General features: G+C 41.1%; 1 protein-coding gene and 1 pseudogene across 11 annotated transcripts; both read right to left on the reverse strand.

Annotated features, from left to right (window-relative positions):
- Positions 1-19629: 19629 nt before the first annotated feature.
- Cwc22 (CWC22 spliceosome-associated protein) lies at positions 19630-84827 on the reverse strand. 11 transcript variants are annotated; one of them, NM_001362659.1, is made up of 21 exons: positions 84621-84827; positions 78773-78833; positions 75064-75193; positions 71170-71234; positions 69906-70016; positions 67727-67969; positions 65679-65807; positions 62958-63126; positions 62611-62664; positions 59881-60016; positions 59438-59644; positions 59289-59351; positions 55527-55634; positions 53968-54049; positions 49981-50041; positions 46539-46616; positions 45553-45705; positions 43828-43955; positions 42595-42696; positions 42285-42505; positions 34124-35049 (listed from the first exon to the last, which is right to left on the reverse strand). In NM_001362659.1, exons 3-21 carry the CDS (start codon positions 75088-75090, stop codon positions 34478-34480), a joined length of 2709 nt encoding a protein of 902 aa, NP_001349588.1. In that variant the 5' UTR covers positions 75091-75193; positions 78773-78833; positions 84621-84827; the 3' UTR covers positions 34124-34477. The 11 variants fall into 11 exon arrangements, with proteins under 11 accessions (NP_001349593.1, NP_001349588.1, NP_085037.2 ...); NM_030560.5 differs by having other exon boundaries at positions 42267-42505; XM_006500433.2 differs by having other exon boundaries at positions 34237-35049; positions 42267-42505; positions 71170-71237; positions 84621-84824.
- On the reverse strand, positions 100691-101554 carry Gm13726 (predicted gene 13726; annotated as a pseudogene).

The following is a 144179-nucleotide window of genomic DNA, read 5'->3' on the forward strand; positions in this document are numbered from 1 at the left end:
CATAGTGGGGTACAACAGAATAGACTGGTATTTCGAGTTATTACTGTGTATACTTGAGAAGTCTTTCTTTTGGGTTTCTGTCTCTTGATGTGGGACCAGGAAAGCAGCAACATGGGATAGACACCAACATCCTCCTACAGATTGTGGTGGTTTGCATGAGAATGGCCTCCTAGGCTCATATGACTGAACGCTTGGTCCCCAGTTGGTAGAACTGTTTAGGAAGGATAAGTAGGTGTGGCCTTATTGGGGGAGTGTGTCACTGGGAGACCTCTTTGAGGTTTCAAAAGCCCACAGCATTCCCAGTGTACCCTCCCTGCCTCCTTGAGGTTCAAGACGTGAGTTTTCAGCTATTCTTGCTACCGTGCCTCCACTCCATCATAATGGACTCTAACCTCTAACCCACTGGGATCAAAAATCCCATTAAAAAAAAAATATATATATATATGTGTGTGTGTGTGTGTGTGTGTGTGTGTGTGTACATATATTTTTTTCTTGGTGATAATATTTTATCACAGCAATAAAGAAGTAGCTAATACAGAGGTTATCAATCATGGATGCATATTCATATATAGCCTGATGAATTCTGAAAAATAAAAAAACATTGTGACCCATTAAACTATAATCTCTGGGCTTACCTGTGACGATTTTTACAAAGCCTGGGTATCATTTCACATCCACCTAGATTATGATTTAAACAAAAACCAACACACAGAATTAGAAAATAACAAGGTCCAGAAAAAATATGAAGAAACTGCACTACTAGTAAGTCTGTGAATGTTGTGGGAAACAGTATGGTGGTCCTTCAAAATAATTCACAAGCTGGCCATGTTGCCTCCATCTTAGAATCCTACCACTTTGAAAGCTCTTAAGAACACTGCGCTGAGCAGTGGTGGCTCACCCCTTTGATCTTAGCACTTGGGAGGCAGAGGCAGGTGGATTTCTGAGTTCGAATCCAGTCTGGTCTACAGAGTGAGTTCTAGGACAGCCAGGGCTACACAGAGAAACCATGTCTCAAAAAACCAAAACAAACAAACAAACAAACAAAAAAAATCTCTGCAAGTTCGAGACCAGCCTGGATTATATATTTAGTAGGTATGAGGCCAGTCTGAGTTATGCAGTGAGAATCAGGCTCTAAATTCAAAGAAAAGAAAACCGAATCTGTATGTGATCTAGTTCCAGAACCAAAAGAATTGAAATCATGGAATCAGACACAGACCACTGTAGTGCATTTATAATAGCTAAAGGGTAGGAACAATCCACGTGAGTATTGCTGGATAAACAAATGAGCAAAATATAGTATATAATATAGAATAATATCATCCAACTATTATAGGAGATGAAGTTCTGGTTTACACTACACCATGGGCAAGCCTTGAAAATAGTGTGTTGTGTGAGGTCACTATAAGTGCAGCAAGGCAGTTCCTGTGGGATTCCTTTTACATGGAGAGCCGGGATGAGCCAAGCTCAGAAACAAGTGGGGGTGTTTCTGGAGGACGCGATGCAGAGGGGGGAGAGAGGTTTTTGCTGAACACCCACAGAATTTCAAGCAGGAGAGGTGAAAATTCCCTAGAGATGGATAGTGGTGACAGTTGCACAAGGTGAATATACTTAAGGATGCTGAATTGTGCACTTGAAAAATCAGTCATCTTCATGTCATGAGTATCTACTGCATCGACAACTATTCTCTGTAAACAGTACATGAGCTGCTGTAGCCGACAACTGAGAAGCAGCGCTGGAGTTCACAAAGCAGGCAAGTTCACAGAAGAGGCCACCAGCAGGAAACTCAAGGACAGGGATCAGGGCCCTGGCTTAGCAAGACAGAGACAACAAAATGGTCCCTGTACGCCTGAATTGCCAGTCAGCAAGCGCCCAGCAGTAGTATGTAGGGCATCATATTTCTTTCCAAAACTCTGCACGGGCCCGATTTGGTTCCAACTCAAGGAAAAAGGCTGCAGCAGTGGGGAAGGGTAGGCACACATACTTGCCGGGAAATCCGAAAGCAGAAAGACTGTTACAGCCACAGATCTGCTTTGTTTTCTGCGTTTCTCAACTCTGTGTGGGTATCATCATCGTGGGTACCACGAAGCCCTGTGAAACCTCAACTCTTAACCTCTTGGGTGAGCTCCCACTCTGCGCGTCAGTATGTGAGAGGCTCTTGAGGCTGCGAGCCTTGCATAAGTGTGACAAGCAGTCTATCGCTCTATTTCCAGCATAGAGTGGGTTGCGGGGAAAAGTTGAGCAACAGAGTGTGGGAGGGGGCGAGGGCGTACATGAATAGGGGCTGAACCTCTTCGTTTTCATTTCGGAGGGAATCTTTGCCGTCCTTATTCCCTAGTGTGGAGTCCCCTGTCCCTGGAATGTGTACATTCCTGGCATGGATTTTTCGACTGTCTTCCTTTAAAAAGTGGTGGTGAAGTGAAAACAAATTTCAGCCCTTTCCTTGCAGATTTCTGCCATTTCAGCAGCAATGAAGGAAACAGTGTTACTCTCTGCCTGCGTTCAGCCACGCTGTGGGCTATGCCTCCCTAGCTTAGAGGTTTGGTCTGTGTTTCTTCAGGGCACTGTGTGAGTGAAGGACTCCTAAATCACCCAATGGGAGGCAGGATTTCACTTAGAGCCATCTGGACCAGATTACAACCAGAACTGCTTGTAGAGAATATTTCACTTTGTCAGTTCAAATGGTGTTTATTCAGGAAAACTGTAACTCTTCCTTTAAATAATGTGTGAGCCAGCAGCGCCCAGTGTCGGCAGCACCCCGCAACTGTGACGTAGGACTGCAGCTTTGTCTCCATGCCCACAAAACCAGTACCATGATGATGATGATGACAATGATGATACCAAGTTCTTCTGGCAACTCAGAATGTTTCCTGGCCCCCTGGAGGCCCAGCCTATGAGCTTTTGTATACCTACAGTAAGAATCGCCTTTGTTTTAGGCTTTCTTCCTTCAAATGCATTTGGACTGTCACAAAAATACAGTGTCCTATGGGTAGGGCATCTTTCCTATTGTCCCAGTGCATCTCAGATAGCATCTGAGATAGCGGTGGCTCTTTAATAATTACAGTTGTTTTCTCAGTACCAAGCCTTGTAATTTCATCTGCCAAACAAAGGAGTCCGTTGTCTTTATATTTAACTTTTCTCCAGTTCTCAGGATGTGACTCTTGGCTAAAATATCATATAAATGTCTCCTCTTCCCATTTCTGCACGAGTCATTGCCCTCCCTTTGAAACCTCAGATCTCCACATTTTTCTCTGCATTCTTTGTCTTGCCAAGCACCCACCTGAAATGACCTATTGAGATTTGTTTACATAATTTGTGGGAATTTTAAATGCAAAGTTCCTAGACTTCCAGTATCCCTCCACCAAATCAGTTCCAAAGGTGTAAGAACCACATGATTAGGTTTATCATAACTATACTCTCAGTAACAGTTTTTTGTTCTTATTTTCATTTCCTGTCCCTGAGATAAAATACCCTGACAAAGGACAATGAGCCACCATGTTACCACATGACCTGAGCTGCCTATCATGGGCAGGGTGTTATCTGACATACTAAGTCGTAAAGTAGGATGTGCGCAGCAGCAGTCTATTATCAAAAGGAAGTGGTGCATATGCGATCAGGCCTGTGCAGGTCCTGAAGGCATAAGCAGGTTACATGAAGAAGTTGTTCGGATGCCTATGGTTTCTACTCTGTTTACAATGCCGTCTGCTGCCAAGCATGCGCCTTATAGCTCATGGGGTTCCCGATGATCGGCTGACTGAGCAGAAGAGAAAACTAGGTCCTGGTTTATCGATGGTTCTGCGTGTTCCAGAAGTGGACAGCTGCAGCCTTACAACCTATTTCTGGGACAACCCTGAAAGATGCTGGAGAAGGGAAAGCTTCCCAGTGGGTGGAACATCAGGTAGCACACATAGTCATACATCTCGTCTGAGAGGAGAAGTGGCCAGACATGTGATTGTTCACCGATTCATGGGTTGCAGCCAATGGATTGGCTGCATGGCCTGGGACCCGGAAAGAGCCTGATTGGAAGACTGGTGAAGGAGACATCTGGGGAAGAAGTCTGTGGATAGATCTCTCCAAATTGGTGAAGAATGTGAAGAGATACTTGTGTCCCATGTAACCGCTCGTCAGAAGATGACTTCTGCTGAGGATGCATTCAGTAATCAAGTAGATAGGATCAGTGTGGACAGTCAGCCTCTTCCCACGATCATCCCTGTCATTATTCATGAACCAAGTGGCCATAGTGGCAGAGATGAGGGTTATGCATGGGTTTAACAACACGGACTTCCACTCACCAAGGCTGACCTGGCTACAGCTGCAGCTGAACACAAGATCTGCCAACAGCAGAGACCAACAATGAGCTTCACATATGGCGCCATTCTCCAAGGGAGGCAAGCCAATGACCTGGTGGACCACTTCTTCTGCAGAGAGGGCAATACTTTGTCTTATACTTATTGTCCTCAATATGTAGGAGAGGAGATACTTATTCTAGGTATGGGGTTGCCATTTCTGCGCATAATTCTTCTGCCAAAGCCACCAACCATGAACTTACAGATGCTAAATTCACCATCATGGTAGTGCACGCTACTAACCAAGGAACTCATTTCACAGCCAGAGAAGTGTGACAGTGGGCCCCTGATCATAGAATCCACTGGTCTTACTATGTACCCCACCATCTTGAAGCAGATGGCCTGAAGAAAGAAGGAAAGGTCTTTTGGAGACACAATTACAGTCCCAACTAGGTGGCAGACGCCTGGAAGCCTGGGGCAGGGTTCTCAAGAAGGCGGTATATAGTTTGAATTAGCAGTCAGTATATGGTATGGTTTCTCCCATAGCCAGGACCCACTGGTCCAGAATCAAGGGGTGGAAAAGGAAATAGTTCCACTCACTAGCACCCCTAGTGACCCACTAGGAAAATTTTTGCTTTCTGTTCCTGCCTTAAGTTCTGCTGGCCTGAAAGTTTTGGTTACAGAGGGTGCAGTGCTCCTGCCAGGAGCCACAGCATACATTCCATTGAACTGGAAACTTAGACTTCCCCTGGCCACTTTGGGCTTCTGATGCCCTTAAGAAAGGAATAACAGTGTTGAGGGGTGATAGATCCAGATTACCATAGGGAAATTAGATTGTTTTCCCACAGTGGAGGTAAGAAAAGTCTTTCTGGAATAGAGAGGATCTCGTGGGGTTTCTTTTGGTGCTACCATGTCCTGTGGTTAAAATTCACAGAAAACACAACAGCCTAATCCAGGCAGAATGACAAGAGCCAGAAACCTTTCAGGAATGAAAGTCTGTGTTGCTCCTCTAGGAGAAGAGCCAAGACCTACTAAGATCCTAGCTAGGGGTGGAGAAATACAGACTGAGTTTTAGAGGAAGTCAATCATACCAGCTTAGGCTTTGTGACCAGTTACAGGAGTGAGGGTTATAGTTAATAAGAGGGTTTGTTGTATTGTTGTTATAAATACATTTGTACATATAATTGTGTTTTCATTCCTCAATTTCTTTATTGTATGATGTAATATCAATGAAGAAAATATCAACTGTTATCCTATTTGTGTTTGCAATACTAATAGAATGTCCCCCAAGGGACATTGCCACCTATTCTAAATTTATAAGGCATCTGCAGTTGTAAGATGGATAGTTATATGATGTTAGGCACAATTATGACCTTGTTAAATATGTAATGTGTTTGGGATTGTATGTGGGATAGTTATGTTTTGTTTAGGTGTTATTATAACCTGGTTATTGTTTTCACTTGGAAATTAATCACAACATAAAGAGATATGATTATGTGTGAAGTTGACAAGGGGTAGATTTCTGATATATATATATATATCACATATTTTATATACATATATGTATATATATATATGTATATATATATATATATAGAGAGAGAGAGAGAGAGAGAGAGAGAGAGAAAGAGATATTCATTCTATATACTCAGTTACTCTAGAGAACCCAGAATAACCCAGGGGAGAAAGCGTTTATTCTGGCTACAGTTACAATCTGATTATTGTCCCTCACGGTGGGGAAGTCACAGTAGTAGGAATCTGAGGTGCCGTCCACAGTCAATAAGCAGAAAGTGATAAATGTTCACACTCAACTTACTTTCTCATTTTCACCTAGTCCAGGATCCCAGCTTAGGGAATGGCGCCATCCAAGGGGACTGGTCTTCCTATATCATTGCTCTAATCAAGAGACCACCCCCACACATACAGACATTTCCAGAAGTGATTCTCGATTCTATCCAGTTGACAATTGAGATCAATCACCATTGGTTCCCCTGAAGTTTAATTTTTTTTTAAATTGCTTTTCTTTTGGAAGTAATGACATGTGCAAGATGAAGGACATGCAATGGTGTGAGTAAGCCTGGCCCTTAGGCTCCTTTGTTCTTGGAGTTATACTTCTTAAATTCAGAGTTTCTGCAAGCATAAAGTTAATAGCACACACTGATGTGCTCATTTCTTTTTATACTTTGTGTGAAAAGGGATCAGAGAGTGGGATAGAGGCCAAGGAGCCCATCTCATTCAAATCCCTACTTTAGAGACTTGTTCCAGGCTCAGGATTCCTTTAAGCATCACCCATACATTATCTCCTCCTTTGCCCCTGATTGAGCCACAAAATCTCCGTGAGACTTCTGGACCATTGGCCTGGCCTATGAGAGTTCAGAATAAATATCACCACTTTCTTTTTTTCTTCAGGGTGAAGCAAAGCAAAGCAAGACCCAAACAGGGAGGCAAATAATTATTGCTTGTTTGCCATTTCTACCAAACAAATTCTCAGGTGACAGGCAACATCTGTCAGAGTAAATGTCTCAATGCAGTGACCCCTCTGTGAAGATGTGGAGGTCAGCCCGTGTGATGACTAATTTCAGAATGGGATTCCAAGAACTTTATACTCTGAACTCTTGAGTTGTTATGAGGAAAATTTCACATCATGTACACATAGCTATACCACAAAGCATAGTTTTTCAAGTGTCTAGTGTCAGTCGTTCCTGGCTAATATGGGAGAACACCTCTATCCCCTCTCCCTTGCCACACCTTCTTGTGTTCCAGGTTGACCCTGATTTGTTTGTCTCACAGCCACCCACATTTTTCTGAATCAGTGCTTTCCTTTGGCTTTCATGTCTATAATTTCTCTCTCAGGTAACATTTACACCCATTCATTCACTCTTTTTGTTCATCCTGTCAACACGCATGTCCGAAGTGTGCAGTTGGCTACACGGTATTGTGGGTATCAAGGAACGCAGGATATGAAAGATGCCATTCTATTTCCAGGGTTTTGATTCTGTTGTAAGAGGACGCAGCAAATGCCTCCAAAGCAAAACTTCAGATATTCTTAAACCAACTCAATATATACTACCTTTAACCTGTTCTCACTCTGCCTGAGGCTGGCTACAACCTCCAAATGCCCTGCAGTGATGCCCACCTTCCAACATGTCTCCTCTTGCCATATTCTCACCCATAGCCCCCACATTAGGGCAGTGCTCACCTGTGTGGCCAATGAACTGCAATGGATGTCAACTTTGAGGTAATGAAAGAATTACAGTTATACCATGATCTCAAGAAGTCCACTGAACACCTTGGACTCACCAAAATGACCCACTTACAGATAGATAGACACTTCGAGACGTAGCTACACTAACATGTCAGTCACATGAGTTGACCACCTTGAAGCTGAATACTACAACCCAGTCACGCCTGCACATGCATGAGGTCTGGGTCCATATGTACTACCTGGAAATACCACTGTATGTGTGTTCACATCTCATCTATCTTTCTTACCCTTTTAAGACACAACAATATATCATATATTCTAATGGTGCTTTCCATAGTTACACCAATCTGGGACCTATCTCAGGTACTTAGTGAAAGTCTATTGGTCACAACTAAGCTATAAGCCAGCTATGGGCAGAATGTGGCATACAAGGTTTGTCAGCAGTAGCCTAGGGGCTGGCATAGTTAATATATATGTATATTTAATGTGCGTGACAAATACTTGTTTAACGAATGGTGCAATTGATAAGTGATAAATTTTAATATGTTCATGAGAATGTATTACATTGGTTTTTACATTTGTAAGTTTCATTTTGAGGACTCTTTTGTCTTTTGGATCCGTTATTCTCTATCAAAATTACTCTAGAGCATGAGCCTCATTTATCATGCCTTCTGGCCTGTCCACAGTGTCTAATATAGTACTAGATACACAATGCGTGCTCAATAAAGATGGAGTAAGCATTTAATATACCTTAAAACAGAAATTCAATAAATGTGTTTCAGTGATCCCGAAGAGTCATGGTTTCCTCATGTGGCTGATGAATTATCAAGGGGAATCTCAGCGCCAGGGCTTTAAAAGCCATGTCAGTGTTGAACTCTGGGACATAACTGTTGCCTGAAGGGGTCTGCTCTGGCTGAAGAAATCATCCTGGACTCAGTTCCTAGAAATGTATGTTGCTAGACTTAAAAGTTAAACCTCCTTGGCAACCTCACTCACCAGGAGCCTCCTGCAGGTCAGGAACTAGTCAACGCTTAAAAGCCAACACTAGCAATAAAGTTATCTCATGGGCAAAAGGACAGATCTCAAATGACAATTTCTATCATAGTAATGACACTCACAAGGTTCAGTTGGAGTGTGCACCACACAACCCTGCTCAACTCTACTGTCCTAGATGTTGCCATGCCTTCTTCTCATGATGTGTCTCTTGAGTGCACTTGGCTGACCTCTCATCACCTGTGACCAAAGTCTATAGCTCAAGTCCTGTCTATAATAAGTTTAATTTATTTTTCTTTTCCCTTTATCCCCAGTGTGTCTTAACCTTGGCCCACTGACTTGTAAGTCATGGCTAAACTCTTTCATCTGCTCATGTTTCCCTTTTGAACTTGTACTGAACAATTCTTACTAAGCTATATTCACTGTGAAGTAAATGTTCATATTATCTAAACTTTTAAGCCAGAAACCAACTCAAGTTGATAAAATTATTCTTTAAAACTACTTCTTTATGGTACTTGCTTATTCAGTATAATGAAACTCATAATATTTTGGTCAAGAGTGAGAAAAAACACAGAATTAGAGGGAATATAATGAATAGCCAAGCTTTATGACATACTAACATTTACCATTTGTATTTTCAATAATTTAATAGATAATCAAAATGGACTTTTATTTTTTAGCATCTCTGCTGGATTATACATCAGAGATTTAAATGTATCTAATTCAATCACATTTATCTTATAGGTATATTAATAACATCATGGTTACAGTCTTTTGTACTTTATAGCCAACTGTATGCTTGTTATTATGTGTACAATAAATATAATTTTGTAAAAGAGAGAGAAAATTATATAAAGTAAGATGATATCTAAGGATAATGGGATAAAGTTATTAATAGAAACAGCTTCAGGAAAGAAATTGATTTTAAAATTAACACTGTGGTATAGAAGGTTTTAAAAATTGTGTACCCTAAAGAAAATTAAAATGATTCATGAATATATTTTGGCTCTGAAACTCTCTTAAATTTAATAATCTAAATAGCCTGAAAACTTTCTGCTATTTTATTTAAAAGTTTGATAAAGAATATCAAATACAATATGATCACTACAAATGCCAAATGGTGCTTATTGAGTTTCTGCTGGCTTTTTAAAATCATTATTAATCATATTGACTACATAACCAATGAAAGGAAAAAGTTGACCCTGGGCTGGTGAGAAGTCTATGTGAGTAAGAACATTTACCAAGCATGACTGATGAGCTGAGTTCAGTCCAGAGAACCCAACATGAAGGAGAGAATTGACTCCCTCAAGTTGTCTTCTAATCCCCTGGATGCCAAGGCACCTTTGAGCATGCATATACTCTGCTTATTTTCTGTCCTCCTTTGTAGCATTTCCCACTAGCTGAGTCTGTTTGCTTTGCATATTCCTTGGGTCAGGACCTATGTATTCATGAATCCAACAGCTCTATGGGCAGGACCTTGCTGCTGATGAAGAATCTGTAGCACAGACCATTTTAACAATTTGTCCTAAAATATATAATTAAAACAACCCTGAGATTCCACCTCACACCAGTCAGAATGGCTAAGATCAAAAATTCAGGTGACAGCAGATGCTGGCGTGGATGTGGAGAAAGAGGAACACTCCTCCATTGTTGGTGGGATTGCAACTTGTACAACCACTCTGGAAATCAGTCTGGCGGTTCCTCAGAAAATTGGACATAGTACTACCGGAGGATCCAGCAATACCTCTCCTGGGCATATATCCAGAAGATGCCCCAACTGGTAAGAAGGACACATGCTCCACTATGTTCATAGCAGCCTTATTTATAATAGCCAGAAGCTGGAAAGAACCCAGATGCCCCTCAACAGAGGAATGGATACAGAAAATGTGGTACATCTACACAATGGAGTACTACTCAGCTATTAAAAAGAATGAATTTATGAAATTCCTAGCCAAATGGATGGACCTGGAGGGCATCATCCTGAGTGAGGTAACACATTCTCAAAGGAACTCACACAATATGTACTCACTGATAAGTGGATATTAGCCCAAAACCTAGGATGCCCAAGATATAAGATACAATTTCCTAAACACATGAAACTCAAGAAAAATGAAGACTGAAGTGTGGACACTATGCCCCTCCTTAGAAGTGGGAACAAAACACCCTTGGAAGGAGTTACAGAGACAAAGTTTGGAGCTGAGATGAAAGGATGGTCCATGTAGAGACTTCCATATCCAGGGATCCACCCCATAATCAGCATCCAAACGCTGACACCATTGCATACACTAGCAAGATTTTGCTGAAAGGACCCAGATGTAGCTGTCTCTTGTGAGACTATGCCGGGGCCTAGCAAACACAGAAGTGGATGCTCACAGTCAGCTAATGGATGGATCACAGGGCTCCCAATGGAGGAGCTAGAGAAAGTAGCCAAGGAGCTAAAGGGATCTGCAACCCTATAGGTGGAACAACATTATGAACTAACCAGTACCCCGGAGCTCTTGACTCTAGCTGCATATGTATCAAAAGATGGCCTAGTCGGCCATCACTGGAAAGAGAGGCCCATTGGACAAGCAAACTTTATATGCCCCAGTACAGGGGAACGCCAGGGCCAAAAAGGGGGAGTGGGTGGGTAGGGGATTGGGGGGGGAGGGTATGGGGGACTTTTGGTATAGCATTGGAAATGTAAATGAGCTAAATACCTAATAAAAATGGAAAAAAAAACAATAGAGTCAGAACCAATACTAGATGCATTTGATGTCAGAGCCTGAGTCCTTACTTACTATACACTTCTACACTGTCTTTGGGAGTATGGTATTCCACCTCTCTTGAAAGACCTGTCCACTGCACCAGGATGTAGAAATCTCATTTCATGTTTAAATCAAAACTCTGATCATGGGCTAGAGGTTCGGTAGGAAAGAGCTTGCCTAGCATGGGTGAGGACCTATGTTGGTCACCAGCACCATAAAAATCAAACACAGCACACACAGACACAGACACACAGACACACAGACACACACACACACACACACACACACACACACACGAGAGACAGACAGACAGACAGACAGACAGACAGACAGACAGAATGCTGAAAGCTCTTGTCATATACCCTGTGTTTCAATTGCATGGTATACTATCATTATTTGCATGTTAGATGCCCCAAACTGGCCAACTAGATGGCAAACTTTATGAATATAAGTTCTTCTTTATATGTATCATATATTGCTAATATTTACTCAAACACTATTTATCTTAGTTCTAGATGAATTGAATGGAGCCATTTAAAATAAATGTCAGTGGTCCCTTAGTACAACGTGAAATGCTGTGCATATTACATTATTTGATCCTGGATGTTACATGTGACAAATAAAGAAACCGAATAAATAGAAAATCAACCCAGCAAGGTCACAAAAGGAAGGAAATGACAGTTTGGAATTGAGATCCAAATGGTCTGAAAAAAAAAATGTTTGTTCTTATCTACCAGACTCGTGTATTAGGGCTTTATTGGGACAAGTTATGTTAACAAAATTACCTGTGTTGCAGGGAAGAGAGCTGGTAACCATTAACTAGAAAGTACTGTGAATATGTTGTTGGAATATATAATGTTTATCTGAGTCTGTGGGACTGGCTCTGAGGGATCTGAGTGGCCAATAATTCAATACTTGTAGAGGAGAGTGTCTATATAAAAGAATGTTTAGATAGATCACTCACTTGGGAGAGATAAAATTGAATTTAAAAAGAATATTGTCTGTAATCCTTCTATGGACACAGCCTTATATATAAATAGTTTCTGGTTTCCTATCAGGTTGCCAGCAAGGTTGGAGGGATAATACTTTATATCTACCATTTAACAATGTAACATTTGTACAATGAGTTGTGCCACTTCCATTGTTATATTACTGAAAAATGCCCAACAGTGGGGAGAGGGAACTTATAGAGTTTACCTCCAGTAGATAGACAGGGCCTCAAGTGGAGGGATGGTGTTACCAACCCACAGTTTAAATTTCTGACCCAGAATTGTTCCTGTCTAGAACTGCAAGGACAAAAATGAAGAAGAGACTGAGGGAAAGGCAGTCCAGTGACAGGTCCAACTGGGGATCCAGCTCATGGGGAGACACTATTACTGACATTATTACTGATGCTCTAATGTGCTTACAAACAGGAGCCTAGCCTGGCTGTCCTCTGAGAGGCCCAACCAGCAGCTGACTGGGACAGAAGCAGATACTTACACCCAACCATTACACTGAAGTCGGGGACCACTGTGGTTGAAATAGGGGAAATATGGAAGAAGCTGAAGAGGATGGTGACCCCATAGGAAGACCAGCAGTCTCAACTAACCCAGACCCCTGGGAGCTCCCAAAGAGTGAGCCACCAACCAGACAGCATATACTAGCTGGTCTGAAGCCCCCAACAAATATATAGCAGAGGACTGCCTGGTTTGGCCTTAGTGGGAGAAGATGTGCCTAACCCTCAAGAGACTTGAGGCCCCAGGGAAGGGGAAGGCCTGATTGGGGGGAGCACCCTCTCGGAGAGAAGGGGAGGAGGAATAGGATGAGGAACTGTGGGAGGGGTGACCAAGGAGGTGGGGCAATGGCTGGATTATAAGTAAATAAAATAATAATAAAAAATAAAAATTTTAGGTGTTTTCTTTTGATCACAAATCAAGTTTGTGTTACTCTTTCTCAGTTTGCTGTTACACTTTTTCTTCCTCTTGTTTTCTCTTTTTCTCATTGATCTATGACTTACTGAAGATGGTGTCCATCAAGCCAAATCCCAAGGTATCAGGAGACATGAAATGAGCAGTTTTCAAAAAGAAAGATATTGTACCCCACGAACAGATGACTCATCTTTGTGGCAAAGGCTGGCTTCGTTGAGGACAGCTGCTCTTTTGTTTCCATGCCCTTGCCTTAGGTGGCCACAATAGACTAGCAATACCTCTGTTTGCTTGAAATCAATGTTTTTGATAGCTTGTATGGATGTCATATCAATAGTTAACTGTGTCATCAGTATACAGGGACAAGATTGACCTTGCTGAATGCCGAGTTAGACCAAAAAAAATTGGCTGCTTTAAAAAATTATATACAGTTACTTATCTCTTCATGGTACCATTTCTCAAGTGGTTAATATATTTAACTCAGGAATCAAAATACAGTCCTATAAATAGGATGTTAATGCTATGACGAGGAATTGGAGAGACAGTAGGAGAAAAGCAAGATGCTGCTGAATAGAACTGAGCAAGGCAAAACCAAGGAAGAAGTTGTTTTAACACCACACAGATAATTCTCCATCTTCCAATGTTGGAGGATAAATTATAGCCGCAGGAGAACACCTTTTATGCTCTGTTCCTTTCACTGGTATTTGTAATGGTGAACACTTAGAAACAATATAAACGACCAGCCATTCTGTTCACTCATGTGTAAGAACACAACGAAGCTATAAAATTGAGTTGTCGGGAGATATTTAATGATGTGAGAAACATTAATAAAATATTAGAAAGATTTTTTTTAAAAAAGTTACAAGAGAGAGAGAGAGAGAGAGCTTGATGCCTGTGCTGGATACCATTCTCATTGCTGAAATGAAATACCAGACTATAGAACGACTGGAAGAAAGGAGGGCTTAATTTTAACATTCGGCGTAGGAAGGGATGCTATCTGTTGGCTGATGGCTGCATGGCAGCAAAAACTTAAGATGGCTGGTCACACTGCTTCTGTGGTCAGAAATCAGAGTAAGACAAATACAGCCAGGGCTCAACCTGCTTTCTCCTTTTGACTCAGTGCAGGACTCTAGCCACTAAGATGGTGCCACCAAAACTCAAGGTGGGTCTTCCCTTTGTGGTGATGGTCTCTGGAGTTGCGGTCACAGTAGTACAGCCAGAGGTATGTGTATACAGTGATCCCAATCACTCGTCATAACTCTCCTCCTTGTCAAATGTTATATCAATCACTCCAGCCTGGCCCTCAAAGCCTTATTTCATTTTATTGTGAAAGATTCATTTAATCTCTCTCTCTAAAAGTTCCTTTTGTCATTAACAGTGCCCAAACTACTCAGAAGTCCATTTAAAAACAAAACAAAAAAACAACTCAGCGTTTAGCTTTAAACACCTGTAAAATTAAGAAGCAAGTTACAAACTGCCAACATGTAATGACTTAAAGTAAATACATTCCAAAAGTGAGATATGGGGGCACAGCAAAAAAAAAGATCAGAGCAAAGAAAAAAGGAAAGCCCAGGAGGGCGGACATCAAACACGGCAGCCCCCTGTCTGGCATCTGGAGCTTGTGATGGAATCATGTGGGCTCAGAGCGTTTGAGTAATGCCACCTCTCCAGAATCATGTGGGCTCAGAGCGTTTGAGTAATGCCACCTCTCCAGCATTGCCACCTGAAGCAAACCTGACCTCTTTCTTAGGCTAACTCTACCCGATGCCCGCAGCTTTCCTTGGCAGCACTCTATGCTTTCCCTTGTTACCAGGCTTCACATCCATGGCTTCAAAAATGGCCTGTTGGGGCCTCCTACAGAGATTCTACTCCTTCTACGCATTTCCTAGCTGTGGCAATGTTCTGGAGCCTTGGTGCGAGTCTCTATGACACTTTGAGTCTGGAGTCTCTGTGCCAGCAAAACCAGCATCCTGTGAATGTTTCATGTTCTGCTGCATCTGAAGAGGTCGTATGGCTCCCCTGGACCAAGGCTGTGATGATGTCTGGGTGGCTTACCAACAGAATCTGAAGAAATGCTTTCTCAGTGGATGTTTTGAATAGGGACTGACTTCAGTTCAGATATTGTGAGTTCTGGTTATCTCCTTCAACGTAAACTTGCATCTCCATAAGCACTGGGTTTCTCTTAACGGTGTTAATGTCCTTAACAATTACAGATGCTCCATGTGTATCCTTCTTGTCCACACATTTATACCTGCTCATACTCGGTCTTCCTTCAGCTTCATCTTTTTCCGCTTTCTCCCACTGCAAATCTAAGTAGAGGCATACCAGAATCTGAATGTTGTTCTCTTTTGAAACTTCCTTCACCAATTATTTTAATATTTTAATTATTTTTTTTAAAATTCAGATTCAATTGAGTTACCAGGAAACAGACAGAATAAAGTTAGATTCTTTGCCAGAATAACATAATGGTCTGTAGTGTCCTTGTTCCCCTACTGCCCTGACACAGTGTGAGCTGGGCTTCCCCTATTCACATCTCCTTACGCACTCTGATTTTCCACACTCACATCATAATGGTCCATTAACCTCTGCTTACAGCATTCTAGGTTCTCCCTAACCAGTACTTCCATCCTTTCCACACTCCTCCAGCAAATCCATTCTAAAGGCCTAAGAAGCATAACACAAGGTGTCTGAGAATGACGGCCCCATTTTTCCATGCCAGCTTTCTGTATTAGTTACTGTAGAGTCACTGCTATGACAGAATGCCCGGCAAAGACAACATACGATGGAGAACCTGATTCTGGCTCACAGTTTGCGAAGGGAAGACATGGCAACAGGGGCTCAAACAAAAAGTCACATTATGTCTGCAGTCAGGAAGCAGAGAGGGAAATGCACACAGCCAGCGTATTCCATTTGGGGCCCCAGCCCACGAACTCGTGCTACCCACAGTCAAAGTGAATCTTCTTCCACCAGTTCAGCCTCTCTGGAGTGCTCTCGTAGATGTGGCTAGAAGGGGGTTTTCATGGTGATTCTAAATCTTGTTACGTTGCCAATGAAGATTAATAAGGAAATAAAAATAAGAAGTCACCTGTTTATATACACACAAATACACATATAGTGACAATCAGAACCAAAACATTGTTGATTTTAGCCTATGAGTTCATGGACAATTTAAATATTCTTCTAAGACACTGGAGAGATGGTTCAGATGTAGAAAGCACTGCCTGCTCTCCAGGAAGACCTTGGTTAGATTCCCAGCACCTACTTGGTGGCTTACAACAATCTGTAACTCCAGTTCCAGAAGTTCTAACACCTTCTCTGGCCTCTTTGAGCACCAGGCACATATAGAGTGCATTTATTTATATGATGTAAAACACTCATATACATAAAAAACTAAAATGAACAATGGTAGACCCCATGTCCAGCAGTTAATGGCCAAGACAAAATGAACTTGTGGAATTTTGCCTCATACCATTTTGTTTCAAAAAAATCATCTATGTGCTTTTGTATATTTCCCAACTTTTCAAATAACTAACATATGTTCTCTTTATAATTACAGAATGACAACAGTAATTTGTATTTTTGAAAGAAAAGATGATAATGTGCAGAAAGAGAATATATTTAGCAAGGAGACTGATGAAGTATACTAACGCCTAAAACCAAAATAAAGCAAAGCAGATCAGTGACCCCAAACCAAAATAAAGCAAAGCAAAGTGACCCCTCCAGAACCCAGGATGAAGTGTGTAGAGACATAGAAGCCAATAGAAAGTCCATGGTAAAATACAGGCAGGGCAGAAATAGAAAATTGCTTTCATTCTGAGACATATGCCAAACACTAATGAATTAAACTGCTACTTCTGCTACTGTGTTATCTCTTCCTTCTCTTCCTTCTTCTCTTCTCCTCCTCCTCCTCTTCCTCCTCACTTCAGTACCTCTCTGTATTAGGAACTGAATCCACGGCCTCACACAGGATAAGCACGTGCTCTACCACTGAGCTACATCCCCAGCCTTAACTTGATTTCTCATAGCCATGGACAGTGTAAGCTACTGTGGGACAGAGCTTCCTCCTCACCCTAAGCTCCAATTCTACATATATTTTTTTCAACTTCACATTCAGTGACCACATGTTAGCAGCTTGAAATCAACCATAGTAATATTTAGAACACAGAAATGGCAAACAATACAGATTTGGAGTGTCTCTCTCTCTCTCTCTCTCTCTCTCTCTCTGTGTGTGTGTGTGTGTGTGTGTGTGTGTGTCTGTGTCTGTGTCTGTGTCTGTGTCTGTGTCTATGTCTGTGTGTCTGTGTGTTAGTTATTCTTTCAGTGTAATACATTACTGAAGACAAAACTTAATATACAAATCCCACGGTCCTAAGGATCCTAAGGAACAGAGCTCACTGAAAGCAGAGACTCCAGTGAGCTACATCAGTAGCCAAAGGGAGATGTTGGAGTCAGCCCACTCTGCAGAATCATCACAGAAACACACCATCCTGCTTGGATGGAACCCACATGCTGACCCTCATCAAAGTTTCATGACCTGCAGCCCCTACTATCAATGTGACCCACAAAAAAAATTTAAGCCAAAATTTGAAAATGATCCAAGTTGATGATATTCCCCAGACTGTCCAAGCATAGATTCTTTCTAGCAAAACACACCTGTAATTCTACCCTACAAATTAGCACAAATAAGTATTCTTTGATTTGTATTCAATAGCTAATAAAACATTTTTAGAAGGCAAAATAACATACTTCACAGTGTTAACTGATTGTATTTGAGTAATTGACTCTGACTTTATAGTATTCTCATCTTCTGATGCTTTTAAGAATTCCTTTATGAGAGTATTTGATTTTTCAATGAAATATAATAATAAACATTTTTATCAAAGAAAAAAGTCTCTCCACCCAAAGTAATGTATTTTTATGTTAGAAGAATTATCTAAGATCGACAGAGCACCTTTGAAAATGTTAGAAACAAAGTGGAAAGGCTCCTTTGGGTTCCATTTTTCTTCTATCTTCCAATCAATTAAAGAAAGCTTTTAATTACCCTTTGGAACTTATGCAGATTCTTAAACTAAATTACCACGGTTTCTTAATTATATTTAATGACAAATTAATTAGGGATGTGGGACTAGTGAGATGATAATACAGCCAAGAATTATACTTTTTCACATAGATTCTTTGGCAAACATGCATGGACGGAGTTTTTGTTTGAAGTGCCCTCAGAAGGAAGGAGATACTAATAAAGCTCCCTGCTAAGACGAACACCGACCCTGGCAGACACTTAAATCCAAAACTTGAACTTGCTGAGGCTTCAGAGCAGCTTCATAACTGACGACCAATCCAACCCAGAAGAGGAAAGAGAAAACAAACTCTTACAAGGTCCAACATTTGAGCTGCTATGAGATTATAATTATATAATTTATATAATCTATAATATAATATACAGGATATGTTGTATACTATGGTTATATGTAATTGTTATATAATTATAACTCACTTAACGAAAACAAAGAGAGAAAAACATTTTAAATAATCTTATGGGAAGTTGCTTCAGCTTTCGTGTGCGCTGTATGGTTGAGGTGTTGGGTCATGTGTGTGTGAGAGAGATGATGCCTACATGTATGTTCAGAGGCCAGAGGAGAACCTGGGTGTCTCTATCACTCTCTGCCATCGTAATGTAAGATGCAGTCTCTCTTTGAACCCAGAGGTAGACTGGCTCCAGTCTCCACCCACCCTGTGCCAGGGTTACAACTCAAATCTTCCAGCCTATGCAACAAGTGCTACTACCCACTGAGCTGTCTCCTCAGCTCTCCTCCAGCTTTTCTGATAGAAAACTAACCTATATGAAGCTGAAGAATGTCCCCTACTTGAAAACTGGAGCCTGAACTAGGAATATTTTTGGTTGAAATCTTGAAATTACGTTGTCAGTTGAGTGTTTTGTTGGTTTCCAGCCATATTGATTGTGGTATAGCTCACAGGCAATGAAATGTGCAGATATTAAGCATAAAGTGATCTATCTTGATGGATGCATACTCCTATATAATCCCTAACCCTGTAAAGATAGAGAGCTCTCTGTCCCCCCATAAGCCTCCCTCTGGCCCCTCCTGTCTACCCACTAGACCCTGCAGGACCACTGCTTTGGTGAGCCTGACTTCTTTCATTGAGCATGTGGTTTTACAAAGGTTTTCTGCTGAGCCATCGTGTCATAGACATATATACCCAGAATAAGTACATCTGTATTTTTAAAAAATGTTTCTATTGTTTGTATGAATCATGTTTTTTTTTTAAGTTGGTGTTTTGTTTTGTCTTTGAAAAAGGGTGGTTTTCTGTGACCAAGGCTGTTCTGGACGTTTTTGTGTTCCTCCTGAGTCGACAGGGAAGGGTTTTTTGAGCCCTCTTCTATTGCATGCCACGATTTGTTTTGCCACTGTTGATGGCCATGCCTGCTGATTGCTGTGTTTAGCTCTGATAAATAAGGTTGCTGGATATCAGGCTTTGGTGAGCATGTTTTAATTACTTTTGGATTAAGTGCCTAGATGTGGAATTGCCAAGTAGTAAAGTAAATATATGTCTAGCTGTTTCTACAAAACATGCAAACACTTCTCCAAAGCCGTCATACCGTTGCTTCTGGAGCCACAGCTGGGTGATACCTCTGCTGGCCCTCCCTTTGCTGGAGTTTAACAGTCAGTCCTTCGGTGTGACTACTGTAGGTATGTGCAGGAGGCTGTAATTTTGTCTTCTTAGAGGTCCTTCTCCGGTTAGCATATGAGGACAAGCCAGCCTCGTGAAACAAGTTAGCAAGCTCTTAGTCTTCTTGTATTTTCTGAAACTGTAGAAAATTTCTATTCAACATTTTGAAATTTTTGACATGAATAAAGCATCAGATTCCCCACACAAACATTCTTCGTATACTGAGTTATTTTTCTCTGATGATTCTGGTTGCTGAATCCTCCTCCTGCCATGACTTGCACAGCTTTGGGATTGTAGGGAGTGTCATGGCACCCTCCTCTGAGCATGCAGGCTCCCCTCTCCACATATACGCAATGCTGCCCTAATTAATGTGGGTTCAGCTAGAGGCTAGAGTGTATAGAAAGTGTAAAGATATAGAGTGTATAGATAGGTAGGTTGGGGCTTCTATATGCCCATGGAAGCCATCATCCCTTCTTGGTGCAGACTTTCCAGTCTCTTTAAAGCCTCTGGTGTGCTTACCTGTAAGCCCTCACCCATCACTTTGTAAGTAAGCCTCACAGACTCTTTGGTTCCTCATTTGGAGGAACAGTTTGTCAAGGTGAGATTTTCAACAATGATCCAATAAGGTGGGCAGGGGCATGGTAATCAAAATATTCAGCACTGGAATTGGGGAAAACCTTGGGCAGGAATGGCAAGGGCCATTCAGCATTCAGGGTGCTCCACAAGGTTATCATTCTAACCTTAATGTTCATTGTGGGATGGTCTTTCAGGATGTTGCCCTATCCTGGTTATCCTCTAGAAAAAGGTTGCATTATATAAATGACATTGTAACCTCTAGATGTTTGAAAGATTTAGAAACCCGCTGTAGAGGCATGTTAATACACTTGAAGCAGCAAGCATGAGGTGTCAGCTCACAAGGGATACAAGGGTCAGGTGCAGCTGTGAAATTCTTGGGAGCTTTATGGTTGGATAAGGCACAGTTGCTTACCTACTAAGGTGATTGGGAAAAGTCTGCAATAGCCTGGGTCTATAAATGTGAAGTAATATGCAAAAGTATCTTGTATGGGGAGAGGGATAGCTGTACTCAGAAGCCATAAGGTCCTCTATTGAGAATCCTAGAGCTGTTTAATACTAGGATTGGCTAAGAAAGTCCTAAATAGACCCTTTCTACTCCCAAAGAGAAAGGCTACTGCCCACAGTTCTTCATTGCACTCCCCTGATGAATGGTAAAAGTTTATTGCTGCACACACTGGTTGCAGGACCTAGGGAAATAAAGGTAAGATTGGCTTCAAAGCCTCCTGCCTGTGGGCCAGCATCTATATTGCCAAAAGTTGCTACTAAGGACAGTGGGAAGGATTAACACCCCCCCATACACACACACACACACACACACACACACACACACACACACACACACACACATATAAATTAAGGATTTGAAGAATTAAGCTGTGGATCCTGTATGCTTCATGATGGAAGTGCCAGGCCAGAGGTGCAGTGAGTGCAATAGTGATACAAACGGTTATAGAGAGAATCAGGTTTCTGATTAGACTTAAGGCCATGGGACAGGCATTACATTTGGTACAAGAAATTTAAACAAAAACTTGTAACGAGGGAAGTCATAGGCTCCTGCGGAAAAGCAACTATTGTTGCTTGGGTGGCCAGCTAAAGTGCTCCCCACGTTGGAGTCTATAATCATGGATTATTAATGCAGCCTGCATCTAGTTGGATCACTTTCTGTTTCCCATTAGCATTTCCACACCTGTGTTTTGTATTAGGAGGTGTATCCCTCAGACTTGTCAATAATCATGGTCCAGAGACAGAGGAATGCTGAAAGAGGGTGAGGATTCTGTACCTCACTGAAGACGGGGAAGAACAGTCAGACATCTATGTCTGTGTCTTAGTCAGTGTCCTATTGCTGTGAAGAGACACCATGACCAAAACAACTCCTATAAGAGAAAGCATTGGGGCTTGCTTACAGTTTTAGAGATTTAATCTATTATGATGGTGGGGAGCATGGTGATATACAGGCAGGCATGGTGCTGGAGAAGAAGCTGAGAGTTCTGGATCAGCCAGCCGAAGAAGAGACTGGACCTGGCTTGTGCTTTTTAAAATCTCAGAGCCCACTCCCAGTGACATACTTCCTCCAACAAGGCCACACTCCCTAATCCTTCTCAACTAGTGTCACTCCCCGATGACTTAAACATCCATATATATGAGCCGATGGAGCCATGATTATTCAAATCATCATACTCCCCAAGACTCAGGAACCCTTCTTTCAGAAGAAAGGAGCACAAAGGCTTCAGGAGCCAGAAGAAGATGTGTTATGGTAGAGGAGTAACCTCTGACCCAAACTGCCACCATATTCATGTGTCCCATCTGGTTTTGATCTGCAGCTAAGCTTGTCAACTGTTGACTTCCTTCTTGGACAGGGGTTGTTATGGGACACTCAGCAGAGTATCTAATCTCTCTCCCCAGCTAGCTACATGCAATTCTACTCTAATTGTGGTCTCAGGGAGGAGATAGAGTATATAGCTGGAGAGGGATGAAGAGAGAACTCTTTTTGCACAGCCATGAGGGAGCCATCCCTACTGGATACAGACCTTCCAATGTAGCTGCTTTAGCTTTTCATCTGCTAAGGCTTATAACCCCTCACCCATTGCTCTGTAAGCAAGTCTCATAAACTCTTGCTTCTTCAGGTGAACATTGGTGGAATTGTACGTTGGTGTACAATTAGACCTTAGAAGGAGGAGAGTTTTTAGCAACAGGGCTATATCCTCACCTCTATTTTGGCTCCTTAGACTGGAAGCACAGGTTGTTTGATGAATACCTTTCTTTAGCTTTTCTGATATTTACTATCTTTCTCACAGATATGTTTACTTTTGCTGTTTGCTCTTCTATTGTACACACCATGGGGATTTTAAATTCCCCATTTGCTTTGTGTAACATTTTCACTATCTCAGGAATCTTGTTCCAATGACTGTTTCCTTCATTGATGATACTCAAACAGGCCTGATTCTGTGTACATCAGCCACATTTTAAATTTGATTTTGTTTATTCTCTTCTCCAGTGCATCCCAACTATAGCCCTCCCTCCCTCCCTCCCTCCCTCCCTCCCTCCCTCCCTCCCTCCCTCCCTCCCTCCTTCTCCTCTTCATAGTCCCTCCTCACAGTCCCTCTCCCCAAGATCCACAGCTCCTCTACTTCCCTTCAGAAGAAGGCAGGCCTCCCAGTGATATCAACTTAACGTAACAAGATGCAATAAGACTAGGCATATATGCTCATACCAAGTTGGGCAACACAAACTAGCAGGAGGAAAAAGGTCCCACAAGCAAGCAAAAGAGTCAAGGATACTACCACCCCTATTGTTAGGATTGAAACAAAACCCCAATCTAAAGCACCACAGCATGTATGCAGAAGGCCTAGTGCAGACCCAAGCTGGTTCCGTGGTTGCTACTTCAATTTCTCTGAGACCCTATGAGCCCTGTTTAGTTGATTCCGTGGGCCATTTTTTTCCTGGTGTCCTCTGGCTCCTACAATCCTTCCTTCCCATCTCTTCCAAGGGGTTCCCCAGCTCTGCCTAATGTTTAGCTGTGGATGTCTGCGTCTGCTCCCATCAGCTGTTGGAAGAAACCTCTCTGATGATGATTGGTCTAGTCACTGATTTCGATATGACTAGAGCAGAATATTATTAGGAATAACTTTTTATTTTTATTATTTATCTAGTTATTTATTGCCAGTCATGTTTAGTTGTACCCTAGGTCTTTGCCATCAGTTTCTGGTCCCTGGGCAATGTTCCGCATGAACTCCCTCTTGTGTCTTGGGCCTTAGATTAGACCAGTCACTGGTTGGCCCCTCCCACAAGCTCTAAACTCATAGATTTTGTGGCTGAGTTGATGTCCCAGTCGCAGTGCTGGGAGTTTCACCTGGTTACAGAAGATGGCTGGTTCAGGCTACATATCCTCCATGTCTAGAAGTTTTCACTTGGGTTACGCTCATAGGTTCCAAGAAGTTTCCACCTAGTGCACCCTGAGAAAATGTGTTAGCACCGCATTTCTCCAGACAGCATACTTTTCCCGTCGGGCTCTTGTGGAGAGGGTAGAGCCATGCTGTCTGCAACTTGAGGTGATGGAGAGTTGATGCTTCAGGAGGATTTGCCAAGGTTGGAGGGTGGAAACAGAACATTGCTATAGTGTAGCTGAAGATCTCAGTGATTGGAGAGGTTCTTTGCCTTCTGAATATCGATGCACCCGCTCTTCGCTGTGTTACTCAGTGCTCTGAAACTCCTTAGTTTGGAGCTTGAGGTGCCTTTAAAGCCCGTAGGTTAGCTCCGTGTGAGAAGTAAGCCTGTCTTTGCGGAATTCTCTTCTTTCCCCGGTCTTCCTTCAAACTGTGCTTCTTGGAAATAGGTACACTTCTTCACTGTCTTGTCCTTTTCTCTATCATCCAGTAAAGCTCTGTGGGAAAGATCTGAGGAGAGCAAACTATCTTCCTATGTGAGAGGCTCTTGAGATTTCTGAGTCACTGTGCCAGCCTGTATTTTGCCTTTAAACATATGCTAAAATCATGGCCATTCTCCCTTAGGAGATCTGCAGCATCTTCCTCCTACTCCAGCTGTTCTCTGAGGGTAGGGCAGCTGAGGATGCTTGCTTTGAGTTTCAGTTCAGGAGAGTGTTTACATCCTCAGCTCCCTTCTGCTTAACTGAAAACGTGACTTAATGTTCCCGATTTTGACTCGGTAGGGTTGGGACAGTGTTTGATCACAGGGGCCATCAATCCTCACGTGATAAATTTACTTTCAATGTAATAGAAACGTCATGACTTCCAGAGAGATTATGTTTCATAAAAGTTAACCTTATTCTAAACAAGTTCCACATCTATGACATACTTTCCAGCACCTCTTACCCTGCTTTCTGTGACTCAGACTTCTCTCTTCCGATCTACTCTGCAAGCTGCTAATGGTCTACCTCAAATGCAGCCCTGGCCCTGGAGTTCACAGCCTTCACTGAATCCGAACAGTTTGCAGTAAATTTCATAATAGATTATTTCTATAATTTCCTCATTCCAAATCATAAATGTTACCTTTCTTTCTTTCCTTCTTTCTTTCTTTCTTTCTTTCTTTCTTTCTTTCTTTCTCTCTCTCTCTCTCTCCTTCCTTTCTTTCTTTCCTTCTTTTTCTTTCTCTCTCTCCCCCTTCCTTCCTTTCTTTCCTTCTTTTTCTTTCTCTCTCTCCCCCTTCCTTCCTTCCTTCCTTCCTTTCTTTCTTTCTTTCTTTCTTTCTTTCTTTCTTTCTTTCTTTCTTTCTTTCTTTCTTTCTTTCTTTCTTTCTTTCTTTCTCTGTCTCTCTCTCTTTCTTTCTTTCTTTCTTTCTTTCTTTCTTTCTTTCCTTCTTTTTCTTTCTCTCTCTCTCCTTCCTTCCTTTCTTTCTTTCCTTCTTTTTCTTTCTCTCTCTCCCCCTTCCTTCCTTTCTTTCCTTCCTTTTCTTTCTCTCTCTCCCCCTTCCATCCGTCCTTCCTTCCTTCCTTTCTTTCTTTGTTTCTTTCTTTCTTTTTCTTTCTTTCTCTCTCTCTTTCTTTCTTTCTCTCTTTCTTTCTTTCCCCCGTCTCTCTCTCTCTCTCCTTCCTTCCTTCCTTCCTTCCTTCCTTCCTTCCTTCCTTCCTTTCTTTCTTTCTTTCTTTCTTTCTTTCTTTCTTTCTTTCTTTCTTTCTTTCTTTCTTTCTTTCTTTCTTTCTTGGTTTTTTGAGACAGGGTTTCTCTGTGTAACCCTGGCTGTCCTGGAACTCACTCTGTAAACCAGGCTGGCCTCGAACTCAGAAATCCACCTGTCTCTGCCTCCCAAGTGTTGGGATTAAAGGCGTGCACCACCACTGTGACTTTTCAAAAGGTAAGGTATTCTAGGTTTGTCTCGAACTTGCTGTATCGGTAAAGATGACTTTGAACTTCTGATCTTCCTGCTCTACCTCCCAAGTTCTAGGATGACAGGCATGTGACACCAGACCCAGATTCATGGGATGCTGGTAATAAAACCCAGGGCTTCATGCATGCTATATAGTAAGGCGTTACATCCCTGCTCATTGTATATCTGTTTAAAATCTCAAACCTTCCTACTCTGAATTATGCTTTTTGGTATCAGAAAAATTAATTTATTCAATTGTGTGTGAATTTGGAAAGCTAGTTTTTGGTTTATTTTGTTGTTTTTATTGTTGTTTGTTTTTGTTTTTGTTTTGTTTTTCATAAATTGTCTTGTCATGGGTCCATTATGGAAGACTCCAGTTACCACTGTTCCTCTATTCTGAGAATCCTGTGGTATCTGCATTTGCCCCTTCAGTGTGGGCTTTACACTGTCTTTGCTGCTGTGAGCTCTTCTCTCCCCCCTCGCCGACACTGCCTGCACTATAAATCAATGGTCAGAGAAAAGTACCTGGCTAGTTCCATTTCACAGCTCATAGGGAGTCTCCATTTTTTTCCAAAGAATCTTTTGTCTGTGTGTTGTACAATTCTGGCATTTACCTCTCAAAACAAACAAACACAAACAAACAAAACAACAGAAGAGAAGCAGACTATGTGTAAGATTCCTCAGTCAGTATATTGTAATCTCCCATGTCATGAATGATTCCATATCCATTCAAATTGGAAAGAATGTATAAAACTGTTTATTGCAGGTGACTGTGCATATATCTCTCTTTTACCTGGCTTTTCCAGAAAACTGAAAGTGGACAAATCTTAAGGATGTGGAGCTCGATGAATTAATATGAAATGAATACATTTGTGTAAGTTACACCTACATCTGGGAAATGGACAGCAGCAATGCTCCAGCATTCCTGATGATCACCTCACCAACACTATCCTCCCCGAAGATAACCACTGTTGTGACTAATCTGCCGTTTTAGACTGTATGTAGGAGATCATATATAGTGGAATCAAAGGAATTGGCGTCTCTATTGAAAATTTATGTATTAGGTTGATTCGTGCTGTTGGACCTAGCCATGGCCTTGTCATGTTGATTTCTGCATAGTATCCCAAGGTATGAATACAACATAGATTTGGGCTGTTTCCCACCTTGGGCTTCTATGAATAGTGTTATTCAGAGCATTCTTGAACACGTCCTCTGGATCATTTGTGTGTGTGTGTGTGTGTGTGTGTGTGTGTGTGTGTTTGTGTTTAATATGTATCTGAGAGTGAGATTACTGAATCTCAATTGCTGCTGTCAAGGAGCTTTCTAGAGGCTTGTTTGGGGGTTCCAGGGGTGGTTCTAGGGTCCTCATGAACCCTAGGCTGAAAAAATGCCCTTTCTTCCTCTAATGGAGAAAGCTGTTCTTTATGGCTCACTTGACACTTTGAGAAGGACACAGATTTTGAAATGGAAAATGGAGAGTGGAAATAAGACAGGACGCCATTCTTGCCAGTCAGATCACTTGCGTTAACCCTGGAGATGTCACATTCCGAACACCCTCACATCTGCAATTTTCTTAGTCACACTTGAATGCATGCATTTTAGCATTAATGTCCTGAGGTTTTAAATCAAATGCATTTTTGCATCCTTTCTCCTGCTCTACCATAGAACACTTATGTGTGACCTACAACTAGGCTAATGGTAGTTGACCCTGAACTTAAACATTCAAGGAATCTCAATCCTAGAAACTGAAACACTCGGCATAGCAATAAATGGAAACACTGGGTCTTTTTCTCTATTCCCCACCAAAAGCTTCCTGAACACAGGGTTTAGGATTTGACCCTGGTCTTACAAAACATAAAATTGAACTTCTAACCACCACCAAGAGGTGTCTGCAGTTGATGACTATTTTCAGCAGTCCCTATCTGCCCTTTTAGGGCCCCTATGTCTTGGCTGAGACCTGCTTTGGCCGAGGGGAGCAGCATATTCCAGGCTGGCAGCTATGAAGGTTACCAGTAGCACCATAGCCAGCATCTCTTACTACAGGTAGTTTTCCTCCCCTCCCCTCCATTGATAACTATCTCTGAGAGTGTTGTTCCTCCCTCATCTGACAAAAGTATAACGACAGACAAAAGCATTCAGAAACGTCAGGAATCGGGGTACATTCACTTTCCACCAATTCGCTGTGTTTCAAGAAAGAATATCTGCATGCATGCGTGGAGTGGGATTTTTCAGACTTTTCTACTGTGAGATACTGAAAACGTTCAGTCTGTTACTGCTCGGCAGTTCTTATTACAGAAGTATGGGAAAATAAGTTACTGGTTAACATAATGCGCTCTAAAACCTAGAGCCTGCCTTAAAGCAATTAAAATACATACTTAGCCCTCCTTACTGGTAATATTAAAGTGGATTTTGTTTTGTGAATTGACTCTTGCATCTGTACCTTTCAAAGCCCAGGAATACTGTAGGAAGGAGGTTCTCTGTCATTTATAAAAATAGAACAGTGGTTTCTAGTAAGGCAATTATCCTCATGTAAAATTACTCATATACATGTTTCCATAAAGGAACAAAAGACACTCAGAGGTCTTTGCTGTTTTTATAGCCATCACTATACCTCCTCCTACTTGCAGTCAAAAGCAAGTGAGAATGTGCAAGCATAATATAGTAAGGAGGGGACAGTACTGCTCACCACCAGGTCATCCCAATCTGTGTATCAATGAGAATTCACCTTACACTGGGGCTCTCCGTGCCGGTGGTCCAAATCCAAAGACAAGAAGTATATGCAGAAGCAGAACTCACTGGCTCCCGAAACCGGGGAAGCCTGAAAACCATTCAACTCAGACCCCAACCATGTAGGGACCTCCTTCCAGTATCCCTGCTTCCCTCTGAGCTACACTGACTTCCCACAGCAAACTAATTTTCTCACAGGGCTTGGACCATGATCTTCCACTGAGCCCCCACCCTGCCTTAAGTACCCTTAAACAGGACCCTGTATGTGTTTCAGGCTCTACACTGATACACTATTGTGATGGATGGCCGAGGTTAGACCACGTGCCACTGTAGAACTATTTGAGGGCACAGGGCACATGGGTACTATGTTTTTAAGTCAGTGCATTCTTCAGGATCCTTTGGTCAGGGCAGTTGCCAGATTCACTAGAATCATTTGCGCAGTGAGAGAAATGGCTATTGCTCAGCACTGCCCTCACAGAGATTCCCATGTGTTGAGTGACATTTTCTAGGGGGACTTAACAGTTTGTTCATCCCAGATAGGGAATCCATGCCAGACTATTGTATAGCACTTTTCTCTAGCACTAGTCAATATCCAGAAAGTTCTATAGAGGGCTCATTAAAACCCAGGAAGTTCTAAAGAGATGTTGAAGTACTTTGAGAGTCAAGAATTAATACAACTCAGAAGGCTTGGGAAGTCCCTGAAACTGAGGACTTGCACAAGACAATCCCCTAAAGATCAGATAAACAGAAAGAAAAAAAAAAAAACTGCTGGGGAGAGAAAGGACCAGCTGAACTGCCTGGAAGGGGAGAAGTGATAGCTGAGTTGCTTGGGAGATTCTCTGACTTGTCAAGCTATACACCACCTATGCAGTGAGTTCTAGGGGTCTAATCTTGTCAGCTGTCACCCATTCTGGAGTAGCTTTCAGCCATTTTTGGATCATTCCTGCTCCCGAACACAACCCTACTAAATTGACTGTTCACTAAGTTGCACTTTGGTGGTATCTCTCTTTTGGTCTATTGTACATTCAGTCTCTGGGAGTGAGTGGGTGAGTGGTGGGCAGGTGCAGGTAGATGTTGGTCGACATCTCCCGGGTATAGCACCACACAACCCAGACCAAAGAAAAGCTTCTATCTAAGCCTGGTAAACCAGTATATTGGGATTAAAGGAACGTAGGTTACCTGTAACATAGGTAACTCAAGGGCAGTTGAATCAATCACTTGTGCATGGGTGATGATTCATGAACCCTGAATTGCCAGAGCTTCCTGCTCAACACGCAGGCAGCTCCACTGAACAGTCTCTCCCTCTCCAGCATTTTGTTTTCCTTAGATAACATTGGGGAAGTTCCTTCTGAATCTTAGAACTTTTTGAGCTAAGCCCATTGTCTCTCCAGGCAGTGTTTCAATTTTGGGAAAGTATCTACACAACAGCTTGTACTGATCACAGCATACTTTTTCAGAGAGATCAGCAGTTAAGTAAAACCGAGAATGCATATGATAAGAGCCCCTAACTCATCCCAAAGGTAATAGCCAACAGTCCTCATTTTCAGAAGGAAAGCTGATCCAATAAATTCAATCCTAGTTCCCCACTCTTTATATAATACATGAATTAAACAATCAGTCAATTCACCTTAATGTAAACATCATAAAAATCTCTAATCCTCCTGAACACCTGACAGGTAGTCACTGCCAAGCCCCCAGGTACACGGGACTGGACAGAGTGAAGCAAGTCTTGCTGCCTGGATTTGCTTGCCTAGTGCGGTAGGCCCCCCAAGTCAGTATTTGTCTGAGAACTTCTAGTCTAGTGGTACCAGGTCAACCTTAATGACAATGACATTGTAATGAAAATAAAAAATGGTAACAGTAATAACAACACAGAGCTCTTGGGGCCAGGCACTCACTAGGTGTGCTCCAGAGATTCTTATTCCTCCAAATACATATTATCATTATTCTATTGTGCTATCATAAAAGCAGATGTTAGGGCCTAAGGTCTACAACCAGAAAAGAGTAAAGGTGAAATTAAAAACCCAGCCAGGGGACTAGAGAAATGGCTCAGCAGTTAAGAGTACCAACTGTTCTTCCGAAGGTCCTGAGTTCAAATACCAACAACCACATGGTGGCTTACAACTATCCATAATGAAATTTGACACCCTCTTCTGGTGTGTCTAAAGATAGCTACAGTGTACTTACATATAATAATAAATAAATCTTTGGACTGTAGCAAGTAGAGGTCCTGAGTTGAATTCCCAACAACCACATGATGGCTCACAACCATCTGTACAGCTACAGTGTACTCACATACATAAATAAATAAACATTTAAAAATAAACCCAGCCAGATTTAAATACAGTTTCAAGTTATTAAAGTGCTCAATTAATACATATGCTAGTGGATATAAAGCCGTCTTTTTTCGTAAAAGCAGTCACTTCTGTTTTAGCCAGACGCCTGCTCTTTTGCACCATACACACAGATGTACCTTGTGACAGTGGGTAGATGAATACCCACTCTTTCCTTGTGTATAACTGATCTGAGGTGGGCCAGTTTTACAGCTCATAACAAGGCATGGACATGGGGCTGTGGTAAAGGTTGAGACTGTCCTGCTTTTATTTTCGGTAACCACAAAACACAAATAGGACTAGCTGCACTCTAATGGCACATGCAACACACTCAGAAAATTCCCAGGACAGTTGGAAGGAAACGTGAGAGCTATGAGTGGAAGGATGTTGTACCACATTCAAGGTTGAGGATAGAAAAAGTGGTCAGAGTTAGGAGACAAGGCAGGGTGATGATGTTTGGTTAGGGTCTGGAGTGTTAGTGAAATGTGCACAGTAATGACGATAGTCCTAGGGGTCACACTGGGCCCCCAGGCTCTCCCCAGCAACATCAGTGAACGCTGAAGTTCATGGCTGAAGAAGCACTCTGCAAAGTGTATGAGGAGCAGAGGGGAAGAATGTAGAGGTCTGGAAGGATGCTTCACTGAGTTGGAAAACATGGCAACTTGTGAGACATCCTCCAGGCCTTCATAGGCAGCGCTTTATACCCTGCAAGAAAAACAGATTCCGGTGGAGGAAGAATAAAACTTAGCCTTAAGTAACTGGTGCTGAGCCAAGACTTTTGGAGTGTGACATCAGCTTGTTGAGTTTTGTCATATTTAAGCATAGCACAATTTTGGAAAATTTTTTTACTGATAACAATTAACTCAGTCACCTGAGCACAACTACATGTTTATATTCAAGCTCTAAGAAGGGTTCTTGTTGACCTAGAAACAATGTTGCAGATATGGGTCTGAGGTAAACATGCCTGCCCTAAGACAACACAAAAGTCACTTAGGCGGTTGTAAGGTGTAAGTGACATCTCTCACAAGGATGAGTTTTGAGGCCAAGAGATAATGTTCAAGGTTCTAGGAGGAGAGGGTCTGGGATAAGTAAAACATACTAAATTCTGGGAGGTGGGTGTAGAGCCTGGCTCACTGGACAGCAAGGGATTACCAGGTTGTAAACTACATCAATTCCTAGCACTCCAGGAGGACAGGTTACACATCTTCCCTTTGAAGGATGCCTGTGAGTTTAGCTCTCCCGGCTCCTCCAGTGCATACCTGTGTGCACAAGCACTTTTTTGCCCTTTACAGTAACTGGCTTGCAAAAGGAGTGCCAGGATAAACACTAAACACTCTCAGGATATAAACACCACAGAATTAAAGGGGGTACTCTCGTCAGCCAAGTCCGAATGAAATCAATGTCAATACGATTTTTACAGTCAGAATGCAAAATCCACTGGTGGGAGTTTATTGTGAGACTGTGCCTACTAGTAATGTCAGAAGCGACACTCATGAAGTCTCAGCAACATGACTGGTAAGCGAGAGCGGAGCAGGAATGACCCAATGGGCATGTCAAAGTGTACGGGGAAAACCTCCCAAGACCTCAACTCTACACAAGGAACTACAGGCGGATACGGAACGCTGGGTGGGAAGAGTGTACCAGATGGCTATCCAGTACCAAATGGTCAGCCCTGGAAACATACATGCGAGTAACATACCGACTCAGCAGCTGTATTTAGAAATACATGTGTAGGCATGTCCATATATGCATGCAGTAACAATGGAAAAGGAGGCCTGAATTTGAAGGAGAGAACAAAGAGGGGCACATGAGAGGGTTTGATACAAGGAAAGGAAAGAAAGGAATGATTTAATTATAATCTCAAAATTAAAAAAAAAATTCTAAGAAAATTTACTGGTTTTTTTTGTTTTGTTTTGTTTTGTGTTTTTTCCTGATAACATGTGGCGACATGGCAGGAAAATCAGATTGAGCTTAACAGATAAATGAATCTGGAAGATCTTAATGGCTGTAAATGTAAGAAATACAAGAGAAGTCATAGGGAGTCACTTTTGCCATCACACCCATGCTCCCTGAAGCAACCTATCTATGTGGCTACTTTAACATTGAAGAAGAAAACGGAAAGGCTAAGTGCCATCTTAGGTAAGATTAAAGAAGGAATCCCAAAAAGCCAGTCAAAGAGCTCACGTTTTCTTTGAAGTCCTTCCTCTGTGATGGAGAAGGAAGGGAGAGGGCTGAGTGCCGACTCTGTTATTTCATGGCTACTCCTCTGTAAAGCAAGTACTGTAAGTATGGTACACAATAGGAGAACAGGATTAGCTTGCCTCCCCCGCTAGTTAACAGGACAAGGGCTGCCCCATCCTTCGACCTGCTTGGAAGGGGCAGAGCTAGAAGAAAACCTGGTCCTGACACTTAACACCCACAAGACCCGAGTCCTCTGGCTTCTTGGACTGTAGTTAAAAGGAAGTCTTAATGGGTTGAAGAGTTAGACTAGCCCATTCATTTCTTATCCTTTCCAAGGGTCAGGCTACAGAACAAAGGAAATGAAGTGACAAGGTGTCAACAAGTCAACAGACGCCAAGTTCTGAAGAGACAAGAGGTCAGAGAATGGTGGTGTGAAGCCAGGTGAGCTGGGAGCTGGGTGGGCAGTAATCAAAGCGTTCTCCGTCAAGAAGAAACTTTCAGCCTCAGCTGTAACAACACAAAGAAGACGTCAGAAGTCGTAAGGACCGAGGAATAGAACTTCCAGGCAAGGACGCTGAGAAAGTAAATATAATGTGTGCAAAATATCTAAATTTCTTCTGTGTGCTGGATTAATGACTTGTGCCATTAAGTCCCCCTATACTTAATACTCACACTTTGGCTAAAATTGGCCGTAGGCAATTTAAGATGAACAAGTGTAAGGAGTCCACTGCACAAGTGGGGTGAGACCCGCCCACCCACCTAAGGCCTCAAGGCAACATTTTATAATATTTTATAAGTAATAACTATGCTTAGATATTTTGAAAAAGTTACAGTGAAGAAAATCTTTTCCATTCATGTAAAAAAATTGGAATTGCTTCATAGGCAGTTCATGTACCTCATGACTATACTTTTTAAATGACTAATGCAAATTAAAATTACATAATGTTGGCATAATGTTAAAGCTGACAAATAGCTTTAAGCATAGGAACTTTATAGGTGAACTTCTCCAACAGTCTTGAGGAGAGATAGCACGAGGAGAGCTATGCATGCGGAAGCAGAGTCTCTAACGAGTTCACTTCTCACTAGAGCAAGACGTACTTAGTTCCTCTCAAACACCTGAGAGAAACCTACCCAAGGGAACTTGTCAGAGTACCTCACTGCAAAGACTAGAAAACGTTTATTTATTTTGGCCTTTTGTTATACATAAAAACCACTAATAATTATGGTAATTCATAGAAACTGACACAAAGAAAAATATTTTAGAAAAAAAGACAATGATTCAATGAACATTTGTTCCTTTTATTCACAAAACATAAGACTTACCCTTTTGTTGAATCCCTTTTCTTTATGATTTTACACAAAGAACCTTGAGATATATCAATTATAAAACATGTCAAAAAGAAAACATCTTCAAAATTTACAAACAGGTACTTTATACAAGAGTTCTCTATAAAATTCATCAATGTAAAAAAGACACTGAACTAAATTAAGTGTAAGGCATGTTCAGTTGTCATTAGGATTATTTCTGTGTTGTTGGAGACTTTTCTCTCCTCCGGTCCTGACTTCTCTTTGACTCTCTAGACTGTTCAGGGCGTCTGCCAGGCTTTTCCCAGCGCCTCTCTGCACTGTTCTGACACCTGGCGTCGTCTCCCTTGTGACCAGAATGCCTTCTACTCCTCTCCCTTGACTTGGAGCGATCTTTTCTTCTAACATTATCACTGTCCTGATTTCGGCTTCTTTGCTTCTCATTTTCAGAAAAAGAATCTCTTCTCTCTCTCCGCTTCTTTGGCTCGCCATGCCTGTCTTCTGGCTCTCTGTGTGAGCCTTGTTCTCGGCCATTGCCAACTCTGCTGTGACTATTCTCATGGCTTCTGTCGTCTATGTGCTTTGCTAGGGGATCTCTCCAGTCTGCATCTCGTGAGTTCTGAGCTCTGCGTCTTTCAGACCTTGCTCTCTCAGTCCTCCCTTCCTGGTGCCTTTGGTCCTCCCTGCCTCCTTCTCGCCTCCGCTCAAGTGCCTGGTGGCCCCTGGCTAACTTATCAACTTCTTCGCCTCTGGCCTTCCCTTGTCTCTTCTTTCTTGTACCTTTAGCTGCATGCAAAAAGTGAATTATAGTTAGTTTTTATGTTAATATAAATTCATAATTAACAATAACATTTACTAGCATACTGCAGAGCATTTATTTGTATATATTGGATGCAAAGTCAAACTGAAAAGCCTAAAAATAGACTATTTTAAAAGATGAATAAATTCTAAAATATGTCATTAATAGTTACTATGTAATTAGTTTGAAACTCAAGTCCCCATAAGAACTTTCAATAAACTATAGCAAATGGAAACCATCAAGTAATTAGAAAATGTGCATTGCTACATACATACTCTCAACTCTATCAGAGCTGCTTGTCAGATGAAATGTAGCTGCAGGAGCCCTGGTACTAGTGCTAGAGAAAATTTTCTTTAGACTCATGGCCACCCAGCCCAAACCACTTCCTTCTGGGGACGAGGGCACCTGTGCTCTCATCACAGATTGAGTGTGCTTCCTGGCCATACGAGCAAGAGATGGGTTATGACAGCTACGAACTCAGTGAGAACCCTGGACGCTTTATTTCTGATACAAGCTTCGAAGGAAACCTTGAATAATTCAGTTTTACTGATATAATCCCAGATATAAAATATAGAGAAATAAACCACCATTTTAAGTTAAACTTGGTCACTTATTAATTCAAATTCATGAATCAAAAGCACTGAGATGACTAAAATTTCACAAATCCTTTCACTACAGAATGAAAACACAACGGTAAATGACTTCTTCTTGCCCCGACTCTACCCAAATGTCAGTGTACCAACCCCTCTTTCTTCTGCTAAGTGACTGTCGATGGCACACGGTGTACGAGTGGCCTGCCAGTCAGAACTTCCTTCTTGGGCTGCAGCTGCCCAAGCAGCAGCCATCTGGCTCAGTGCTAAGCCCATGTCTCTGGCTCGTTCTCCAGTCAGGGCTCTGCCATGTTACAGCTCAGCCATGCAACAATACGCAAGCCCTTGGCCATGTCTGCTTCTCTGCTTTCTAATTTGGAGGCAGTTCATACTACTTTTATGCTAATACTTTAATAATGAAACAGTTCTCTGCAAAATTGTATGATACGGCAAATTAACTTAGAATCAGCAAACTTTCTCACTGCAAAATTCAAGCTGAGCTATCATCTGTCCTCAAAATAGATGCCATGAAATATACTCTGTGACATTCAGAGAGCTGTTAAATGACTGGGGCTGCATTCTTCCAATGTGGGACTAAAGTTCCTGGAAGCAAATGCACTCCTGCTTTAAGAAGATAGAACAGGAAGAGCCCCTCAGTTCTGATTATCATACAGCACGCCAGGCACTTTCAAATGTAACACAGTGGGGAATCACAGCGTGAGTATCTGCCCTTCAACCTAAGCTGAGCATAGAGGCTGCTACCATTGACACAGGCACTCCGACATAAAGTAACCTCAGATATGCAGACGCTCCTTCACCCACACGGACCCAGATGCTCTATTGAAGAAAGCAGAGCAGGTCTTAGGTGAAACTATACAAACCTTTTCAGAAAACATGGACAAGAAGAAACTGAAAAAGGATTTCAATAGAGCATCCTCTTTTCCTGGTGTAAAAGGCACATACTAAGAGGAGCTGGACATCTGTTAGAACTTTCCATCTGTTTGAAGGCACTGAGGATCTGCAACATTTGTGACGCCAGAATGAAAGATGCACTCACAGAAAGGAAGGGAGCTTGTGCAAAGAAAGACCAACCTGAGAGCAGCAGCTCCAAAGCCTCCAAGTGAAATGAGGACTGGCAGGATGGTTCAGTGGTGAAGAAAACTGCCCAGCCTATAGACCCGAGCTTTATCCTTGGGTCCCACACGACAGAGGAGAGCCAACTCCTGAAACTTGCTGTCATCTCCACAGAACAGACAGACATACAAGTGTGCGCACACACACACATGCATACACACGCAAATGCATTGAAAATATCTTTTAAAAGGAAAATGACTTGAACAAAAGTACCTGGTGTGTAACTTACAGACTAATACAAACAGTTGTCAGGTCATGGTATAAAGATAAGGCTGGGTAAATAAAAGAAAAGGGATGGTTTGTCTCTTGTAGAAATTCAATTACTAATCCACAAAGAAAAAAGATAGGTCATCATTAGGCAAACACCACAGAGAATGCTCTAAAGATGGCTGCCAAAAAGGCTGAGGAAAAGTTGGAGACAGATTTAAACAGAATGAAATGAAGTGTTTATCTGAAGAAATTCAACAACACTTTCTCAATTTAGTGATGACAGTTGATGTTAGTTAATTAGGACATGCCAGCAGTTCTAAGTCCCTTGAGTAGATACACTAAGAGCACCATTTCCATGACATTCTATCTAAAATGCCAAATCTAGCAGTTGGACTGAGAAAGGTGGACTCATATTTGAATGTTTGGTCCCCAGTTGGTAGAACTGTTTGGAAAGGAGTAGGTGTGGCCTTGTTGGAGGAAGTGTGCCACTAGGGCAGCTGGAGTGGGCTTTAAGGTTTCAAAGGCACATGACGTCTACCTCAGACTTGCAGATTAGATGTAAGCTCTCAGCTACTGTTACAGGACTATGCCTACATGCCTGTTGCCATGCTCCCTACCATGATGGTCATGGACCCACCCTTCCAAACTCTAAGTCCCAATGAACTCTTTCTTCTATTAGTTGCCATGGTTATGGTGACTCTTCACAGCAGCAGAAAAATAACTATGACATCAACTTTTATTCTGATCTTAAGAAAGTATCAAATAAATATCTACACTGAAGAACTTCAATGTGACCAGAAACTTCAAAGAAGTCTGGAAGCCCTGATGGAAACACTGTGAAATATAAACAGATCCCTGAAAAAAAGGAAAAAGGACTGCTGAGGGCCATGTAGGAGAAATGACAAACAGCTTTAGAACTCATGGAGAGCAGCCCACCAGTTACCACAGCCATGATGGGTACACCTTTGCTGTGTGTCACTCTCTACCCGCCTTTAGCTCTGGGAGGTAACTGTGCTATCGGCCCCCACCGGGCTTTCCTTGAGTCCTTGGGCAAATTTTAACTTGTCTTTTTGGCTCAATTGTTGGGCGCTACTATCTCCTACCTGGACAAGCACACCCTTACCAGTTTCTTACCTCTGTCTTTCCCAGCTGTTCTAAACTTCAGTTGCTAAACTCCCCTGACCACCTGCCTGTAGGAGCAGCCCGTGTGGCTACTCTGCTTTGAGATCTCACATGGTTGTTCGTCTTCTCTCTCCAAAGCATAGCAAGCTCATCCTCTTCTCCTTCCTTGTGTTTTCCTGTCTCGTCCCCAAATCCCCCTCCATACTCCAGGGACCTGGAAGTCCTGCCTGTATCTTCCACCCAGCAATTGGTCCATGGCTTTCTTTATTCACAAGAACCAACTGGGGAACAAGACCTTAGCATCAGAACCACTGTTGACACAACTCGGTGTGGCATGACCCCAAGGACCATATGTCTTGAGGACTTCATGCTGTTATGGAGTTCTGCTCTGTTTGCTACCTTCACATCCCTCTTGATCTAAGAATTGTATGAAAACTCTAAGGGTACTTTCAGCCTCTCATTGGGCAGTATTTCTGGCACTCACAACCATAGTGCTAGATCTCTTTCAGGCACTGCCGCTGGGGTAGATTAATGATTCAATCACTATTCCTAGAGAAGAACTTAAAGAGACACAACTTGTCAGAAATGACCACCACCCTTAGAAAACATTTGGAAAAATAAATTGTCAGAGAAGCTAGGTTGAGATGTTTTTGCTACTGGCTCAGATGTAAAAAAATCTTAAGGAACAATCTGAAGTTTAGAAAGGCACACTCTGAATAGTTAAGCTGAGGACCTTTTATGGTTAGGGAACAAGAACAATGGTGGCACTGGCAGACGAAGACTCTCACTGAGGCTGGACTGGTGATGATGGACAGCTTCCTATTACTAATGAGTAGATATACAGTCTAAGAACTTAAAGTAGATATGATTTTTATATAAAAGTTTAGATTTGTGATACTTTTAAGATTCTTACAAGATTACCTTTAAAGATAAATAATACTTATTTCTTTCTTTGTAATCAAAAACTGCTGTTTGCCAGGAAGAGAAACAGGCTGAGAAAAATACCTTCCTTGATTAATTACAAATGTACATGGGTTCTTGGGAATAATTTGTTTTCTTTATGGTACTAAATAATGTTACTTCTTGTAAAATTATTTGGAAACATATTGTTTTTCCATAGTCATTCACTAGAAGAAAACTAAAATGTAATCACGTTGTAAGTTTATACTGTTTGAAAGATTTTCTGGGATATACAAGCTATAAAAAAACGAAGTGTGGGGTTGGAACATTGTTTCTTCCATCCATCTACGATGTGCCCGTATGTACATGTGTAAAGTTTACGTGAGAGTGTGCTGGGATTTTGTTCCCTTCACCTTATGTGTGCATATGTGTATATGGACATATCTGAATGGGTGCTTGGAGCCTGCTTGTTAGAGCTTTGCTCCATGGGTGAATATGTATGTTTGTATATATGCATGCATACATACATACAAATATATATTAAAATATAAATATGTAAAATATATAAAGTATAAATATATAATATATATATTTGTATGTATGAAGTTATTGAACTCTGCCTTTTGTTTTACCCACTTTGTGTGTGTGTGTGTATATATATGTGCATTTTCTCTTTCCTTCTCTTTCTCACTAGCCCAAAGGAGTTAAAAGAGTTCATAGTTTTTCCACTGGCCACAGAGAGTGCCAGCCCCAGTAAATTAAGCTTTGTTCCCTCAAAGAAAAGTCTACTAAGTAATTTCCCTAATCACAGGCTGCCACTGGCAGCAGCCCTTGTCAGTATCTGGACTGACCTAGTCAGTGGCTCTAAGCACCGATCCCCAGCAGTTGCCTGCCTCGGTTTACCCGCCCCATGGATGCCAAAGCTAGTACTTGGCATTCTGGCACCCTGACTCACTCATCTACTGCTTTACTGCTCACGAAATTCAAATGAGATCTGTTACCAGTACTGTGTCGTGTGCATTTCCATAGTTTCATAATTACATTGTTTGTATGAGAGGCTAACTGAGGAAAGTTAGGCAAAGGATATATGTGGATTGTGATTTCCCTGTAAGTGTGAAGTTAGTTAAAGATAAAATATTATAAAACTAAACACATGAACTTGTTAAGAAAACAAGAACCAAACTCCCTCAAGTTTAGGGAAGGTAGAAAGAAATGCAGAGAAGTAAGATGGGCTGTAGCCACCTCCTCCCGGGAGCATCTGCTGACCCAGGGTTGCTGCTGAGGGAAAAAAAGCCAAAAGAAAACAGAGCTCTAGTAGCCTCACAGACACAAATGTGAGCTACTTAACTTCAAATATATACATCCAACACAGACACACACGTGAGCGCACGCACGCACACACACACACACACACACACACACACACACACACACACACACACACACGCACACACACACACACACAGAGAGAGAGAGAGAGAGAGAGAGAGAGAGAGAGAGAGAGAGAGAGAGAGAGGGAGGAGAATACAGTACAGCTAAACCCTAAAACATAAGAAGTTAACTCAAAAAGGCGGGAAAAGCCAGATTTGAACAAAAGAGAAAACATCCAAATGGCCAATAACAATGTTATGCTCAGTTTTATTAGTGATGGAGAAAATGCAAATTAAAATGAAAGCTGTAAGGCAGTATCATCAACAGGATGGTTAAAAATCATACAGTAGTGACTCTATAGCTACATAACTAAAAAGAAATGGACAATGGACACATGGGCATTCCTCAAGTTAAGATGAGATTATGTCTTGAAGATGACATGTCATAAAAATGTTTTTAATAGGGCTGGAGAGATGGCTCAGCGGTTAAGAGCACTGACTATTCTTCCAGAGGTCCTGAGTTCAATTCCCAGCAACCACATGGTGGCTCACAACCATTTGTAATGGGATCTGATGCCCTCCTCTGGTGTGTCTGAAAAGAGCAATAATGTACTCATATACATAAAATAAATAAATCAATAAAAAATGTTTTTTATACCCCCAACCCCCAAAAAACACAATTTAGTACAGCCTTCCTTAAGCATGCCCACAATACCTGTTAGTCTTTAGGTAGAAATCACACAAGAGTTACTCACACATAGGAGCTCAGGAAGAGAGAAAAATTCAGACTTCTAAGTACTATTTCTGTTGACTCTACTATACAGCTTTTGTATCATTGTAAAGTTGAAAAACCAAGAATACAAGCTAATGATATATATACACATATGTATATATGAGTATATATACATACATACATATATTATATGCACACGTATATGTATAAATATGTGCACACACACATACATACACACACACACAAAACAAAAATGCAGTTCAAGGCTAGCCTGGACTGTGTAGTGAGGAAGATACTATATATGTAAATTCATTAAAAGATGCACATAGGACATCAGACATGAATATGTACAGCAACTAATGTAGGTGGATCAATATAAATGTAAGACTATTTTGTGAACATAACAATGAAGGAAACATTAGATACAAAGAAGTTCATAATTAATAATTATAAAATTAAAACATGCATGAAGTATAAGTCTCTAAACCCAGCACTTGAGAAGTAGGGGCAGAGAGGATCAGGTTCAAGGCTAGCCCCTGCCAGACAGTAAATGAACAGAAAATCTAGAATGCATATAAAACTCCAAAAAACAAATGAAACAAGACATCCAACAACAAACAAGCCAGGCAAACATTGGGCAAGATGACGCTTATAGCAGGACTGCTGAAAACCCAGCACTCGGAAGGCTGGGGCTCACAGAGACTGCAGTTCAAGATCAAACTGGGCTGCACAGTGAGGAGAAGACTAGCTTTAATTATGTTGTAAGACCTTGTGTCAGCAAAACAAGAGGCAAGACTAAGTGATGGACTTACAAATCAGAATCTGGGGAAAGCTAGGTACGGCAAAGCCCCCAGTGAGCCGTCCAATGAGTACAATGATGTCAAGTAGCCACATAAAGCTTGACTACAACTAAAACCCACATGCCTTGTAATAAAGCCTCAGGAGGGCCCTGTAAACACATGGACATCCCTGGAATCGCAGCTGCCAATGAATTAGCCCTGTCTAAGAGGCTTCTGAAACAGATATAACACTGCAGACTGTCAGTGACACATGACCATCTCCAATAATAAATGTTTTAAATAGATGGCAAAAATAAGTAAGCAGCAATCGAGCCCTGCAATTGTTAGAAATGAGCAGGGTAATACCTGAATGAGCCGTGATACCTGAGGTAGAGCTCTGAGTGCTGGAGGAGGAGGAGGAGTCGCTCGCATCACTAGAGGACTCTGAGCTGCTCTCGCTGCTGTCAGATTCTGAGTCAGAGGAATCAGACGCCGAGGAAGACTCTGAAGATGAAGATGTCAGGGCTGGTTTCTTTTGTTCAGCTTCTGGTTTCTGGGCTACGATGACCTTGGGCGTATTTTTCAGATGTTCTCGCAGTTCATCCCTAACACAGATGTAATGTGTTACACTATGTATACCAGGCACTTGACATAATGTTGTAACTAAAGATAAAATTCTGCAAATGATCCTTACGTCAATCCTCCGAGACCTATGGAAGTGAAGAAGTTGATGGCAAACCGGGTATTGCGTGGGTTGTCTCTGGGTAACAGACCTTCAAAGAATGGCTGGAGAGTTCTGAAACGGAAAAAGGAATGAAGGAAATGGAGAAAGTGCAAATGAAAGCGCCTATAGCCACCTATCAGAATTTCTACCTGTTAAATCAGTAAGTGAAATATAAGAAAGTGGTTTATGCATTTATACATAAGGCTCCCTAAATATAATAGGTAATGAGGAACAAGTCACTGAAGTTCGTCTCTTTAAAAAAAATGCCTTTGCAGTGTGTGTGTGTGTGTGTGTGTGTGCGTGTGTGCGTGTGTGTGTGTGCGTGTGTGTGCGCGCGTGTGTGTGCGTGTGTGCGTGTGTGCGTGTGTGTGTGTGTGTGTGTGTGTGTGTGCGCGCGCGCAGGTAAGAGGACATGTGGGAGGTGGTTCTTCCCTTCCACCTGTGGCTGTCAGGGACTCAGCTTATTTCAGACTTGGTGTCCTTTAATCACGGAGACATCTCACTGGCCCTTAAAGTTGATTTCTGTAATTACACAACAGATTTGGAAACTTTTTACACACTAAGATAGAGATGGCAAATAACATATGTACATGGTTATATGCACACAAGTATGTAGTGTGGGCATGCACAGAAAAATGTAAAGGCCTTCCATAGCTTTTCTTTTTATGTACATATGTATGCACATCTAAACTGTGTAGAAGCACTGGAAAAGCGTAGGAAGGAGGCAGCGAGTGTTTCACAGAAAAGGGTAAATTATTGGAAGACTGACTAAGTTTGTTAGACACATCAGAGACAGCCTCTGTTGTCACTGTGGTAAGGACACAGGCATCACTACAAGTTTCATGATGCTGGTGTGACTAGTGCATCTTCCTGAGGAGGGAGATGAGCCTGATAAAGTACACACATTACATGGAACCAAAGTGGAGAAATGAGATACTGGAATAACATGTGACAGGAGCAGAATGGATTAGAAGCCAATCGTAGTGATAACGAGCAATCGGGAAGGTGAAATGGAAGTTTTGTGACAGTCCTGGAAAAAAGCCCAGAAAGGCATGTGTCGTCTCAGGCCTGGAGGCATGTGGCATGCTCACCTTACCCAAAGTCCCAGAGGGCTTTGCCCCGTCAGAGTACAGCTGTATGTGCTACTGTGGGGGAAGCACATAGACAGGAACTCTAAACTTAAACGGTTAGGAGTCAACTTACTCATCCTTCAACCTCGCATTCAGTTTAGGAAGACCCATGTATTCACACAGTTCCTGGAAGAAGATCTTGACAAAAATTCGACTAGACGATGTCGTGGTCTCTTCACTCAGTTTTATACATTCGAGAACCTGAAAATGAAAGGAGAGGATGAAAAAACATTTGTTTGTTTTGTTTTGAAAGACAAGGTCCAGTAGCCAAGCAGTTTACACTCTCTCAGAAGAACTAGGACTTTCCATCTCAGAGCAGCACCTCTGAGCACGTCCCTCATGCAGACATGGATTCTTTCTTGGCAAAGCATAAGACTTCTCTATATTAATTTCCCAATGCTAACACGGTACAGAAATAGGTTTCGTTCTTTTTCTTGAGGGAGGTGCTTTTTATAGCTGAGAAGATATCCTGTCTTGAGTGTGTAACATCAAAGTAAAGACTGCTCGCAAACACCCCTAAGCAGACTGTGGTGTGCACAAGGGACGAGGCAAAGTGCCACCAAGAGCATTAGCTATAGTAAGTTAGCACACATACACACACACAAATAAAAACAAACACAAAATGACGGATGATGTATCCTGAAAACTAAGTTTACAGCTTTTACAAACTAACTTGTGAACACAGACTTTAAAAGCAAAACAGAAGAAAAAAAGCCATGTAGCTTTTATGGACTGTGTGTTCTGGAAGCCTATTTTTAGCCAATTGTTTAAAACTTGGCTTCTTTTCTAGAACAGGCGAAATGAAGCAAAGGGTTATTGTGACTAGCTGCTAGGTTGGTTTAAAAGTGCCAGTTGAATAGAGTTGGATATACTTAGTCTTTAAGTACTGTATATAGACTTATCTGATACTCCTAAGAGCAGGGGTGGAGACTCACTCCACCATCAGTTTGTGGTATTTTACATCGTAATCTTCTTCTTTTCCTTTGGGATGTGATTTCTCTTTATTAAAATTCTTCTAGCAACTTTACTTCACTTAGACTATATGACTATTTATGGCATATGATTTCCGTAGACTTAACTTTTCTCTTACATGGTAACTTTCCTGACATAAATACATGGTAACATTCCTAAAATAAATCCTTTGTCCATTACCAAGAATTGTGACTGGACATGCAGGTGATAGCTACCTAACAGCATTTGAAAGAACAGTAATTCCATAATAAATATGGAATTAATGCTCAATTTGGTATACATTTCCCCACTAAGAATAGCTTTCTTTATTCTAAGTATGATCCCAGGATCTCCTTTCCATTGCTTAAATAAAAGTGTCTACTTATTACAGGCTCCTAGGACAATCCTTTTTCTTGAGTCTAAATTAGAGGAACTTTGAAAAAGTTATTCTTTCAGGAAATATGGACAGTAATTCTGAGGCACAAGTGCCACCAAAATAGGAATATGTGTCTTTGTTAATAAAGTATGGACAAATATGCACACAGATGTCAAGCATGCAAATCCATATTTTCCCTGAAAATATTGCCAGTCATCACTACTGAAAAGCAACGTGGGTTTGGCTGCTATGTATAACCCACAACAGGATCTCTTACACATGCATATTGTCTGACTTGGCCTTCTAATTCCATGAATGTGTTTCAAAGATAGCAGTTGCAGTCAAAGTGCACTACACATTCATTTTAACTCATGTTTACTGATAGGATAAGTGTGGTCATACCATAATTAATGCATATTTGACAATAACAGGGGTTAGGAATAAAGAGCAAACACTGATCCGATTACTTACACTCCACGGAAGTGAATCTGTGTATAAAAGGTGAGCAAACATTTTAGCAACATTTCTCAATTTGTTTGTCTCTAAGCGATGGATGGTGTCGTACTGTTCCTTGAATATACTTTCAAATGATTCCATGTATTCCTTTTTCAGCATACAAAACCGCTATAGGGAAGAAAACTGAAAGTCAACCCCAGCAGAAACCGAATGTCAATACAACTGAACTTACTATTCCTAAATTACTAAGTTAAATGTTTGTAAACACCTTCAAGAGACATCTATCACCCTATCTTTCTGTGGTAAATGTTCAAAAAAGTTACAGAAAGTTTCTCTCTATCTAGATTTATATGTTAAAATAAAGCTATACATTTAGTTGATCCTAAACAGATACATTTTGCATTATATATATCTGCCTTGGAAAGTTTATAGATATACTTTAGGGACCAGAAAGATGGGCCAAAGCTTAGTATTTTACATGCTCTTGCAGAGGACCTAAGCTAAGTTTCCAGCAGCCACGTCGGGCAGCTTCAACCAGCCAGGAACTCCTGCTCCAGAGAGACCCCTCCCTCACCTCTAGCCTGTCGACACAGGTACTTGCACTCACATGCATGTGCCTGACACATACAAAGACACAATTCAAAATGACACAGACATTTCTTTTTTTTTTTTTTTTTTTTAAGGTCACATTTACCCTATGCTGTCTAAACAGATTCCTGAGTTTAGACCATTTAGTTGTTTTATATTGGGAAATTGTTGCAAAATAGTTATAATTTCAAGAAATTGTAGAAAAATGGTAACAAATTTAATGTGCTGCAAAATGAAGTGGGAAAGGAAACTGAAAGAGAGAACAATGTGCTCCCAGGGTAAAAACGAAAACACGTTGTTAACTAAGGATAGACCAGGCCACAAAATACAATCATTAATTCACTATACTATTGTTAGGAATTCTTTTGGGATTTTTATGAAATCCTGACATGACAATCAAGGCTGTAACTCACCCCAGCTAACAAGCCAAAAAATTTTTCATAGGTCCTTTGTTGGGCACAGCAATCAAGTATCATGTTGCAGAGTTCTTTCTGTTTGGAAAGGAAATTTGCATTAATGACTCAGGACACAATGGAACTATGTTATATGACAATTTACAACGACAATAGTGACTGTATTTTCAAACTAGACTTTTAAAATTTTTGAAAACCTTGAGAAATTATTTTTAAAAACTCAATGTCAAGTTTATCACTTTTAAAAAGCCTTTAGACTGGCTGATATCACCTAAAGCTATTTATGATAATTTGATTTCTAAATCAAAAGTATGAATCATTTCTAAACAATTTAGGGCACGAACCAGGTCAAATCATGACATGATTCTTTCTTTGAAGACTTCTGTGTGGAATTCTTTTACATTTATTTTCACCAACCCAAATACCTAAGATTGAGATTAAACTTATACTTAGATAGTTAGTAACAAAACACAAGTATTGACAGAAGGACAAATGGCCACTTTTTCAATGTAAGTGACCTTCTAGTTGATTTTTAAAAATGTAAAAAAATAAAAATAAAAGAAAGGAACAGGTTTATGATTCAATTTTCTAAGTCTTGAAATAAATGTTTGACTACAGCCTACCTACAAGGGGATGACCATTCTATGTGTAAGTCCACAGAAGAATGGACACTATATACAGACCTATCTACAGAGGGAAATCTAAGGATGAATGGGTCAATCCTATAACTGCTGAAATATATTGTTCAACCAGCTATTTAACTGCTTTGAAAAACCTTTCTGTGAAAATGTTAGCACTAATGAATAAACTCCTGATAAGAAAATCTACAATCACAAATGGCTGACATCTAATTAACTGACAAGTATGGTTTAATAATTCCTGAAATAATTCTAAGGGAGCAGACAGCAATTCCATGAGGAAATGATTCAGGTAATGTAGCAAGCAGAGACAGAATGAGGCCACTGTATAAGTACCTTTTTCTATAAATCTCTTATTAGAATGTCTACATTTTTACAAACACATTAGCTAGAACACATTCATTCTCTAAGTACAAACGAGCCTATACAATTAAATGTGTATTCCTTCAGTTAAGTTTTTATTTTTAAAATTTCAATTAACTATTCTGAAATTTTGTTACAGTCACTAAGGTATGATCTAAGTACAAATTGTTAGGAGTTTTTTTTTTTTAAATGTAAATAAGCATTTATATCTATGTAAGCAAACAATTTGTGTCAGAGACCCCAGAGTTCAGATGCTGAACAACAGGATAGACGGGAACCTGCAATGGCTAACATGATAGGCATTAGCTACCAGCAGCTATTTAAATTATTTAAAACTATTCTTTCCTTAGTCACAGTATGCATATTTTGCATAACCAACAGCTGTATGTGCCTAGTTGCTGCTGCCCTAACCAGGTCAGCATTGACTATGTCCTCACTGAAGAGTTCTATTGCACAGTGTTGCTCTAGAAACAGATGGTTTAGCATGGAGCAGCCTTGCCAGAGGCATCCCTTTAAAACATCAGAGTGCTTTCAGACACAAAGAAAGAAAGAAAGAAAGAAGCAAACCAGTCACAAGTTAATCCAATTGAGTAACATGTTTATGGATGTGTTAAGTTCTAGAAAGATACACTTTGTCAAAATTTCATCTGGTACTGAAAACTGAAAGCCTTTCTAAATTATGCCATTAGATTAACTTGATATATAATATAAAATTCACTTTCAATTTTTCCTACTAGTATTGTGTTGTCCAATATGTTAATCATATTTTCACAAAATGCAGTAACAAGCCAATGCCATGCTGTCAGAACCACTCACAGGGTGAGCCACTCTTTTCCCTAGACTATGCACGACGATAAGCACTGTTACCCATAGTTTGTGATCATTTTTAACCTATCAATTATCTGAGTAATTTTAGGAGTCTATTAGCATACAAAAATAAATGCATTAAGATACTCCCAAATAGCAATAATCAAAATATGTTGAGGACAGCTCTAGAACAACTACCGTTTAGATTAGCATGGATAAAAATTGTAATGAGTTAATTACATTCCACAAATGTAACATGGTCACACAGTAATTTCCACGTCAATTCTAACTGGAAAGTTTAATTTACTGATTTATTTCCTTCTAAAGATGACATATCAACTATAGTCGAGAAAACATACAGGAACTGTTATTAGTATATAGACTGCACAAATTAAAAAGGAAAACAGACTTTTATAATGTTAAAAAAATTTGGTTTTATAAAATTTCAGCATTTCAATAATGAATCAAGAATTCTTTCCACTATATATATTAGTGCCCAAGCACTAATTATTTTACAGGTTAGGGCCAGGGTAACACTGGTCAAAGGGATTCCTTCTGCTGCTGAGGTATGAAAACAACAGGGTCAGGGTCGGTCAGTGAGCACGGGCATGTTTTTACTCCAATAAAGCTCTACTTAGGAAAACAGGAAGTGGGTCTGCAGCAGTGTACCAATCAGTACAGATGATCATCTAATCCTGACACAGCTCAGGACCAAGGGACTGGAAACTGAGCAGCCTACTGGAGCACATACATTCACTATTCCATCTTTGTAGCTCTATGATATGTAAAACAAGATGTGAGCAACAACTCCACGATAGCCTGGGCTAAGGGTCCAAAGACCTAAAAAAGAATTTAAGGTGACAAGTAGGAAAAACATTACAAAAGTCTTTATTCAGCTTGGTGTTTATTACCCTTAGCATCAGGGCTCTGATACTACCCATGAGGCTAATAGAAGACTTTAGGTGCTTAGTGCAGCATTAAATGCCTGACCCTCTGCTCTCTGACACAAAGTATACAACCAATTTCTTTTCCTATGAATAAGCTGATGAATGGGACAATAATACAAATGCGTCTGTACGTAACTTGAGCAGGTATGTGATTGTTGTAGTTCCTCTCAAAATAATTCTTTAGTGCATACATAAGACAGGGATCAAGTAATACTAAAGAACGGCGTCCTCCTGTGCCCTAATTTGGTCACAGGCAACCACCCAGAAGTTCTGTGTAAGTACCATGCTTAGAGACACATACTCCAGTATGCCATCAACACAGGATGCAATCTACTAGGACACAGAACAAAGAGCCCCAGGAGTCCTAAGCCTTGGTTTAGAATAAAATTACAAAACTTATATTTACATGAGTATTTATCATTTTATTGTTTTATTTGGGGGAGAGGGGTCGAAAGTGTTTCTCTGTATAGCCCTGGCCGTCCTGAACTCACTCTGTAGACCAGGCTGGCCTCAATCTCAGAAATTCATCTGCCTCTGCCTTTGCCTCCCAGATGCTGAGATTAAAGGCATGCACCACTACTGCCCAGCTCATTTTATTGTTTCAATTCACAAAACCTATTAACCTCCTAAAACATTTTAATAATCAATATGTACTTCCTAATAGAAAAAAAGAAGGCATTGACATACTGTTTGGCTCTCTGCAAACTCCATTTTCAGCAACTTGTGTGCACATTCTTCAAAATCTAAACTATGGGGACAAGATAGTCACAGTAAGTAAATTATAGTGTTCTTTACCTGTCATAATATTACTTGGTTATTGTTTTAGCTATAAATATACATAATATTAGGGCATTTAACTCTACAAATGACAAAGTATAAGCATGTGTCAGCATGAGGAACCATAAACCTTGCTATGTCGAAGCCAGACCCAAAGGACATACACAATATAATCCAGTTATTCCGAACAAGTAAACCCATGGATTAAAAGAGGCTGAAAGGACCAAAATAATTGCTAATGGAAAAAGAATTCATTCTGGAGTGTCAAAAATATTTTAGCAATGTTTGAACAACTTTGCAAATACTGTAAAACAATTAACTGCAGATAAAAAAGCATACATTTTGAGGTGTATACATATATACACATATATACGTAAATACACACACACACACACACACACACACACACACATATATATATATACTCTTTCTTTTAAAGCATATGATTCTGAAGTTGCATTAGCTATAAATACTATATGAATTACCATTGCTGAGTATTTTAGGCATTTTAAGTGGCCAAACAAAATTATTTCCTGTTTTAAAACAATAATAAGGGTTATAAATAATAAGGGTTATAATAATAATAAGGGTTATAAAAATGCATCCCTGAATTATTATCTTCCTGACATGATTGTTGCACTGGGAGGGCCTGGCAGTGTGGCCTGTTCCGGAGCATAGGTGGGGTAATGAAAAGTTACATGCAAAGGGGTGGGGGGCAGGATCAGATGTGGGAGGAGACGGGCAAGATGTACAGAGGGTCAGGAAATTGAAAAGAGGTGTGTAGCAATGGGGGATGCGGAACTGGGGTAGCCATCAGCAAGTCCCAGATGCCAGAAAAGCAACAGGCTCCCAGGACCTAACGGGGATGATATTAGCTGAAATACCCAACAAAGGGGAGAGAGAACCTGTAGAGACCATATCCAGAGGTTAGGCATAGCCCCAGGTTGAGGGATGGGGCCATCCCTTCACAAAATTTTAACCCAGAATTGCTCCTGTCTAAAGGAAATATGGGGACAAAAAGTGGAGCAGAGACTGAAGGAAACACCATCCAGAGACTGCCCCACCTGGGGAATCCATTCCATATGCAGCCACCAAATCCCGACAGTTGCTGATGCCAAGAAGTCCTTGCTGACAGAAGCCTGATATGGCTGTCTCCTGAGAGGCTGTCAGAGCCTTACTGATACAGAGGTGGATGCTTGCAGCCAACCATCAAAATGAGAACGGTGACCCCAATGGAGGGAGAAAGGACTGACGGTGTAGGCGTTTGCAACCCCAAAGGAAGAACAACAATATCAACCAACCAGACTCCCCCTCCTAAAGCTCCCAGGGACTAAACCACCAACCAAAGAGTTCACATGGAGGGACCCATGGCTCCAGCTGCATATGTACCACAGGATGGCCTTGTCTGGCATCAGTGGGAGGAGAAGCCCTTGGTCCTGTGAAGGCTCAATGCCCCAGCCTAGGAGAATGATAGGGTGGTGGGGCAGGAGTGAGTGGGTAGGTGGGTGGGGGAGCACCCTCATGGAGGCAGGGGGAGGGGGGAGTGGAATGGGGGATTTTCGGAGGGAAAACCGGGAAGGGGGATAACACTTGATATACAAATAAACAAAATAACTGATTTTTAAAAAAAGAGAAAAAAGAAAAGTTACATGCAACACAAGATGCTGGTGTTGAAGTAGTATTTAAAAATGATTATGTCAATGTGTCCAATTTAAGAAACTATATTGTCAGGGACACTGTAGTCCATCTCCCTCTGATACAATTTTAAAAATATAAACACTGACCACCATTGAGGAGCAAGAATGAAGGGGATGCTTCGCCTTCCACAGCAAAGCCAGCTACTTATTATGATGTTTGTATAACAGAAGAGTAATCTAGGAATCATAACAACAGGGAGAAAGGATGACCAGCAAACTAGTCATCAGGAAAAAAATGTAAATGCCAATTCCTAAATAGCTCAGTGGTCAACTGACTTTTGTTTGTTTGTTGATTTCTTGAAGCAAGGTTCTGGGACACAGCTTGCTCGGTGGGAGAGACTGAGCATAACTAGGTTCAATCCTCAGATTCCCCCAAGTGATTACATGAAATGCCCTCACACCATCTGACTCAGTCACTTCATTTCATCAAGCCTGGATGCTATAAAGACTTTAGAAAATACACACACACACACACACACACACACACACACACACACACACACACACACACACGCAGGGAATCTGTAATCCTACCTCCTTTTAGGGTAGGCAAGCAGTGCTGACATATGGTGTCCCTCCTGTCTTGAGACAGCAGAGGCACGGCTCTGTTCTGCCTACCTTCTCCAAGCTGACATGTATCAGAGCACTCCCTACACTCCTAACAAGTCATGAGCAACTCCACTTTCAAAGGAGACACAGACCAGACATTTGATCATGTATTTTAGTAAGTGATCACCCGTTTGTTCCCTTTATTGTTTTCCAATAAACAAAAGCCCGTGGCTCAGGTTTCCAAAGGCTTTCTGTAAAGCATTTACTCACAACAATGTTTTTGTGACTCTAATAAAATTCAACACCCAGTTCCATTGCTTAAAAAAAAAAGTTAATCTTTTGCTTTTGGTGAGCAATGACAGCATTTCATTGTCCAGATATTTGATAACAAACATTCTTTATGAGATTTATCACCAAAGAGTCTCATTTCTAAGTCCTCCATAGTGCATCTACTGATCACTTGTGTTTTTCTTGGAATACGGGTGGGTTTTTAAGTCTAGCAACCACTGTCACAGTGGGCTGGTCGTCATGTAAGGTCTGTGGGCACAATGACAAGGAAGAGCTACTGTGTAAGAGTGGCTGCCGTTTGTGTCTTGGTACTTTTGTTTTTGGTAATTTCGGTGAATCAGAGATTAGCAAAGTTAAGGTAACTTAGACAAGGGTTTTTTTCTAGTCAGCTGTTCAGAGCTGCACTGAACCTCTTCTCAGTCAGTGCTGACAGCAGCAGGAGAATGATCTGCTTCTGATGGTTAACACTGGAGGTCTGAAAGGACAGCAGGGATGGCAAACTAAAAACATTCTCAACTTCTGGCTGTACAGAAAAACTACAAGTTTCTTCATGCAAAAGACAAAGATATAGGTCAAGATAAACAAAACATCTTTCTAATCTGCATTCTGCTGTATTCCTCTATTTGAAGTTTTCAAACAATGAAAACAAGATGACTCCTACTTGTGACTCAATACTGCTATGACATCATCATGCTCAATGGAAACACACAGAACCTACAAACAACCACAACCAGAAAACAGCCCTCCTCCCGTGTGAAGTGTAAACGTGTGCCCAGTAAACCAACAGGCTGATTCCTATGTAAAATAACAGATGGACTAAGCATCTACAGGTCTTGTGCATCTCTCTTCAAGTGGAACATGTAGGCTTCAAAGGAAAGAGATTTATTTTCATGATATCCTGGTATTTCTTAACACTACTTCAAGGGGTCTTCAAAAACCTCCTCAAGTGTAACTCCCAATCCCATTTCTACCCACTGCATCTGCACAGGATTCATGCTTCTCAACAGAACCAGGATTAATAACCACATCAGAGAAGCAACCATGAAATTGTCATTAACATTCGAATACTGTGATAGCTTTTAATATAGAGCTGGTTATTTTTAAGGTTTAACTACAGGAAATGACCCACTAAAAAGAAAACAGCATCTATTCAGGTAACACAATTAGGACATTTAGGTAAGTAAAGACACATTACTTTCTAAGAACAGAACAGACGTGCTGGGGCCTCTGAGCTTGGGTACAGGACAGGGTGAAGCAAGCACTGTGCAAATGCTGAAACGATGTTTAAGTCTGTATTCAGACTCTTAGTGCGATCACTGATCTTGCTTACCCATCTCTTATCCACTGAGCTACGGACTCTTACCTTGACTGAATGGCAAGATAGATTGTACGGCGAAACGAGACTAGGTTGATTTCTGTTTTGTCATGAATAGTTACTTTTTGCCCTGAAATAAATTAAACATAACAATTATAAAAATACAAGTTTATTCTATAATCAAATTCAATAATTACAATGTTGTTTGTAAAACGGTATCTGTAGGATTAATGGAGTCACTGTACATCTTCTGCCTTATCATTTTGTTGGATCAGAGTCCACAACACCACCAAAATAATTATGTTTGTAATAATTATGCCATCAACACAGGATGCAATCTACTAGGACACAGAACAAAGAACCCCAGGAGTCCTAAGCCTTGGTTTAGAATAAAATTACAAAACTTATATTTACATGAGTATTTATCATTTTATTGTTTTATTTTATGTTTGCCTCTCTATTGCAAACTCATTTAGACACCATAGAAGGGGTTTTCTGATGCTGATGCTTCATAGGATATTATTTCTAGATTCATAAACAATGTTGATTAAGTAGATGACCTGGATGGGCTGAAATTCAGTTTAACAGAACAATGGGTTCTGCCAGGTTGGCTCTGTCCAATGTGTATATGTGTCAAAATCTGTTAATTGATATGAGGAAACTTTTTTTATACTTAATTATTAGTATTTTAAACAAGAAATTCTAAAGGGAAATGTAATATATAGAAATTTAGGTGACTTATTAAAGATGACAGGCTTCAAAGGAAAAAATGGAGAAATACAATCTATTTTTTGTTGTTTTTGTTTTCATAAAATGTCACAGAACGGGGGCTTGAGAGATGGCTCAGTGGTTAAGAGCACTAACTGATCTTCCAGAGGTCCTGAGTTCAATTCCCAGAAACTACATGGTGATTCACAACCATCTGTAATGGGATGTGATGCCCTCTTCTGGTGTGTCTGAAGACAGCTACAGTGTATTCATATACATAAAATAAACAAAATCTTAAAAAACAAAAAAGTTAAAGAGCAACAATTTAACTGTAAAACATACTATATAGATATATAAAAATATTATACACACACACATATGTATGTATGTGTGTGTGTATCCTGGCTTATGTTGCTACTATTTTATGATACTCAACCAAAGTAAAGGCTGAGCTTGTTGTTCTGTGGAGTGATGTAATCAGAGCCGAAGAGGAAGAACGTGAATCTGTTTCTGTACAGATGTAGTTGTTGGCCTCCCTGCTTTATTTTGCCAAAATGAACAGCAAGTATCTAGTCATTCACATCTGTCACACACTTGCCAAGGTTACATAAATCACACAGCCTCTACATGAATGTACCCTTAGAACTGAAGGTCTAAAATGTCACATTAAAATTATGTTGTTAGGAAAAACTGAACGTCCTTGTTTAATACTTTAGGGACTGGTGTCCTGCTGGTGTGCAGTGTTCTGTCAGAGAAGGTGCTGAAAAGTGTCCCTTGTCTTCTCCCACAACACCCCAGGGCATCCTTCACAATCCTTCCTCGGTGAGCAGAGAGAGCCACTCTAGAGTGGTGCCTCAGAACTCACCTCATCCCAGAGTGTTTACAAAGCCATACTTTACCTCCTTCCTCGTCTTCTCCTTCCTCCTCCTCGTCTTCCTCCTCCTCATCTTCACTACTTCCAGCTCCTTGGTCTGTGTTTGAATCACTGTCTCCTTCGTCAAGGATTTCTACAAATCAAAGTCAATATAAGAAGAAACAATAATTAATGAACTAGATACATGTACCCCATCCTGAGGAGTGAATCTAATTTTAACTGTTTACCTACTAGCAACCATAATCACACAAGCCTCAGGCTATGGCAAGGAAACAATTAGAATGATCTGATGTTAACAAGTTGTGTCATTCTTTGCTAGGTGAAACGTGCTCATGGAAACAAGGGAACGCAAGAGGACAGAAGAGGCACATGATGTTTCTGAGTGGGTAAGAGCACCAGGAAAAAACTGGAGCTCACAGCTAGCATTTCAAAGTTTAAATGCTATCTTCAGAAAGAGGGCAGTCTATGATGAAAGCTAAAGCCAGCAGAATGCAGAGTTAAGAGTGGACAGAGCGATACGGGAGGGGAACCAGTATCTGTGTTCACTTAAAATAAGTAGAATGAAAATTATAAATTTAAACAGAACTTTTAAATTGTATATTACAGTCAATCAAAAGTCTTTTCATATGTAAAACTAAAACAAGTTTAAACATCATAAAACTGGTAAAGCCATCTTTATTATTTCCTAAATAAAGTGTTTATTTAGATCTAAATGAAGGCCCATGAAAGATGACAAAGAGCATCAACCACATCAAAAGTGTAATGCCAAAGTCGGCCACAATTCTATCTTGCAGTGTTGCTGTCAGTGCCCACCAGCATGGCATTTTCTCATTTATTATAATCACTCAAGTTTTAGTACAAAGTTTTAACTCACTTTTAGAAACTTCTAATTTCTTTATATTTTGCAGAGCAGTGTAAATCAGGAAGTCATATACTTAATGTTAGCGGAGAATATCATGCTGCAGGAACAATCATTTATTAAGACTACAGAGCTGCTATTTATACTTAGCCCTTATCTGACAAATCTTAAAACCATTTCTTGCAAATGCAACTCCAAGAAACACTCCAGTGTCTAGCTGATTATGCAATGAGCACAGACTTTGAAAAGAAGGAACTATTTAGTATTCAAAAGTAGGAAGGCAGGCACTCCTGCTGTTTTCCCAAATGCTGGCAAACCCAAGCCACCAGTACACCTGGGTCACTCAGAGGTGCTAATTACCAAAGCTGTGCTCACTTCCTGCTGGGGTCATTTTTTATGCCAGTTCCAGGGGAACATTTTACTAAAGATGAAGGTCAAATGAACTGTCTGATAGGTTACAGCAGCCTCTTTTCTCGCTCCTTTAAAAATCAACTTCCCAAAATTCGGTAGGCACTGGCAACTAGATTTCATCAGACTTAAAACAGAGTTTCAGAAAAAGTCTATGATTCCCTAGGGGAGCCTAAAACCTGTCAGACGGCCTGTGAGGTCAACACTATGTTCCTAATCATTCTAAGGTATCAGCTGCCCTCTCACTGAATTGCTATTTACAATAACAGGCAAGAGCAATGGGGTTAAAATTACTGCAATCTAAGCACAAATCAAGACACCAAAATGGACCAGGAATCAATGCTGCTTTCTGCCACACTTGCAGAAGAAAAAAAGCCCATTTAAATTATGAATGCTCTAGATGAAGATGTAAAATAGAAATTTTATTACATCTTGTACTTGGATGACAATGTAGCACTTATATTACAGAACGATGGCCAGTGTATGGCTCCCTACAGGACAAGGCTGGGGTAACTGCCTGAGCTTAAGATAAAGTGGCAACCTTTCACTTTTATTTGAAAAAAATGGCCAGTACCGTCCATACATGTTGTTAGGTATTCTGCAAGCATTTTCAAATGCGACAAAATGACACTCTCAATTTAAAAACAGAAACAAACAGTATTTGCTACCATGATATAGTTTAAGCTTGTAAGAGTAAATCTAATTTTCACAAAGTATATTTATTCTTCAGTAGCTTCCCAACACTGGGACAAAATAAAAAGAGAGACAGGTGGCAACATTAACAAATGTGAGTTTTGATTTTGAGGATATTCATGTTAGCACAAGTGCACACACATCAACAGCATCATCAACAACCACAACATCATCACCATCACCATCATGAAGCAAGGATGTTCCAAATGACTAACATGGTGCAAAATGAGTCATGGCTTAATGAGCTATTGGAAGTGACACATATACTAAAGATTTTTTAACATTTAACTTGGTATGAAAATTCACTAACACTATTTAATATTTCAAATGAAATCAATTTTTAAGAAACCACTAGCAGTTAAATACTGTCGCTGTATCAAGGAGAAATAACACACTTATCTGCAAAGGCTATCACAATATTCCTCCCCTTTTTAACTATAGTCTAAATGAAACCAGAGAATGGGCTGTAGCAGACAGAACACAGAAGGACAAACTACTCATCTCCTATAGGCCAGGCACTGTACAGTACATAAAAAACATCACCTTCTCATTAAGTTCCTTTGCTTAAATGCTATTTTCATAAGAATGTTGCTGATATTAATATATACCATTGTATTATTTTTTAATAAGTTAATATGTAAAAATTCAAACACCAACAGAAAAAATATATACATGCTATTATACACACACACACACACACACACACACACATATATATATAAAAACTGAAGTTCTATGGAGTCTAATTTTAAAGAGCATTAAGGGATCTCAAATCACAGAGCTTGAGAACTCTATACTAAAAAAGCATAATCCATGTACTGGCCAACTGCCTGGGCCCGGATCCTTATGAGATTCCCAAGCTTAAACTAGTCAAAAAAAATCATAACAGAGAGCCAGGGGAAAAGGCGCCATTTAGGGAAACTGTTGGGAAAGAAGTCTGAAAGCAAAGAAAGAAGAATAGGCTGGAGAAATGAAAGTCTAAGCAGAAAGGGAACCAGTTCCATGGCAACAGAAAGCTTTTAAGAAGGAATCAAAGAAGAGAAACTTGCCTGTGATATCAGAATTTTAGCGCACTGTAGGGACACAGAGGGCTTTCAGAGCCTTCGAATGATATATAACTACAGCAGAGAATGGAATGATGGAGCTCAACGACTGTGCAGCCGCTTCTAGAGGAGTAAGCTGTTCTCAAGTAAAACCACAACCCAGAGTAAGCAAAGCCGTAACCCATCACGAGCATACCTGGACAGGATTATCAGAGAGGAAGACCCATGCCTGGGAAGATACTAATGGCAGCTACCACTGTCTAAACACCTTCCCAGGGCAATGCAAAGCATTTACTCTTCCCCTACTAACCCGGCTTTTCTATCAAACATTTGTTCCAGATCATCTGGCTAGTAATGGCAGAGACAACACAGCAAGAGTCTGTCCCAAGTTACAGCCTATAGCACACTACTGACATTCAAAACATAACCAGCTCATCGGGCTATAAAATATGACACTTCCAACAGAGACTAGCACTCAGCTGTGTATCAGCTGGGTGGCACTGATTGTAGATATAGAAAAAAAGCCTAATAAAAGCTCCTGGTAATCCACAAGTACTTCCTAAGACGTGGGCAACTTAAAGGAAAGCAAAGGGACAGAGAACTACATCACTCACAGGAGTTTCTTGCAGGAGCAAACACTACAAAGAGAGTTAACACATGAGGAAGCAAAGAGCAGGGGGCTTCACTGGGGCTGCGCTGCTGTCAGTGGCTCTTAATATTCCTGTCAATTTAACGGATCTGCATTACTTCTACTGATCCAATCTATTTGTCAAATCTTACATACCTTTTTTAATAGCCTTGTACTTCTCTTCATTCTCCATAAAATTAGGATCCATCTTGAAAACATCTTAAAAAAAAAATAAAAGGTTAGGTGTTTATTTCCTGCATTCACATATTGATACCCCACTACTGCTTCCCACACCCTAAGCTTACTAAGAACATCTTCTGGATTGTAGTCATCCTCTAAGGGGAGCATATGTGTAAACTGATCGTCCTCTTCCACTAAATCAAGTCCTTCCAGAATAACAGGGTGGTCCTTGAATCCATCCTTCCGTACAGCAAACATCACTTCAATCATGTACTGAACTCTTTTGTCGATCTCAGACTCGTGTAGAATGTTTCGAAGGCGTTCAAAGATTGCTGAAGTTAAGAGGAAGGAAAAGACAATAAAAAATATCACTCTAATACTAGAATAAGAATTGGTAAGAATACACAGCCAGGCATGATGGTACATGCCTTTAATCCCAGCACTCAGGGGGGGGGGTGGGGGTGGGGGGGCAGAAGCAGGCAGATCTCGGAGTTCGAGGCCAGCCTGTTCTACACAGAGAAACCCCATGGGGGACGAAAAGAATATACAAACCAAGAATATACACTACCATTAATTCCCCTTGGTGACACCTGGGTTAATTTGAGACCACACTCTTTGAGGAAGCCGATAGCTACTTCAACACTGTCATCTGTTGGTCTCTCTAGTAGCAAAGTGAGCATCTCCAGGCACAGAACCTCATGTGCCTTAACAGAGAATGCAGACATAGGAAAGAAACAAAATGGTTTTACATTATTAACCTACTACTGACAAACTTCTAAACACAATTAGTGTTCTACAACAATCATAATGTACATATTGTTTTCCTATAAATTTTATCTTGTAAATATTAAAATTTAGATAATTTCTTTAATTCACTATACTGAACAGAAAGAAGTATCTGGTTTATGGCTACAAGTAGACTCGTTTTAATTTATGTATATGAAGAGCAAGTTGGATGCCTTGGGACTAAAGTTACAGATGGTTATGAGTGCTGGGAACAGAACCCGAGTCCTCTGAAAGAGCCAGCGCTCTAAGCCACTGAGCCGTCTCTCAGCTCCAGTTCTTTATTTGATACCCTTTACATGATAGCAACTTTTTATATATGTTCGGCAATTCAATTTACTATGTAATTCTACTAGATAGTAAACAGGCTAAAGTTATACAAAAATTATACCATAAAATATTTTAAAGATTACTGATGCTGAATTGTGAATATTTCCTTTTTATTTACTTATGCATTTCCTTTTTTGATGGCAGTACGAGGAAGTAGTCCAGGGTCTCATGCATGCAGGTAAAGCACATTACCATGGAGCCACAGGCCTTGCCTATTTCCTTTCCAAAGATCAAACTATTTACCTGGTCCATATTTTAAAATTAACAATTATAAAAACTGCCTTGTAGAGTGAGAATTTTACTGAGGGTGCTATGACAAGATGAACCATAGGCTTAGTGTGTCATACAGCTTTATAAGCAAGATATTTAAAGTGCAATCTAAACCTGAATCCTAAAGATTATCTTTACACTGTACAAAACTAGAAATATACTAATTTTTGAGGGAGGTATACAGGGAGGAATGGGGTTATTGCTCATCATTGTAAGAAAATCTTTGCATCTAATTGAGAAAGTGAAATGGTTAATATTTAACTGTTTGGTGGTAATGACAAAAATCTCTAGTAAACTAGTAAAAAATTTAAAACCAGAAATATATATCTGCTATTAAAGAAAGGTTATCTGTTTCCCTGCTCTTAAATAATTTATTTTTTATGACACTAAAGTTTAATTCTTTCCAGTGTCTGCTCTTGGAACTCTTTTACATTTTAACAAAATAAGTTGTCATGTGGTTATAGTAAAGACTGAGTGCATTAGCACCTCCCCACATATATGGGCACTGTGTCAGAAGGGTGGTACCTATGGGAGGGTCTGTGACCAGGAACACAAACAGCTTCATTTCCAAGGCTGAGCAGAAGGCAATACACTCCACAGAACAGTGGAGGAATACAAAAGTTAAAATCAAACAAAATGGCATTATATGCACTCAAAATAGATCAAAATTACTCAACCCACTGTATTTCACAAATATGTATCTGTAGGCAAAGTTTACAATGATTTCAGGAATACTTAGTACAGAGAAGACAACAAAATAAAGCTACATGGATTTTAAAAATGCCAATTATTTAACCTCTACTTCATAAGGTGGGCCTAAATATAAATGACTACAACATGAAGTTTTCTTTATGTCAAAATTTTCAACAGTGATTACCATTTTCAATTATTTAATGTAATTTTTGTTGCATGTACACATAATCAGGGCTAAGCAAAACCTAACAAAATTATATAAATGAATCTACCTCAATTTTTTATCTCTAAAAATAATAAAATGGAACCATTATAAAAACTCCCTATATGCTATATTTAGGGAATGCATAGGTACCGTTATAATGAATTAACGGGGCCGAGGATACAGCTTAGTTGGCAGAATGCTCGCCTAGCATGCAGGAAGCCCTGGGATCGATCCTCGATACTGCATCAACTGGACATAGTGGCTCATGGCTACAGTCCAAACACTTAGAACGCAAAGGCAGGAGGATCAGAACTTCAAGGTCATCCTTGATGTCACAGTGAGCTTGTAACCATCCTGAAGATAAAGAAGGAAGGGGGAGGGGGCAAGGGAAGGAGGGAGGAAGACCTCAACAAGCAAACCCATTTGCTGATGAGATGGGTCAGGGATGAACCGCAGTGGGCCCTGCAATGTGTTCACACACTGGCTCATGTGTTAGGCTGAGCACTGCAGTTGGTGCCATGCAACAGGACACATACCCACAGAGAAGTCAATACAGCATTTAATAACCAACAAAAACACTGAACAAGTGAATAAACAAAAAACTAAAAGATATGCATGACTACTGATGTACTCGTTATCACTGTTTAATGATTTATTTTTTATTTCATGTGCACTGGTATTTTGCCTGTGTGTATATCTCTGTATAATGGTGTTAGATCCCTTGGAATTGGAGTTACAGTTGTGAGCTGCTATGTAGGCGCTGGGAATTTTACTCAGGTCCTCTGAAAGAGCAGCCAGTGCTCCTAAGTGGCTCAGTGAGCACACACAGTATTGAGCCATATCAGTCTAACAAAATACCTTATAACATATAGATTTTCTCTATACAAGAATATCAGGTGCATTTAAAACACATTTCAAATCGCACCCAAGATGATCAAACAGTGACAAAAGGAAATGGGGTCAAGGCCATGGCCTTATCCCACTAAGCTTGATCAGGCTTTAAGGATAATTACTTACCACATTTTGGTTAATAAGATGTGCCACAAATTTTGAAGCAGTCAGGCAAAGTTGCTGAAAAATCAAAGTAAAGACAGTTAACCCATCAACTGTCATCAGTCTTCCTGTATCAATAATATGCTCTTTACAAGGGAACACAGGGAATCATTTTCATGCAGGAATAGTGACATGAAGTAGCTATGAAAGCTAAAGTAGAAGAAGTACACAGGCAGCCATCATCGAAGTGGCCAGAGGATATTTAGCAGACTGAGCAGTTTACACGTGAAGTCAGCACGCTCACTTTTATAGAGGCTGGCTTACTGGAACAACCTCATGCGACAATCTACTTATAAGCCACTCATACACACCTTATCGTTCCTTCGATAGCCTTTCCGAAAATTAAGAATTAGTCTCTTGAGGATCAATTCTCCAATCTGTGGGAATTTTGAGTTGATTATTGCCACCAAAGCTGCATAAACGTGAGTGAAGATTGGAGACGCACTCTGGGCTTGCAGAACAGATCTGGACAGCAATCCTCTATTCAAAATACAGCAAAAGTCAATAGTCAAACAAGCAATTTAAAAAAATATGTCAAATCAAGAAAAACTATTTTCTAATCATGAATAGTAAAAGCCCATTCGGAATTAAATCTTTACTTCATTTCCTAGGAAAAGAGTACATCTTGGTAATCAATTTTAAAAAATGCTTTTATGAAAATAAAATTGTAAAATAAAATGAGGTAATTTTTTTCAAAAATTTCTCTCTAAATAAAGTTACTGTTTTTCTATTCACATTTCATCTAATCAGATTTAAAGGATCAGGGCAGAGAAAAACATGATTGAAATATACTGTATGAAAAATATTTTAAATAAACTAAAACCAAAAAATAGTGGCATTAAAAACAAGTTGCTTGACGAGTATAAAATGTACACAGCATAAAGTTTCTGACATGAGTCCATCACTTAACATACAATAACTGTGCTGGGACACAGCTCTGAGCTGTTTCCTTCTGTTGGTGTAGGTTTAGCGGCACAAAGGTAAGGACACGGGTGACCTAAGATGAAGTGACAGACAACACAGTGGTAGAGTCGCTCACTCTTTATGTGTAAGAAAGAGAGTGAGAATTCCTGAGCTGCAAGAAGAAAGTGAACCTGGATTAAGACGGAAGCCAGGCAGGCCACTTGTCTATGCCTGCCTGGCCTGTTTTCCAGGTGAAGGGAACAGAGCTCTGCTATCTCCAAGGACAGTGGCAGGCTCCAGGCCAACCTTCTGTTCCCCAAAACACGGTTCCCTGAGCTTAGTCCTAGTTTTCAATGAGTATAATCAAGGTAATGTGAAATCACACATGACAGCACTCAGATTGAAAACTAAGAGATATGTGATATTTATTTCCATTTCTTTAATCTTTAAAACAAAACAAAACAAAAAAAAAACAAAAACACCACCAGCTGCTGGAATTCAAATAAAACATGATGATTCCCTTCATTTTTCTTCACATTTCTTGCTCATCTTCCCCAGCCACCCCCTTCTCACTCTGCTCTAATTAGAACGTGAACTGGAATAAAGGACAAAATAACAAACCGAAAGGTGACACCATCTCGGCAGCGATGCTGGGAACTCTGCCTGCAGGGTCAGGAACAAGCTATGCTGTTCATTAAACTACCCAAGTTCAATGGAGTACCCACCCATCCAAGTTCTAGTGGCATTTTCCAGAAGAAAAAAAGCTCTTAAAATTAAGAGTATAAAAAATACAAATAGCCAAAAAAAAAAAAAAAAAATCTTCAGGAAAGAAAGAAAAAGCAAGAGACACCTTTTACTTGATTTAAAACTTACTACTACACAAAGACATAGTAATAAAAACAGCATGGTACTGCCATAAAGCTTAATAGAAACCAACAGAGAACAGAACAAAACACCTAGAGATAAATTCATACATTTTTATTTAATTGTATTTTGACATAAAGGCAATGTGTTCCAAAGTGATAGGAAAGCCAGATGCCAACATGCAGAGAAATAAAAACATACTTTAATCTTACGCAACACACACAAAGCAATCTAAACTGATTAACAAACAGAATCTGTACAACTTCCAGGAGGGAAGCTTGACAATATCTGCCTGGATTGACACATTTCTAAACAGAACTAAATAACCCAAGAAAACTTGACAAATGGCACTGCACTGATCTAAAAGGCTCTGGACAGTGCTAGAAACCATGCAAGAAGCCAAGAGACAAATACAGATGGGAGAAAGGATCTGCAAGCCGTTTATCTCTTAAGGAGCTAATATCCAAAATATCTGCCAAAGTAATAAAACATTAGTTTCAAAGCCTGACAAAACATCTAACTAGACATTTCAAGACGATACAGACATGCTGACATGAAGCATCACCTATCAGACGAATACAGAGTCAAGGCACACGATGTATCGTCTCATACCTAAATAATGGCTGCCATAAAAATAACCAAAGGTGAGCGTTTCCAAGGAGGCAGAGAACAGGAAGCACACAGGGACTGTGAACAGGAATGCGCAGCAGTGCAGCCAGCAGGGAAGACTAAGCCTCTGAGCTACACCGCACACCCCCACACCATTACCCACAAGAGCCAAAGGGAGTGAGTGCCATGTCAATGACAGACAGGGAATGTCATTTACACAATGGAATGCCACTCAGCATTAAAAAAAATTAAAGAAATCCTGACACATGACAACACAGAATATACATATTAAAGTAGCACACTGTTACTAAAAAATTTATAAAGATTTTATGCCAATTAAAAAAAAATAAAGTGGTTTGAAATAGCATATTTTAATAATTGTTATGCCTCATGGATTTAAATTATTGGAGACATTCAATAAATATCCACGCAAAACTATGGCATGATAGCAAATCTCCAAAAGCACTGGTTTATTACTCTTGAACAACATGGTTTAAGTTATTTAACAGCCTACATTTAAAAAGAACTGTATTTCAAATAAACATTCACAAAAACCTTTAAAATGAAGTAGCATAACAAATCAATGCTTACTGTTCAGAGACATTATGCTTCTTTCAATGAGTTACTATGAAATATACAAGGTTCTGGCTACTTACCTCCCTCTGACAATGTTCTCTTGAAGGAGCTCTTGGATAATAATGCTTATATTAGAGATGTTGACCTTGTTGATGAGACCATTGATGGATTTCTTCAGAGCCTCCCAGCTCATCCTCTGATATGCTAAGCTAAAAAATACCAAAAGAAGGGACCGTCACATGGGACCTTGGAACTGACATGCTGTCTTGAGCATCTGAAAGACCTTCTGTTTAAGCAGATAGCTGGGAGCTGCCCAGCTGAAAGCTATAAGGCTGGGCTGCTTTAAACTTCCATTTGGGCATTTCAGCCTCGATTAGATGTATTACACTTAATAATGCCCAAGGTCTTTTAAAGCTCTTTAAGAACCTGTGATTTTTGTAATTACATCTCTGTAGGAAACCAGAGCCTTTTCCTCTATCTGCTTCTTTGAAGTCTAGTGAAATTAGTAGGCCTCCTGAAACGCATATAATACAAATGGTTACAACAGGTCCCCAGATAGTCATCAGAGCACAAAAAAAGAACAGGCTTGATCCAGTGTGCTCTGAGCATCTTCAGACAGAAAATATCAAGAGGTAGGAAGCCAAGTACCAATCTGAATTCCAAGTAACACGGCCATACCCAGTATTGCACAGTATCCATAATGTACTCTTTGGGACTGTATACTATAGTTACACTTCCAGTAGAAAGAAATGCTAAAATTTAGTTAGGGATTAATAAAAATTAAAATGCATTTTTCCCAATCCAGATTCTTGATCTGACTGCCTGAATTTCCTGTAGGGAGCTACGGAAAGCTGGAGTGAGGCAGTCCTGCAGAGAGCAGCAGTGAGGTGGGCGCTGCTGGGTATTAGGTCACTGATACCCAGTCATAGGTCATTGCTTAGAGCTGCCGTAAACAATGAGGGTGAGAGGCAGACTGACAGACTGACTTGCAATTCATAGTTTGCTGCTGCTTCAAAATTCTCTATCAATCCAACTCTTTGCCTCTTACTGTCCACAGATGGCAAAGGTGACCCAATGTCCCACTCCACACACTTTGGTAAGTTCCTATCTCTAGAGAAACAGATCTATGAATTAGTAACTAACCTAGCCAGTAAGATATTGCTCGGGCATAATCACAGCCACCTAGGAAACTGGAAGACATCAAGCACAGTGACATTTCCAAAGTCAGGAGCTCTAACTCCACGAAGGAAATCCTACAGACTCCTCTTGCATCTCTACCCTCTGGTACCTTCTGCCCATGGAGCCCCCACTATGCATGAATTTTCTCCTAGAACTGCTTAAACTTGCGTATGTTGCTAACTCTCCCCCTGCCTACTGTACCGAGGGTGCAGTAATTCAATCACTAACACTTTCCTTTCACAACTGGAAAGAACGCTTTGCACTGGATTGGGAAGATACTTCCACCGCCTCCTCCGTGCTGCCTTTGTGAACATACGCCTAGGCGGGGATGCTGGCACTAATGGAGGTCAGCTCTCACTCTATCTCCCACGCTACATTTCAAAGATCACCGGAAGCAAGCTCTCCCACACACACACACACACACACACACACACACACACACACACATCAGCTCCCAACATCCACCTCCAAGTCCATGTAAAAAATGGCTGGCACAGTGCAGCACACTGAGAACAGAGATGAGACAAGTGCACCCCTGTGGCTTGCTGGCCCACCAGCATGACCCACTTGGCAAGTTTCAGACCACTGTGAGACCCGGTCTCAAAAAGAAAAAGAAATAAAAATGGACAGTACCTCAAAGTTATCCTCTGGCTTCCAAACACAGCTATAAGTATGTGAGTAACACAAATATGTAGGAGTATATACATGCACATGCACACACACACTTACACATATTCATATACACAGAGAGAAAGAGAGACATGGAAAAAGTTATGAGCTAATAGCACAACAAGCAGTATACAGGTTCTACAGTAAGTACGAGAGGCCTACAACTTGTCATCTCTATCATGGTAAACGAAGCACACTCTTAACAACCGAAGCTGACGACATTACTCTATTCCTTGCTGGGGGAGGCTCTTTGCTCTGGAGGTGCAGTACATCAGCGTACCTGCTTTTATCTGTGATCTGCTCCTGCATCATCCTGAGCTTCGCAGGAGGGATATACGCTCCCCCAGTGCGGGTGAGCAGCGGGTCCAGCTCATCCTTCTTCTTCTTCCATGTCGGTTCCTCCTGAGGAGAACTCTGCCCTCCGCCTCGGGCTGGACTCCTGTCAGGGGATGGCGATTTCCGGGACCGTTTCCGATGATCTGCATCTCTCTCTCTCTCTCTGCGTTTTTCTCGGTCCCTACTTCTATAAAAAGGGGTGGGGAGGTGGGGGAAAGCATACAGTCATTCTTACAATGAAGTATAGAGAGAATGAGTGAGACTGTAAGAGACGAAAGGTTCAGGATGGTGAAGCAATACTCACAGAGAGGGTACCTGACTCAGGGCTAAGGCTTAGAGTAGGCTTTAGCGTGGCTGCAAGCCGTGAGGGTGACACTCTTTACCTAAGAGGGCCACATGCTGCAAAACTGCGCAGGGGCATCAAGACCAGACAACAGCAACTAGAAATAGTGAGGACTCTAACGTGGCAGCAGTAGCTGAATCAAAGCACTGAAAAAGCCAACCAGTATCTGTTAAAATGCTTACACTAGAGATGACGGAAAACAGTTTCTAAGCAGGCAAAAGCGTGGCATGAAAATTAAGATGAAGTAGTTTGTGGTACATCTGGTAAACTGTACAGAGAAGAAATAAGAGTTTATTTTTATAATGTTACATTTAAATGTAAATGTATTATAAAAACCTAAGAGTTGAAACTGTCATTTGAAAGAATTGCTGTTTTTATCAGAAGTTTCAGGGGCCCCTGTTACTACGATGCTGTGGGAAGGCCCATTTTCTAGTTACAGTCACTCTTTCCTTTAATGTATGTATCTTTTCTTAAACACCTTTTAAAACTTCGCTTTTATTTCCTCTAAAAACATAAAACCCCCAAGTGGTCAGCAAGAGGACTGGGGCAAACTCTAGCTGATCTGCTAGCAACACGCTCCGGGAGAGCCGCTCTGGCAGCGGGGACCAGCACTCCTTGAGTGCTGAGAGAAGCTGGGATGCCCCAGCAGATGCAGTCACTTCCATCCAGTGACCTGACTCATTCTCACTGTGCAGATGCAATCCAGACAGAAACGTTCATGAAATATTTTGCAACTATTCACTCTTTTAAAAAAAGATGTATTTATTTCTTTGTTTGTGTATGTGAGTTAAGAGCATATGGGAGTTAAGAGCAACCAGTGCTCTGCTCTTATCTGCTGAGGCATCTCTCTAGCCCTCAACTTTATTTTGAAGGTAAAACCTAGTCTGCTTGCTTTACAGTATGACTGAGGGCCTCATGAGACTTTATACCCCTACAATGGACCAAACACAAGGAGTTATACTGAAGTAACACAGGTAGGGGTTACAAAACCTGTGGGCTTTGGAGACAAAATTAAGATCAAGATGTAGTATCAATTATCAACCAGAAAATTGTTGACTTGGAGGAACAAGAGTAGCCAAGTTTTCCAAGACTCAAATAAAAGTCATTTATTTGGGGTGGGGTGGGGTGGGGGGGACTCGTAAGAATTAGGAATTCCATTCTCCGTATTCCTCCAGCATACTAGAGAATAAGATGCCTACGTGACAACATACACCTTTCCTTTAGTGTAGCTCCTGAGGAAAATCACAGAACAGAACGCACTCCATGCTGCAGTACAACATGGACGACACCTCGGTCGAGGTCAGTCAGATCCTGCTGACACTGTTAGGTTATAAAATACAAATGACCAAGCATTTTTAGACCCAAGTTTCTTCAGTCATAAAAACAGGCAGTATCTACTATATTTATCTGTTGTCTTAAGACTTAATTCACACAAAGCCCTGCTTAGAAGCCTGGCCCCTAAAAGCATGCAAGCACCAATAGCGGCTTGTGTTAACCTTTGTTTTCATTATAGAGTAAAGAGAACTTGGGCTGAGTACGTGTAACATGTGCACAGCCCAGGTTTGGATCCCCAGCACCACACACACTGGGCATGACAGTGCAGGCTGTAATCCCAGTGCTCAGAAGGTAGAGGTGGGAAGATCACACGTTCCAGGTCATTCTCAGCCTTTTCAGTACAAGATCAGCCCGGGATGTGTTGACCCAGTCTCCGACCGAAGGCTAATCAAATACTATGTAAAGGACGTCACTTTTCTGCAGGAAGACTCTTACTTACACTTACCGTGATTCCATGCTGTCATCGTAAGAGTATCCTCTTCTAGATCGCTCATAGTCTGACCGGCTGTAATCAGAGTAACCTCTATCCCGGGGGGACCGCTCTTGCTCTGTGTATCTAACACAGAAGAAAACCCAAGTTGTACTTAGAAAACAACTCTGTTATACTTGGAAAGTCCAGTATCAGTGATGCCAAGGGGCTTTACAACGGCACCACATCTTAATGAACTATTTTAACTATGGCTCATTGTCCTGGCACTGATCCACAGTCTGAATTACAAAAGCTTCTAGCATGGGCACAGCAAAACAACTCCTGGAACTAACAAGATTCACTCATCCTGATTCAAACTCCCCTTGGTAAAGGAATAAATCTAGAAACTATACATGATGGGCAGAAAGAGGCTTTGTTACAAATACCTCCTTGTAGCTATACTGAGCGAGTGCAAGCAATGTCAGTAACTGTTATTCTAGTTAACACTACTCTAAACATTAGACTCATTAGATATCATTCTGAAAACTGCAGTACTGAAAACATTGAACAAACAAGAATGGATCCCATTAATCTATTGTTTGACACTTAAAACTCAATAAAATCAGAGAGCATTGAGGGAAGTTAAATATATAACCTACATGGTACTATAATTTGTGTTTCATATACATATCTACAATAACCTTGCACCTGTGTGTGTCTGGGACTGGCATAGAGTAGGTGACTGGTAAGGGTGACAGTGGTCACAAGCCAAGGACCTAAAGCAAAAGTCCCAGGAGTTCTCTGGCAGGATGGAACAGGTCTGAAGTGCACAAGGCATAGGGTGCCTCCCCTGAGGGTTATTTTAGTGACCCTCACAGAGTAAATGATACGGCTATAGTACTGGTACTAATTTTAGATTTCTTATTTCAATATAATCATGCTATAATATAAATAAAAACTTAATATAAAAAGGTGTGTGAATATATAAGCAAGCTATAACAGCAAAAGCAGTACTTCAATGTCCACCCTAAAATTAAGAATCAAAGAATCTGGGTGGTGGCACAGGACATTAATCCCAGAACTCAGGAGGCAGAGGCAGGCAGATCTCTGTGTTCAAGACCAGCCTAGTCTACAGAGCAAGTTCCAGTGCAGCCAGAGTTACACAGAGGAACTCTGCCTGGAAAAACAAAACAACAAAAGCAAACAAAAAGCAACAAACAACAACAAAAGCCAAAACAAACTGAAACAAAAAGCATACAAACAATTTGCCGGCCATAAGGAATTCAGAGAGGACAGGTACCTGTCTTCTGGGGAGGAGCTCCGGCGGTATGAACTGTGGGTCTCCCTTCTGTTGTGACCAGAGGACTGCTTCCAAAGAAGGTAAAAAAAGAAACGGAGGAATGGTTCAAGACTAGTTACACTAAAATATATACACAATGATACGTATCTAAACAGATTAACAGTACTTTACAAATTACTTACAAATTTTCTTTGTGATCCAGAGAGCTATAGGCGCCCTGAATTACATAAGGCTCTATCTTAAAAGATTGATCTTATATATGTACGTGTGTGTGTGTATGTGTGTGTATGTATATATATATATTATATATGTATAACGTATATATGTATATATATACATTAAATTTCACCAAGAAACACAATAGGGGGCTGAGGAGATGAATAAAGGCATAGAAATAGTAATAGCATATGCCTGACAGCCTAAGTTCAATTCTTAGGACCCATATAAAAAACTGGAAGTAGCAGGTAGTACCCATCTATAGTTCTGCACTCCTATGCTCTGTGGGAGTTGGAGACGTAAGTGGTCAGAAGTTCCCATAGGCAGAACAGTGGCAGAATCAAAATGAGACCCTGCGTAAAAACAGGAGGTATCTCCCTTCATCCCTCTCCCTCAAACACAACCAACAAATCTTAAAACATAAATAAACGCAATGAAGCAGAATTATTTAGTATGTATGATACAGGCTTTATAAAACTGTATACCAAGACCCTATCCCCAGCACTGAAGTTTTAACGCCCTGCAGAGTATCTGCTCAGCTTGCCTGAGGGTTCCACACCCCAGAAACTTCCCACACCTCAAAACATTCTAGGTCAAATATATACAAGACATACCACACTCAACAGTTACTATAAACTATGGTTATTTACTGATTATTTATCATGAGCTACAGTTTCCCGTGTACTCATTCAAAGGGACACAAAATACAAGAAAGAACAGAGGAACTGAAGATCTTCACACCAGGAATTATTCTTTATTGTAGAGAGTTTATGTAGATTTGTGTGTTAACCAGATTAGCCCATGTAAGTGAGAGAGAGAGAGGAAGAGTCAGACACAGGGGAGACAGATAACATTACAATTACCCTATCCACATTTTCTTTTATAAGAGAGGCAATTATTTTGACTACATTAGGAAGACAGCCTCAATTCTGTGCTAATGATTTTTAACACATCTCCGCAACAGCTGCTGTGAACAAGAGGGAGAAGCCAAAACCACAGAAGCCGTGAATCAGAAGGATTATGTAAATACAATCAAGTAACAAATGACTGGCACACTGCAGTAATGGTAACATGAGATCTTCAGGAGGGAACAATCACTGTGGCCCATAGATCTCATGGTGGTTTGCATGCAGTTTGGGTGGGGACAGAAGGTCACTGAATTAAAAAATACTTGTAGGTATAACAAAAATATTAAGAATATGAATTTCCCTTGTCACAATTTTAGATTAAATCAACACAACTTACTTGAGAAAGTAATACAGTAAAAATACTTTTAAAAATTCTCCAAATTTGTTAGCAAAATAAAAGTCAGGTGATGTTGTTTAGTCACTCAGTGTAATTGACTTATGAGAACAGAATGGAGAGGTGCGTGAAGCGGGGCCTGAGTGCAGTGACTCTGAGCACCTCTAGTATGGCCACAAGTCCCTGGGGGAGGGTAGAGAATGGCTCCTGCCACTCTAGTTAATTGCTAATGGCTAATTCAAATGAATGATAGAGGCAGATTGAATACAGCTGGCCACTGAGTCTGAAGGACATGGTAACTGAAGCCACCTATTTCTTGATTGGTATGGTGCCACCGAGACCCTCAAGGACCACAAGCGAGACCACTGAAAAGAGCACAGGAAGGGTTACGCCGTTCTCTCCCTGTAGAGGTATCCGACTAAAGATGAATGCTTGCATGAGGCTCAACGACAGTCCTCACAAGTCTCCTTTCTCCTGCTGACGCCGGCTTTTACCATTCTGTCAACCACCTAAATGAGCCCTCAATAAATTAACTGTAGACTAATGAACACAAATTCAAAAGCAACAGATTTCAGACCAATGTAGGAAAAACTCTAATGACAGGGATAGTGAGCCCCTGCCAATGGAAACAAGTAACAAGAGGCTGACTGTCCACTGAGCACAGAGGCCAGAGGTTCTCACACCCTGGAGAATGGAAAAAGACGAGAGAACCAGCTTTGACAGCACATGCTATGTACAGCAAAGGGGCTCAGTCTACTTCTCTCTTCAAAGAAGTTCATGGGTACAGAGCTAATGGGACAGTTGAAGGGATATGTGCATGTATCTGTAATTAAGTAAAAATCTATCTTTCCTTTCACTGACTCCAATACACTGGCTTATGAACCTCACAAGACAAAGAAGTTCAATGGCTGGCGGACTTTCCAAGACCACTGAGGCAGACTTCTGAAAGCCCGTGGATTTACTGTTCCTTGTTATTGCTCTGACCTCACATTCTACAACTCTCCAGCATCCATTGCAGTCACACCGGACTCTATGCACTTCCTGTCCCCACTTTCTGATACATTCTCCCCACTAGATATCTATACAGTCAACTCTCTTGCTTCTAAGAAGTCTCTCCTCAAAAGACTGACTGGCGACCTTCTGTCACAATAGGCCCTGTACTTACCCCCCATTACAAGGTGCAACACAACAGTCCTCCTTACTCCATTTCTTTTCTCCATAGGCCAAAGCTTACAGGTAACATTCTAATATACTACTAGCTTACTTATTATAGCTTATTTATAATCAAGTTTATGATTTACTTCGTTTCCTCATACCAGAAAGTAAAATACAATGATAAAGAAATTTTGTTCATTTTTGTTACAAAGGACTAAGAAGTCACTGCAACTTAATTCACTCCTCGTTTGTTGAATAAACGAACATCTAAAGTAAAGTACAACACGAAAGCCCACTTCCACATACGAAGTGACTGGACAAGCAGGAAAGAGTCTAGACTGACTGAAGGAAGGAACTCTTCCTTGCGCATCACTCAGGAAAGCACACTCCATGAGAATGATGTTATCACTGCTAACACTACTTGTTATTCCTTTTTCACATGTATTCATTATATGATTCATGTAAACTCACATGAATGTAATTATGTATGTCTCATGTATGCAATTACATATGTATATAATTTCATATGTATACAAGTAATATACATATGTATATACACAATGTGTTGGCTAGTCTTATGTCAACTTGACTCACTAGAGTTATATGAAAGGAGGGGACCTCAATTGAAAATATGTCTCTATCATATCATCTGGCTATAGGGCATTTTCCTACTTAGTGGGTGATGGGGAGGGCCTAGCCCACTGTGGGTGGTGCCATCCTAGGGCTGGAGGTCCTGGGTTCTATAAGAAAGCAGGCTGAGCAAGCCAGTAAGCAGCACCCCTCCACTGCCTCTGCATCAGCTCCTGCCCTGTGTGAGTTCCTGTCCTGACTTGCTTTGACGATGAACAGTGCTGTGGATACGTAAGCTGAATAAACTCTTCCTTCCTCTCAAGATGCTTTTCAGTCACGGTGTTTGGTCACAGCATACACACATGCACACACGAGAACACACAAACACACACACACACGGGGGGGGGGGGGAGAGCGAGAGGGAGAGAGGAAGAGAGGGAGAGGGAGAGGGAGAGGGAGAGGGAGAGGGAGAGGGAGAGGGAGAGGGAGAGGGAGAGAAGAAAGGGGATACCAGCATGCTTTCTCAGCTGTCCCTTTACTCAGTATTATTCCTACCTGGTCCTCTTTGTTTGAAGCTGTGTTGAGGGGTCAGAGCATGCATGAGCCCCCGCTGCTGTCTGAATGGACTGTTTTGCCTCTAGGAAAGATCTTTGGTTGAGGCACCGGCATCAGCTGACTATGAGCTTACATCTTCAAGTTTCCAACACTTACCTTCATGTGTGCCACACTACTTTTCATTTTCTGCTGTCAGCTGCCCCAGATTCTTCAGGTTCATTCAAGTGACACGTGCTCAGTGGTTTGAGTTCCTCGACAGTTTTCTTTTTCTGTCTCTACACGTCACCTAAAACACAATAACACAAGCTTGTTAACAATGACTGACACTATGTGCAATAATGGCCTGTTCCTTCTAAATAACAGGAGGCACCTAACCACTTCATTTTCCTTAATTAGCAAAATAGATATAATTGAAGCTTTAAAATGAAATCTCCAAAAAGTTGCAGAAAAGAAAGTGTACTTAATATGTATTAGTAAGACTAGAAAAGCAAGAGAATAAATAGCAGGCTTATTCTCACAGGGACCGGAGTTAATTTATAAACAGCTTTTACAACACCAGGTTGAAATGCTTCCGCAAGGGAAACTTACACCACCAAGTATTGTATATAAAAAGAAACCAAGAAAACAATAGCCAACTTTTGCATATCAATTATATAAATGAAAGAGCCAATGTTTGTACAGAAACAATCTTTTGAAATATACTCCATATGGAAAGACAACTTGATAAACTGAGATGTCTTAGCCTGCTTTACTAAAGGCATAAGGCTTCAGATACATGCGTATTTAAAGACGTAGCATTAGGTTCTGAATAAACCTAAATCTGCACTAAATGTCTTCTGCATGCATATGTGCATGTATTCATTCACATGTGCCTATGGCGATCACAAGACAACCTCTGGCTTCTCTCCTCAGCCATTGTCCACCTTTCTTTTAGTCTCTCACAGCCTGGGAATTGCCAAGCAAGTGAGGCTGGCTCACCTGTGAATCCCAGAGATCTGCCTGTACTGTCGCCTCCATGCTTGTACAAGCAGGAGCCACCATGCCCAGGAATCAAACCCAGGTCCTTATGCTTGCAAGGCAAGTCTTTACTAACTAAGCCATCTCCCAGCCAAAAATATGTTGTCTAATAGCCTTCAGCTGAATATATTTTAATTTCTATGAAGTGCAGAATTGGTAATTATATTCACATAGACCTGCCAATCAAAATTTTTATAATTACATACAATTTATAGTCTGAGGAAATCAAATCACAAAGATAAAATGAAATACAGGAAAACAAAAGAATAAGAAGATACAGGGAGTACAGAGAACATAGTTAATACTGAAATGACTGACTCCATCTGCAAAGTTAGCCTAGGCTGCTGTGTCTCATGAAGGAAATGGCATTTCATTGTCCATCTACGTACTCCCAGCTCTTCCACTCTGCCTCCTCTTCCATGAGGGGATTGTATACATGTTTTATTTAGGGCTCAGCACCTTTAAAAGCTCTGCTTTTGCCCCCTATTCACCGTACTTGTCTTTCTCATTAAAAACAAAAGTATAGTGTCCTGTCTACTTTTTATGTCAATTTAATACAAGCTAGTGTCATCTGAGACAAGGGAAACTCAACTGAGAACATGTCTCCCTAAGATCAGACTGTAGGCAAGCATGTAGGGCATTTTCCTAATTAATGACTGACTGGGGAGGGCCCAACTCATTATAGATGGGGCCATCCCTGGGCTGATAGTCCTTGGTTCTATAAAAAAGCAGGCTGAGCAAGCCACGAGAAGCAAGCCATAAGTAGCCCTCCAGGTTCCTGCCCTGTTAGAGCTCCTCCCTTGGCTTCTATTAACGGACTGAGATTCAGGATATGTTAGCCTCCTTGGAGCTGTTGTTGGTCACATGTTTCGTCACAGCAACAGTGACCCTAAGACAGCAGGATTTGTCTATAGGTATAAACTATTCAGAGGCTACTCTGACACTATCGGCTTAACTAAACAACAAGCTCCCCACTAGGGCCTATGACTTCTCCAGCCAGGATCTGACTGGAGTTTATACTTTCATTCATGAGTCTCCTCCTGTGGAGCAAGCCTCCAGACCAATCCGAGAGCAGCTGGCTACCCACACACCTGTAGGGTCCCTATTGCACAAGTGTCCCCTTCCTGCCTGGCAGGCTGGTACTGAAGTCTGTAAGGTTCACATCTGAGCACTGGCTGACTTTCCAACCCAGCAACCTGGGCAACACATTCTAGCTCTCCGAAAGCTAGTTAGCTGGAGGCAAGTTTTCAGTTTGTTCACTTCCAACTTGTCTTACAATCAAGGTATGTGGTGACTCTAAGAACATGGTCTTAGCATGTTGAAATTTAACAGAGAACTATGCTAAATTACACTGTTAAAAAATTATTTAATTACAATTAGTTTTTAAAAAGCATACCTAAAATGTAAAGCTAGATTTACCTGATGCCCAAATCATCTAATAGCGCCCTCAATGGAAATGTCAGCATCCGTAAACAAATGCCACATTGGGAAATACAAGCTGGAAAACTTAGAAAATATTCTTTTACCCAAACTGGCTTACTCCCTCGCAGTGCCAGACCAAAAGACAGTGGTGTTACTAAGAATGCTTCTTTCTAATCTGCAACAGGGATTTACTTGATCAGTATACCTGGAATGAGCTACAGAGATGAGCTAAGCAAGTGAATCACTCGCCTCCGCTGCGCCAAGGCACTTTCCTGCACTTACTTCTTCAGCCTCGCTTCTCTCCTTTCCTAGCTACACTAATTGCAATTCTCTATGTATTTCCCTTCAAAATGCTTATTTATTTATACTTAATGAGTTTTCTTTCTGTTTAGTGTTATCCTTTCTGTTTGTAACTTTCCACACAGAGTAAATAATTTCAGACACTCCCACACAGTCTTTTACATTTCCATGTCTCAAAACGATAAAGAGCAAAGCGGGTAACGGCGGCTGTAGAGGGACTGCTGCCGTTCAGAAAACACGTAAGCGCCTCTCATCGTCCAGATGTGTACAGAGCATGCACGCCTCATGGAAGGTTCTGAGAGCTCAGTATGTGGGGGCTTTACACTTAGAGACTAACTGGAAATTCCTGCAATGAGAGCAGTTACATAAAATTGAAAGCTGCCGCTGCTCTTCCCAACACCACTATATGGACTCTGTGATGAATTATTAAACTTCTCGTCCTGTCACAAAGAAGCAACTCAGCAAAAGCACACCTGCTTCTGTGAGTAAAGAGGCTATTTCATAATAGAAGATGCAGCACTCCAGAGAACAGTACTTTACGAGGATGGCTATTTTCCTGTTCCAGCAAGCACCAGAAACCAAATATGTAGTACCATTTGTATGACATACTTCAAACTGTGAGCCAAAACCTATGAAATTATGTATCTGTTGATTACATGAAACCTTCAGAACGTGAAGAAATACTCCGATGGACTGACTGCATTGTCCTCTTGACACAACACTTCTAGCTCCGTTCATTCCCTGGGTGTGTCTAATCCATGAGAGGACTGACTGAAATATGTGACACAAAACTTGCTAATAGTCTGTTCTGCACTCTACAGACTAGCAGCAGGCTTAACAGGCTTTAAAAAAAAATCCAAGTTGTCTGATGAGGAAATGGTAATATTAAACAATATTCAAAATTTAAGAAGAATCTTAAGTTAGTTTTAAACAACAAAGTGGAAGGCAGTATGACAGAGACTCAGAGACATGCCTTTTCCCTTAGTAAATATTCCACTCCTTTCTTAAAATATAAAAAAATCATGAATGTCAAAACAGGTCTGATGTAAGCACATAGAATAAGACATGCAACCCTATGTTTGTTTGCTTCCAAGTCACTAACGAGTCGGATGCTCTGTGTCCCCACCTGAATTCAATCCCGGTGCTCCCACACAAGAGGGATCTATGCAGATAGCTCAGGATATTGCCTGTTTCAAAGAGAAACAATGGTTACAAACATTTGACCAGTCTTCTGGTCTTTGATTCTCTGTACAAAGAAAAGCTTCAAGTTTAGAATTCGGAGATACCTTAAGACAGTAATGTGCAGATGATTAGAAAAAAAAAAAACCCTAAAAATAATTTTAATGAGCACTATACATTATCAACTAGGTGGAAGTTGTTATCTGCCTTCATTATTTCTTCTTCTTCTTTTTTTTTTTTTTTTTTTTTTTTTCAAGACAGGGTTTTTCTGTATAGCCCTGGCTGTACTGGAACTCACTTTGTAGACCAGGCTGGCCTCGAACTCAGAAATCCGCCTGCCTCTGCCTCCCAAGTGCTGGGATTGAAGGCATGCGCCACCACGCCCAGCAGTTTAGTTTTAAATAATTTTTAAAATCTACATGTTGAACTTATTTATAGTCTATTTTGCTCCCTCCCTATGCTGCGAAGATGGTTTTGATAGGTCCCAACTTGATGTCCCTATTCTTAACTTCACTACACTCCTCCTCCTCATCCTTTCTTTCTCAGCGTTGGTCAGGGTTATAAAATGATCTGTTGTAAAATCCAGAAAGAACTCCCTGCTTTGACCAGACACTGCTACAGACCTGGTCCTGCTGAGCCATCCATCCCTCTGTCCTTCCAAGTTCTCAGTTCTCAGCTTATATATCACCACTCAGCAATTCCTCTGCCTCCTGCTCTTGCCTTTTAAGTTATACTTTGCTCATGGATTCTTCGTTCTGTTCATTACTATAACATGACACTGGAAGCTTTTGACACATGCAAGTCATAAGAACAAATGACTATGGATGACTTTCATCTTGCTATATTCTCTGAAGAGCACCTTCTTTTCTACAGTGTCGGCTGTCATTCCAGTCTAGCCCATGCTTCTTTATGGAGCTCCAGTCAGAGAGGAAGCCCCCATATGGACCCTGATGGCCTCCAAAAGAAGGCAGTGCAAACTGGCCTTATTTCCTTCTCTCCATTTGAAGCCAGCTTTTCCTCTAGCTTGTCTCCTGTAAATGTTCCAAAGTGGCAATTCATTTTTTTCTTTACTCCCTGTCAGTCATCAAGTCTTAATTTTATTCTTTTTCTTAATAGAAGAAACAAATTTGCTGGGGTTTTGTTTGTTTGTTTTTCGAGACAGGGTTTCTCTGTGTAGCCCTGGCTGTCCTGGAACTCACTCTGTAGACCAGGCTGGCCTCAAACTCAGAAATCCGTCTTCCTCTGCCTCCCAAGTGCTGGGATTAAGGGTGTGCGCCACCACTGCCCAGCCAGATTTGCCGTTTTCCCATTCTCTGCCTCTGTATACAAGAGGCTGGTGGGAGTTTCTGTTTAGAGAAGATTCCCTAATAGAACGTTAGCTTCATTCCAGAGCCAGAGGGTTTGATAAGATTTCTCAGACTTTTAGCACCATCTGTAACAATCTCTGAAATATAAGTTCCCTTTGCATACTAAACTTGGCACTCCACTTATGAGGAGCAAAAGGATCCTTTTAAGTATCTGTGAAGCTGCCCGTGGGGTAACCAGGCTTTGAAATTAAACATAGATTCCATTAGAACATATTTAGGATTATCCCCTACTTTCCAAATGTCCTTAGACATTTCTAAAACAGAAACCTTTGTCTCTAGATCTGTTTCTACAATGTTTCACTTTACAATATATTTTTAACAGAAAATAATTTCTTCAATAGCAGTACTTCTGCTACTGAACAGAACAAAGCCTAAGGAGCCTCCTCCCTGCCACTCTCCTGAGTCATGGAACTTAGATCCTATCTCTGTCTCTTAGCTTACTTTCCTATATAGCCTTGGCTCATGGGTTTGGTGCCTGGGAGTGGGGCTTAATTTTATTCAGTAGCCTGGTGCCTCATTCATCGAGCAAATAGTGTCATTATAGTTTCTCTTGATCTACTGATTTAAACGCAGGTTTCTACCCATTTTCATGATAACAAAGACCAAAGAAAACATTAATTTAAAAAGACCATCATCCTCACCACAATTCGTGCCTTTCAACGAAACACTTTAGTGCTTCTAATCATAAACCCAATATTTCTTCATTTGTTCAAGCTTATTTGTGCAGAAGAGTCTCTTTGAGACTGTAACAACTGAGAAAATACAAAATACAGGACCTCAAAATGATGAGGCTATACCATACAGTCTTTCTGATAAAAACAGCAGCTGTGGATAGGAAGGTAATATTTACATTACACGACACACAAGACATCAAAAGGTGAATGTTCTTAACCTTTAGGTAGAGGAATGTCTAGATGTTGTAGCTATGCTACAAACACACTATTGCTAGGTGTACAAAAAACAGGAGGTACCAATGCCAAGTCCTAAAGGATAAGTAGGAATTCTATCCATACAGAACGAAAAGGGACAGGGGCCCACATACATACAGGCTCAAAGACATTTAAAACTAACAAACAAATGAATGATGACTTCAAGTCATTCCCGTAAAGGAAGCACGTAGAAAATGAACATAAATGATGTGGACCCTAAGAGACTCACGAAGCTAAATCATGAAAGGCCTTCTATGGATACAGCAAATCTCTGAAATTTTCAATCACTGACATAAACACACACACACAGACACACACACAAAGCTAAGATAGTACCAGATACATAACATGTTCAAAATCTAAAAGTTTTGTAAGGGGAAGTGTATTAGTCAGGGTTCTCTAGAGTCACAGAACTTATGGATAATTTCTAAATAGTAAAGGAATTTATTGATGACTTACAGTCGGCAGCCCAATTCCCAACAATGGTTCAGTCGCAGCTGTGAATGGAAGTCCAAGGATCTAGCAGTTACTCAGTCTCACGCAGCAAGCAGGCGAAGGAGCAAGAGCAAGAGCTAGACTCCCTTCTTCCAATGTCCTTATATTGTCTCCAGCAAAAGGTGTAGCCCAGATTAAAGGTGTGTTCCACCACACCTTTAATCCTAAAGGTGTGTTCCACCACACCTTTAATCCCAGATGAAAGGCATAGCCCAGATTAAAGGTGTGTTCCTTAACTCGGAGATTCAATCTTCTGGAATCCATAGCCACTATGGCTCAAGATCTTCAAACCAAGATCCAGATAAGGATCTCCAAGCCTCCAGATAAGGGTCACTGGTGAGCCTTCCAATTCCGGATTGTAGTTCATTCCAAATATTGTCAAGTTGACAACCAGGAATAGCCACTACAGGAAGGTAACTTTAGATTATCTTAGATCCGAAGAGGAGTCAAGTTATTTTGACATCACATAAAGAATATTCCTCTACCCCTTATTCTTGGGGCCACCAAGCTGTCTGTCATTATCTGCATCAAGGCAGCACTAGTAGATGCTGTGTGCCCAAGAGGTAACTGGACCCGAATGTAGCATAGGCCTTCATCTTCACTTCATACTTTGTGTCTGCACTCCACAAGTCAAATCTGGTCCCCAGCTTTGTCAACAAAATCTGCTAACTTGCACAGATTGGTTAGAAATGACCTTTCATATCATTAGAAGTTATGTTTGTATACTTTTTTCTTCTGAGCATATTCTGGTGTAAAGGAAATATTACCATGTAGCCTCTAGACACCAAGCTCGACCACCCATCACAGAAGCTCTGATCTAGAAAGAGCCTCCCCTTGTAAAGTGATTCAGAGCACCCACAGGATAAATTTTCAAGGAGGAAGTATTGAACTTTGCCTGGCTTAAGCCACTACTGAGTTAGGCTCAAAGATAGATTAAAAACAGTTAATTCTGGGTCTCGCTTACTAAGTTATCAATTCTTTAATCATTGAAGCTTTTCCTAAAAAAGGATGCCCCACACTTTCTTTCCTTTCTGTTCACTGGCATTTACTAACATGGCACGATAGGCAAAGGCTTGTTTGAATCCACTCCCCTGCCCATGTGTGCTATCTTTTTAAAAAAAACATTTTAAAAAATGTCTTCAAAGTTTGTGCTGAGGTAAGCATTCAACTGTCTTCTCCCATGTTTACTTGGGAGGTGTAAGAAAAAGTGTTAACAAGCCTGAGAGTTTTCTGAAATCCTTAGTGCTCCATCGGCCTCCCTTGCTCGTAATTGTAGGGAACCTCAAAGTTGGCTCAAGACACTCCAAGAGCGTGTTCTCTGCACAAAGGAGACTTATTTGCCCCAGAAGGACAAAGGGCAAGAAACAGGAGACAAAGACAGGACACTAGGATGAGGGAGAAGGGGAAGGGAACAAGGGAGAGGGTAAAGGGGTATTTGTCCCAAGGGAACAAAGGACTGTCTCTGGATAGAGAGAAGACATACATATAGGAAAATATTAGCGTAGCGGGTAGAGGGGTTAGGCTGAGGTATTTAATTTAAATTGGGCATGTCAATTAGTTGACCCCAGAGAGGTTTTGGATTGTTGGACTTCAATGCTTTGATAGCTGGATCTCTGCAGGTTAGATCAGGGAACAGATCTTGGGGGCTAGCTTGAGGAATGTGATCTAACGGTTTTTAACAAGACACGGGGACTTGGGAAGGAGAGCCTTGTCCACCACATTCAAGCTGGCTAGAGTTCCTGCAGTAATTTCAGACTTACAGAGAAAACAAGGGAAATCTGACAGAAAAACCCTCAAAGACATTAGTTCCAATCTGCTGTATTACCGATAATCACTTCTTTCTGGAACTGGTCTATTTCCAGACTGAGTCTGACTGGGCCAGTCATGAACAAGGTAGGACTCAACTAAAATAACCAGTCTAAACCCGGCTAGCCCACACCTTTAATCCCAGCACTCAGAAAGCAGAGGCAGGCAGAACTCTTTAAATTTGAGGTCAGCCTGCTCTAAGGAGTGAGTTCCAAGACAGTCAAGACTACACAGAGAACAGGAAAAATAAATAAACAAAAGGCAGTTTAAATACAGAGCACAATTAACAGAAAAGGTAGCTCATTTTCACATGTATGGATCTTTTTTGCCTTCATATACATATAGGGACAGTTCAAGTTGCTGGTGCAAGTGGCTATCAGCAAGCAGGTATCCAGTCCCCTGAATCTGATATTATAATTTGTTGTGATCCATCTTGTGGGTGCTTGGATCGAACCTAGATCCCTCTGAAAGAGTGCTTTTAACCACTGGGCAAACTCACCAACGGCTTGCCGGGGCTCAGTTACTGTTTCTATTAATACCTTTCCCCAAATTATTCTTCCGGGGGGCGGGGGGGCGAGTTAAGTGGCTACAATGTATCAAAAAAGTCTTGCATTTAGAGCAGGTCAAACAGCTGGCACAGTGCTGTTTGTACTGTAGGGCCTGCAGCTCGCTAGGGGCAGGAACTGCAAACCCATGTTTGGAAGTTGCAAATAGTAGAGGCTTTTAGAGTTAAGGTTAACTACGTATGCGACCTAAACACAGAAGATGCGAAACATGGATCACTAGGGCTAAACATGACAGGGGTTCAGTCAAGTCAATGAAAACGATCCATAAATGAAAATGTAATAGAATTGGCTACTGGGATAAGCTGGAATGAGGCAAACGCGTTACCAGAATTTATTAATGCCAGCCCCGGGACGCCGACTGGGGACGCGACCCAGGGTGCTCCCAGGAGAGGTGTTCACCGACAACCCAGACCAAGGCCCAGACACGCACGCCCCGCCGCCGGCGCTAGGCCCAGCCGGCTCACACGGCACCTCGCGGGCCGCCGGTGGAGACGGCGCAGCCACATGAGGAAAGCAAGGCCCACCGGGCAAGCGCCCACTCGCAAGTCCCTGCCCTCTCCACGCGACCTAGCAACCCGCCGCCCCCACTCTGGCTCCTAGTCTATCCCGAGTCTTCAGAGTTCCGTAATTACCTAAAGCTCCACCGCGCCGCCATCATACCGGAAGAGCGTCAGTTCCCTTTCCCGGGTGAAAGTAGCGCGAGAAATTAGTGAAAAACTGGTAGTGAATTGGCAGGTATGTGATACGATTAATGATAATGCGGTATAGTAACACCTTGAGTCAAAGCAATCCAGCTAGTAACACTGTCATTCCTTACAAAGAACACGAGAAAAGAACATGTGAGTCCGAGTGAACTACAAAGTCCAGCATGCTCTGGCAGCGCGGACGGAAATGAGTTGTAGTTGGACCGCAGTGCATGACGGGAATTGTAGTTCGTTCGGATAGGAGGTCACACTAGAGACACTTTTGAGAGCTAGGTTTTCGAGGCATGCTTCTTATTCTAACACTACTCATCTTCTAAAGCCATAAAAAGTAGCTCTTAGTAGACACCGTAGCTTTTCTTTCTTTTTTTTTTTTTTCAGTGTAAAAGCTTAACACTAAGATACATACTATGAAACTACCGCAGAGGCTTACTATATAATACCTTGCCTGAAAATAATAAAAAAAGTAGCGATCCCTTTCAGATTTTTGACAGAAGCTTTACCAAAAGTCTGTTTGGGAGAAGAGGGGAAAGTGACAAAATGTTTAGTATCTATTAAGTTCCAAGATTTTAAATTCAAGTGAATGGAAGACTATCTGATTATAAATGATATGTTGTAAGGACAGTGAGAAGTAAATTGGAGGCCCAACATGGTGGTGTCTGCCTTTACTCCAAATATTTTGGAGGCTGAGACTGGCACTGTGTGTTCCAAGACATCCAGAGCTACATAATGAGCCCCTGTCTTGAAAGAGAGAGAGAGAGAGAGAGAGAGAGAGAGAGAGAGAGAGAGGAAGGTGAAAAAAGAAAAGAAGCAAGTTGCCTGGCGTGGTGGCACATGCCTTTAATCCCAGCACTCTGGAGGCAGAGGCAGGTGGATTTCTGAGTTCGAGGCCAGCCTGGTCTACAAAGTGAGTTCCAGGACAGCCAGGGCTATACAGAGAAACCCTGTCTCCGAAAATAAATAAATTAATTAATTAATTAAAAAATTAAAAAAAAAAGAAGCAAGTTGTATTTATGATACTTTCAGGGTTGGAATGTGAAATCTGTAACGAGTTTAGAGCACTGGCCTCAATTATACTGTTTCCTTAGTCTTTGATTTTCAGTGTTACCAAAAGGTAAGTGTTAAAGAGCATGCTAATGTGATTGGAAAGCTCTTCCTAAAACAACATCATCTTTATATTTCAAAGTATTTTGTAAACCAGGCCTGGCTTCTCCAAGAATTTTGTTTATTTTTTAAACAGGGACAAGGTCTCACTATGTAGCCCTGGCTGGCCTGGAACTTACTATGTAGACCAGGCTGGTCTTGAACTCACAGAGATCTGCCTGGCTCTGCTTCCTAGGGGCTGGCATCAAATGCCTGGGGCAGTAAGCTCTGCTTCTTTATTATAATTTTAGGGTGATTGAGCTTTCAGCCTTTTCCTAGAGATAGTATGACTTTGTTAGCGTTTCTCCTGCTATAAAGTGACACCATGACTACAGCAATTGTTATATTCAAACAAACAAACAAATGAACAAACAAACAGCCAATCTAATTGGCTTACAACAGAGGTTTATTCCATTATTGTGATGGTGGAATTCATGGTGGGGAGTTTTATGGCATCTAAGTAGTAGGGGGGCTAGAGAAGGAGTTGAGAATTCTATATCTAGATCCACAGACAGCAGGAGAAGACGTTCAAACACTGGCCAGGCGTGGGCATCTGAGAAGCCCACCTCAGTGACACACTTCCTTCCACTGCACCAAGTCTACCTCAACAAAGCCACACCTCCTAATTCCTGTGAGTCTATGTGGGCCATTTTTATTCAAACCCCCACAGGGTGTAAACAAAATAAAAATCCTGGGCTAGGCACTTTAATCCCATAATTTAAGAGGCAGACCTGTGTTCAAGTGTTCAAGGCCAGCCTGATCTATATAGTCAGTTCTCAGCCAGCCAAGGCTACGTAGTGAGCTTTTAATACTAGTACTTGGGAAGCAGAGGCAGATAGCTCTCTAAGAGTTTGAGGCTAGCCTGGTATACAGAGTGAGTTTCAAGCCAGCCAAGGCTACATAGCAAGACCATGTCAAAAGCAGAAAGAAAACAAGGCAAATCAAACCAGCAACAACAATATCAATAAAGCAAAGGGAATAATAAAATTCTAGAGCTGGTCCTCACTGTGTATTAGAGTTTCTAAAAGAGCAGTTTTGATAGAATGAATATATAATAAGAGATGTATCAGGCTGGCTTAAAAGATGTGGTATGAATAATTATCTTAGTTAGGTTTTTATTGCTGTGAAGAGACACTGTGACCATGGCAACTCTTATGAAGGAAAAGATTTATTGGGGCTGGTTTACAGTTTCAGAAGTTTAGTCTGTTATCACAATGGACAGGAAAAATGGTGGCACTTGGGCAGACATGGTGCTAGAGAAGGAGTTGAGAGTTCTACATCTTGATCTGCAGGCACCAAGGAGATTATGTGCCACACTGGGCATAGCTTGAGCATAGGAGATGCCAACAATGACACACTTCCTCCAACTAGGTCATACTTCCTAATAGTGTCACTCCCTATGGACCAAGCATTGATTAGGTCTCTGTGGGCATACCTATTTAAAACACCAAAATAGTCCAAGGACAGCTGCCTCACAGTGGAAGGGGCAAGAATTCTGTTGTTCCTCAGTCCATGAGACTGCAGTCTCTGTATTCCTGTCTGGTGTTGGGAGTCCTGGAAGGCTCCTGGAGAGCTGCTGTTTTTCACTCTGTGTTGGAATCCTCAAGAAGTTGGATTCAATACTGGCAGCAACAGGATAGACCAACCTGCTATTGATGGAGAAGGTGAAGACAAAAAACAGTTTCTCTCCTCCATGTCTTTTTATGTGGGCTGCCCCCAGGAGGTATGGATGAGATTTAGGATGAGTCTTCCTTCTTCAAATGATCTGATTAAGATAATCCCGCAGGAGTGTCCGGGAGCTTTGGTTTTAGTTGATTCTACATATAGAATGTAAGAGTCTTTGATTTGTGAAGAATGATACTCCAGACTCAAATAGTGTGCAACAGGAAAGAGTGTTTATTCTGCAAAGAACCTGCATGCAGGGTTCCACCATACATCAGGATGGAAGACAAAAGTAAGGGCTTTGCAGTGTCAAATGTAAATCCTATTAAGGTAGGAGAGGATGACTCTTAACTTCTTTCCCTTGATTGATTGGCTCTATCTCTAGGGGTATGAGTGTCTTTGTCATTGGTTAAGTGTCTGGGAGATTCTGCGAACTTATGCTGGCTCTATACTATATTATATACTATATACTATATACTATATACTATATACTATACTATACTATACTATACTATACTATACTATACTATACTATACTATACTATACTATACTTGGCTCAAGCTAGGTAGTGGGGCAGCTTTCTGACTGGCTGCCCATGAGGGGTGATTTTATATGGAATTGACTTGCTTTGGACTTGTCCAGTTCTGAGAAACAAAAACCTAGGCCTACTCTCCCAAACTGCCAGTTTGTAGTCTGTCCCGGAGTCAGCCTAGCTCTGGCTAACTCAGGACTCTCAAGTCAAGTTGTCAACTGAGGTTAGCCATCTTAAACTCATGTGTTACAAGAGATTCTGGTCTTCAGGGCTGAAGACACAGCTGTGATGAACATGAGTCCAGCTCCACTACAGTGAAACTTTTGCTTTGCTGGGGTAATTGGCAGGAGTCAGCTGGAGATGACGAAGTAGGCCTGATTAAGAAGAGAGCAGCATGCTTTTAATCCCAGCACCTGGGAGACAGAGGGAGAAGGATCTCTGTGAGTTTAAGGCCAGCCTGATCTACAGAGTGAGTTCCAGGACAGCCAGGGCTACATGGAGAGATATGATCCCTTCCTAGCTAAGCTTCCAATGTGTAAAAGAGCATAAGGTGTTTCCTGCTCCTGTCTAACATCAACAAGCAAAAGATGCTGCAATGCCATCCAGGGGTCCAAAATTCATCCCTAACTGGCAATTGAACTTGGCAGTGTTGTCTACCAGGTGCTAGCTTTAAGATTCTGGAGGATGGGAGAATAAAGAATCATGGATTACCCCCCACCCCCGTGGGAAGTTTCAGAGTGCCCCTGAGATGGGGAGTGTATGGTGGAGAGTCTCTATGTGAAGACCTTGAGACACTATTTGTTAAGCTTTGGAAGTAAAGCCTAGATTGCACTGGAGCCCCAATGATGCTGGAGATGCCAGAGTTGTGGGATGTCTGACAAGGAGAGCTGCACACAACAAGTGGAACTATTCCAAAGATAGATGTATAGTGTAAGTAGAAAAGCTGGAGAAGCAGATGATTTAAGCCCTTTGACACTGGCCATGGAGCTACAGGATTTGACATTCACTCTGCTGAGTCCTCTTCTTGCTTCGGTTCAGTATTTCCTTACTGTGTCCCCATTTCTCCCTTCTACCTAAATTCTAAGCCAATTCGCGTTGAAGGTATGGAATATACCTTTTTATTTTATAGGTGGTTATAATTAAGAGATTTCCTGGAGTCTCAGAAGAGACTTAGGACTTAACAGTGTTGAGCCTGGAAGAATATGGGGCCGTTGGGAGTGGAACTAAATGTATTTGCATTATGGTTTGGACATGAGCCTACGGGGGTCAGGGAGCCTATGTAGTGTCTTGAATGTGATGCCCCATAGTCTTGGGGATTTGAATACTCAGTTCCCAGTTGGTGGCAGTGTTTGAGAAGCTTAATGGGGTGTGGCCTTGCTGAAGGATGTCATTGAGGGAGGGCACTAAGATTTCAAAAGCGACATGCCATTCCCAGTTCACTCTCTATGCTTCCTCATTACAGTTTGGAGATGCAAGCCCTCAACTTCCTGCTCCAGTGGCCATTGCTCCAATCATCCATCACAGACTCTTACCCCGCTGCAACCATAAGCCCAAATAAACCCTTTCTTAGAAAAGTAACTACTTTAACCACTGTGTGAATCATGACTCCCATTATTTATTCATAAACTATCTACCCATCCAAGTTACTTTACATTCTGTACTCACTTCCTAATATTTTAAAGAGGAATAATGCTAATCACTTTCATGCAGTTGTAAGTATTGCATTAGCTGATAAACATGATATATTCAAGATAACCACTAAGTGTGTCACCAATTCATTTCATGTTTAAGAGATTTGTCCACTGTTAATTATTTATTTGAGGTTGTTAAAATATTTGAGCTAATATGTGTTCATTGTAATAGAGGCGAGACAGATGAGAGAGATCCACCACAAGGAGCACCAGGCACACATGAAGCTTTGTCAAAGCACTATTCAGTTCTGTTAGAAATCACTGTCGTTGTTAATGAGAAATCCTTGCAGCATTACCATAGTCGGTTCTTACCATATTCATGTCTCTATAAACAAGCAAGTATTGGGTGATGATGCAATTGGGCTCCTCGATTGGCAGCTGTTAATCCCTCCCTTATTTCCCTGGACTTCTTAAGCAAAAGGACTGTGAGTCAGCCAGCACAGTCAGCCCAGTATCCAGACTTCTTACACTTTCTCTACTCGTGGCCTCTCTTTTCCCAAGGAAATCATATATATCACAGTTATATAGGCATGTGAAATACCTGGGCAAATTCTATCCGTATAACTTGAACCACCTCTAATTCCAATTGTTGATTGATCCTGTTATTGATGCCCCTAATGCATTTTCAATTTCTTTTTTTTTTTTTCCATTTTTTATTAGGTATTTAACTCATTTACATTTCCAATGCTATACCAAAAGTCCCCCATATCCACCCACCCCCACTCCCCTGCCCACCCACTCCCCCTTTTTGGCCCTGGTATTCCCCTGTACTGGGGGCATATAAAGTTTGCAAGTCCAAAGGGCCTCTCTTTCCAGTGATGGCCGACTAGGCCATCTTTTGATATATATGCAGCTAGAGTCAAGAGCTCCGGGGTACTGGTTAGCTCATAATGTTGTTCCACCTATAGGGTTGCAGATCCCTTTAGCTCCTTGGCTACTTTCTCTAGCTCCTCCATTGGGAGCCCTATGATCCATCCATTAGCTGACTGTGAGCATCCACTTCTGTGTTTGCTGGGCCCCGGCATAGTCTCACAAGAGACAGCTACATCTGCGTCCTTTCAATAAAATCTTGCTAGTGTATGCAATGGTGTCAGCGTTTGGATGCTGATTATGGGGTGGATCCCTGGCTATGGCAGTCTCTACATGGTCCATCCTTTCATCTCAGCTCCAAATTCCGTCTCTGTAACTCCTTCCATGGGTGTTTTGTTCCCAAATCTAAGGAGGGGCATAGTGTCCACACTTCAGTCTTCATTCTTCTTGAGTTTCATGTGTTTAGCAAATTATATCTTATATCTTGGGTATCCTAGGTTTGGGGCTAATATCCACTTATCAGTGAATACATATTGTGTGAGTTTCTTTGTGAATGTGTTACCTCACTCAGGATGATGCCCTCCAGGTCCATCCATTTGGCTAGGAATTTCATAAATTCATTCTTTTTAATAGCTGAGTAGTACTCCATTGTGTAGATGTACCACATTTTCTGTATCCATTCCTCTGTTGAGGGGCATCTAGGTTCTTTCCAGCTTCTGGCTATTATAAATAAGGCTGCTATGAACATAGTGGAGCATGTGTCCTTCTTACCTGTTGGGGCATCTTCTGGATATATGCCCAGGAGAGGTATTGCTGGATCCTCCGGTAGTACTATGTCCAGTTTTCTGAGGAACCGCCAGACTGATTTCCAGAGTGGTTGTACAAGCCTGCACTCCCACCAACAATGGAGGAGTGTTCCTCTTTCTCCACATCCTCGTCAGCATCTGCTGTCACCTGAATTTTTGATCTTAGCCATTCTGACTGGTGTGAGGTGGAATCTCAGGGTTGTTTTGATTTGCATTTCCCTGATGATTAAGGATGTTGAACATTTTTTCAGGTGCTTCTCTGCCATTCGGTATTCCTCAGGTGAGAATTCTTTGTTCAGTTCTGAGCCCCATTTTTTAATGGGGTTGTTTGATTTTCTGAAGTCCACCTTCTTGAGTTCTTTATATATGTTGGATATTAGTCCCCTATCTGATTTAGGATAGGTAAAGATCCTTTCCCAATCTGTTGGTGGTCTTTTTGTCTTATTGACGGTGTCTTTTGCCTTGCAGAAACTTTGGAGTTTCATTAGGTCCCATTTGTCGATTCTCGATCTTACAGCACAAGCCATTGCTGTTCTGTTCAGGAATTTTTCCCCTGTGCCCATATCTTCAAGGCTTTTCCCCACTTTCTCCTCTATAAGTTTCAGTGTCTCTGGTTTTATGTGAAGTTCCTTGATCCACTTAGATTTGACCTTAGTACAAGGAGATAAGTATGGATCGATTCGCATTCTTCTACACGATAACAACCAGTTGTGCCAGCACCAATTGTTGAAAATGCTGTCTTTCTTCCACTGGATGGCTTTAGCTCCCTTGTCGAAGATCAAGTGACCATAGGTGTGTGGGTTCATTTCTGGATCTTCAATTCTATTCCATTGGTCTACTTGTCTGTCTCTATACCAGTACCATGCAGTTTTTATTACAATTGCTCTGTAGTAAAGCTTTAGGTCTGGCATGGTGATTCCGCCAGAAGTTCTTTTATCCTTGAGAAGACTTTTTGCTATCCTAGGTTTTTTGTTATTCCAGACAAATTTGCAAATTGCTCCTTCTAATTCGTTGAAGAATTGAGTTGGAATTTTGATGGGGATTGCATTGAATCTGTAGATTGCTTTTGGCAAGATAGCCATTTTTACAATGTTGATCCTGCCAATCCATGAGCATGGGAGATCTTTCCATCTTCTGAGATCTTCTTTAATTTCTTTCTTCAGAGATTTGAAGTTTTTATCATACAGATCTTTCACCTCCTTAGTTAGAGTCACGCCAAGATATTTTATATTATTTGTGACTATTGAGAAGGGTGTTGTTTCCCTAATTTCTTTCTCAGCCTGTTTATTCTTTGTATAGAGAAAGGCCATTGACTTGTTTGAGTTTATTTTATATCCAGCTACTTCACCGAAGCTGTTTATCAGGTTTAGGAGTTCTCTGGTAGAATTTTTAGGGTCACTTATATATACTATCATATCATCTGCAAAAAGTGATATTTTGACTTCCTCTTTTCCAATTTGTATCCCCTTGATCTCCTTTTGTTGTCGAATTGCTCTGGCTAATACTTCAAGTACTATGTTGAAAAGGTAGGGAGAAAGTGGGCAGCCTTGTCTAGTCCCTGATTTTAGTGGGATTGCTTCCAGCTTCTCTCCATTTACTTTGATGTTGGCTACTGGTTTGCTGTAGATTGCTTTTATCATGTTTAGGTATGGGCCTTGAATTCCTGATCTTTCCAAAACTTTTATCATGAATGGGTGTTGGATCTTGTCAAATGCTTTTTCTGCATCTAACGAGATGATCATGTGGTTTTTGTCTTTGAGTTTGTTTATATAATGGATTACATTGATGGATTTTCGTATATTAAACCATCCCTGCATCCCTGGAATAAAACCTACTTGGTCAGGATGGATGATTGCTTTAATGTGTTCTTGGATTCGGTTAGCGAGAATTTTATTGAGGATTTTTGCATCGATATTCATAAGAGAAATTGGTCTGAAGTTCTCTATCTTTGTTGGATCTTTCTGTGGTTTAGGTATCAGAGTAATAGTGGCTTCATAAAATGAGTTGGGTAGAGTACCTTCTACTTCTATTTTGTGAAATAGTTTGTGCAGAATTGGAATTAGATCTTCTTTGAAGGTCTGATAGAACTCTGCACTAAACCCATCTGGTCCTGGGCTTTTTTTGGTTGGGAGACTATTAATAACTGCTTCTATTTCTTTAGGTGATATGGGACTGTTTAGATGGTCAACTTGATCCTGATTCAACTTTGGTACCTGGTATCTGTCCAGAAATTTGTCCATTTCGTCCAGGTTTTCCAGTTTTGTTGAGTATAGCCTTTTGTAGAAGGATCTGATGGTGTTTTGGATTTCTTCAGGATCTGTTGTTATGTCTCCCTTTTCATTTCTGATTTTGTTAATTAGGATTTTGTCCCTGTGCCCTTTAGTGAGTCTAGCTAAGGGTTTATCTATCTTGTTGATTTTCTCAAAGAACCAACTCCTCGTTTGGTTAATTCTTTGAATAGTTCTTCTTGTTTCCACTTGGTTGATTTCACCCCTGAGTTTGATTATTTCCTGCCGTCTACTCCTCTTGGGTGAATTTGCTTCCTTTTTTTCTAGGGCTTTTAGATGTGTTGTCAAGCTGCTAGTATGTGCTGTCTCCCGTTTCTTCTTGGAGGCACTCAGCGCTATGAGTTTCCCTCTTAGAAATGCTTTCATTGTGTCCCATAGGTTTGGGTACGTTGTGGCTTCATTTTCATTAAACTCTAAAAAGTCTTTAATTTCTTTCTTTATTCCTTCCTTGACCAAGGTATCATTGAGAAGAGTGTTATTCAGTTTCCACGTGAATGTTGGCTTTCCATTATTTATGTTGTTATTGAAGATCAGTCTTAGGCCATGGTGGTCTGATAGGATACATGGGACAATTTCAATATTTTTGTATCTATTGAGGCCTGTTTTGTGACCAATTATATGGTCAATTTTGGAGAAGGTCCCGTGAGGTGCTGAGAAGAAGGTATATCCTTTTGTTTTAGGATAAAATGTTCTGTAGATATCTGTCAGGTCCATTTGTTTCATAACTTCTGTTAGTTTCACTGTGTCCCTGTTTAGTTTCTGTTTCCACGATCTGTCCTTTGAAGAAAGTGGTGTGTTGAAGTCTCCCACTATTATTGTGTGAGGTGCAATGTATGCTTTGAGCTTTACTAAAGTGTCTCTAATGAATGTGGCTGCCCTTGCATTTGGTGCGTAGATATTCAGAATTGAGAGTTCCTCTTGGAGGATTTTACCTTTGATGAGTATGAAGTGTCCCTCCTTGTCTTTTTTGATAACTTTGGGTTGGAAGTCGATTTTATCCGATATTAAAATGGCTACTCCAGCTTGTTTCTTCAGTCCATTTGCTTGGAAAATTGTTTTCCAGCCTTTCACTCTGAGGTAGTGTCTGTCTTTTTCCCTGAGATGGGTTTCCTGTAAGCAGCAGAATGTTGGGTCCTGTTTGTGTAGCCAGTCTGTTAGTCTATGTCTTTTTATTGGGGAATTGAGTCCATTGATATTAAGAGATATTAAGGAAAAGTAATTGTTGCTCCCTTTTATTTTTGTTGTTAGAGTTGGCATTCTGTTCTTGTGGCTGTCTTCTTTTTGGTTTGTTGAATGATTACTTTCTTGGTTGTTCTAGGGCGTGATTTCCGTCCTTGTATTGCTTCTTTTCTGTTATTATCCTTTGAAGGGCTGGATTCGTGGAAAGATATTGTGTGAACTTGGTTTTGTCGTGGAATACTTTGGTTTCTCCATCTATGGTAATTGAGAGTTTGGCCGGGTAAAGTAGCCTGGGCTGGCATTTGTGTTCTCTTAGTGTCTGTATAACATCTGTCCAGGCTCTTCTGGCTTTCATAGTCTCTGGTGAAAAGTCTGGTGTAATTCTGATAGGCCTTCCTTTATATGTTACTTGACCTTTCTCCCTTACTGCTTTTAATATTCTATCTTTATTTAGTGCATTTGTTGTTCTGATTATTATGTGTCGGGAGGAATTTCTTTTCTGGTCCAGTCTATTTGGAGTTCTGTATGCTTCTTGTATGATCATGGGCATCTCTTTTTTTATGTTTGGGAAGTTTTCTTCTATTATTTTGTTGAAGATATTAGCTGGCCCTTTAAGTTGAAAATCTTCATTCTCATCAATTCCTATTATCCGTAGGTTTGGTCTTCTCATTGTGTCCTGGATTACCTGGATGTTTTGAGTTAGGATCCTTTTGCATTTTGTATTTTCTTTGACTGTTGTGTCGATGTTCTCTATGGAATCTTCTGCACCTGAGATTCTCTCTTCCATTTCTTGTATTCTGTTGCTGATGCTCGCATCTATGGTTCCAGATCTCTTTCCTAGGGTTTCTATCTCCAGCGTTGCCTCGCTTTGGGTTTTCTTTATTGTGTCTACTTCCCCTTTTAGTTCTAGTATGGTTTTGTTCATTTCCATCACCTGTTTGGCTGTGTTTTCCTGCTTTTCTTTAAGAGCCTGTAACTCTTTAGCAGTGCTCTCCTGTAAATCTTTAAGTGACTTATGAAAGTCCTTCTTGATGTCCTCTATCATCATCATGAGAAATGTTTTTAAATCTGGGTCTAGATTTTCGGTTGTGTTGGGGTGCCCAGGACTAGGTGGGGTGGGAGTGCTGCGTTCTGATGATGGTGAGTGGTCTTGATTTCTGTTAGTAGGATTCTTACGTTTGCCTTTCGCCATCTGGTAATCTCTGAAGCTAGCTGTTTTAGTTGTCACTGTTAAGAGCTTGTTCTTCAGGTGACTCTGTTAGCCTCTATGAGCAGACCTGGAGGGTAGCACTCTCCTTAGTTTCAGTGGGCAGAGTATTCTCTGCAGGCAAGCTCTCTTCTTGCAAGGCAGGTACCCAGATATCTGGTGTTCGAACCAGACTCCTGGCAGAAGTTGTGTTCCACTCACTAGAGGTCTTAGGATCACGTGTGGAATCCTGTGTGGGCCCTTGCGGGTGTCAGGCGACTCAGCTGGCAAGGTAGCCGGGGCTCGAGTGGAGTGGAAGGGGTTTGTGCCCCAGATCAAGCCCGGGTAGCCTGCTTCCCTATGTACCGCAGTCTCAAGTTCCACGCGATTGGATTGGGGTAGGCGCTGTGTTCCACTCACCAGAGGTCTTAGGGTCCCGTGGGGAGTCCCGTGTGGGCCCTTGCGGGTGTTGGGCAAGACTCTGCTGTCAAGGTAGCCCGGGGCTCGAGTCTCGAGTCGAGCGGAAGGGACTTGTGCCCCAGATCAGGCCCGGGTAGCCTGCTTCCCTATGTACCGCAGTCTCAAGTTCCGCGCGATTGGATTGGGGCAGGCACTGTGGTCCACTCACCAGAGGTCTTAGGGTCCCGTGGGGAGTCCCGTGTGGACCCTTGCGGGTGTTGGGCAAGACTCTGCTGGCAAGGTAGCCCGGGGCTCGAGTCTCGAGTCGAGCGGAAGGGACTTGTGCCCCAGATCAGGCCCGGGTAGCCTGCTTCCCTATGTACCGCAGTCTCAAGTTCCGCGCGATTGGATTGGGGCAGGCACTGTGATCCACTCACCAGAGGTCTTAGGGTCCCGTGGGGAGTCCCGTGTGGACCCTTGCGGGTGTTGGGCAAGACTCTGCTGTCAAGGTAGCCCGGGGCTCGAGTCTCGAGTCGAGCGGAAGGGACTTGTGCCCCAGATCAGGCCCGGGTAGCCTGCTTCCCTATGTACCGCAGTCTCAAGTTCCGCGCGATTGGATTGGGGCAGGCACTGTGGTCCACTCACCAGAGGTCTTAGGGTCCCGTGGGGAGTCCCGTGTGGGCCCTTGCGGGTGTTGGGCAAGACTCTGCTGGCAAGGTAGCCCAGGGCTCGAGTCTGGAGTCGAGCGGAAGGGACTTGTGCCCCAGATCAGGCCCGGGTAGCCTGCTTCCCTATGTACCGCAGTCTCAAGTTCAGCGTGATTGGATTGGGGCAGGCACTGTGGTCCACTCACCCGAGGTCTTAGGGTCCCGTGGGGAGTCCCGTGTGGGCCCTTGCGGGTGTTGGGCAAGACTCTGCTGGCAAGGTAGCCCGGGGCTCGAGTCTCGAGTCGAGCGGAAGGGACTTGTGCCCCAGATCAGGCCCGGGTAGCCTGCTTCCCTATGTACCGCAGTCTCGAGTTCCGCGCGATTGGATTGGGGCAGGCACTGTGATCCACTCACCAGAGGTCTTAGGGTCCCGTGGGGAGTCCTGTGTGGACCCTTGCGGGTGTTGGGCAAGACTCTGCTGGCAAGGTAGCCCGGGGCTCGAGTCACGAGTCGAGCGGAAGGGACTTGTGCCCCAGATCAGGCCCGGGTAGCCTCGCATTTTCAATTTCTATTAGTATGTGAGTTTTTAATTGCTTCCATCTGTCAATGTTCTTTCCTTCCTTCCTTCCTTTCTTCCTTCCTTGCTTCCTTCCTTCCTTTTTCATTCCTTCCTTTCTTCTTTCTTTCTTTCTCACACTCTCTTTCTGGTATATGTTGTGACCATAAGGTAAGCTTCAACTTTCTCAAAGCTCTTGATACTTGTTGGCATGAGACATCATGTGGGATTTGAAAAATTAGGTATTTATTCCAGGTCTTGTCATACGGCTTTTGTGTGTGTGTGTGTGTGTGTGTGTGTGTGTGTGTGTGTGTGCCTGTCTTTCCATAAATCTAAGTAGGTTGCTTATTTTATGTGTCTGTGAGCTTTTGGTGACTTCTACTCTTTCAGCATCAGACCAGACTTGTCCCAAGCTTACTGTTTGTATGTTGTCACTGCAAGAGAACCATCTAAAACTATATTTGTCTTAGATTTGTAGATGGCATTTTAGACAGGACTGGGGTTTCCACAGAAGGGTAGTTCATCCCCATGAGGCTTTCCCTAAGGTCAGGATAGGCCCAGTACATCATACATATTTGTGTAGCTTTGTAAGGCACAGAAGGATTCTGCCAGTTCTAAATGTGTAATGTTTAATTTTTAATGTCAACTGAACTAGAATTAGACTCACCTAGGAAGCTCACCTCTCCATGGGTCTTTGAGGGAGTTTCCAAAATGAGGTGGGAAGACATACCCTGAATGTGAGTGGCATTCTCTCATGTCTGGGGACCCAGACTGAGTTAAAAAAGAGAAAAAGGAAAAACAAAACAAAAATCCAAGATGAGCACCAGTATTCCCCTTACCTTAATTACCTGCCTTAGTTAGGGTTTTACTGCTGTGAACAGACACTATGACCAAGGTAACTCTTATAAGGACAACATTTAATTGGGATTGGCTTACAGGTTCAGAAATTCAGTCCACTGTCATCAAGATAGGAGCTTGGCAGCATCCAGGCAGGCATGGTGCAGGAGGAGTTGAGACTTCTACATCTTGTCCCAAAGGCAAACAGAAGACTGGCTCCCAGGGAGTTAGGAGGAGGGTCTTAAAGCTCATGCCCACAATGACAGACTTCCTTCCCCGAGGCCACACCTATTTCCACAAGGACACACCTCCTAATAGTGCCACTTTCTGGGTCAAACATATTCAAACCACCACAGTACCACAGACCAAACATCCTCCATTGCCTCCTTTATCATGATAAAATGTGAGCCAAAATAAATACTTTTTTTTTCTCTTACATTCATTTTGGTCAGGAATGTGGTTAGATCAATGAGAAAATAACTACTAGAGACTATAATCACTGTGTGTATGTGGACGAATCCCAGGCTTTTAAACCAGGTCTCTACCCAGCAATGCAACCAAAATGCATCACATGTCTGAGTTCACATTTCACCAAGACCAGCACAGTGCTGGGGCAGGTCCAAGGCCTGCATTTCTGTCTGCTCTCCTATTAGTGAGCTGCACAGGTGGCCAAAGCCTTCTACCATCAGCCATAGATGACGCTGACTGGAATAGAGATCTAATAGATGAGGCCACCTGTCTTTTCCCAGGATTGGGGCTTACCAGAGGCTCTGTCTATAGGCAGGCAATGGAAGGGGAAAGTTTAACTCCTACCTACTGATGTTTCATCATCCCATCACTAAATTCGGGGGCTAGGCTCTGTGATCTCCCCTCTTCTATGTCTAGTGAATAGCATCTTGTTGCCTATTATTTTTCTATCCTGCTTAAAGAAGTCCTGTAGCCACTATGAGTGACCTTAACATGGGTCACAGATGAATCTCATCATCAGAACAAACTTCACCCTTCCCAGTCTCTAAGTGCACCCACCCACCTGCCATTTCTGGTTGTGATGCCTGTCAAAACCTGAGTTGAGTCTATCTTACCAGGTTTCATGTCTCTGCCCGGTTGTAAGGAAGGTGTATGAAACGTCAATGTAAGAACTAACCTGGGGACAGCTTTACTGCATAAGCTTGGGGAATGAGTGGTAGAGATTACATTTTGCCACTGAGGCTGGCACCAAGACAGGATACCTGGGTGCTCCAGGCCCACTCTAAAGGCAGCAGTGATGTAGGCTGAAACCTCATTCTGTCTCAATAGATACAAGTTTAAGTCTGGTGTTGGGATAGTTCTAGAGCCTCTGTCTGAAAATTCTGGAATGGTACTCAATCTTTGGTTCCTGTATGATTCAAGGTCTAACTATGGTCACCTAGACTGACTTTTAAGATAGTCTTTTGCTACTACTTACACTCTGTTCCCCTGTAGGTGAGAGTTTGGCTAGTCTCTCTCCTGCCTCATATTGGAAACAGTCTCAACAGCTATTGAATTGGGGGTAGAGGTCATGGGGCCTGTCTCACACTAGGGTGCACTGTGCTGGATTTCATCTGGGGAAAGGGGTTGTGAGGTCGTCCCATTCTTGGTTTCACTGTGATGGGTCTCATACTGATTTTTATGGTGAAGGGTTGGGTTTAACTCCCTTTGCCTTTGGCAAGCTGCTTTTGAGGTATTCTAATAGGGCACTCTGGCAATTATAACTTGTCTTTGTTCCTGTGTGTGTTCTTTTTTTCTTCCACTCTTCTCCACCCTTTTCTCCACCCTTTCAAGCCCCTAATACTAGATAAGGGGGGTGAGTAGAGAGGAAAGGAAAGAGGTCTCTGAATAGTTAGGGGTGAGAAAGAGGGTGACATTATCGTTAGACAAGTTTCTGTTGATTAGGGGTGACAAGTTCCTTGGAGCAAGTTTGATCTTTGCCATCAGGCTTCTTCTTGTTGTTGTTTCTTCTTTGTACATGCCTACTTAACAAACCATGACCAATAGCAACCAACAACAAGGAGTCAACAACCAACAGCCCACACTGCCTTCCTGAGCCTTAGCTCCCCGGAATTCCAAAATGTCACACAGTCATACAAAATATCTGCAGCTGGCAAAATCACGCCCCTGCTAGAGCAAGAGGCAAATCATAATCAGCTTCTGTGGAAAATTTGAAGCAGCCCTATAGCCCACAACTGGATTAAAATGAGAACATATTCTTATATTTCTGTGGGGTTTTTTTGGTTTTTGTTTTTTTAAATTTTGTAATTATATTTATGTATAGAAAACTTAGCAGTATACATATAACCCAGATTAGTGGTGAGTTCTTTAGCGTTTGCCTTTTCCAACATGGCAATGTGAGCCACAGATTTAGGACCCAGGACGTTGCCTCCCCAGTGGTAGTGGATCTCATCATATCTGTCATTATAATTGGTCCTAATAGCTTCTAGCAGCTTAGCCAGAGCATCCTTGTCTTCCAAGATAATCTGTGTGAAGGCAACAATGGTTCATGTCTTCTTGTGGACCAGGCACCCCAGCCTGGCCTTTCCCTGATGATACAGTAGGGCACCCCCATCCTTTGACACAGGGCAGACAGGAAAACCACCAGCTCAATGGGGTCTACACCATGGGCAATCACCACCAGCAGAGCCTTCTTGTTCTTTACCTAGGTGTGAACTGTATTGACTCATGATCGGAGGACAGGTGAACTCTTAGTTGGGATGTCCCCTTTGCCAGCAGCTTTTTTTCTCAGCATGGGCCAGTAGCCTTTGCTTCTTCTCTTGCTTTGTCTCTGGCCTGTACTTGTGGGCAAGCTTAAGCAACTGAGTAGCTGTTTGCCTGTCCTGTGCCTGGGTGAACTGGTTAATGGCAGGAGATACTTTGAGCCGCTTATAGAGGATGGCTCTTTGCCGCTGCAGCCTGATGAAGTGGGGCCATTTGACAAAGCATGTTAGATCTCTTTTGGGCTGGATGTCCTGTCCCATGCCAAAATTCTTGGGCCTTTACTCAAACAGAGGATTGACCACATTTTTGGCCTCCTGTTTCTAGACAACAGCAGGGGGCTGGGGCCACCTTCTTCCCCTTGGCCTTCTTTCCTTTGGTCATCTTGCTCTGCTAGAGAAGAGAGCATTTCTGTGTTTTTAAAAGAACCCAACATTTCAAGTCCTCACTACAGGCAATGCCTTTCTTCCTGGTTTGTTCTATGGATTTATTCCTTTGCTATTCTTTTATTTTGTCACCAAAAGCAGTCACTGTGATATCTCACCCAGTCTCTTAGTTATTTTTCTGTTGTTGTAAAGAGACACCGTAACCAAGACAACTAAAAGAAAAACAGGTTCATTTGGGGCTTGCCATTTCAGAGGGTTAGAGTCCAAACCATCATGGCCACAGGTAGGATGCATAGTGCTGAGTCAGTAGCGGAGAGCTTATATCTTTATCTGCAAGTAGGAGGCAAAGAGATCTCAATAGGAATGGCATGAGCTTTTGAAATGTTACCTCTAGCAACACCTTCAATAAGGCCACACATTTTAATCCCAAACAGTTCCACCAACTGGGGACCGAATGTGCAAATATATGAGCCTATAGGGTTCATTCAAGCCACCACACTCAGCTTTAACATTTGCTGAATACACATGACGTAGCTTTCCAACTTGATGTGTCTTAGAGGAGATGACCAACAGAGGCTCTTATTTATCTGCTCTTTTGTACTACTTTCCAAAGCACATTTCATATCACTGAGTGTTCCATGGCCAGTATTCCTTCTTTAGAGTAGCATAATGAAGCAATTCTTCAAATGAGTGTAACTCTATATCCAGAATCTTGGGCACCCGATATTCTCCCTCTGAGATTCTATCAACTCCACATTGCATTTTTTCTTTTTTTTTAAATATTTTTATTAGTTATTTTCCTCATTTACATATCCAATGCTATCCCAAAAGTCCCCCCATACTCTCCCCCCCCATTCCCCTACCCACCCACTACCAATTTTTGGCCCTGGTGTTCCCCTGTACTGGGGCATATAAAGTTTGCAAGTTCAATGGGCCTTTCTTTTCATTGATGGCCGACTAGGCCATCTTTTGATACATATGCAGCTAGAGTCAAGAGCTCCGGGGTACTGGTTAGTTCATAATGATGTTCCACCTATAGGGTTGGAGATCCCTTTAGCTCCTTGGGTACTTTCTCTAGCTCCTCCATTGGGGTCCCTGTGATCCATCCAATAGCTGAGTGTGAGCATCCACTTCTGTGTTTGCTAGGCCCCGGCATAGCCTCACAAGAGACAGCTATATCTGGGTCCTTTCAGCAAAATCTTGTTAGTATATGCAATGGTGTCAGCGTTTGGAAGCTGATTATGGGATGGATCCCCGGATATAGCAGTCTCTAGATAGTCGATCCTTTCATCACAGCTCCAAACTTTGTCTCTGTAACTCCTTCCATGGGTGTTTTGCTCCCAATTCTAAGAAGGGGCAAAGTGTCCACACTTTGGTCTTCGTTCTTCTTCAGTTTCATATGTTTTACATATTGTACCTTATATCTTGGGTATCCTAAGTTTCTGGGCTAATATCCACTTATCAGTGAGTACGTATTGTGTGAGTTCCTTTGTGATTGGGTTACCTCACTCAGGATGATGCCCTCCAGGTCCAACCATTTGCCTAGGAATTTCATAAATTCATTCTTTTTAATAGCTGAGTAGTACTCCATTGTGTAAATGTACCACATTTTTTTGTGTCCATTCCTCTGTTGAGGGGCATCTGGGTTCTTTCCAGCTTCTGGCTATTATAAATAAGGCTGCTATGAACATAGTGGAGCATGTGTCCTTCTTACCGGTTGGGACATCTTCTGGATATATGCCCAGGGGAGGTATTGCGGGATCCTCAGGTAGTACTATGTCCAATTTTCTGAGGAACCGCCAGACTGATTTCCAGAGTGGTTGTACAAGTTGCAATCCCACCAACAATGGAGGAGTGTTCCTCTTTCTCCACATCCTCACCAGCATCTGCTGTCACCTGAATTTTTGATCTTAGCCATTTTGACTGGTGTGAGGTGGAATCTCAGGGTTGTTTTGATTTGCATTTCCCTGATGATTAAGGATGTTGAACATTTTTTCAGGTGCTTCTCTGCCATTCGGTATTCCTCAGGTGAGAATTCTTTGTTCAGCTCAGAGCCCCATTTTTTTAATGGGGTTATTTGATTTTCTGGATTCCACCTTCTTTAGTTCTTTATATATATTGGATATTAGTCCCCTATCTGATTTAGGATAGATAAAGATCCTTTCCAAATCTGTTGGTGGTCTTTTTGTCTTATTGGCAGTGTCTTTTGCCTTGCAGAAGCTTTGCAACTTTATGAGGACCCATTTGTCAATTCTCGATCTTACAGCACAAGCCATTGCTGTTCTATTCAGGAATTTTCCCCCTGTACCCATATCTTCGAGGCTTTTCCCTACTTTCTCCTCTGTAAGTTTCAGTGTCTCTGGTTTTATGTGGAGTTATGTAAACCACTTAGATTTGACCTTAGTACAAGGAGATAGGAATGGATCAATTCGCATTCTTCTACATGATAACAGCCAGTTGTGCCAGCACCATTTGTTGAAAATGCTGTCTTTTTTCCACTGGATGGTTTTAGCTCCCTTGTCAAAGATCAAGTGACCATAGGTGTGTGGGTTCATCTCTGGGTCTTCAATTCTGTTCCATTGGTCTACTTGCCTGTCACTATAACAGTACCATGCAGTTTTTATCACAATTGCTCTGTAGTACGGCTTTAGGTCGCGCATGGTGATTCCACCAGAGGTTCTTTTATCCTTGAGAAGAGTTTTTGCTATCCTAGCTTTTTTGTTGTTCCAGATGAATCTGCCAATTGCCCTTTCTAATTCATTGAAAAATTGAGTTGGAATTTTGTTGAGGATTGCATTGAATCTGTAGATTGCTTTTGGCAAGATAGTCATTTTTACTATAGTGATCCTGCAAATCCATGAGCATGGAAGATCTTTCCATCTTCTGAGATCTTCTTTAATTTCTTTCTTCAGAGACTTGAAGTTCTTATCATATAGACCTTTCACTTCCTTAGTTAGAGTCACGCCAAATTATTTTATATTATTTGTGACTATTGAGAAGGGTTTTGTTTCCCTAATTTCTTTCTCAGCCTGTTTATCCTTTGTGTACAGAAAGGCCATAAACTTGTTTGAGATAATTTCATATCCAGCTACATCATCAAAGCTGTTTATCAGGCTTAGGTGTTCTCTGCTGGAATTTTTAGGGTCACTTATATATACTATCATATCATCTACAAAAAGTGATATTTTGACTTCTTCCTTTCCAATTTATATCCCCTTGATCTTCTTTTGTTGTCTAATTGCTCTGGCTAGGACTTCAAGTACAATGTTGAATAGGTAGGGAGAGAGTGGACAGCCTTGTCTATTCCCTGATTTTAGTGGGATTGCTTCCAGCTTCTCACCATTTAATTTGATGTTGGCTACTGGTTTGCTGTAGATTGCTTTTATCATGGTTAGGTATGGGCCTTGAATTCCTGATCTTTCCAAGACTTTTATCATGAATGGGGGTTGGATTTTGTCAAATGCTTTCTCCGCATCTAATGAGATGATCATGTGGGTTTTGTCTTTGAGTTTGTTTATATACTGGATTACGTTGATGTAATTTCCGTATATTGAACCATCCCTGCATCCCTGGGATGAAACCTACTTGGTCAGGATGGATGATTGTTTTGATGTGTTCTTGGATTCGGTTAGCAAGAACTTTATTGAGTATGTTTGCATCGATATTCATAAGGGAAATTGGTCTGAAGTTCTCTATCTTTGTTGGGTCTTTTTGTGGTTTAGGTATCAGAGTAATTGTGGCTCCATAGAATGAGTTGGGTAGAGTACCTTCTGTTTCTATTTTGTGGAACAGTTTGTTAAGAACTGGGATTAGATCTTCTTTGAAGGTCTGATAGAACTCCGCACTAAACCCATCTGGTCCTGGGCTTTTTTTTAGTTGGGAGACTATTAATGACTGCTTCTATTTCTTTAGGGGATATAGGACTGTTTAGATCATTAACCTGATCATGATTTAACTTTGATACCTGGTATCTGTCTAGAAACTTGTCCATTTCATCCAGGTTCTCCAGTTTTGTTGAGTATAGCCTTTTGTAGAAGGATCTGATGGTGTTTTGGATTTCTTCAGGATCTGTTGTTATGTCTCCCTTTTCATTTCTGATTTTGTTAATTAGGATGCTTTCCCTGTGTCCTCTAGTGAGTCTGGCTAAGGGTTTATCTATCTTGTTGATTTTCTCAAAGAACCAGGTCCTTGTTTGTTTGATTCTTTGAGTAGTTCTTGTTTCCACTTGGTTGATTTCGCCCCTGAGTTTGATTATTTCCTGCTGTCTACTCCTCTTGGGTGAATTTGCTTCCTTTTGTTCTAGAGCTTTTAGGTGTGTTGTCAAGCTTCTAATGTGTGCTCTCTCTAGTTTCTTTTTGGAGGCACTCAGAGCTATGAGTTTCCCTCTTAGAAATGCTTTCATTTTGTCCCATAAGTTTGGGTATGTTGTGGCTTCATTTTCATTAAACTCCAAAAAGTCCTTAATTTCTTTCTTTATTCCTTCCTTGACCAAGGTATCATTGAGAAGAGTGTTGTTCAGTTTCCACGTGAATGTTGGCTTTCTATTATTTATGTTGTTATTGAAGATCAGCCTTAGTCCATGGTGATCTGATAGGATGCATGGGATAATTTCAATGTTTTTGTATATGTTGAGACTTGTTTGTGACCAATTATGTGGTCAATTTTGGAGAAGGTACCATGAGGTGTTGAGAAGAAGGTATATCCTTTTGTTTTAGGATAAAATGTTCTGTAGATATCTGTTAGATCCATTTGTTTCATAACTTCTGTTATAGTTTCACTGTGTTCCTGTTTAGTTTCTGTTTCCATGATCTGTCCATTGGTGAAAGTGGTGTTTTGAAGTCTCCCACTATTATTGTGTGAGGTGCAATGTGTGCTTTGAGCTTTACTAAAGTTTCTTTAATGAATGTGGCTGCCCTTGTATTTGGAGCATAGATATTCAGAATTGAGAGTTCCTCTTGGAGGATTTTACGTTTGATGAGTATGAAGTGCCCCTCCTTGTCTTTTTTGATGACTTTGGGTTGGAAGTCGATTTTATTAGATATTAGAATGGCTACTCCAGCTTATTTCTTCAGGCCATTTGCTTGGAAATTTGTTTTCCAGCCTTTCATTCTGAGGTAGTGTCTATCTTTTTCTCTGAGATGAGTTTCCTGTAAGCAGCAAAATGTTTGGTCCTGTTTGTGTAGCCAGTCTGTTAGTCTATGTCTTTTTATTGGGGAGTTGAGTCCATTGATATTAAGAGATATTAAGGATAAGTAATTGTTGCTTCCTATTATTTTTGTTGTTAAAGTTGTCATTCTGTTCTTGTGGCTGTCTTCTTTTAGGTTTTTTGAGGGATTACCTTCTTGCTTTTTCTAGGATGTGGTTTCCGTCCTTGTATTGTTTTTTTCTGTTATTATCCTTTGAAGGGCTGGATTTGTGGAAAGATAATGTGTGAATTTGGTTTTGTCGTGGAATACTTTGGTTTCTCCATCTATGGTAATTGAGAGTTTGGCTGGGTATAGTAGCCTGGGCTGGCATTTGTGTTCTCTTAGTGTCTGTATAACATCTGTCCAGGCTCTTCTGGCTTTCATACTCTCTGGTGAAAAATCTGGTGTAATTCCAATAGGCTTGCCTTTATGTGTCACTTGACCTTTTTCCCCTCACTGCTTTTAATATTCTATCTTTATTTAGTGCATTTTTGTTTTGATTTTTTATGTGTTGGGAGGAATTTCTTTTGTGGTCCAGTCTATTTGGAGTTCTGTAGGCTTCTTGTATGTTCATGGGCATCTCTTTCTTTAGGTTTGGGAAGTTTTTTCTATAAACTTTTTGAAGATAATTGTCGGTCCTTTGAGTTGAAAATCTTCATTCTCAACTACTCCTATTATCCGTAGGTTTGGTCTTCTCATTGTGTCCTGAATTTCCTGGATGTTTTGAGTTAGGATCTTTTTGCATTTTCCATTTTTTCTTTGATTGTGTGCCGATGTTCTCTATGGAATCTTCTGCACTTGAGATTCTCTCTTCCATCTCTTGTATTCCTTTGCTGATGCTCGAATCTATGGTTCCAGATTTCTTTCCTAGGGTTTCTATCTCCAGCGTTGTCTCACTTTGGGTTTTCTTTATTGTGTCTATTTCCCTTTTTAGGTTTTGGATGGTTTTATTCAATTCCATCACCTGTTAGGTGTGTTTTCCTGCAATTCTTTACGGGATTTTTGTGCTTCCTCTTTAATGTCTTCTACCTGTTTAGCAGTGTTCTGCTGTATTTCTTTAAGTGATTTATTAAAGTCCTTCTTGATGTCCTCTATCATCATGCGATATGCTTTTAAATCTGGGTCTAGCTTTTCGGGTGTGTTGGGGTGCCCTGGACTGGGCGAAGTGGGAGTGCTGGGTTCTGATGATGGTGAGTGGTCTTGGTTTCTGTTAGTAAGATTCTTACGTTTACCTTTCGCTATCTGGTAATCTCTTGAGTTCGTTGTTATAGTTGTCTCTGTTTAGAGATTGTTCCTGTTGTGATTCTGTTACCCTCTATCAGCAGACCTGGGAGACTCACTCTCTCCTCTGAGTTTCAGTGGTCAGAACACTCTCTGCAGGCAAGCTCTCCTCTTACAGGGAAGGTGCACAGATATCTGGTGTTCAGATGTCCCTCCTGGCCGAAGATGAAGGCCCAAAACAAGATCTTTCCCAGAAGCTGTGTTGCTTTGGCCTGTCACAGAAGCTGTTAGCTTCAGTAGTCCACACTCTCACCTGTGCAGACTACTTTCGATGGAGTCCTAGAACCACAATGGCTCCCACCAATCCTGAGGCAAAGGCCTCCCGGGGCCCGGCAGACACCTGTCCTCTGGCTGGGAGGGTGGCCGGATGTCTGGAGCCGGAAAAGGGTGCTGCCTCAGAAGCTCTGTGGCTCCCTCCTGTCCAAGAAGCTGTTAGCTTCTGTAGTGCACACTCTCACTGTGCAGACTACTTTCAGCGTAGTCCCGGAATCTAGATGGCTCCTGCCGATTCTGAGGCAAAGGCCTCCCCGCATTTTTTTCTATTGATGACACACTTGACACCATAAGTTGTGCAAGATCATGTATTCTTGGTGTATTCATTCTTGCAAAACAGCTCAGACTTACTTTACAGCTCTTTCCTGTGCTACACTGAAGAGTTGGAAACTTATGTCCCAGAAAGAAAAATAGGCCTATGATAGAATTTGGTGTTTAAAGAACTCAAAGCAGCTTCTGAGCCTGGTGCTATAATCTCTCCTTTTTTTTTTTTTTTTTTTTTTTTTTTTTTTTTTTTGGTTGGGGATGAGAAATGCAGCAGTTTTTTCCCTTTACTTTGAAATGGATTCTTAGCCCTTCTGTGCATACTGTATCCATTTAACAAAGGGATGCGCCCCTGGTTCTTCATGGGGTTCATTTCTTACGCTGGAGCACAACAGTTTCAGTTCATTGCCCAGCCTTTGCTCAGTCTGTTTGGCTAACCTGATAAAATGAATGAATATAACAGTCTATGGGATTTCTGGGTGATGTAGATGTCTTTGTAATGAAGGGAAAGAAGAAAGGAGAAAAGGAATAAGGAGAAGCGGGAGAGAAGAAGGGGAAGACATATAGACGCATAAATACCTGGTACATGTACAGATGCTGAACAACACTGTGACTTGTAATGGCATAACCATCTGTTTTAGTTTGCTTTTCGTTGCTTTAATAAACACTATGACCAAAAGCAATTTGAAGAAGAACAGATTTGTTTGGCTTATATATCCACATACAGTGCATTATCAACAAAGTCAGGGCACAGACCTGGAGGCAGGAACTAAAACAGAAACAATGGGTAGATGCCACTTACTGGCTTGTGTTCCAGGATTTGTTCAGTCACCCCCTCCCCTTTTTTTTAATACCATCCAGAACTGCTGTGTGAGATGGGCCTGCCCACATCAATCAGGAACATGCCCTCCGGACTTGCTTTTAGGCAGTCTGATTGAGGCAATATAGCAATTGGTGTTCCTCTCCCAGAAGGTATCAAGTTGTCAAAAACTGAATCAGGACACCATCTTCAAGTTCCTTTTCACCCATACTTTATTTATGTCAATCAAGCAGCATCCTCATTGCATTTCTGTGCTCCTCCTCCTCCTCCTCCTCTTCTTCTTCTTCTTCTTCCTCCTCCTCCTCCTCCTCCTCCTCCTCCTCCTCCTCCTCCTCCTCCTCCTCCTCCTCCTCCTCCTCTTCTTCTTCTTCTTCTTCTTCTTCTTCTTCTTCTTCTTCTTCTTCTTCTTCTTTTTCTTCTCTCTTGTTAACCAGCTGATATTAAGCATATTCACAATTTCCTTTATGGTAATATTCTGGCATTGCTGGTTATTTTGTCAGTGTGATTCTCTAGCTCCAGCAGTTAAATGTTAACTCATTCTCTCTTGCCTCGGGTCCCATCATCATCACTGTCACCGAAGATCCAAGTTCCATGCAACCTCCCCCAACCTGTAGAGAGAAGCCAATGCTGGATCCTTAAAGATGTTGTGTGCCTGATGATCTTGGCAACTAGTGTATTTTGGACTCTCTGTTAAAAAACAACAGTGTAAGTTTGTCTGTCCTCATACTTACTTCATATCCACTTTCCCAGGCTTTCCTAGGATTTCTTTCATGGTCAGCTATTGCAATTTGGATATTTCAGTTTCCTCTTAGGCTCTCAGTTTCTCCAAGAGCCCTGTAACCTTAGTAACAAATCCTTCCCTTAGAATTCATTTCAGAATTCTTATTCCTATACCTAAGGAGAGTGAACACTATAGGCAAACTCTCCCTTATCTAGTTCTGTGATGGACTATTCTATGCACTTCAAGTAATAAAGGAAATAGTATCAAATCCAACTTATCATGTGTGATAGTTACTATTGGTTAACTTGACTACATCTTAAATTAACTACACTTCAGAAATGGAAGGCACTCCTGTGAAAGAATGTTTTTGGCTTGGTTTGATGTGGGTGAATCCACTTCTAGTCTGGACTTCTGAGGGAAGAAGACACATATTTTTGGTCTGGATTTTGAGATGGGACTTGAGGAAGGAAGACACACCTTTAATCTGGGTCATGATTTCTGCTGGAAGTTATACGAAGACACAGAAGAGGGAATCATTTGCTTTTTGCCTGCTTGCCCTTACCTTACTAGCAGATCCATTCTTTTACTGAAATTAGAGCCTACTTCTTTAGGATTACAGAACATACAGAAAACCAGCCTTGCAGACTGAGCAACTACTTAGACTTTCCATTTGCAGCCAGCCCTTGTTGTATTAGCTGGACTTCAGTCTGTACCAAGAAATCCCCTATCTATCTATCTATCTATCTATCTATCTATCTATCTATCTATCCTATATAGATTTATTCTATAAGTTCTACTACTCTAGAAAACCCTGACTTAACATTACTTACTCTTTGCGATAGTTTTCACCTGGGCTTTCTGATGTAACAGGCTTATCAGACATAGACATCAATAATAGAAAAAAGCTAGAAGCAGGATTGATCAGGAAACATCATCATATAATAGTGCAGAGCAAACAGTCTCTTTAAACCTGCATCAGAGAAGTCAGATCAAGAAATATCCATTAGAAGAGAAAGGGTGGACTCTTGTACCATAATCTTGGTTGGTCAATAATAGCTGGGGTGATCACAGGGCGAATAGGGTCTATACTCTGAGGCACGCTTAAAGATGTTAAAGATAGACACTAAAGGTCTGAACATTTGAAGAAACTGTCTCTATCTCTTCCACAAAGATCTAGTGGTATAGAGATAAAGGAAACAACCAGGTTTGTTTGGTATGCACAAAATTTCTTACTCAACACAATCTTAAGGATGGTGTGGGAAAAACTGGTGATGTCAGAAGAGATGTCTAGCCTTCCCTAGGCAAAGGTAAAATAAAACTTTCAGAGACTAAATATTTTATGGGATATTCATGGAGATCAGTGTCCATATTGTCACTCGGTGTCCATATTAGTTCTTAAAATGTATTTATTAAGAATTTCACATATGAATATAATGTGAATGTAACATTGTCTTAGCAATTTTGTAAAGCTTTTTAATCAATGTTTTCCAATACAATATTATATATAGTTAGTTATCATTCTCCATATTCACTCTCCACCATGTCTTAGCATCTTATTGTGAATTTCATCAATTCTACTTCTATCCCTTCACCTCCAATTCCTTCCCACCACCCCCTCTTTCCTTTGCTTTATGCGTTTTCTATTTCTCACTGTTTCTAAAACCACAGACACCACTTTGTGCTGCCTATATATTGCTTTCTTACACACTACAGGGCTACCTGGCTGGGGGTGTTACTGCCTCAGTCCCACATTAGTCAGTCACTCAAGAAAATGTTCCCACAGGCTTGTCAATAGGCTACTCTGGCGGGGCATTGTCTCAGTTGAGGTTTCCTCTTTTCAGATGACTCTAGATTTAACAATAAACTATTATGTATATGTTTTAAGAAGCTTCTACAGTAGTAGCTTTGCATATGGCATTTTCAAAAATGTGACATTATCCCAGTCAAAGCAGCTAAGATCCAAAAGTCAAATGGCAACAGATGCTGGTGTAGATGTAGTGAAATAAAATTATGTATTGCTGGTGGGAGTGCAAGCTAGTAGTCGCTATGGAAATCAGTGTGGAAGTTCCTTGTTTAGCTGGGAATAGACTAACTATATGACCACTCCTGGGCATATGTATCCAAAGATGCTATGTCCTACCACAGAGATATTTGCTCATCCATATAATTGCTGTTGTATGCACAAGAGCCTGGAAATGGAAACAGCCTAGGTGTCCATCAGCTGATGAATAGAAAATAAAAATGCAGAATATACAGTGGAATATTATGCAGCTGTAAAGAAAAATGAATTTATAGGTAAATGGATGGAACTGGACACCACCATTCACAGTAAGACAATATAGACCCAGAAAGACAAATATTGCATAATCCCTCTCACATATGGACACTAGGTTGGAAATTTTAGAATAATGTGTGTTAAACTGAGGTACCCATAGAAGTCAAGAAACTATAAAGAGACCACGAGGTTGCTTCAAGGGAAGGGAGAATGAGGAATAAGGCAACAGGAAGGATTAAATGGGGCCAGGGATAGGAGGACAGGGTAGAGAATGAGTGTGGGAAAGGATTATCAATAAGGTCTTACTTCATGGTAAGCATTGCTGAAATCCTTATGATGTAGCTAAGAGAATTTTACTCTCCCCATTCTCATATCATTAGTAGTGTATTAAATTGACCACAGCAATTTGGCCTCATTACTGAACAGATTTCTGCTTTCTTCTAATTTTTAAAAAGAAAACTCTTGTTTGAGCAGGAGAATAGTGCTGGTGTTTCCTTCCTAACTGTCTCAGAATAGAAACTCTACTTGGTACTCTGGACTAAGGATGTGCTGTGGGCACAGTCTTCTGTAATAGGGCTGCTTAGAAAACTGCAGGCTGTACCAACGAACAAATTCAGGACTTCCAGGGTTCTTTTCTGCCCTGAAGTAGACAGTAGATTTAATCAAATCCATCTGTATGAACCAAGGTCCAGCGAAAGAAAAGGACAATTATAATAGACTTACACAAACAAGGGTATTTCCAATGTGATTTATTTATCCAGACAACTTTTAGTTTTAATGTTCTGGTTTTCTATGAAGATACATGATAGCTCATTTTGCCTTTCTTCTGAAGTTATTTCAAATCCTAAATTTAGAACACCATGTCTTAGGAGTTGAATTTTCTCTAACACATAAAAATCAAGAGAATGCTATTTTTACCAGGTTTCCTTACTTTCACAGGGATATCATTTTTGCATAAATTCATGTGAATAATTTCTCCTTTCCAGCCAGTATATAATTTGACAAATCAATAATGCAATGAAATTATACATGAAGGGTTACCTTTGCAAATAGCTCTTATGTAAGCACATACCAACAAGGGTTGGCTTACATGCAGTAATGGATGTCTTTAGTGACTGATATAACTGTGAAGGCCAGATACATGAGTAATGACCACTGCCTTGGAACACTGAACTGACGTGCAGATCCTTGGTATTCCATTTTCCAGTGAAGGCTAGTTTCCAGCTTGCAGAGAAGATAGAAGGGCAAAAATGGAAGGTAGAAGTGAAATACCTGAGCAAAAACATAGACTTTGTTATTGTTCCAGCAGAAGGGCAGAGTTGACACACACATAGGGCTTTGGAAATGTGTAAGGTTGTTCTTGTGCCAAGAGACTGCTTTTGGTGTGTTGGAGGAGATAGGCAATAGTGAATGGGCAGAGGATGCTAAGTACAGACTGAGTTCAAGGAAAAGCTTTCCCACCCAGGTGCCCAGGAGGACCATGAGAAATTTAAATTATACTATCCATTTTGGTTTAGAGGATGAATTTCTACTCCTTCCTTTACCTAAGCCAGTCTGTGGGGCGCTCAAAGAAGATACATTTAAGCAAATAAAGGATTACCCTTGCTTCCCAAATCCCCTTTGTAATGTGTCTGGTCCTATTGCAGTTATATCTAAGAGCACATTTAATCTAAGTACAAAACGGTTATAACTGTGTTTTTAAAAAGCCAAGAGTACAGATTCCTGGAAGTGAATAGTCATATATATATATATATACACACACACACACACACTACTTTTTTTTCCAGGCTGCTTCAATCTCCAATGACCATGTTAGTCACACTGCAGGGCTAAAGCTTTGACTCACCGCTGAGTGGCTCAATCCCTCTCACATGTTGAATGTTTTAACAAGTGCTTGGTGCTTATGTAACCCACATGTAATAACTTAAAAGTGCTCCTGGAACTGTTTTCGACAGCTTCTCCAAAAAACCCTTTAATTGGAGTAGCCAGCTGCTTTTAACTGCCACAGGGGATGTTTTGATACAGGGGAGTGGGCGGAAACAAAACAAAAGCTTCACTGGACAGGGTTCCGATCTCCCCACAAAACCTACCCCCACTGGTGTTTTTCCTACTGATGTTATTTCCAAAAAGCTGTTCTTTGCAGACAAATGTGAATGCTTCCAGAAAGTAAATAAGTGCTTCCCCCCACCTCCACCCCCACCCCCCCTGTAGTGAAGCAGAGGCTGGAGAAAAGAATTTGAAGGAGGCAAAGTTGGAGATGAAATGGAATCCAAGAGCAAAGGTGAGCACAAAGGAACAGAGAAAAGTGAGAGGAGAGGGAGAGAGACCAGTGAAAGGATGGCCTGGCCATGGATCTCTGAGGCAGAGTTCAGCAGGAGTGAGCACTGTGGCCTTATGGGGGTGCAAAGATGAGAGAAGTCTTTTCAGTGCATGAGGAAGTGATACAATAAAGGTGAGATGCCTAACTTTCAGCGGAGATTGAGGCCACTGGGAAACACGAGAAAGCATGCTCACAGAGTCTGTCTGAAAACAGTGGCCTCCATCCATATAGGAAGGACAGAGGAATAATTGCAAGCCACATGGGGACTTAGACCAGGGCGGTTCATAGATGGCTACAACCAGAGTGTCTACATTCAGACTTATCACCTGTATTGTTCGTTATCACATAGCACACTAAAACATCACTCACTGTAGTTTCTATGGATCTGGAATCAAGGTACACATTAGCTAGGTCCTGTGGGTCCTCCTTTCTCAAAAGGTTGCAATCAATGCAAAGGCCTCAGGGGTAGAAGATTGCTTCTGCTATTACCTGGATCTTTGCCTCTCTACAAAGGTCATATGCTGGAATCCTGCACTCCAAAAGGTGGTGGCATTAGATGATGGGTGGGGCCTGTTAGGAAATGACGACATCATGGGGTGGAGCCATCAAGAATGGGCTTGGTGCCCTTATGTAAGAGGGAAGGCCCAGAGCTGTGAGAAACAAATGTTTGTTGCATGCTGTTTTTATGACTTGTTGGTTATTGATACATCACCCATCTTGTGGTGGTTTTGTTTCAGCAGACCAAACAGGCATATCCCTGGGCTCACTCCTGTGGTGGTTGGCAGTTCTCAGGTCCTCCCTGGCTGTTATTCAGGGACTTACTCTTTACCTCTTGTCTTAGTTAGGGTTTCTATTGCTCTGATGAAAACTCCATGACCAAAAATCAACTTAAGGAGGAAAGGGTTAATGTGGCTTACACTTCCAGATCATAGTCTATCACTGAAGGACATTGGGACAGGACTTCAAGCAGAGCTGGAATCTGGAGGCAGGAGCTGAGTCAGGGGCATTTGGTTCTCACAGTTCTGGCTTGTCCTCTTATATAAGGGCACCAACCCTATTCTTGGTGGCTCTGCTCTATGACATAGTCATTTCCTGACAGGTGCCATCAATCTTTTGATGCAGAGGCCATGGAGAGGGCATTGCTTACTGACTTGCTCCATCTGGCATGCTCATCCTGCATCCTTATAGAACCCAGGACCAGGGCTGGAGATGTGACTCAGTGGTTAAGAGAACTGACTATTCTTCCAGAGTTCTTGAGTTCAACTCCCAGCAACCACATGGTGGCTCACAACCATCTGTAATGGGATCTGATGTCCTCTTCTGGTGTGTCTGAAAACAGCTACAGTGTACTTGTGAGACCCCTACTTAGAGCGTTTCTCCCTAGAAGGTAAAGCCCCTGGACGTTCCCCAAGCTTGTTTTCCCTGATCTCTAAAAATACAGCCAGTAAGATGCTCTTTGTTCTCTATAGCCAGCAAAAAGCATTTTTGTTTCTGAGCCTTACAGCCAGACATGTGATAATTGTAATTTTACCAAGGACATCTGGGCAGAGAAGAACACTCTTCCCAACTCCTCCCAACTCTTCCCAACTCCTCCCAACTCTCCTCCCAACTCCTCCCAATTCCTCAGCTAGCTGTTAAAAGCCCCCCTACTGTCACCACTCAGGGTTGAACTCCCCTGCCCTGCACTGCGGAAGGAGTTTGTCCTCAGCTAGCTGATAATAAAACCTCTTGCAGTTTGCATCAGGTGTGGTTTTCTCTCGAGTCATTGGGTGCTGGCCAGCTCATCCCGGGGACTTGAGCGGAGGCCCAGCTTCGGGGGTCTTACATACTCATACATAAAATAAATAAATCTAAAAAAAAACAGAACCCAGGATCACCAGCCCAGTGATGGCACCACCCACAATGGGCTGCCTCCCCTCTACTGATCACTAATTGAGAAAGTGACTTATAGCTGGATCTCTTGGAGCATTTCCTCAACTGAGGCTTCTTTGTCTCTGATGCCTCTAGTTTGTGACAAGTTTACACACAAAACTAGCCAGTACATTACTGATGTGGGACTCTCACTAGATATTTCCAAACAATGACGTTCCATTGGAATAACCCCATAGAGAAGGATGGGAGGACATAGCTTAATCTCAACATTGATATCTTGTAGCTTTTATAATGCTCTGTGTTAGGATTGTGGTGGAGGTGGAGGGATTGAAAGGAATCCCTGCTGTCTAAGTTACCTGAAAAGAGATAGCAGCAGTCTGCTGAGAAGGAGAAGCAGGTGTGCACAGAGAAAAGTCTAAAGCATAGGAAAGATCCTCAATTAAGATCTGAGGGCTGGAGGAGATATCTTTTCAAGCCTCGGAAAGGAACAGGCACTTGGGAGAGTTGTGGCTTGCAGTACTTCACAGAGGGTGCTCGCCAACTGTGAGAGAAAGAGTGTCAGGAAGTCATGGGGGAAGAAAGGATGTTATTGTGTCTTATTTTTCTCTGATGCTTTATTCTTTTCTTTCTTTCTCTCTCTCTTTCTCTCTTTCTTTTTTTCTTTCTTTCTTTCTTTCTTTCTTTCTTTCTTTCTTTTTTTTTTTTTGGCCAGTTGTTTGTTTGTTCTCAAGACAAGTTTTCACTATGTAGCCCTGGATGTCCTGGAACTCACTCTGTAGACAAGATAGCCTTGAACTCAGAGAAATCTGACTGCCTCTGCCTCCCGAGTGCTGGGATTAAAGGCGTGCGCCACCACCATTGCCTGGCTTTTTTTTTTTTAAACTAGTTTTGGGGAGGGGGAAAACTGCCTTTCTTTGGTTTTTAAATGTTACTATTATTGCTGTTGCTGCTCTTCCTTCAGAATCTCCCCTTCTCTGGAGAGAATCCCCCTAGTGCTTCAGTAGAGGAGACGTGACCAGAGAGACCTTCACTGCTCCCAGCACCTTGGCATAGCCATGTGCCAGTCCTGAGTCCTGATACTCCACAACAATGAAAGTGTGCTCTTGCTTTGGTCTGGCTCCCCGACAAAGTCTTGGCAGACCCGATGGAACAGGACAAATGAAGTCACTCATGCTGAAGTGCGACGCCACGAAACTGAAGCCAAGTTGTTAGCTGATCAACCTTTAGAATAAAGAAATATTCAGATTTCCCAAATGGGCTAGTTTCACGGAACCTGAAACAGTCTGATATTACCCAATACTTTACTTTCTGTTCTTCTGGTTTCCTGTCTGAGCCTTATGGGAATGGAACTTCGAAATGGTTGATGCACCCTCCTCCCCTGGTTTCTGCTCCCTTAGGCTCTTCTTCACCAGGATAGTGCCCTCTCTGTTCAGCTCATCCCTATACTCATTCTGTTTTATGGGATAATGTGTTACCCAGTTTTGTTCTGTTTTTTTTTTAAGTCACTAGCACTCAGGAGAGGGAAGAACAACCTCAAGGGCCTCTCAGGAACCTCCTTTACTACAAGGCAAGATAAATGATAGCTTCTGCAGTGTTAAACAGCACAGTCAGCAATATTAGAGCCAAGATAATCAATGCATGCAAAATACAAAATGCATGGGCCACACACAGGATATTTAAAAATATTTACCTTTTTTTTTTCCTCCTAGAGTTTTTTTTTTTTTCCCATTCCCTCATGCAGCTTGTTTCTTGTGATCATAATTTTGGGGAAAGAAACGGAACAGAAGGAGGAGCTGAAGGGCACCTAGGCTTGCGTTCAGGAGCTTGTTCTGCCATTTCCGGGCTCCAAATGGGAATGGAAGGTAGGGCAGAGGCCAGACATTTGGGGGAATCTTATAACATCAGTCCCCAGAAAGAAGATCTGCTCGAACTATGAACTCCTTCCTGCCCAAGCCAGGTACAGCATACAGAAGAGACCTGTGCGTTTTGTTTTAGTTTATTTTATTTATTTTGAATAAGCACTTCGGTGGAAATTAGGTCCATGTAAGACAGCGACGAGACTATATGACAAAGAGAAGGTGTCTACAATCTCACTTGATCCTTCAGTATGTGCTTGGTAAGCCTTGGATTAAGTCACATGAGTTTACCCAGAAAAAGCAATAATGGGGATTTTGCTACCTGCTTTAGTCTTAGATCTAGTAAAAATTTAATATCATTTGGTGCTGTGTTTTAAGCCCAGCATCTGCAGTCAGCAAGCTCGTTAATAGTATATTAAAAGATGACAAAATTTTGTCAGACTGCTCTAGGAAAACGCTCTTCTAAAAATTAGTGTTCTGCCTATCAGGACGTTTCAGGATAAAAAAAAAAAGTCGTGGTTTTGATCTATAAATAGAAATTGTTATCAGGCATAGAACAGGGAGGTATATCATAAGGAGTATGAAACTTAGGAAATTATTATTATTATTATTTTTTGTTTCACATTTTCTGTATAGTTGGGAGCTTTTGTGATGCGAACAGCCCAAGACTGACATACTGAATCTTTGATCACATTTCTTCCTGGTTTCTGAAAATCCTTGTGGAATAGAAACCTGCAGGATAAGGTAGTGGCTAAGGCTACTGGCCCAGGGCAAAGCTGTTAGAATTCACCCCTTGTCTCTGCCTTATTTAACGTAAAGTAGTCTCAGCTGCTGCTTGGTATCACGGTGGACTTGTTACTTTTCACATTCAAACCGTAACTAAGCATCCTAACCTGTCAGGCAAAGACAAAGCCTTACTTCAGTTACATGGTTATTGTGAGAGGCAGATGAGATGATTTGTGAACATTCTGAGAACTGATTCATATCTGTGCCTGGGCTGATGACCAGGAGCACATTGTACGTGGCTTTTGCTCTCTGGATGGCCTTTCCAGCCCTGCTCATTTGTCGTCTTGTAGACCCTTCATTAGACTGTTTTTTACTTCCTACAAATGCTCCCAAGATCAACACAAAACTGAACCTCAATTTCTTGATGCTTTACTGTGGAACTTCATATAGAAGATGGTGGATGAACACACACAAGACTGCTAGAACCAGAAACACAGTGTCAACCTGTTCATGCCCTTCCAACTTGTTTCCCCGAAGACAATCTGTGTCCCTAGCTCTGCCTTGCTGACCCCATGTGGGTGCTGGTTCCTTTCCTTCCTTGGCTCTGCCCTCTCAGGGTCCAACATATAAAACCCAAGCATAGGCTTAGGTTTTTTTTTTTTTTTCAGAACCTACTTTTAATAAGTGTACTGGCTAGTTTTGTGTCAACTTGACACAGCTGGAGTTATCACAGAGAAAGGAGCTTCGGTTGAGGAAATGCCTCCATGAGATCCAACTGTAAGGCATTTTCTCAATTAGTGATCAGGGGGGAAAGGCCCCTTGTGGGTGGGACCATGTCTGGGCTGGTAGTCTTGGGTTCTATAAGAGAGCAGGCTGAGCAAGCCAGGGGAAGCAAGCCAGTAAGGAACATCCCTCCATGGCTTCTGCATCAGCTCCTGCTTCCTGACCTGCTTGAGTTTCAGTCCTGACTTTCTTGGTGATAAACAGCAATGTGGAAGTATAAGTTGAATAAACCCTTTCCTCCCCAACTTGCTTCTTGGTCATGATATTTTGTCCAGGAATAGAAACCCTGACTAAGACAATAAGGGTTCACCAAAGCTTTGATCCCCCCTTCTAGCCCAGCCATCCAAAGGTAAAGGACAAAGATGGTAAATAGGACAAGGGGATGTAGACCTGTTTAGAAATAGTTCCTTGGGGGCAATTCCAATCTCACTTGGTTGGGATATCAGCATTCTAGTTCAGTAGTGTCAGGAAACCAAATGTGCTGTGGCACAATCCAGCAGAACCCTCTAGGCCTCCGCAAAATTGGCACCAGTCAGTGGGGGTGCCCAGAATCATCTGGATGCCAGAAGTTCTCTGCCATTCCTCGCTCAATGAAGTCAAGATCACCAAAGATATGAGACCAATGAAGCACTGCAAAGCTAGCTCTGCAAGTTACATCACGGTCTGTCGAGTCCTATTTATACTCTCTCCAAATATCAGGAGTCCTTCCACAGATCTTGCCTCAGCAAAACACAATGTGAGTCTTTATCACATGACACAACCAGAATCTTCCACTTCACCCAGGAAGTAATCTAATCTCTTCATAGCTAACATTTCTTTCTCCATGTCTCAGACATCTCTAGTTCCAATCTTTCCTTTATTTTGGATATCCTAATGGCTCATAAAAACACATTTTTTACTAAAAGTGTTGCCATTTACTAAGTGTAAATTCTCTCCCACTTTTCTTTTCTTTTTTTGGTTTTTCGAGACAAGGTTTCTCTGTATAGCCCTGGCTGTCCTGGAACTCACTCTGTAGACCAGGCTGGCCTTGAACTCAGAAATCTGCCTGCCTCTGCCTCCCAAGTGCTGGGATTAAAGGCATGTGCCACCACACCCGACTTCTCTCCCACTTCTAAAACAGTCAAAAAATTCAATCTGATTTTGACTATAACTAACTTCATTCAAAAAGAAGCTGGCAGAGCAGCTAAGAGAACTGAATAGTTTTCCAGAGGAACAGGCTCTAAACCCCAGCACCCACAGGGTGGTTCTCATCCATCCAACGGTAACTGCAGTTCCAGCGTATAAAATAGCCTCTTCTATAGTGCATACATGCAAGCAAAACACCCATATACATAAAATACAAATAGATACACTTTTAAAACCCCTATTTGTACCCCATTACAAATCCCAAATTAGTGTTTTATCGGTAGAGAAAGGTAGGGAAGACAGTTAAATCATCCCAATAACTTACATTCTGGGTCAAGCCCAAGGTTTCTTTCATAAGTCATGACTCTTGTGAGAAAAAACTTACTAGTTATCAATCATATCTTCCTGTATGAGGCCATGTTCCTGATTAAAGTAAACTTATTGTATTGAAGAGACTAAGGAAACCATTCCTTAGGTCAACTAACCCATGAATCCCGAGTGAGTTAGAATTTATTATTTGACCTGAAATAAAGGACTGATTGGAAATATTTTTAGATGCTCCTGATTTGTGGTGACAAATGTTACCTTCATTCTAAAAATAGGACCATTCTGTGTGTATATAATTGGCAGCTTCCATTCAGGATGATTAAATCAGGGTGAGAAGTCCAGCTGTGCTAAACCATCTAATGTCATTGAAGTAAAGCATGGGACATGCAGTACTGAAACTAAGCTATTTGTGCAATGTACGTTGGAGACTGAGTAGTCCTGATGAGATGGAGAGGCACTTGAACTAACTTCTTCAGTTAGGTGGGCTGCAATCCCTTGCTCCTGAGTAGAAATTTGATGGCTATGTGAGTCTGAAGAGACAGCCATTCTTTTATAACTTGCACCCAGAGGATCAGCACTGGAGCCGGGACAATCTGGGCCTCTAGAATAAAAAGAATGAATAGCGCTAGTCTGCTTAGTGCCAAAGAACAAAACGCAGGAGTGAGCTTAAGAAGCTGAAGCAGGAGAACAGTTTCTATAGATTAGTGTTGCCAGATTTGACAGATAAAACTACAGGACATCTAGTTATATTTCAAGTTCAGATAATTAGAACATTTTGTATAAGTCTGTCTAATGCAGTCGTTGGAACATGCTTATACTAAATATTATCCACTTTAATTTAATTTGCATCTTCCAATGACTCTGGCAACTCTAGTGGGAACTAAGAGATTTACCCCCAAACTAGATTTAGTCATATTAACTTAAAAATATTTAGAGAGGATCCCTTCCATTTGATTAGGAGCCAAATAGTATGAGAAAAATTTTGGCATCTCATGCCTTGCTTACCAACAGCATGGTGACAGTGGTCATACACTGGTGCCTTTTCTACAGCTGTGCTCTCCACAAATAATCCAGACATGGAGGGTGTGGACAGGCAGATCCTATCTTTGTTTTTTTTTTTTGTTTGTTTGTTTGTTTGTTTTTCTGAGTCATCAAGATGACCCGGTTTCTATAACTATATTGCTCCTGGCCTCCAAGACTATATTTGCATTGTATATCTACATCAGGACAATAGTTTGACTGAGAGGTTGATATCTCAGTTGATATAGGTGCCAGATCCAAGTGGAGAAAGCTACTCACAGGCTGGAGAGAAAATTAGTCTTGGTGAAACATGCTAACCTGAGTACTAGGGGACAGGTTTGTTCTCATCCATATTTCTCTCTCCCTGTCACCTGCCCCTTCCCAGCGCTCATGAGGGATGCTGCTTTGCTCCATCACGTTATCCCCATTGCAATCGACCTAAACCTCTGAAATGAAGTCAAAGGGCATCTTCCCCCTTAAGGATTTGTGTCATGTGTTTTGTTACAACAACAGAAACCTGACTCATACAAAGTGCACACAAGGTCATGTCGGAAAAAGACAGAACAAACAGAGGAATATTTGTCTAGAAATAGCCAGGTAGAATGGCACACATCTCTGATTTTAGCACACAGGAGGTAGAGGCAGGCAGATCTCTGAGTTCAAGGCCAGCCTGGTCAACAGAGCTCCAGAACAGTCAGAGACAGAGAAACCCTGTCCCCCTTTCAAACTCCCCCCAAACCCCAAAACAAACAAAAGAGAGAAAGAAAAAAAGAAAGATATCTTTATTATGGCTGACTTTTAAAGACTAATTATTCATTAATTTTTAACAAATGCACTTTTGTAGAAAAGGTGTAAGAAAGACACAGCAAATCCTTGCAGAGCCCTAATCAAAGATTCAGAACTTGTTTTATCATTCTCCCTCAGCCCCCCCCCCCCTTTCTATCTTCCTTTTGTCCTACTCCCATTGCCACCATTTGAGGGGAAGATCTAAAACTGAAATCTGTTTACACTTAAACATTTTGAAATGTATTTTATAAAACAAAGATTGTCTCTTAACCAAATAACAATACAATTAACAAAACCATGAAATCAGCATTGGCAAAAAACGGACCCTCAACAGACCTTTTGACAATTTCACTACTTCTCTCAATAATGCTGTTTGTCACAAAAGGAAAATTTGGACCACAGGTTGCTCTCAGGTGTTCTATTGTGGCAGACTCCTTCAACTCAAAACTGTCTCAGCTTGGCATTGCCTTTTGCTTTTCATAATGTGATAATGCCAAAGGATATCATCAAATTAGAATGCCTTCTAGCTCAGAGTGCCCTCTAGCCATGATTATGTCTAGATTATGTGCATTTTTGTAAGAATATCACATGGTGATGTGCTTTTCTTTAATGCTGTGGTTCTCAACCTTCCTAATGCCAAGACCCTTTAATAGAGTTCCCCATGTGATAACCCTCAACCATACAATTGTTTTTGTTGCTAATTAATAACTATAATTTTGCTACTGGTACGAATCATAATGTAAATACCTGATGTGATTGATATGTGACCCTCCCCACCCCTGCAAAGTAGTTGAGAGACACAGGTTCAGAGTCACCATAACATTGTTAGGGTTTAAATATAAAATGTCCCCCACAGGACATTTGAACACTTGTGTCCAGCTCTGGCACTATTTGGAAAGGTTATGGAAACTCTAGGAGATAGAAGATTCTGGAAGAAGATATCCATTGGGGACAGGATTTGAGGTTTGAAATTTTGGTTCAATTCCCTGTTCACCACCCTCCCCCCTCCATTTTGGTCTGAATCACCTGTGGACCTGTTGACTAAAATAAACCCTTTGTTCCTTGGGTTGTAAATATTAATAGAGAATGGCTTGGAATTTATAAACAATAAAATCACATAGAATAGAAAACGTAATTGGAGAATCAAGAATGAAATTGATTCTTTATTTCAAAACTTGCTACCAAACGACTACAATCAGTACTCTGTGGCATCAGCAAACAGATGTGGGCATGGGGGTTAGATAGGAACTCAGTAGAATTGCTAGTCCAGAAAACCTAATGTTCCATTACCAAGACATTTTTTCCTAAGAGTATCAGGGGCATTTAAGGTGGACTTTTCCATTGTCAGTGTTGGATTTACTGGGGATACCACATATCCAAACTGGACCCTAATCCTTTCCTCACACCATGTACAAAAACAAAACTAAAATGCACCTTGGAGTTAAGTATAAAACTCTTAGAGGAAACCGAAAGGGCAAATTCCATGACCTTGAACTTGGCAAATGGTCTTGGCTATGACACCAGATGTACAAGCAAGGAAAGGAAAAATAATAAGACTTCATTACAATTAGAAACGTTTATATTTCAAAGGCCTTTGTTGAGAAGGTGACTGACAAGATGATCTATAATATGGGAGAAAATTTTTGCATTTCACATACCTGCTGGGAGACTTGCATGGAAAATATGCAAAGAACATTTATAACTCTGTAAAAAAAAAAACTTCATCTTTTTAAGGAGTCTAAGGAAGATGTACCACAGACTGGTAAACACTTGAAAAGGTGCAAAACAACATTAATCATCAAAGAAATGCAAATCAAACCCAGAATGAGGTATCAATTCACATCTACTCAAAATCAGAGTCAGAAGCCAGGTAAGTACTGTCAAAGATAAGATTGAGCAATCTTCTCCTCTGAAACTGTGTGTCACTATGGAAAACTCTGCAGCTACCTTAGAAAGCCCTAGCATTCCCTCAAACACTTGAACATAGAGCTACAACAACATGGTAATTCTCTTTGTATATAGCCCCTCAAAAGACTGAAAGCAAGTATTCATTCATATATATATATATATATATATATATATATATATATATATATATATATGTATATATGTACATATATGTGTGTGTGTGTGTGTGTGTGTGTGTGTGTGTGTATTAGTATGGACCACAGTAACCAGAATACAGAAAACAACCAAGTGCCCATCAGTTGATAATGGGCAGGCACGGAATACACGGAATACCTGATGGAACATTGCTCAAGCATTAATAATGAGCCGGATATACACACAACCCAGCTAAATCTTGAACACATGATATTTTGAGATAGAACCAGTCACAAAGACAGTTACATTATTCTACTCAAATGAAATAATTTTCAATTAGAAAATCTGTTGAAATGGAAAATAGGCTAGTGGTAGTCTAAGTCTGGAAAATAGATTCAAGAATAGGAGGGATAACAGCCAACATCCTAGGGCTGTTTTTATCTCATGATAACCTGGACCTAAATATAACCATTATCATAGACACTCATATGAGTGTGCTATAGACTATTGTATTGTACATGTGTACACTTAAAATGAGAGAGTTGTGTGTTATGTAGCAATATCTCAAAAAAACCAAACAAACCAGCAACAACAACAACAACCTCCAGTATTTAAAAATCATTTTAAAAAAACCTAAAGTTTTAAGCAGAAAACACAACAAATTAAATATCTAAAAAGCAATGTTATATTTGTTTCATTAATCATTAAGTTTAATATCAACAGCAATTTCATTACCCTGGGGAGAAATGAATAAGCTAGTCTCATTTTAAGATGATTCCCCAGGAAGCACAATAATCCTTTAGAAATCAGAGCTAACCATAAATTAAATAATTTCAAAACAAAACCATAAAAAGCATTTATATTCTGAGCACCACCAATATGCCGCATTTAATGCGGCATGTGGGCACATTTAATCAAGTTTGATATAATATATGGCAGACTTTCCAAAGTGAGTTTGGGGGCCCAAGTCTTCAGTTGTCTTTGTTATCCTGTCCTGCACACAAGCATGTGCCCAGTGCCTTCAGTAGGAAGCATCACAGTGAGGCTCACAGAGACTGAAGCTGCAATCCCAGAGTCTGCAGGGCACTACACTAAGCCCTTTGCACACATGCTGTGGTTGGTTTGTTTTCGGTTTCTGTGGGATCCGAACAGTTGGGAGTGGATCACTCTCTGACTCTTTTGCCTACTCATAGGGCTCTTTTTCTCTTCTTGGGTTGCCTCGCCCAGCCTTGATATGAGGGCTTGGGCCTCATCTTATTGCATCTTGTTATGCTGTGTTCAGTTGATATCTCTGGGAGGTCTGCTCTTTTCTGAAGGGAAATAGAGGAACACTGGATATGGGGGAGAGGGTAGGTTGTGGAGGGGAGGGCTGGGAGGAGGAGAGGGAGGGGAGGCTGCCGTCAGAATGTGTTATATAAGAGAAGAATAGTGAAAAAGATAAACATAAATGACTTCAATACACTTGTCTGGACTCACATCTTGGTTTTCAGGAAATCTAGGTCCCAGCTTTCACCTCTAAGACCTAACAGTAATTATTCGAAACCAGTCACACAATGGAGTCTGCACCTTCATGAAAGAATACGGATGATATGACTCGATAAAAACCACTGAGAAATTAGCTCATTTTTATGCAAATGTTCTTATTAAGAGAAAATGTCTTTGTGTCAAGAAAAAAGAATTAAGTGGCTAATCTGTAGATGACTGAGAAATTGGATCTGGTATGGAAAATTATTCTTCCATTTGGTTATTTAAGTAGTTGTAATTTAGCCAGTTATAAAGATGCCAGGCAAGGAGAAACTTTGGATACACCAACTCCTCTTTCTGGATGACCCATCCCTCATTTGTAGGTCGTATAATTTTGGACAATTGTCTAATTCTGAACCTCAGTTCTTTTTTTCTTTTAAAGATTTATTTGTTTTATTTATATGAGTACATTGTAGCTGTCAGACACACCAGAAGAGGGCATCAAATTCCATTATAGATGGTTGTGAGCCACCATGTGGTTTCTGGGAATTGAACTCAGGACCTCTGGAAGAGCAGTCAATGCTCTTAACTACTGAGCCATATCTCCAGCCCCTGAACCTCAGTTCTAAAAGTTGCAAATCCACAACATAATAAATGATAATTATTACGTCATCAAGTTGAATAATAATAATATATCTAACAATAGCAGGTAATCAAAAATGTTTCCACTGTAACATTCTGGAATTTCAATGTAAAATAAGATTGTCAGCAATAACATCATTAGCCATTCCAGAAATGCTAGTTGGTCCCCAGTAACGAAGCAGATTTGTTCATTTCTTCAAAATACCGGTGATGGGTCACATATATATCCTTTCTATATTTCCTCAGTCTCCAACTCCTTTTAATACCCAATTAAAAAGTACAACACAGCTCCTTCTGAAACCTGGGGGCAATCACTGGAGCCATAGCTGTTCAAGACTTGTATTAGTAGAACACTAGCTCTGATTATGCCTGACTCTCTGGCAAGGCATTGCTCATACAGATTGTCTTACATTATATTGATGTTGTAAAGTGTTTAAGACCTGTTAGGATCTAATAAGCCTTACTGTTGGCACCCAGTGGCCACTGAATGAATGAATGAATGAATGCATGCATGCATGAACAGAGCAGAAAAAAGTAACTGAAGAGGGAAAGAAAGGGGAGAACAAGTATATATGTTACTTTTCTGTTGCTGTGATAAATTACCACGAGCAAGGCAACTTACAGAAGGAAAGCTTATCTGGACTTAGGGATCTGGAGGGATAAGGATCCATCATGGTGGAAGGCATGACCTTGGGTAGGCATGGTGGTTGAAGCAGGAAACTGAGTCATAGATTACACACTTTACTGCAAACAGGAAGCAGAGAGAGCAAACTGGAAGTAGGAAGAAGTTATATAATCTCAAAGCCTGCCCTCCAACACCCAGTGACAAACTCCTTTCAGCAAGGCCACACAGCCCAAACAATACCACCAGCTGGGAATTGTTTAAATATTTAAGCCTATGGGGACATTGCTCATTTAAACCACCACACCAAGTTATCTTCCTCTTATAATCTCAAGAGAAGGCAATTTGAGTGAGATTCAACTCCTATGTTCCAACCATGCAATTTTGAATGTGCTTGGATTGGGAAAAAAGATGGAGTTTATAGTGGTATTTACTTTGTTCTGTGCTCTTAACATGGCACCATGATACATGACAGGACATGATACATGACAGGACATGATACATGACAGGATACATGGCATGACACATGACATGATACATGACGTGATACAGGAGGTGGGGCTGCTACTGTTGACTCCTATAGCCATTTGCTTGGTCAAGGGCTTTGTGGAAAAATACTGTGGTTCTTATGAACTGGCTTTTAATATATTAGTGTTTAATAATAGTCACTGAGTAATAGTGCTTAATGAACTTTAATGTCTCAGTGACAAACCATTTTTTATGTTTTAAAAGGGGTTATAGCAGGAGCAAAGTATATGACAAGCTAAGCTTTTGGATAAAAATTGGTGTGAATTGAATTAAAGATTTAAGTGACAAAGCCCTACTTAGGTTGAAGATCTTCATAGAGAGACAATGTGTGGAATAAAGGTGTTTGGAGATGCCAAACAAAGCAAACTTTTATGTTTTTGTAAATGTGCTAACAGTAACTCTGTCCTGTTGACATATGGGTGGGTGTGGCCAATTTTGGGAAATTGGAACATATAAAAGTCAAATGTTATTTTAGCTCATTAACTTTTAAATGACATCATTTATTACTTTGGGACACTTTCTCAGATTGTATCACCCACAAAGCAAGAAATGATGGATGTGCGTCTTTTTCTATGATTCAGGCGAGTGCTTCCTGTGCTCACAATGCTACTCCCTGGAATACTCAGAACGAGACCAAGAGGATGCTGGGGTTCTGTGCAGCACTCACTTGGATTGTATGGCTTCCTGCTCGAATGAAGGAACTATTCCACTTTGAAAAACTCCAGTGTCAAAGAAACCCAAGGAAGAGAGGGTTTATTTTAGTGATCAGGTCCACTGGTGATTCAGATTAGAGGGTGGGGGGAGGGCAACGGAGAGGATGGGTGAACAGGGAACTGAGCCAAAATTTCAAACGTCAAATCCTGTCCCCAGTGATGTCTTCTTCCAGAAGTTTCGATCTCCTGGAGTTTCCAAAACCTTTCCAAACAGGGTAAAAGCTGGAAATCAAGTATTCAAATACACATGCCTGTGGGGACATTTAATATTTAGACCCTAATGTCACAATGTCAAATATTAACCTTGTCCTTTTCCTAACCAAACAACCCCCCCAATCACAGTAGAATAATATAAAGTATAGGAAATAAAATCAACCCTCCCCCTCCAACATTCTATTTGTGAATCCCTGAACTAGCCAGTACAGGTTGTCACAAACCTTGAGGACAAAGGAACTGAAGACCAGCCTTTAGAGTTTGAACTTACTGGTGAGTTAAAGATGACCATATGAAAAATGCATGTGGAAAAACAGACTTGTAAAAAGGAGAAAGCAAAGACAGGCTGACTCTAATATTGTCTGACTTCAAAATTTGAAGTCTTCATAGACATTTTTTTTTAAGCAAAATGTTTGCTTGAAAAATTTTCCTGGACTTTTTCCACTGAAGTCAGTGCTTAGAAGGTCAGGAGTAAAATTCACCAGCCATTCTGGTTATTGGGCATTTCATTTCTCCTTCCCAGGTCCCACACCGCACAGGCTGTTTGCATGCCACATTCAGGCTTAGGATTAGATGGAAGCCCAAGCTTTCTTCCATCACCCACCTCTAGGTTTGCTTTGCTCTGTCACCTCTTATTGATTCCTCTAATCTTATTTTATTTTTTTCTAGTAAAAAGCAAGAATCTCTTTGTTTCTCTTGTAAATATGAAGTGAAAGGAAGGCCTTTAACCCTAGCTCCTCTCCTCCTTCAAGTCCCCTCTCTCTTAAATCTCTCACCCCAGAAAGGTAACACTGCAGGACTTCATTTGAATGCTGATCTTTGAGAGTCTTTTCCTTTTGGATTTGGAGTGGGGTCTTCAAGGCCACATCTTTATTGCCACAGAAACCGTGGGATTAAAAAGTTGCTTCAGAAATTAGAAATTAACTTGGGTGTGATGTGGTTTTTCCTCAGTGAATAATTTTCTTATGTCTTACAAGTGAGGAAGTTGAGGCTTCTCTAAGTTTAGAGGCTTGCCTAAGACCAAAATGACACAGCTCTGCCTTTAGGAACTTTTGAACTATGTGTTTTTGTTTTTGTTTTTCTCTCATCCATGCTTCAACTGCTACCTAATATTTTATTTTTGTGTATGTATTTCATTTATTACTTTTTTTTAAAGCTGAGACCTTGCCATCTCATTTGCAGTTTATCTGATTCAAGTTAAAGACATGAAATCTTGGGGGAAAAATATTAAGAAAAAAAGGAGGGACATGTGGATTAAGTACTATATAATATTAATTTCAACAAAGACACAAATGGATGCCGCATAAGTATTTTTATTAAATATAGATTTTTATCAAATATAGAGACCAACCGAAAGAAACGTGGCATCATTTACTGGGCCAGCAAAGACCCTCCTCGTGTGCTTAGTTTTTTTCGATTGCATCTTGGTTTACTAACTATACATCTTGATGAATAATTTCTGGTAAATAGAGTGCAAGGAATAGAGCTCAGGGGTTAGGATGATGGATCACTGTCCCTGATTATGAAGTTTGGGATCACCGCAAAGTGCTCTCCTCTCTGCACTTCTGCAGTCCACTCTCTTCCATCCCATGACTGTTCTCCATAGCCAAGGGCCAATATGTATCACCATGTGTTGTGTACATGTGTGCCCATTTTCTTCATTTTCTTGTAGACACCAGGTACTATTAATATACCCAATTTCCCACTCTAACTTATTAAAATAAACTCCCATTTTAATTTGCAGTTATACATTGAATTTTGAGGTTGAATATATTTTCTTACAGTGCTAATAACTGCCAACACTTATTAAATGAATTCCTCGGGATAGTTATCTTGTAGACTCTCCCTTTTGGATTGCAGCTTGTATTCTAACACTGTCCTTGTGAGATGGGCTCTCTCATCACCCACACTGTACAGAAGAAACTGAGGTGCGGTGAGATCACTGATGTGCTCATAGTCACCGAGCTAAACCTTAATTCTATGGATTGGAGTTTAGAGTCTGAGCTAAGGGCCCATGTTATTCACTCATCTGAGTCAAGATCCTTCTCTTCCTCCTCCTCCTCCTCCTCTTCCTCCTCCTCCTTTTCCTTCTTCAGCTTTCTTCTGTTTATTTATGCAGCAACATTATGAACTTTTATTATCAAGGCCACGAGATTGTGTTTTCAATGCCTTGGATTTGTAGAAAGTCAAAGGTCAATGTGTAATAGGACAACACGGATGGCCATAATTTTAAGAAATTCTCTGGCTTATAAAATGATTATGTAATCACCTATTAAGAATTATTTCATATGTTTTGCTTTGAGATGGATAAATTTCTTGGCATTCTTCTCCAGTGTCCCAAAATAGCTGTGTAGATGATGTATATGAAATTGTTTAAATGAATATGTAGTAGTTAACACTACTTAAGATAGCCTTAAATACTTAGGAAAACAAAACGTAACTTTACTTTTTCCAAGATGTAGTTCCTGAGGGAAAAAAATATTGCATAATTTTAGCTGGCAGGAGATGTTTGTACCAACCAAGCAAGAGAAAAATTACAGAGAGGTTTCCAAGCAAACTTATCCCTTTGAGCTGTTGACTTCCTTTTTCCTGTTGGCATAATAAAGGTCACTGGCTTCAATTAATGAGGTCTACTTTAGTTTATAAAACAAACTCCATACACCTCAATATACCTCTTACCTGTCTTTATTCACACTTTCTCGCTTCATTCATTATCTAACAAATGTTTTATATTTGAATAATTTTACTGAATGTGTTTAGAAGAATTAAAAAAATTCTTGCTTCATTTTAGTAGCAGAAGCCACCTATAATTCACACTACACACACACCACACACACACGCACACACACACACACACACACACACACACACACACACACACACATACAGACACTTTAGAGGCAAATATATACTTTCTGTGTACATTTTATCTTTAGACCTCTCTCCCTCCCTCCTTCCTTTCCTCCCTTCCTCCCTCCCTCTCTCCCTCCTCCCCTCCCTCTGCTTTATTCCTTTGATGCAAAGTGTACCTGAACTTGAGGTCACTTTTATTTGGCTAGGATGGCAGTAGCCAGCCAGTCCTAGCAAACTCCCATGGCGCAGGGACATTAGAGAGCATGCCTGGCTTGTTATATGGGTGCTGGAATCTGATCTCAGGCCCGCATGGTTGCACTGTGAGCACTCTTAAGCACTGTACCACATCCCCTGCCCTCAAAATTGCTCCTGTGATGGCTCTTCACTTTGCTTTCTGGGATCTTACCCCATTCTGACATCCCCATTTCTAATGCCATGCTCTCAGACTAGTAGTGGGTTTGGGGAAGTGGAATCAGGAGCTCCCAGGAGCTCCCTGTCTTGGCCAGTGTGCTGTCAAATGCTTGCTATGCTCATAAGCTATTTCGTTGCTATTTTTTACTTAAAAGAACAATGATGTTACTGGGCATTACATACTCTTTATTTGTCCCTACTACCCCCATTTCTAGACTCCTACCAGATTTTGTTATTTGTGTTAGCTGCCTGTCCTACTTTGCTTTCTATTTCTGTGATAAATATCTCAAGCAATGTGGGGAGGAAAGGGTTTCTTTCAGCATACAACTCTGAGGGAAGTCAGGACAGAAACTCAAGATGAGAACCTAGAGTCAGAAACTGAAGCAGAGATTGTGGATAATGTTGCTCGCTGCCTTTCTCATATAACTCAGGGCTGGCACTGCCTACCTTGTGCTGCATCTGCCCACATCACCATCAATTGAGAAAATGACTCCAAAATTGTCCAATGGCCAATTGAATGGCGGAGGCATTTTCTCAATTGAAGTCCCTTCTTCCTAGATGCTCCTAGCCTGGGGCAAGTTGACCAAAACCTTCCCAGAACACTATCTAATCTTGTCATGACATTTCTGCAGCTAAAAGTAGAGCAGAGAAAAAATTATGCTCCTGCTTCTTCTCTGGACTTGAGGTTTGAATGACAAATGTCTCCCATAGGCTCAAGTGTTTAACCCTCGTTTTCCTAGCTGGTAGCACTGTTTGGGGGGAGGGAATAGAATCTTTACAGTTGAGGCCTTGATGGAGGAGTATGGGCTTTGAGATTCATAGCCACTTCCAGTCCACCTGCTTGGCTTCCAGTGGGATTAAATATTACCAGCCAGCTTCTTGCTCCACCACAACCTTGCCTTTCTCCCTATCATGAACCCCTTCTATGGAAATGTAAATCCAGAAGAACTCTTCTGTAAGTTGCTTTGGTTATGCTATTTTATCACAGCACTGAAAAGTAACTGATGGAGTAGGTTTCTGTGGGGCAAGGCCTTTCATGACCTTATTTCAGGGAATTAGGGAAAGGGGCTTTTAGTGCTTTTGTTTCTTATTCTTTCACCCTAAAGGTAGCCCACAGGCTACTTCATCACCATGGTCTATTTCCTTTCATGTCCAAGCTCTCATTTCCCCTCATATTGGCAGTGTTGGTGCTGTATTGGTAAGCATGGATTCCCACAAACCTCAGACGGACGAATGCACACAGACCTACATGCATGTGCACGTGCGCACACACACTTATTTTGAAAACAAATCAACAATGGAATACCTTTGGAAATTTCTTTTCTCTAGAGAAAAAACAGTTAATTGGAAAGAAACTTACTTGGTAGAAGTTGTAATTTTTCATATTTAGAAAAAAGGGAAAGTATTGATTAAGGGGGAGTCCAGAAAGATAGCTCAGCAATTAACGCAGTGGTTCTCAACCTTCCTAATGCTGTGAACCTTTAATACAGTTCCTCATGTTGTGCTGATGTCAGAACCATAAAATTAATTTGTTGCTACGTCATAACTGTAAGTTTAATGCCATTATGAATCATAAGGTACATATTTGCCTTTTTTGATGGTCTTGGGCAACCCCTGTGAAAGAAAGGGTTGTTTGACTTCTAAAGAGATTGGACATAGTACTACCGGAGGATCCCACAATACCTCTCCTGGGCATATATCCAGAAGATGTTCCAACCGGTAAGAAGGACACATGCTCCACTATGTTCATAGCAGCCTTACTTATAATAGCCAGAAGCTGGAAAGAACCCAGATGCCCCTCAACAGAGGAATGGATACAGAAAATGTGGTACATCTACACAATGGAGTACTACTCAGCTATTAAAAAGAATGAATTTATGAAATTCCTAGGCAAATGGATGGACCTGGAGGGCATCATCCTGAGTGAGGTAACCCAATCACAAAGGAATTCACACAATATGTACTCACTGATAAGTGGATATTAGCCCAGAAACTTAGGATACCCAAGATATAAGATACAATCTGTTAAACACATGAAACTCAAGAAGAACGAAGACCAAAGTGTGGACACTTTGCCCCTTCTTAGAATTGGGAGCAAAACACCCATGGAAGGAGTTACAGAGACAAAGTTTGGAGCTGAGATGAAAGGATGGACCATCTAGAGACTGCCATATGCAGGGATCCATCCCATAATCAGCTTCTAAACGCTGACACCATTGCATATACTAGCAAGATTTTGCTGAAAGGACCCAGATAGAGCTGTCTCTTATGAGACTATGCCAGGGCCTAGCAAACACAGAAGTGGATGCTTACAATCAGCTATTGGATATATCACAGGGCCCCCAATGGAGAAGCTAGTGAAAGTACCCAAGGAGCTAAAGGGATCTGTAACCCTATAGGTGGAACAACATTATGAACTAACCAGTACCCCTGAGCTCTTGACTCTAGCTGCATATGCATCAGAAGATGGCCTAGTCGGCCATCACTGAAAAGAGAGGCCCATTGGACATGCAAACTTTATATGCCCCAGTACAGGGGAACTCCAGGGCCAAAAAGTGGGAGTGCGTGGGTAGGGAAGTGTGTAGGGGAGGGTATGGGGGACTTTTGGGATAGCATTGGAAATGTAAATGAGGAAAATACCTAATTAAAAATATATATATATAAAAAGAAAGTAAAGAACCAAAAAAAAAAAAAAAAAAAAAAAAAAGAGGTCAAGATCCACAGGTTGGGAATCACCAAGCTAAGAGCACCTGTTGTGCAATCATGAGCTCCAGAATTTTGCTCCAGCATTCATATAAGAAACAGAGTGTAACAGAAGCTCTAAGGAATGAGACATGACACCATATTCTGGCCAAATGCACACAGGTCCCTCCCACCACATACATGCATATATACACTCATACTACAAAGTCTTTTGTTGTTTTCTTCAATACACATAAACTACTGCATCTTTAAAACACATGTCAACTATCTTTCTTAATATGCTTTTGAGTAATTTTCAGCATGAAAGCATTGCTATAAGGATCTCCAGTGCTTATCTCCAGTCTGATTGTAATGGATAATATGATGCTGCTTCTTTTTCCTGCTGGATTATTCAGCTCCTCATGATTGGATGTTAGTATTAAAGCAACAACAACAACAACAACAACAGCAGCAACGGCAACAGCAAAAACAACAACAGTCCACCACTTGCTACAAGATGGATGAACTTAGAGGACATTATGCTAAACAAGGCAATCCAGACTCAAAAGACAAGTGCTGTGTGATCACATTCACATATGTATTGTGAAATAGTCAAACTTACTATGTAATTATATATACATTTATAAAGGGTAGAATGATGGTTGATGGGGCCAGGGAAGATAGGAAAAGGACATTGCTCAAAGGATATAACATTTTAATTATATATCCTGGGATCTAATATATGAGTGTAGTAATATTATTAGTAAGAATGTACTGGCTCAGCCTCAGCAGCAGCGGTCGCCATCTGGGTTCCGGGACTCCGCGGGACCTAGGAAATTAGTCTGAACAGGTTAGAGGGTGCGCCAGAGAACCGGACAGCTTCTGGGACGGGCAGAAGCACAGAGCCGCTGAGGCAGCACCCTTGGCGGGCCGCAGACAGCCGGCCACCGTCCGGACCAGAGGACAGGTGTCCGCCTGGCTCGGGAGATGGCCTCAGCCTCAGGAGCAGCGGTCACCATCTTGGTTCCAGGACTCCCTGGAACTTAGGATTTTAGTCTGCACAGCTGAGAGTCTGCACCACAGAAGCTGACAGCTTCTGGGAACTGCCAAAGCAACACAGCTTCTGAGAGAGGCCCTGTTTTGGGCCTTCTTCTTCGACCAGGAGGAGGTCCAAAAACAAGATATCTGCGCACCTTCCCTGTAAGAGAGCTTGCCAGCAGAGAGCGCTCTGAGCACTGAAACTCAGAGGAGAGAATCTGTCTCCCAGGTCTGCTGAGAGACAGTAACAGAATCACCAGAAGAACAATCTCTAAACAGAGTCAACTATAACTACTAACTCCAGAGATTACCAGATGGCAAAAGGTAAATGTAGGAATCCTACTAACAGGAACCAAGACCACTCACCATCATCAGAACCCAGCACTCCCACTTCGCCCAGTCCAGGGCACCCCAACACACCCGAAAACCTAGACCTAGATTTAAAAGCATATCTCATGATGATGGTAGAGGACATCAAGAAGGACTTTAATAAATCACTTAAAGAAATACAGGAGAACACTGCTAAAGAGTTACAAGTCCTTAAAGAAAAACAGGAAAACACAATCAAACAGGTAGAAGTCCTTACAGAAAAAGAGGAAAAAGCATACAAACAGGTGATGGAAATGAACAAAACCATACTAGACCTAAAAAGGGAAGTAGAAACAATAAAGAAAACTCAAAGTGAGGCAACACTGGAGATAGAAACCCTAGGAAAGAAATCTGGAACCATAGATTTGAGCATCAGCAACAGAATACAAGAGATGGAAGAGAGAATCTCAGGTGCAGAAGATTCCATAGAGAACATCGGCACAACAATCAAAGAAAATGGAAAATGCAAAAAGATCCTGACTCAAAATATCCAGGAAATCCAGGACACAATGAGAAGACCAAACCTACGGATAATAGGAGTGGATGAGAATGAAGATTTTCAGCTCAAAGGACCAGCAAACATCTTCAACAAAATTATTGAAGAAAACTTCCCAAATATAAAGAAAGAGATACCTATGAACATACAAGAAGCCTACAGAACTCCAAATAGACTGGACCAGAAAAGAAATTCCTCCCGACACATAATAATCAGAACAACAAACGCACTAAATAAAGATAGAATACTAAAAGCGGTAAGGGAAAAAGGTCAAGTAACATACAAAGGCAAGCCTATCAGAATTACACCAGATTTTTCACCAGAGACTATGAAAGCCAGAAGAGCCTGGACAGATGTTATACAGACACTAAGAGAACACAAATTCCAGCCCAGGCTACTATACCCAGCCAAACTCTCAATTACCATAGATGGAGAAACCAAAGTATTCCACGACAAAACCAAATTCACACATTATCTCTCCACGAATCCAGCCCTTCAAAGGTTAATAACAGAAAAAAACCAATACAAGAACGGGAACAATGCCCTAGAAAAAACAAGAAGGTAATCCCTCAACAAACCTAAAAGAAGACAGCCACAAGAACAGAATGCCAACTTTAACAACAAAAATAACAGGAAGCAACAATTACTTTTCCTTAATATCTCTTAACATCAATGGTCTCAACTCCCCAATAAAAAGACATAGACTAACAAACTGGCTACACAAACAAGACCCAACATTTTGCTGTTTACAGGAGACACATCTCAGAGAAAAAGATAGACACTACCTCAGAATAAAAGGCTGGAAAACAATTTTCCAAGCAAATGGTATGAAGAAACAAGCTGGAGTAGCCATCCTAATATCTGATAAGATTGACTTCCAACCCAAAGTCATCAAAAAAGACAAGGAGGGGCACTTTGTTCTCATCAAAGGTAAAATCCTCCAAGAGGAACTCTCAATTCTGAATATCTATGCGCCAAATACAAGGGCAGCCACATTCATTAAAGAAACTTTAGTAAAGCTCAAAGCACACATTGCACCTCACACAATAATAGTGGGAGACTTCAACACACCACTTTCACCAATGGACAGATCATGGAAACAGAAACTAAACAGGGACACACTGAAACTAACAGAAGTGATGAAACAAATGGATCTGACAGATATCTACAGAACATTTTATCCTAAAACAAAAGGATATACCTTCTTCTCAGCACCTCATGGTACCTTCTCCAAAATTGACCACATAATAGGTCACAAAACAGGCCTCAACAGATTCAAAAATATTGAAATTGTCCCATGTATCCTATCAGATCACAATGCACTAAGGCTGATCTTCAATAACAAAAAAAATAACAGAAAGCCAACACTCACGTGGAAACTGAACAACACTCTTCTCAATGATACCTTGGTAAAGGAAGGAATAAAGAAAGAAATTAAAGACTTTTTAGAGTTTAATGAAAATGAAGCCACAACGTACCCAAACCTTTGGGACACAATGAAAGCATTTCTAAGAGGGAAACTCATAGCTCTGAGTGCCTCCATGAAGAAACGGGAGAGAGCACATACTAGCAGCTTGACAACACATCTAAAAGCTCTAGAAAAAAAGGAAGCAAATTCACCCAAGAGGAGTAGATGGCAGGAAATAATCAAACTCAGGGGTGAAATCAACCAAGTGGAAACAAGAAGAACTATTCAAAGAATTAACCAAACGAGGAGTTGGTTCTTTGAGAAAATCAACAAGATAGATAAACCCTTAGCTAGACTCACTAGAGGGCACAGAGACAAAATCCTAATTAACAAAATCAGAACTGAAAAGGGAGACATAACAACAGATCCTGAAGAAATCCAAAACACCATCAGATCCTTCTACAAAAGGCTATACTCAACAAAACTGGAAAACCTGGACGAAATGGACAAATTTCTGGACAGATACCAGGTACCAAAGTTGAATCAGGATCAAGTTGACCTTCTAAACAGTCCCATATCCCCTAAAGAAATAGAAGCAGTTATAAATAGTCTCCCAGCCAAAAAAAGCCCAGGACCAGACGGGTTTAGTGCAGAGTTCTATCAGACCTTCAAAGAAGATCTAATTCCAGTTCTGCACAAACTTTTTCACAAGATAGAAGTAGAAAGTACTCTACCCAACTCATTTTATGAAGCCACTATTACTCTGATACCTAAACCACAGAAAGATCCAACAAAGATAGAGAACTTCAGACCAATTTCTCTTATGAATATCGATGCAAAAATCCTCAATAAAATTCTCGCTAACCGAATCCAAGAACACATTAAAGCAATCATCCATCCTGACCAAGTAGGTTTTATTCCAGGAATGCAGGGATGGTTTAATATACGAAAAATCCATCAATGTAATCCACTATATAAACAAACTCAAAGACAAAAACCACATGATCATCTCGTTGGATGCAGAAAAAGCATTTGACAAGATCCAACACCCATTCATGATAAAAGTTCTGGAAAGATCAGGAATTCAAGGCCCATACCTAAACATGATAAAAACAATCTACAGCAAACCAGTACCCAACATCAAAGTAAATGGAGAGAAGCTGGAAGCAATCCCACTAAAATCAGGGACTAGACAAGGCTGCCCACTTTCTCCCTACCTTTTCAACATAGTACTTGAAGTATTAGCCAGAGCAATTCGACAACAAAAGGAGATCAAGGGGATACAAATTGGAAAGGAGGAAGTCAAAATATCACTTTTTGCAGATGATATGATAGTATATATAAGTGACCCTAAAAATTCCACCAGAGAACTCCTAAACCTGATAAACAGCTTCGGTGAAGTAGCTGGATATAAAATTAACTCAAACAAGTCAATGGCCTTTCTCTACACAAAGAATAAACAGGCTGAGAAAGAAATTAGGGAAACAACACCCTTCTCAATAGTCACAAATAATATAAAATATCTCGGCGTGACTCTAACTAAGGAAGTGAAAGATCTGTATGATAAAAACTTCAAGTCTCTGAAGAAAGAAATTAAAGAAGATCTCAGAAGATGGAAAGATCTCCCATGCTCATGGATTGGCAGGATCAATATTGTAAAAATGGCTATCTTGCCAAAAGCAATCTACAGATTCAATGCAAGCCCCATCAAAATTCCAACTCAATTCTTCAACGAATTAGAAGGAGCAATTTGCAAATTCATCTGGAATAACAAAAAACCTAGGATAGCAAAAACTCTTCTCAAGGATAAAAGAACCTCTGGTGGAATCACCATGCCTGACCTAAAGCTTTACTACAGAGCAATTGTGGTAAAAACTGCATGGTACTGGTATAGAGACAGACAAGTAGACCAATGGAATAGAATTGAAGACCCAGAAATGAACCCACACACCTATGGTCACTTGATCTTCGACAAGGGAGCTAAAACCATCCAGTGGAAGAAAGACAGCATTTTCAACAAATGGTGCTGGCACAACTGGTTGTTATCATGTAGAAGAATGCGAATCGATCCATACTTATCTCCTTGTACTAAGGTCAAATCTAAATGGATCAAAGAACTTCACATAAAACCAGAGACACTGAAACTTATAGAGGAGAAAGTGGGGAAAAGCCTTGAAGATATGGGCACAGGGGAAAAATTCCTGAACAGAACAGCAATGGCTTGTGCTGTAAGATCGAGAATTGACAAATGGGACCTAATGAAACTCCAAAGTTTCTGCAAGGCAAAAGACACCGTCAATAAGACAAAGAGACCACCAACAGATTGGGAAAGGATCTTTACCTATCCTAAATCAGATAGGGGACTAATATCCAACATATATAAAGAACTCAAGAAGGTGGACTTCAGAAAATCAAACAACCCCATTAAAAAATGGGGCTCAGAACTGAACAAAGAATTCTCACCTGAGGAATACCGAATGGCAGAGAAGCACCTGAAAAAATGTTCAACATCCTTAATCATCAGGGAAATGCAAATCAAAACAACCCTGAGATTCCACCTCACACCAGTCAGAATGTCTAAGATCAAAAATTCAGGTGACAGCAGATGCTGGCGAGGATGTGGAGAAAGAGGAACACTCCTCCATTGTTGGTGGGATTGCAGGCTTGTACAACCACTCTGGAAATCCGTCTGGCGGTTCCTCAGAAAATTGGACATAGTACTACCGGAGGATCCAGCAATACCTCTCCTGGGCATATATCCAGAAGATGCCCCAACTGGTAAGAAGGACACATGCTCCACTATGTTCATAGCAGCCTTATTTATAATAGCCAGAAGCTGGAAAGAACCCAGATGCCCCTCAACAGAGGAATGGGTACAGAAAACGTGGTACATCTACACAATGGAGTACTACTCAGCTATTAAAAAGAATGAATTTATGAAATTCCTAGCCAAATGGATGGACCTGTAGGGCATCATCCTGAGTGAGGTAACACATTCACAAAGGAACTCACACAATATGTACTCACTGATAAGTGGATATTAGCCCAAAACCTAGGATACCCAAGATATAAGATACAATTTCCTAAACACATGAAACTCAAGAAAAATGAAGACTGAAGTGTGGACACTATGCCCCTCCTTAGAAGTGGGAACAAAACACCCTTGGAAGGAGTTACAGAGACAAAGTTTGGAGCTGAGATGAAAGGATGGACCATGTAGAGACTGCCTTATCCAGGGATCCACCCCATAATCAGCATCCAAACGCTGACACCATTGCATACACTAGCAAGATTTTATCGAAAGGACCCAGATGTAGCTGTCTCTTGTGAGACTATGCCGGGGCCTAGCAAACACAGAAGTGGATGCCCACAGTCAGCTAATGGATGGATCACAGGGCTCCCAATGGAGGAGCTAGAGAAAGTACCCAAGGAGCTAAAGGGATCTGCAACCCTATAGGTGGATCAACATTATGAACTAACCAGTACCCCGGAGCTCTTGACTCTAGCTGCACATGTATCAAAAGATGGCCTAGTCGGCCATCACTGGAAAGAGAGGCCCATTGGACACACAAACTTTATATGCCCCAGAACAGGGGAATGCCAGGGCCAAAAAGGGGGAGTGGGTGGGTAGGGGAGTGGGGGTGGGTGGGTATGGGGGACTTTTGGTATAGCATTGGAAATGTAAATGAGCTAAATACCTAATAAAAAATGGAAAGAAAAAAAAAAAAAGAATGTACTGTGTACTTGAAATTTGCTAGGGTAGCATACCTTAAATGCTTTCTTAACATGGAAAGCGGTAACGAGGTAAGACAAACATGTTAATTAGACTGAAAGTGTTAATGACTTTGAGTGCAAATATATATAGTCATTACATTGTTATATATATATATATATATATATATATATATATATATATATATATATATATATACATATATATAATTTGCTAGTTATACTTGAGGAAAGCTAGAGGAAATCAACCAGCTTATTGTATGAGATGAATACAAACGTCAGGTGAAATAGTGTTATGTTTTTGTTATGTTGGTGAATGATACGCACTGGAAATTGGTAACAGCTAAAATAAGCCCTGAGCTGGGGGTTGATAGAAAGCCTTAGCTTCCGAGGATCATGCCAGTCTAAGGGTGGCTTTGTTATTTACATTCCTCCCTGTCAGCTGTCACTAATTCTGAACATTTCCTCCCTTTGAATATGAGATCTTTAAACATCAGGAAAGCACAAAGCAAAGGAAGAAAAATACACAAGACACGTGGCTGCAGCAAGCACTCTTGGAAACTGATACCCTTCACTGGCATCCTGTGAGATTTGAAGCAAATGTCTTAATTGAATGAAAATCAATTAGACACCCGTTAAGGAGCTGTTCCAGACTGTTGTTTTGTTCAGCAATAGCAGTTGCTGATTTTTCTTGACCACACTGGTGAGTATGAAGAGGAATGTGGAATGAGGGGGGTGGGTGTGAAGACTGTGGTTAAGCTGTAAGACCTGGAGTTGTTATGATTTTATTCAAGTCATGGGTACAATAATAGCACTTGTTAGGATGTTGGTGGGCCTCATCGGTAGGAGGAAGAAAGACGCTAACCCCGGGGGAGATCATAGCAGACAGCATTTTCTGAGTGACTATTTCTAAGCTTCCTTTGAACTATTTACCTTTAGCAAGTTTGATGGCACATGCGTAGGTTCAAAACTCTCCCAAATGCACTGAAGGTCTATATGGTTCATATAATGCTTTGTGGACCTTGACATAGCATTTCTTCTAGGCTTTTCATTCAAATCATATGTCAGCTATTCAATACCCCATGTGCACTTCAGCTCAATGATAGGCCAACCTTGAAGATAACATACAGAATCAAGAAGGCATGGCCAGCACTCCCAGGCATAGCCGTGAGGTGTCACGACAAACCCCACCCCAGTTGTCTCACTGTTTCTAATCAAGCCCCTCTCGGAAGTTGTGAGTACAAGGGACTAGAGCTCTCTCTGTCTATGTAACTAAGCAGCTTCACATAGTTTACCACACGTGCAAACCCAGTTAAACAGGTCAGCTGGAGCAGTCAGTGACTCAGTGGAGATTTAAGATTATAGGCTACAAGGAAGGGCCTATTGCAGCTAAGAACTTGTGTTCTACAGCTTTAGGAACAAAATAGATCTATAAGTAGCAAAGGGATTTATTTTATCATCCATGCTCTGGCTCTAATAGTCTTCATAATTCATAAGCTCAATCCTCCTAATAAGATACAGAGACTCTAGTTGAGTACGGTTAAAGGTATGAGGAAAACCTACCAGTGTTTATGTTTTATTTCTGTATGTAAACATGGCCTCTAGAGAAGCCATGTGTGTATCATCTGGTCCTTATGTAGAAGGGCTGACACAAAGCCACTTCCTGTGGATCTGCTCTTCTTCATGAAGGGCAGACAAGAATTCCCAGTGTCAGTGTTTCCTAGCATATGTCTATATCCAGAGTCTCAGGAATGGTCTTATTCTTTCTCGTGTATGTCAGTGATTGGGGCT

This window comes from Mus musculus, chromosome 2, assembly GCF_000001635.26.
Source record: "Mus musculus strain C57BL/6J chromosome 2, GRCm38.p6 C57BL/6J".
NCBI classification, from domain to species: domain Eukaryota; kingdom Metazoa; phylum Chordata; class Mammalia; order Rodentia; family Muridae; genus Mus; species Mus musculus.

Bases quoted from the DNA above. Each gene is read 5' to 3' on its own strand.
- Cwc22 (NM_001362657.1), bottom strand. From the start codon at position 75,090: ATGAAAAGTAGTGTGGCACACATGAAG. The intron at 65,808-67,726 runs GTACGCTGATGT...GGTATTTTTTAG, and splicing joins CAGATCACAGATAAAAGCAG to CTTAGCATATCAGAGGATGA. The intron at 35,050-42,266 runs GTATTACCCTGC...TTTTGCATGCAG, and splicing joins AGGTATCACGGCTCATTCAG to CTAAAGGTACAAGAAAGAAG.